Below are 131,207 nucleotides of genomic sequence, written 5' to 3'. Positions count from 1 at the left end.
ACAAACATTGAAGATATCAGAATACAATTGAGACTACAAAGCCTTTGCTACAAGTTGTTAATTAGAAAGCTGCTATGATTAATCTTTAGCATCATCAAACAGTAGGTAAAAATACAATTGACAGCTTTTTGAATCACTTAAATGGCTGTGTGCACAGGATGCACAGAGCATCCTGTGCATCCCTTAATATGCTACATTTCTGCTGATTTGGAACCTCTGCCACAGCATTTGATGACAGACAGCCTCTCTAGTGAGTATTTTGGGGCTGGAAACGGAGAATGTATTTTTCAGGTGCAACACTTGAGGAAGTTGGTTAGGTTGGATACACACCAGCTCCTCTGGGCTTTGCCTGGGAGCCCGGGGAAGCACAGATTTTTGCTCTACCTCCCCTACGGAGGGCACAGCTTCGCCAGCACCACCCCTGGCGCTCAGAGCCCACAGAGAGCCCCCACACACCGAGCTCCCGCCCGCCACCGCCGCGATTCCCCCTGCGGCCTCCTCGGGGCCCGGGCACCGCCGGAGCCCAGAGCGCCACCAGGGGGACGCGTCGCCTAGGAGACCGCATAGCCCCGCCCACCGGGGGGCCGGCAGCCAATGGGAGGCGAGAATGGCAGCCCTGGCGCCGGGAGCGCGGCCATGTCGGTGGGCATGGCGGCGGCCATGTTGGGTACCTGAGGGAGCGGGGTACGGCACCAGTAATCCCAGTTAGGGCTGGGGTACGGCACCAGTAATCCCAGTTAAACGGGGCTAGTGGTCTGACACAACACTATGGAGGTTCTCTCCAGCCCTTTTCCATCCATCTGACCCTGTGCTGGTGCTTAATTAATTTACACTGCAATGACTTTATTGTGAGTAGTGGCGAAGAGCTGCTAAGGTGCTTTAAGTGAAATGTGGAAAAAAAAAAAGGCTTAGAGAGTTTTATTCTATCCCACAAACCACTCTTGGTCAGATGGATGTTGTATCTGTGCAGCGGTTTAACTTCAGAAGAATGTAAACTGGCTGTGCCAACTTGCAACACAGAAGCTCTGGCTTAACTAAAATCAACTACAAGCGTGAGCATGAGATAAAACGCACCAGTAGAACTGAAAGAACTGTTCACCCAGCCTTTTTCCCTTAATTTTATCTTTTCATTTTTATTTCTCCATGCAGTGAGGCTAGATGAACATTTCCCAGCAGTAGGATTTCCCAGCAGAAAATTGGCTTCCTGCTGACTCAGGTGTCGTCAGAGATGACCGATTTGGGACTAAGGAGGTTAGATTTATTGAAAATTTCAAGGGTTTCTGTTAAAATCGTTGCATTAATGTTTCCTAACATTTTTAATTGAAGGGGTAGAAATGGCTCAAGCAGCTTCTGTAGTTTTTCAAAGGCTGATCAGTTGTTACTTGCGCTGCTTTCCGATGTCACCAGATGTCACTCCAATTCCACATAAGGCAGCTCATTTCCATCTGTTTCTCCATTATAAAAGATGCTGCTGCCTGGTCTCCGACTTCCCTGTCTATAGGTGCTGCAATTCATTTACCCAAAGACAAAAATTTAGTAGGTTTCTTTTAGCAGAAGTCTGTAATAAGGTAAAATTATGCGTCCAAATATCATCTGACAAATTAACATATTGTAACAAGTACATAATGGAACGATTTTAAATTAAAAAGGGGATGTTAGTGCTCTGAAAATTGTGCTCACTTTATGTTTCAAGGATAAAACCAACACAGTCATTTACTCTGAGCCTCCTGCAGAGAACCTTTTATGTAATTTTGTTTAAGGGAAATGTGTTGTGTTATACTGGATCTTGCAACAAAGCTGGTCTTGTTTAGCAAATTACTTCTTTTCTTTCCTTTCCTATTGACAAAGAATCTTATGGGCAACCCTCACAGTAATGTAGCTTAGGCAACTAGGCCTGTTGATGCCATTTTGTGATCTCCTTAGTATTTTCAAGCAAGCAGTTGAGTGATGAAGCAGTAAAACCGGACATTGCATCCAAATCCAGATATTCATTGGTACTCTCAGTAGCAAAATGCAACTGCTTTTGTTTCTGAGCATGTAAGTGAATGACTCATTATTGGCAATGAGGAAAGCCAAATGATCTAATTTGGGTGTAGGGATTTCTGTTTGACTGGAAAACACTCCTCTCTTACCAGAAGGGAATAATTACAAAAATAGACATTTTGTGGAACACCTTTAGTCCTTTCTAGGTGACTGAATCATCTCAGGGTGCCCTGCTTTGGCAACCTAAAATATGTGTGCATATAATATCCCTAATCTCTTCAACTACAGCAAATATGCAGGGCGGTATTACAATATTAATTGTTAACTCAGCTCATTAAGAGCTAGATAATGTTACTGCTAGATAATTTGGTGTTGGTTTGTAAAGCTGTTAAAACATATATTTGCACATATATTAAAAAAATGTCTGGTAGCAGTTGCTAGGTTTTTCTTTTAACATAAAGGATTTTCAGACCTATCTCAGACTGAATTAATCATTTCAAGTGTGTTATCTTTCACCTTCTGCTGTGGCACATTCTGCTCTAATTCTGCTAAAGCCTTTCAGTATAATTTTAAATCATTTCAAAGCATAGTCAAAGCAAACATTTAAGTGCTGATGGTGCCTTGCTGCTGTACATTTACTTTTGGAATTGTTTTGCTGACTGTCAGTGAAACTTTTTGAAACTGTTGTTCATTAGATTCTTCTTGATCACTGTGTATCACCGACATATGTTTCTGCCTTTGCCTTCTACTGATACTTCTATGGGGTGGTAGACAACTTGGTTTCTCTGGGATTGTTAAAAGTGATTGGTACATTTGTTTGTAGAAGAATTTCCATTGTTAAAAAAGTATTGTTTGTAAGCTATGAGCAGCTTTTTGGCTGCTTCTATTTGTGTCACTGGAATATTTTTGACTTTCACTGTGTCATTTATTAATTCAAGTGCTTCCAGTATCGTTTCTGCCAACCAATGCATATTTAGATCAAGTATCAGATTAAGTGCCAAGAAGCAGTGATGATAGACCTCATGTAAATGTTTAAAATAGATTGCATTTTAGAAGCTAGGCTCTCTGTTCTTTGTTGCTAATAAAACTGTACACACTTTAGCTTTTGCTATCAGGTAAGATAAATGAGACAATTTGGGGAATTTTTATATAATTTTAGTAGTCTGAATATTTTGATGTGAGATGTGTCTATGCTTTTTGAAGTTTTAAAAATTACAGACTTCTCATTGTGCCCATGTGATCAGAAGTTGGTAGCTTAGCAGGTTAAGCACTGCCAGTAGTTGGAAACATGAAGCTCGCTACATTGATGTCTCTCCCTCTTAACGCACAGTCCTTACTCCTCCTGGGGTCAAGAAGAATGTTGATAAGATGAACCTGAGAAAGGCTTCTGGGCTTTGACACAGCACTGGTGATGCAGTCAAATGTGACGGGAAGCAGTGCACTTGCTTGCTCTTGGCATTGCCAAAAATAGGTGTTACCTGGGGAGTGTGTATCCCCGGCTAGTTACAGTTTGACCTGCAGGATGGAATGGGATAGAAGTGTGTTGAATCAAGTATGTCAGTAGTGACAGACAGAATTGTGGCTTTAAATACATATGCGTGAGTATTTTATCAAGAATAACTCCTGATTGCCTGAGTTCTGCATGGACAAGACCATTTCCCTGCAGCTCTAGCTGCATCCCTTTGATACAGAGCACAAGAAGCAGAATGGATGCCAGTGCTGCAGGGCCCTGCCCTCTCTGCTGCATTTAAATTCACCTGATTTTATAGACAACTGTTCACCACCTTTTCTAAAGTAAATGAACTAAATAGGAGCATAAAAATGAATATGTGTGTCTGTGCTTTACATTTTACATCGTGCTTTTAGATCATCTGAATTACTGTATTTTCTCAGTGCTTTTTAGGACAGGCCACAAAATCTGAGGAGTGAGCTCAGATGGGCACTGGGCATCTGTATGAAATTTCCCTGTGGTGCAGGACAAGCTGCTTTGTGTGTCTCTGTCAGTAATGTGCAGGAAGAAAAAATTTGAGTTATCTCAGATGCCTTTGACTTGGGAATAGCTGCTGAAAGTCTCCTGCAGGGAGATTAAAAACAAACGAACAACAACAAAAACAAAATCAAGCTGATAAAACTTCATTAGTGCTTCTAGAAACACTAGATAAGGCATTATTTATAGGATGTTTTATTATTGCAGTAACTTCTCCAGCCAGCTCGACCGGATGTTATGCTAACAGACAGAAATGAGCTCAGCATTGATCTATAAATTAGCAGTTGCCTAGTGACTCATGATCCTGGCACACTTGCTTTACGCAAACAAAAAATAGCACTATGCAGTAATAGATATGTGCCTCTTTTTATTTTTTTTTTAATTTCTTTTTGTTATGGTCACTGTCCCGAACTTTACAGCAATTTCTGACAAACAACAGGGGGCGTAACTTGAAAATATCAAAGAAAGCAGGGAATTGTTCAGAAACCAGGTAGTGTGCTTGTTTGGTTGGGACAGAATTAATTTTCTTCTTAGCAGCTTGTATGGCACTACAGTTTTGGTTATGTAATGAAAATAGTGATAATAACATGCAGAGCAGTGCTTATGCAGTCAGGGACTTCTCAGCTTCTCATACTGCCCTGCCAGCTTCTCCTTTTCTCCTCTTGTCTTTCTCATTAATCTGTCTTTATCTTAACCCACGAGTTTTCTAACTTTTGCCCTTCTGATTCTTTCCCCCTGTCCTGCTGGGGTGGAAGTGAGCGAGAGGCCGTGTGGTGCTTTCCTGCCTCCCAGGGTTAAACCACAGCAACTAGGTACTCACAGGGGAACATCACCATAAACGTAAAATATATGAAAACAAGCAGCGTAGCATAAAATGGAATTTGCAGGGCACACATTAAATGGATTAGAAATTGGCTTAAAAGCAGATCTCAAAATGGGGGAAATCATTTTAATGATTATTAATCAATTTAATGAAACTATCTAATCTATCCAAATGGTAACGTTGGTCTCAGCCAGTTAAATCTGCAGATGGCGCAAATTTGTTGAGTAGTAAATAATGAAGTTATACCTCCACGATGATCTGAGTCACCTAATTAAATGGTCACAGTCCAGCAAGAAGCACTTCAATACAGCTAAATGGAAGCTGCGGCTGGATGGTCTATGGCTACAGGAGGAGAAACCCCATCTTGAAACGCTCTGACTCAGGAAAGGAATACAAGGGCATCTCAGCACACCGCTTCAGCCTCAGCTGCCATTGTAAATCTCGAGTGAAAATTAACCAACCCACATGATCCGTGGATTTATCAAGTAGGTGGACACAGGGGATAAGACAGAAGGAATTTTTCTTTTGTATGCAGCATGGGTAAAACAGCTCCTGCAATGGTGTGTTCATTTGATGTGGCTTCATTCCAGGAAAGGAAGCTACAAACTTAGCCATGGACGGGAAACCAAAGCTGGTGATGCACTGCTGTCAGACTCTCACTGATAAAAGGAAGCTTAAGACTGAGCTGAGTAACAGTATGTAGGTATTTACAGAAAAATGCAGATGGTAGCACACACTTTTGAGTTTGATGGAGGAAGGTACAAGAAGATCCAGTCACTGAAATTTTAAGTTGAACAAACTTTTGAAACATCCATGTCGTTTACTGACAACGTTGGTGGAGGGTAGTGTTGTGCCCTTGTTGAATTCTTCTGTACTCTGAATCTCACTGGGGTCTGATTTAGGATAGAAATCGGCACCTATAAAACACCTTTGTGATATTTTCATGGCCAATCTTTAAAAAGAAGTTTCTATTTCTATTCTATTTTATTTCTATTTCAATTGATTTTTTTAACTTTTTCATTCCTTGTAATCTATCAATAATATCCAAAGCCATCAAGCTCTTTAAGGTTTACAATATTTATTTTTTACTGCTTATGAATGGTGAAGTAAATCCTTTCTCCAGGAGGGGGATCAAGTTTTTCATCCTTGCTATAGAGGATCTGCAGAAATGCAGAAGAAATCTGCTGAAATGCAAATTCTGAAGAAATGAAAATGTGCTTCTCAGTTTAGTGCTGAATATTTTCCAATTTTTATAATAGAACAAACCCCACTTGCATCGATACTTCAGAAAACATCATCTTATTCTGCATATGTCCTTTTCTTCTTTCACTTCTATGTATCAAGGGCCTGAACGAGCTCCATTGAAACAAAAGTAAATCGTCCATGAGACAGTATCATTATAGACTCATCAAGCTACAAGGGAAGCAATTTTGGCTCTAATCTGCGGCTTGTGTGTGCTCCTATAGCTCCACTGAACCCTACAAAATGATGCCAGTTACGTGGCCATAACTGTTTTATGGTCATATTCTCGCCTGCTATTGTTATTATTATTTTTTCCTTACACATGGGGAATTAAACCTGTGAAAACCCAGCCACTAGAGTAGGTGTGGTAGAATCACTTTAGTCTGACCACAGCAGAATCCTTATGAATTACCTTTTCCCAGAGCCTGGTTACGCTGAGATCAAGACCACGAGTTACAAAGAGCTAGGGAGAAACAAAAAAATCCCACAACTATTCAAGAGAGCTCTTGAGCACGTTCAGCAGTTAGACTGTAATGTCAGTCACCAGTGGTCTGTAGGAAATATGAACCCCCAAAATGTCACAGAAGTAGCACTGGAACATTTTGTCTAATATCTGGGGCAAACGAATTGCACTCAAAAGCAGCAATGAAATGCAGCGAGGAATTTTCACCTACTTTTCTTCTCTTGCATTTTTCCACGGTGAGCAGCACATCTCTTTGTCTCTGATGCACAATGGAAATTGAAAACCTGCTGGGCTGGAACCAGTGCAGTCAGCTCTCCAGGATGAAATAACACCTTAATCGGTCTGGCTGCATGGATGAAAAAGGGCCAAGCCCTATCCTCCCAGCCTGAGAGAGATGATGACAGAAGCATTCTAGATGTGATATCAGCGAGTCTTCTTTGAGGTATTTGGATCTTGTCGTGATGAGATCTGTTAGCATAAATCACAGTACAAGGTTACTCTAAGACTGATGTATCAAAAGATGGAGTTGAGTAATGGACTTCCTACATCATCAGCTTAACAGAATCCTAAAAAGCATTTTTCTTTCTCATATTTCTTTTTTTCTTCTAACCTTTTTTTTTTTTTTTTTTTTTTTCCTGCATCACAGAACAACACTAGCAACTGCAAAGAGTGCAAAAAGGACCTCATAAAATTTGAGGAACTGGTTGATGAAACACTAGATGAAACTGTAGTGGTAACTGCAGACTGCTGCATGTGAGGAGAGGCAGCCATGGCTATAGATCCACACTGATGAGCTCTAAGTCAGCTATCACATCTCAAGAAAAAGGATCTCAGAGACATTATGGATAATTCGATGAAAAGACCAGTTCCATGTTTGGAAGCAATAAAAGAAGCAGACAAAATGTTAGAAACCACTGGGTGGTGGGTGGGATGACATAACAAAACAAAAACACTATAGCAGTAGATTCTGAGTGTACCCACACCCTGCACTGTGCAAGCAGTTTGAATTCTTCACAGTTCCTCCATCACGAAAATAAATAGAGCTAGAAATGCTAAGGGAAGAGTACTTAACGTAACCAGCAGTATGGGATAATTTCCTTATGAGAACTTGTATGAAGTGCTCACCTTGGAAAACAAATGACTAAATCACAGGGGTATATAAAATCACAAGCTGCATGAAGATGTAAACAGGGAACAATAGCCACCATTTCTTGCTGTACAAGCTCTGGAGCACATCGTGAAATCACCAGGCAGGTTCAGAACAAATAAAAGGAAGTATTTCTTCAACGGCCTATAATTAAATTGTGGAAGTCATTACTACAGGATGTCACGAATGCTGAAAGCATAAACAAATTACAAATGTGATTAGACAAATTTATGGATATACCTCCATCAAAGGTTGTTAAGCAGCAAGATGCAATTTCAATAGCTGGCTTGGGAAATCTTTCAACACATATTGCAGGAAATCTGCAAGGATATATTGAGGAAGGAGGGCAGGGCATTTCCAGTCCTGGGAATGGAAGTGATTTTCACTCCTGGTTTCCCTGTTTGTGTGCACTTTCCCTAATAATCTACAACCGGACCCACTCAGAGACAGGATCATGAGTAATCCTTTGGCTTGACCAAAGGCTCTTAATAATTCTTACTTTATTTCCTCTCCTCTTTCCCTTTATATGTCTTAATTTCTTTCTAACCAAACCATTTGATTAGCTTAGACTCAGTTGCATGGCTCCTGGCAGACCGGGGTCTTTTCAATCCTTTTTAACTCCTAGGAGTGTTGGATGCTTTACCCACGTCTCGTCTTAAGGCTCAGCACCTGCAAATAAATGGGGAGATTTTTATTAGCTCCTGGGTACGTGAGATGTAGAATTTGTTCACCTTGACACATTCCTGAAAGGTTTTTGCATACAGTGCTGGGCAATGCGGGCAGTGATCTGAGACGTGAGACCGGAGTTCCAGCTCTGCTCCGTGGTGATGTGCTGCTGGAGGGGCACTGGTAGTGTGCAGGGACAATATTGAGTGAGTTGAGCTAGGCTGAAAAGAACTTGGAGCTATTCTTCAGGAATGAATTTCCATTCTCTAAAAGAGCACTTAAAGGCAGCATTATAAAATGTGTAAATGATGCAGCTCTGGGACAGGATGCAAACACCAACTGGAGGGAAGAAGAAAAAGCAACCAAGGAAATGGAATCTGGAAATTAGTTTAAAAAATGAGCTCTTTTGTAAGCTGATACCTCTGGGAACCTCCCCATGCTCCTCCTCCTCAAATTCCTGTTCTCAGCGGGAAGGAGAAATATTAGTGCATACACAGAAAACCAGAGGCTAAGTGAAGAATAACATGAAAAGGAAATGGCAGTGGTGTATTGAAATGGAGTTAGGGATGGTCGGTTTGAGCTGCATATGCAGAGGCATGAAGTCATGAAGTTTCTTGATAAACCTGTAGTAAACATTTCTAGAACACTGCAGCTAATTTCAGAGGACAATTAATAATAAGAGCAGAACAAATCGCACAAAGTTTAAAATCTGCAGCAAGCTGAATAAAAAGGAATGGCTTATGGGAAGCTATGAATATCTCAGCAAAGAAAACAACAGGGAGGGAGAAAAGTTGCTTAAGCTAAAGTACACTGTTGGCATGAGAACAAATGGCTGTAAGCTGGCCATAAATAAATTTAGGCTGGAAATTAGAAGAATTTGTCTAGCACCAAGAGGAGTGAAGTTTTGGAACAGCTCTCCAGTAGAAAGAAGAGGGACAGAACACTTGACCTTATTTTAAGATGGCAGTGAATAGTTTATGTCATACTGTTGCCTAAAATAGAGAAGGACTGTACCTGGCAAGCCACGAAGTTCCTTATATTTTTGTGTTTTAAGCAGTTATGTATTATAAGATGAAGATGAAGATAGGTTTGAGAACATTTGAAGGGCAGAGGGAGAAGAGAACTCTCCTGAGAAACTTCTTGTGAGTGAAGTGGCTGTGCAATATTTACTCAAAGGGGCTCATGGGTGACTTACTTGGGTTGTCTAAATTGAGACTGAATCCGTAATCAAGGTACTGCCCTGATGTATCCTGCAGTGGCTGGTATAATGAACGAGTCTGCCTTCCTCAGAAGTCATGGAACAGGGTCCTGACTATTCAAACCCTGGAGCACGGTGACCAAGAGATGATATGCAGGAAGACAGATTCTCTTCACCCAGAGCTGAAAGAGGAGAAACAGTGACTGAAAGTCACTGCTTTTCCTCTGGGGACTCCTAGCTGCACACCTCGCCTGGAGGGCAAGTAGTGTCAAGCTTCCAAGTAGCTGGCAGTGGTAGGGTCTGCGTCCTGGAGAAAAGCTTGCAAGGAAGTATACGTTTCATGAGGAGCTTCAGGACTGACATTTCCAGCCAGATGGTTCAAAATGTCATGAAACGTCAGATTCTGAGACCAGCTGGCTTCAGGAAAGTTCACATAACTACAGCACTAACCATGAAAGTCAGTAAAATCAGACCTTAGGTATAAGCACAAAGCAGTACAGACTACTGGCATCACATTTTACATTTATCTTTAAACAGCTTACTTTTGTCTTCGAAAATGACATTTGAATATTAAGTTGCCATCTAATCTTGTGTATCACTTTGGGTAAAATATGATGTTGAAAAGGCTCAGTGATTCCCTCTCCTCTTTCTCAGGCATGTGGAAAACTCACGGTCTGACCAAATGACAAAAACAGCAGTGGGTTTTCTGTCCAGCAGTGCTGGAACACTGTTTTCCTGAACAAAGTGATGGTATGGAGACTGGAACATGAAGAGACTGGAACAAGAAGATACAGGAGGACAGCAGAACAGGTCAAAATGTTTACCTCCTACAAAAACAGTCACTGGTGCTTACCTTCAGTGCATCTTTGAAAAATAAAACTGGCTCCTTTATGGCATATCTTTGTGTCACCAGGCACAATGCGTGTCCTAGAGAGTGCCATTAATATACCAGCCGGTAATGGCTTCACAGTGGGATTTTAGTGAGATAGAATAAATCTTTAGCATAGGATGCATCCACAAATTTTTTTAACTGATTGTATTTCCTGCTTTAGTGGAAATTAATCCACAGCAAAATTGTACATCTTTGGGAAAATATGCTCTCTGAATGAATTTTCTAATGAGTTTTCTGATTTTAATTGAAACTAAAGTTTTGAATCCTTACATTTTAAGAGTTGTTCCTGCGCATATCAGTAGGATGTTGTTTCATTGCCTCAGATCTTTTAATCTTCCCCCTTGACATTCACATTCCTTGATTAAATAAACATGCAGTGGGGGTATTTAGTATCTGGCCAAGCCCACTTGCAAAACAAATGTTAAGCTGATACCCTTTATTCTTAATATACAACAGAATTTGTAAAGCCATTGATATTCTGGGCTCTATCCAACACCTATGGATGAATAATTAAGGTAAAACCCACAAAGTTCTCACATTCCTTTTTCATGAGCTCACTTGATGTAGCTTTCAATACAGAGAATACCAGAGCTGGACAAAGCCCCGTCAGCAATACTTTCCCACAAAAAAATGCAGTTTCATAATCATGAATTACGTGCCATTGATTCTGCTGAACTGTTTCAGCTGCAAGATAGAAATTCAAATCCAGAGCCCAAAACGCTATTTTGAGATAGAGTCATATAAAAAAAAACAAACTTTCACAGAAGTTCTCATATTAAATCAAAATTATTTCAGAACTTATTTTATATTATTTAAAAAAATGTAGAAGAAATATATGTATGTGCCATTAACGAGCACAAAGGCAATTAAGCTAGGGAACAGCTGCAGGTACACAATGCTTAGAAAGTTCTGAGAAGTCAGGAAGAACAACAAAATCACACGTGAGTCACCCTTCTTCCCACGAAGCAAACCTCAAGCAGTCTCTTCACACCATTTCCATTTTGAAGTCTATATTGTATGGTCACGTATTATGTGTTTGTGTCATCTGGATTTCTCACACCTGTCCGGAGGGCCTCAAAGTCATCCGTTAACCCTCCCACACCTTTTTCAGAAGCCTCTATGGAAATTTTACAAGAATTGTGCATCTGGTACAGAGGACTCAATCGTCTTCCAGGTTAATTTTGTTGAGAAGTGTTGTGAAACCTCTCCTGCTAACAGAGACGCTGCAGTGCTGATCTGAAATGCTTTCTGTTAGCATCACAGTCCCCCATCCACCTGGAGTCAGCCTTTCTAATGCTGTCCTGGGAGCCCAGTTTTCTTGTTTCCACCCCTCCGCTTTGATCCTGTCTCCTGTTTGCTCTATTCATTGAGGTCCTGGAGCTGAAAAAGCTCCTGCTGCTTGTGATAGGTGACAGGGTGATGGGACCACGTGCTCCTTCCGCCACTAGAAGGTGATCCTCACAAAGGGTTGATAAGACTTCCGTATCTGAAGCTCAGAAAGTATTCAGCTGGTTTCATTTGGCTGAATTTTTCTTCTCCCCCAGCTGTGCAAAGGGCAAGAGCTCATTTCCTCTTACAGCATCTTTCCCTGGCTTTTACAGAGCTTTTTGTTTTCTTATCTATTTCTCTACCGTGTTCGGCTGTAAAGAGCTGATAAGAATTCAGATTAGGAAATTACAGTGAACAGGGACGTGGGTTTTTTTTTTTTTTTCAGTTTGAGCACAATGAGGACAAATTCTTGATGCTTTATTCTGGGAAACCTTCCCTGTACTGTTGTTTGTGCGTGGTAAAATGCCCTTTGTTACCACTGACATGAGTGGGACCTGGGGTTCTGTTTGCAAAACACAACGGTGATGGCCAAGGTTGTATGCTGAGGCGTGCTATGAACTTTTCCAAGATCGTGATTCATCTCAGCACTCTGGGGAAGGAGATATGTTCTTCATAACCCAGCAGAGGGCCCTGGGCATTATTTCACTACTTTGGCGGAAGATACTGCCTTAAATTATACAATGGGATGGTTCATGGGAAACCAGCAGAGCCCTCTGTCAGTTTGGGTTTAGTTTTTTGCAAATGTCAAGTTATGTTAAGAAAAGAGCCTGCCACAAGTTATAAAACCCCGTAGCTGGACTTGTTTACTCCACTGCAATAAGCTAAGAATAAAATTGATGATTTTAAGGGCTGTTTATAGCAGGGATTACTCCTGCCTGGTTTTGCTTTTTCAGCACTGACATCAGCTAGAGTTTGAGGAATGTAGGCTCGTGTTCACTACAAACATTTAATTCAGGAAATAAAGCTGCAGATGATTGGAGCTGGTAAGGATTTGCTGGTTGTTCTCTCCAATTCCAGCGATGCGATACACAGAAAGCACTACAAAGTGATCTTGAAATGTAAAGCAATAATGTTCCCTTTGAAGTACTGATACCAAGTGCTAAATGATGTATCAATTAAATGCAAAAAACAAATCCCAGCCCTGCAAATATTATAGAAAAACAGCTTCTTTGAAGTTGATAGGGCTAATTACAAATATAAAATAGAGCCTGGTTCTACAGCGCTTCTGCTAACGGGAGCTTAATTTCATAAATTTAAATAAAAAATAGATAAAAGGTCTCCGAACTGATCTTCCTTGGCTTCATGCTGGCAAAATGCAGCCCCTGCCTGACTCAGCTCTCAGTGGGTCTCCAGCACCCGAACACCTTGTGGCTGTGAGGGTCAGGCCTTGCTGCACTACACTTTTCTCACATCACAGAGGAGGTGTGTGGGCACAGCCAGCAAAGGGCTCAGCTTGGTGTCACAGCCTGACTACTCAATATCCTGACACTGAACCTTCGGGCAGGTAGAGCCGGCTCAGAAGGGCAGCCAGACACATCCAGCCTCTGCTGTCTGCTTTGAGATAAGGGCAGCCGTGCTCCGCCTGTGCTGGGCACGAGGCCACGAATGAACAGGTGACGGCCTCCTGCTCGGATAACTTCTTCTCATAAGAAATATTGACATGAGCAATTAGAAATGAGGAGTTCTGAGCCTGATTTTGAATTATGGATTGCCCCCTGGGGCTGCTGTTAAGATGTTTTTGGTTCCCATTTGTGTAGAAAAGAAGAAAATTAGATCTGTGCTGTCAAAAACAGAAGACCAGGTGAGAATGTTGCTGAATGCAAGGCCCGGCTATCACGGTTACACTGAGACAGTTCCTGCAGTGCTCAGCTTTATCACAAGCTGCCTTACCTGTCCTCAGGCCCCTTACACAGGGCTCGCTCTCTCGGGTTACCTGTTATTAGCACCTTGTTTTTCCATGAACCTATGGCACACGTAGACACCTTCCTAGCAGCTCCTACAAGCACTGCTGCTTACTAACAGGTGACGATTGCTTCGAGGGCACAAAGCCTCACGGCTGTCAGGATTGTGTTCCCTTTCATTGCACTTCTGTCCATAGTTGCAGTAGTTCTGGGTCCTAGAGATGGCGAATGCACCTCTCAGTCACACTGCCGGGTGTGATCTCTGGGGTGTTGGAAAAGTGATTGCAGGTTTTGTCTCCACAGGTTGATTCTCTGATACCCTCCGTGCCATGCCGAATCCTAAATGAAAGCATAGCAGGCCGTTTCTCTCTCCTCCAGCATGCAAAGTGTAGTTTTTAGCCTCTGTGAGTTTCCAGAGACATGCAGACAGTGCATAATCAACACTCGGAGTCAGATAAATGCACGGACAGTAGCAGCATAAATCAGGACTCAAATGGTAACCTCTAATGGGCTGGCTGTAGGGCTGGGTAAATGCACAGAGCACTCTGTGCACGCTGTGTGATGTAATGCAAGCGAATGAGAATTCATAAAAAAAAAAAACCTGCTTCTGCTTTTCTGGCTGTTGTCTGTGCCTTTTTGGTACCGATGTAATGTTCTGTGGTGGAAGCAGCTCTGGCTAGGCCTTTGCCTCAATTTCTTCAGCTTCTCCCAAAAGCAGATCCGCAGATAGTTTTAACGTTGTTGTTTTTGTTTTGCTGTATCATCAGTATCAAATCGCTGTGCACGTAAACTTCTGGCCACTGTCTGACCTGTTCAGAGCTCGCAGATTATCTTGTCTGATGCTCTCTTTCCAGCTGGATCCTCAGCAGTGCCATTAAATAGCAGCAGACACACTGGTGTTAGTCTGAGCGTTTTTTCTCTGCAATAACCGGCCTCCAAAACTGCCCTGCCAGGGCTTGAAGAAGGAAGTCCTGTTCCCTGCAGCTGGGAATCTCTGAGAGGCCAAATTCTGATGCTTCTTCTTTTAATAACCTTGGGCTAGGCTCCTGGGATGGGGACGAGCACTGCAGAAGAAGATTGCTGCTCTGAAGATGCTCGGGAGCAGCGCTTGCAATAGCACGTGGAGACCCTGCTGCCAAATGGCGGGTGCAGGGTATGCTTCCAAACAACATCGCCGTCTCACATCATAGATTCAGACCCAGATTCCTGGTTCTCCAGGGCAGGGGATCGTTTTAAGAGCTATATGTTCTAGAGGTGAGTGCAGAGCCTTGCAGACGTAGCTCTTGGATGGCAATTCAGCTACCGAGCACTGCCGAAACTAGGCCACTACTGCCTGCATCTTGCAAACGCAGAGCTCCCCCTCCTACTCACCCATCTACTCTGCTCAGCTCTCCTCTGCACAGGGGCTGGAGCTGGGCAGAAGGGGGAAATAGGATCTGTTGGCCGCGGTCCTGCTGGTGTGCTCCTCTCTGGTACCTGGTGTGTGCACATCACATGGCTGTGCCTGCTCACACGGCCAACAATTGTGCTGTTTAAGCTCCTGTCGCTGGATTTCTTGGTAAAATTCCCTTTTCAGAGAAACAGAGGTAATCCTCGCTGCTCCTAGAGTGTCTGCTGGTGTGGAGGGGATGAAGGAGCAAGCAGTCAGTCAGGCTTAGAGGGGGAAGGCACCGCCTTTAATCACATTTCATTACAGCGGAGGGCTGGGGATGCTGAGAGCTCTCGCATGATGTGGGAATTAAAGGGCCAGGCTGGGGCTTTGCATCCTGCTGCGGTACAGCCACAGCCAGGCAGCTCTCAGAGCACCGAGCTGTCTGCAGAGACTGTGCCTGTGAGCTTTGAGAGTGAAGGAAGGGTAAATTACACAATAAGCAGTGAAAAACCCTCTATTCAGACTAGTTATTTTTGCTGTTGCATTTACTAGAGGCTCAGGTTGAAGCCATCTCCCTGTTTTACAGCGTGCAGTAGGAGGAATCTCTCTGTCAAGGAGATCATTTTCAGAGCTGCTGTTTTGGACCGTGTCCCTGCCTTATCTCTGCAGTTGTTCGTTACAAAAGAGAGCAGCCCCTGGGTTTGCTCAGGTGGTATTACCCCAATACACAAACTTCTGCCTCTCCTGGGCTTAACCTGCTCTGCTGCTGCCTTTCTGGCACTGGGATGGTTGTGCTTTCGGGAGCAAAACGGCATCTCACACCCACGGGCTGACGCAGGAACTTACTGCGGCTCCCAAAGCAGAGCTGGGATGTGACCTGTGTGTGTGTGGCTGGCCCCCGGGGTGCTGCGGGGGAAGTGGGGACGTGGGTGACACCTTGAAGCTCTGTAGGAGGTTGGGGTGCCTGTTTTCAAACACGCCTGAAGCTCTTTCCTTGGCAGCTGTAGCAACGGGAAGAGCGCACAAAAAGGACCTTGAAGAGGCTGCCTGGCCCTGCCTCATCTCCAGAGCTCGTGGAGATGGAGAGAGAAGGTATGGAGACCTAAGGTCTGAGGGGCACCCCAGGGAGGATCGCTGTGCTGGAGCTGCACTGAAGGATGCAGGTGGCCTTTGGGGTGGCAACTCAGCGATTCAACCCAGGACAGCGCTGTGCACACTTCTTGGTTTGCCTGGAGGACAGGCTATGGGACATGCGTGGAACCCGGGGGGCCTGCAGGGCAGATGATTGAATTTAAAACCAGACATTAGGTGCTGCAGTGCTGGCATCTTTCTGTGGGGCAGTGAGAGGTTGTTTTATTTATCTTTGTTTTCCTGCTTTTATCAGAAGCCTCTTTTCTTTCTCGTGTTGCTTTTCCTAATTGATTTATTCTAAAACCTCAAGAATAAATCCTGAAAGAAGAGAAGGTTATTTTTAATATCACTAAATCAGTTGATATACTCTGCCAGGTCCCGTCCTCTTTGCTGGTAATGTTACATCTGGGGCCAAAAACCCCCTCGAGGCTCAAAGTCGCTTTGGCCCAGCAGCATACGTCAGCCCCAGAGCCCAAAGGACTCTAATGGAAAGAGAAGCAATTTGTGTGTATGTGTTTGCAGACTTTGTGCCTTCAAAGACTTACAACGTCCACAGGGAAGAGTGAGAGAACTAAATACCAATGAGCAGAGAGAGATGAGCCCTGCACAAGTCTCTTTTCAACACCGTACACACAAACCACCAGGAGCTTTCGTAAATTCATTGAAAACAGAAAGAAATCAGCTTTGGTCCTTTGTGCCAACTATTACTTAAACTCACACCTCTGTTAAGCAGGCGTTTGATTAAATCTTCATGCAGCCTGACCTTCCTGGGGGGATTTTTAAAAAGTCGTTAAAATCTCTCATGACTTAACCTTACACACCACAGCCCAAGTTGTGTTGATTTCCAAGTGTTTTGTTCGAGCATGCAGAATGGATCAATCAAGCTTTCGGAGTATCTCTTCAGTTGTTTCTGTTATTTTTTTTATTATTCATTCAATTTTGCTGTCACAAATGTAAGTACCACACCTGCAGCAGTCAGCAGGAGCCCAGGATTTGTACCCAGGCTTTGAAATGGGACTCGTAGCTCCCCACCCAATCTAAGGAGCAGGGCTGATGATATTGCAGGAGACTGTTCCAGGTCACCTGGGATGTACAGGATGTGGTGAAATGAAGTCCTGGGTTACTCTCCCATTGGGATCCCTGAAGCAATTGTGCTTTATTTAGGCACTTGTCCCTCCTTGTCCCCACTTGTCTTCAATAAGCAGGGGACACAGACCGCATGCTCCTCCCTCCACATCTCCTACTTAGTGACACTGTGTTCATGCCAGCAACCCTCAGCTCACCATAACCTTTTTGGTCTGTAGGAATGAATAACTCCTAGGGTGTGCACACGTTTCTGATGATGCTGCATTATCAGAAGACCTCTGTGATCGCAGATTGCTCACACAGCAAAGCTGTCAGGGGCCTGGCCTTCTCCTCAGCCCTCCAGCCCATCACCAGCTCCTGCACACAGCATCGCAGGGCCACCCCAGAGAGTGAAGGATATAAAAGAAAACTGGAGACTTATAAAGAACATGTATTAAGCTCTCCAGGAAGACATATTTCTGAGTACATCCTGCATATCATTACCATTATTAATAGCAACTTGGAAATTGCCAGGATCTTGCCAGAATCATAATCAGACAGTGCACCATGCATGATGCATGCCAAGGGGGGGACAATGGATGAGTTAAATTTGTCTCCATTGCTCATGTGGTGAGCTCTAGATGTGGGATTTGGCAGCGAGAACACGATGACTAAAATCATGCTACCAAACTGGAGCAAACACCACCTCATCCTGACAAAAACAAATAAAGAAAATCCCGTGAGCCGGCGCACGTAAGACGACTGGAGCACACAGGAGGGACGTGTTTTCACCATCGTTCCCCGAAGATGTTGGGACTGATAAATGCTTCCTGGGTGAGGTACAAATGAGTCAGCCTTCACAACGAGGGGTTCAGAGGAGCTGCACGGAAGGCGCTGGTGGGAGTCAGGATATTGCTGAGCGCTGCGGGAACGCAGACAAGTTAAGCTCTCCGTGTCTTGCAGATACACAAAGATCTGCTGCATCCAGAAATCGGAGCTGGGAGCAAAGATTCATTTTCTGTCTCAGGTGGCTTTGGAGAATGGATTAGCTGGAACTAGATGTAAAAATTAATTTGGTAGACTCTGCTGTGTGACATAGACTTCTGTAAATGCTTTTACAAAGCAGGGACTCAGTAGGAGAGTCACTGATAGCCTTTATCCTCTGGACAGCCACCTTTCAGCCAAGTGGTTGGGAGTCGTTTCCTTTTTCTAGCCCAGGTGGCATTGCGTGTTGTGTTAAGGCAGGAGCTGCCCTGAAATTAAAAGACCTGTACAACAACTGCTGATCTAGAAAGAGCAGCAAAGCAGAGCAAAGGGAGAAGTGGGTTTGATGCCGTGTCTTCTCAGTAACTGATCAGGCTAGGGAGCTCAAAACGAGGTGGTTACATTCACATGGTCTGTTGAGGTCTGCCCCAAGTGCTGGCAGCTGTCAAATCTACAGTAGCTGCACGCTAAGAGCCGTACTGTGGAGCCCCAGCCTGAAGAAATCTTGTTGTTTGCAACCACACTCGCCACTCAGAGCTTGAGAGCACACAGTTTGTCTGAATTCACAGCAGTCACTTGATTCCCAGCGTGATTTTGCTAAATCTTGAACACGTTGCTCGTGCTGGCACCTTGGTGCTTTGGTTCCAAACCTCCCCAAAGACCCCCCTGTGCCTGGTCAACGCCACTGTGCTGAGGAGCTGGCCTGTGAAGGGCCCTGGGGAGCTGGCACTGAATGGCACCGACTCAGGTGGCAGCAGGATGGCTCCTGGGAATAGGTCCTGGAGTCGAGGGAGATTCCTTGGGAAGGCACAGATGGAAATGCCAGAGCTAATGGCTCTTCATCTTGCAGTATGGGCTTACCCCTCTGCGTGGGGAGAGTAGAAATGTATTAAGTTTTCAAACCCAGGGGTGAGCATGGCTTCCTGAAGCTGGGGAGGATTTGAAAGGTGCCTGGGGATGCCGTGACATTAAGATCACAGAAGGAGATGCAACAAGCGAAGAGCCAGACTGGGGCAAAATCTTTGGGCTGGGGCAGTTGCCCTCCGCTCCGCAGCGCGACTTGCTGCACAGCGAGACAGATCCTGGGGCAGCAAGACCTGAAGGCAGCAAGACCTCAAATTCCTCTTCCTCTGACCTCTGGTCACAGCCCCTAACCCCTGCCCCTCTCACTCGGTGGCGGGTCCCACCACCTCTGCTGGCTCCTGCGAGTCAGTAAGCAACAAAATACAACACAGAAAAAAAAAACAACAAGAGACACCCAGACACCCACCACGAGTTTGTTTTGCCAGGTGCCGCGTTTCGATGCGTGGGATGCTGGAGAGGGGAGAGAGGAGAGGAGGGAAGGAAAAGGGGAAAGGGAAAAGGGGAAAAGGGAGAGGGGAGAGGGGCTGGGGCACTTCATCCCCGCCGGCCGCCCCCCCAGCCGAAGCGGTTAACAGGAGAGCAGCAGCGGGGCTGCCCTGTGCTGTGCCAGCCACAGGGTGACGCAGGGGCTGGAAGGCTGCTCCGATCCGAGCCATTTCCACCTGCGTAATCCGCCGGGGGAGCGCCAGCAGCAGCAGCGGCACCGCCACCACCCGCACCGGCTCCGGCATCACCGGTCTCCGGCTCCCCTCCGGGCTGCCAGATCCCCCGGCCACCTTCTTCGGCTTCTCCTCTCCTCCTCCTCCTCCTCCTCTTCCTCCTCCCCGGGCCGATCGGCGGATCGCAGCGGCCGCCTGGGCACGGAGCATGGCAGCCCCCCCGGACCCCCGGGACCTGCCGCTGCCGGCCGCGGGGCTGCGCTGGGCTGCGGCCGGGCCGGAGCGGGATGGGGCCGGGGCTCGGCAGGGGGAGCCGCTGGCTTTTGGGACCGCCAGGGACCAGCCGCCAGTCGCCATGGAGACCGCAGCCCCAGGTAAAATAAGGGAGGTGGGGGGGGGGGAATCGGGAAAAGGGGTCCTGGGCTCGTCCCCGGTGCTTCCCCCGCTCGGCTCCCAGTCCGGAGGTGTCACTGCGAGGGAGGGAGAGGGGGAATAAGGAGCAACCGCGGCCTTTGCAAATAATGATGGGTGCTGAGCCGGGGGAGCTGGGGCTCAGGACCAAGTTCCCTAAAGCTCTGTGCAGTTTGCTGGGCGTGCAGAGCCTGCACTCCGAAGGGCGTTTGGTTGCAGCCTGGCATTGGGGCTCTGTCCTCATTTGGCGCACACCTGTGCACAGCTGGAGCGGCACACTGCGGAGTTACTTCGGATAGCCCCCAAATCCCCGCATGGCCCCGTCTGTTACCCTGGCGTGCAGATTCAGTGGAGTGCCTGTTTTGAAGCACTGCTGTATTTTCTGCATGCTGTTGAGACGTAATCCCTTTAATCACGGATGTTTTGGTTGCTGGGTTTTCTTCCTTTAGCTTTTCGGGCGAACTGAAGGTGCGTTTAGTTGAGGTAGGCTGTGTGGGTTCATGGATTTTGCAGTTTACTTTCGGGCTGTATTTGATCTCCCTTGCTTCAGGGTTTGTTTCCTTAGTGGGTGTGTTAACAGCAGGTGCATCTCTCTTTATGAAACCCACAAGGCTTCAGTTTTCAGTAGGTCCAGGTAGAAATATGAGGGGGAAAGTGGCTCTGTTTCCTTCTTGGTGACACTTGCCCACTTGCTTTCCCTCTACTGCCCATCTGGGAAGCCAAATGAGCAAATAACCCAGCCCCTGGGAAGCCAATGGATCCCACCTAGATTCCTCTTCCCTGGGAAGGAGCCGTTTCCATTATGCAACCTGACAGCATTAAACTTGCGTTAAGTTGAGGGTCAGGGCTCGGGACGGGAATCAGCCCGTGTTATGCAATAGCTGCAGGAGCATTAGGAACTGCGTTTTTGGGCTGAGTCCTTCCTAATCCCCCTCAGTCAATCAGCACAAAGAGTAGCTGGCCAGAAACATCCGAGCCTGCGTGGCTCCGTACATTATTCCACTGATACCCGTCTGTATTTTTTTTTTTTCTCTCCAGGATTTGACTGTGCGTCTGTGCACGCGCGTGCTCTCGCCATGGATGTTTCCCTGGTGCTTTTCTGTTTGCTCGCTGCCGCCGAGTTCAGTAGTACAATGGGATCTAAAGCCCATCGGCTGGTGTGGGAAACGGTTTGCTGTTTTCTAGCTCCGGGCAGGCAGCAAATCTGCTGCTGTGCCGCTCGTTTGCGGATCCGAGCACGAGTTCACGGCTGTGAAACGTGACTTTGGGCTGGAGAGGGAGGCAGATGGCTCGCGTCGGTGCAGGGCGGGTGTGTGTGGAGCAGGGCAGCACCGGGGTCCCTAGGTAGGGTCTCCCCGACAATGTAACAACAGGAAGAAGGGGAAAGAGATCTCAGGAGCTTTTGTTGTTCGCTGATGGATAAAAATATGGCCATGCTGGATCTCAGCATGCAGAACAAAGAGGGGTGGTCTCTCAACTAGTGTAAATGCCCAGTAAGTTGAAGGGCTGTGCTACTGCATGCATGGAATGAAGGCTGCTGCAGGCTTAGCCTCGCCGGTGGGTTCAGGCTGACGGAAGGCAGAACAGAAAGAATGAGAATAAAAGAAAGAAAGAAAAAAGGAAGAAAACAACAAAGAAAGAAAAGGAAAAAAAAAAAAAAAAGAAAGAAAATGTTCTGCTTTTGGAATCATCCGCAAGGGGACTTCAGATGTGTTTGTTTGCATGTGTCAAACGGCGGCAAGGCAGCGACGAAGTGAGCAATACAGACCTCTGCCGATTTTTAATAGCAGACTGTCTGATCAGCAGCATCCTGAGCCTGGCAATACGTTAGAATCACAGAGCAGAATGTTTTACATGTTTTCCATTTTTGTTTTACCTGTTTAATAGATAGCTGCTGTGTGTGTGAGTGCCTACCCAGCCGTGCCAGCCGGAGCAGCATCCCGACCAGTGAAGCCCTGCGCACGCAGGCTCTATTTGTGGCTGCAGCACCTGCATTTCTGTGCCACTACCTACACAGCTCCAGCTGCCCTCTCCCTTCACAGGGGAAGTAAAGCGTTTCCCTGCTCTTTCTGTGGGACTAAATGTTCTCAAGTTGCTGAGTAAGAGGTCTGTCATACTGCTGAATATCTAAAACTGTCAAGTGTGTCAGAAAATTCCTTAATTTTCATGCTTAGAGAGTATTCCTGCATGCTGCAAAGCTGTAGGATGGATGCAGTGAGGGATACCAGCCTGCAGCAAATCCCATAAACTTACAGCTCTCCCTATATAATGGGGCACCTGGGGACACTTTAGACAAGGAGGGAGGCATCCAAACAAGAGCAAACTGATCCATCTGTTTTCCAGGTAGCTCCCTGACACATCCCATATCTTCCTTTACAGCTCTCAGACAAGTCCTTTCTGTGGGAAGCAGTTGTGCTCTTTGAGGCAAGAGCAGGGTCTGGAGACTGCGAGATTCTCCCAGCATGAAAATAAATGATGGGAATTTACACACAACATGCACAGAAGTTTTCTTACACGACCTAAAAATTTGCAAACTTTCCCTGATCTGGGCTTTTGTTGTAAGTTTGAAAACCGGCCAGGGATTGTTGAAAGGTTCAGGAATATTTTCAAGCTGGCCTTGGGCCCGGCTTTGAGCCAAACTGGCTTCGTGTCAAAACCTTGCGAGTGGTTTCTGAATGATGAAAAGCAATGGATTTCGCTGCCTGTTCTTCGGATCAACCCAAATCAGCAGTGGTTGGGATTGCAGAAAAAAAAAAATCCCACAAGGAGTGGAAAGCTCGGAGATTTCTGAAACAAAGCCATGGTAATAAGGAGCTCCAGATCCCACATCTGCTCCTCCTCCAGCAACATACAGCGACTCCGGTAGCTTCTGGGCAGGGGCAAGGCAGAGTTCCTCTTGCTTTTATTCTTGGCCCCTAGGTTTTGCTGAAAACGTTTCACTCCCTCAGCCTGCTCCTTCCCAAAGATGAATTTGGTTCGGGGTGAGAGGAGCTTGCAGGCAGCTCTTGCAAGGCCCGGCTGAAAGGCTGGTGAGCAGTTGTGTGGTGGGGAAGAGAGCCCCATGTCACCCAACACACCATCTGGTCGCAGATTGTGTTATTTGTTTTTATACATCAACAGTGATTAAAATTCCTTGAAAGGCATTATTTCCAAAAATATTACACAGGCTAGCAGGCATTTCCCAGAATAAATAAACGCGGTTTCCTTTAGAGAAATGGCAGAAGGTAAGAACGGGCTCTACCTCCGTGGTGCAGGTGTGGTTAGGGGGAAAAAAGAGGGAAAAGAGGAGCTCATCCACGTGCTGATTCCTGTGGTAGGATCCAGGAAGGTGGCCACAGCCTTGTGCTCTGGTGGATACCTGCCGGGTGACTTACAGGAGGGGTGGTGTGTCCCTTCATCCTTGTAGAAAAGATATTTCTAAAAAACGTTTCCATTTTACATGCTTTATAGGGCAGAATGTTGAAAACACGTGCCAGGTACCCAGATATCACCGTGGGCTGGGCCACCAAAACACCGTGCCAGAGAGGGCCTGCAGTGAGTTCGTGCTGATATCTTTCACCTGTACGCGTATGTCTCTGTTTCTCTCCAGCTACTGGAGAGAGTGAGCTACTGGTGGCTTTACTCCTCGGCATGAAGGAGGTTTTGGGTGGTTTTCAGGCAGTCTGAGAGCCCTCTTGTGCACCTGGGTGGAGAGGAGCGGGCATGAACATGAGCGTCCTCACGTTTTGGGTTAGGCACCAGCACTTCTCAGAGATGTCAGAGCACAACCAAACGCAGCACATTACCAAAACCACCTGGCTCAGCTGCTCTTTGTGGCCTTCCGACCCCTTTCCAAGTATTGCGTTAACAAGAGCTCCCCCTCCCTAAGCATCCATGGCAAAATACTGTTCAAGGCCGTGTGCGCTGTAAAGGCTGAAATCCCAAACTGTATTTTATTATTATTATTATTATTTTATTTTTAAAGTTGCTGGAGAAGGAGTTTTTGATCTTCACTGACCTAAGCATGCACCACAGGGGAGTCTAAGCCATTGTTCATAAATACGTCCACAACTGCCAGGCAGTCGTACTCACATTTAGCCAACTGAGGCCAGGTTTAATCTCACTTTGGGAGAATATAGATCTACAACAATTTTAATAGTGACTTTTTTAGCCCTTCCTGATGTAGAGAATTGAATTTGTTGTTTTTTACTCCATTCCCTAGACTGGGCCCTCAAGACCTCCAAAATGCTGCTGGAGCGAGGGTGACGGAGATCATTTGGTGGAGGCTCTCCCCGGCGTTGTATGAGTGAGTGCAGATTGTGCAGAGATGGACAGAAACACAGCAGATTTCTCCTTGGGCCCTTCTGTTCCTGTAATTCTCATAAAGCTTGACAGAGGAGCCATTCTGTCCCAGTCATCTAGAAAAAAATCCTTTGGAAGTGACATCTTTCATCAGCACGTGGGTAAAGTGGGAGCAATGGCTCCTGTTGGGCTCCTCCAGCAAGAGCTCTGCTTCTGGGGGTTAAAAGTGCTCTTGGAGGAGCACAAAATCTTGCTTACAGTCCATGGAGCGATGTAGTTCTGAAATCCTTGCAGATCAAAACGCAGCTGTCCTTGGCTGTTCCCTGCAGGGATGCAGGTGACTCCGTCCCCCTTTGACCCCGCGCCGATGGATTTCATTCAGCCTTCGGGGCTGCAGACGGGTGGAGGAAGAGGATGAGGCAGGATGAAAGAGAGAAGTAGCACCGGGGAGGGTGATTCACCTGCCGTCTTCTATTCTTCGTCACTCGGTAATGAAATGTTTTATTTATAGGCAAGGACAGAGGAGGAAGGTTGAGCGGCGCTGTGGATGTTCCCGTTGGGTTTCGCGTGTTGCAGCAGCTCCTGGGCTGTGTGGTTCAGCGTGTCCCACTGGCGTAAGGCTCCCGGGAGGCACATCTGCCTCCTTTTTGTCTGCAGCTCTGCAAAATGCCATTTGGTGCCACCTCTCACACCTCTGCACGTCGGGGAAGGAGGCAAGAGCAGCGCCTGCCCTCGCTCTGCCTTTGTGACCACCTTGTGCTGCATCTGGGCTCAGTCCTGGAAGGCTTTGGGCAAACCCCCAAATGTCTTCTTGTCCTGTTCCCACAAACTGTCCCACAAGGGGACATCGACCCAACCGTGTGGCCTGGCCTGACCCCGCGATGCTCAGCACTGCTGCGTGGCTCTGCTTCAGGCCCTGATTATTTTGTGCGCGCGTTTTTTAGCTCAAAGCTCCCAAAATAGCTAAGGAGCTGTGCTAGGGTTTCACATCATTAACAGGGAATGGAGGTTTTTAAACGGGGGACGGACAAATTTGCCTCACTTGCCCTCCTGAGTAGCCTGTACCTCCAAAACAGGCCAGGAACTCACTGAGCCATTTTCATCCTTAGTGTAACATTTACGCCCTTCTGTCTGGTTTTCCTGTGGTGTTCTCTTGCCGCCAGATTGGAGATGCTTACAAAATTCCGGGGTTTCTTTGGTTGTGGTGTTGTTTTTCGAAAGAAAGCTGTCACTTGGCAAGCAGCGAGTAATGAAGCGTTGTTTGTAATTAGTTTTCTAATTCAGGGGAAGTAAATCTACGTGCTGCGGTAGGCTCAGCATGATTCAGCACCGAGGGACACATCCCACATTTTGTATTCGTGTTCCTGAAGACACGTCTGCTTTAAAGTCAGCCTGACCCTCTGAGAAACCCCACAGCTTTGCCAGTGAGAAGATTTTTGGCACTCACCTGCAGAACAGACGTGAAATAGAGGGCACCACAATCGCCTGTTTCAGACCTCATTTCGATAAAGTATTTAAGGTTCTTATTTTATGAAACAGAAGCACATTCCTAACTGCTTAAAAAATTAGGGAGGTCTTCAGCATGTGCTTAAAGGTGAGCGTGTGTTTTGCTGAATTTAGGGATAAATGATGTAAGAGATACATCACGGGTAAATTGGCTTTATTACCCATTAGGCCAGACTGCTTCGGGTCACTTGTGTGTAAAATGGCTGCGTCAGCACTTACCTACCCCATTACTGCACCACAAAAATTAACGTTTACAGAAGACACTGAAATTTGGGGATGGAAATCATTCTAATGTTTGAGATGCTCACGCAGGTACCTCCGAGGACAGTGCCCAGGAGGCTGCTCGCCGTAGGACGAGCTTTCCGTGCCGGGGCAGCTCTGCAGTTCTGTCAGCTCCAGGCTTTGCTGTGCCACCCGGGTGCGTTCGCTTTTGCAGCTGTGCTGAATTTAGGTACTGCAGCCGATGTGGTGTCCGGAGTTTGAAAGACGTTGGAGGGCTTGTTAACCACAGCTGGTAAAAAGCAAATGTCTGGGGCAGCCTTGGCAGGCCGGGAACCTTCCCACTGCCAGCCCCCAGTGTGTTTGCCTTGTCCCAGAGGGGATTTTCCATGCAAGTAGTGGTCGGTGTTTGGCTGCACACATGGGCACCCCTGGGTGAGCCCTGCAGTGCCCTGGGTCCCAAATGCAGCCCATGGAAGCCGTCCCCACCCCTTCAAAGCCACAAGTGCTCAAGATATAAACCTGACCGATGCCTTCCACCTAAACAGCCTAAAAATCCTCACCCTCGGCAGCCTCTGCAGCAGCTGTGTGCAGAGCAGGGCTGTGGGCAGCCTGAACCAGTGAAGTTTGAGCTGATTTCCTTCTGCTCAGCCGTGCCTCTTGCATGCTGCTCCCCAAAGCACTCACAGGCACCGTTCAAGGATGGAGAGACTGCAATTACGGCTGGCAATCAAGGGGGTTTGACCATTTGCAAGCCCAGTCCTGCCCCCCAGCTTGGAGGTAGCAAGGCTGAAGGAAGAGGGATGGCTGCGCCACCACAGACAGCATTTTGCATGCCGAGGAGGTGAGGAGTCCCTCACCCCATAAGGATCCCGACACACATGGCAGACTGCTGATGTACAGGGGGGGCTAAACTTCAGTAAGCCTTTATTAGGTCTTCCCCTTGATGTCCTTAATTGTGAGGCAAAAGAGATGCCCTTGCTGCTCGTGTGCATGGGGAATGTTTTGCAGTTCGGGGTATTTTCATTCCTGTTGACTTCAGCAACGAGGCGCAACACAGCAGGCTGGAAATCAGCCGTGCACTTCAGCTGAACTGCTCTGCGTGCAGGTGCTGCTGTACGATATGCACTGCAATTGCACAATTGTACCTATTTCACACTTACTGTAGGAAAAAGGGAAATGTGTTCTCCCACCCTTTACAGAACTTATAAAAATATGGGTCCCAAATTTGCTCATTGTTTCCCAGTTCCCTGCTCTGGGTGAGGTTGTACCGTGTTCGTAAGTTTGCTGCTGCTTTTATTTTTTTTGTCCTTTTATAACAAAGGTTCCTATCTTTGGTAAACATCACTGACCAAGTGGATGCTCTGCAGTGGAATAGTGCTGTGCACTAACCTTTAATAGCAGGAGAGTTTCCTTCGGTGCGGGGTTAACCCAGAGCTGAGGTCGGTTCCTCTCTTCTGCAGCATTTGCAGTTCTTTAAAAAGTCATAATGCAGCATTCACATCGCTGCTGCTTCCTGTGTGCTCTAGCAAAAATACTGTTATGGTTGAATATAGAACTGATTTCTCAGGACTTCCTCGTTACCCTGAATGCCTGAGCATGTAATCTGTGATTCTCAGACTAATTAATTCATAGGAAGGGTGCTGAGCCTGCAGGAGAAGCTCCAAGAAGATGTGTGAGAGTCGGGAGAAGTCCCAGAGGAGTCAGCCTCCTCTAAAGACATTGTTTGTGAAAGAAAACAGGCTTCTGGAGCCTCCATGCTGTAGCTGTTTATCATGTTCACTAGTCAGAGGCCATTATATCAACATTTCTGGTAAGTGGCATCTCAGTTACAAGCCAGATAGCATTTTTACATAGCTGAAATATTTGGAGTGTATCTTTAGTAGGTGGTACAGAATTCACTACTTAAAGTTTCACGTGTGTTTAATGTGGGTACGGAGCGTGCAGGACTGAGCAGTCAAGCAAGCAAATCATTGTTTGCATGCACAAACGTGGGATCACCAAACCGGGTTATTTTTACATGGGTGAAGTAGGAATCTGCCTTTGAAAATGCACACTGTGCTCTGCTGATACCAGGAAATAAAGGGCTGGAAATCCTGAAATTTATTTTTATTTTTTGATAAATTCTCCACCTGGCAATAAATCTCCACACAAGAGATACATGGATCAAAATCATATTTAAAAAATAGCAAAATCTTAGCAATCAGTGTATGTATTTTCAAATTCTCCCCAAATCAATGAGTATGTTTTATACAATACGGCTTCCAGCAGCAGTCAGAAATGGACCATGTCTACCTTTGGTTTTATAGCAGGTTGTTTATTCCAAATACACCTAAATTATATCTTAAAAGGATTAATTCTGGCCTGTAGAGTTCTCTATTCTACTTCAGAATTGCAATGTCATGCACACTTTGTTGTTGTTTTTTTTTTTTCTTGCCTTAAAAAATAGCAGTGCAGATTAGGGCGGATCATTTGATTAGCTATCCCTGTAAAAGCCAGTTCCCATTTTGAGATTTTTTTTTTTTTTTCTTCAAAGTCTGCCTGACATTAGCCTTTATAATTCAATTGCTGTGTTGGAGAAGTTCAGGTCAGAGCTAAGGAGACAGGCTCGGGGATTTACGCTGTGTAAAGTGTGTGCAATCTGCTTCCACTTTGAACATGGTAAACAGACCATGCATAATCCCTGCAATATTTAGTAGATCTGCCAGGCCATGAAGATGGCATTTGTAATATTCCTCTAGCTACATGCATTGTTACGTGGCTGTCCAGCCCCGCGCCATCCAAACTCTATTCAAAAGCAACCTGAGGAGGGGAGGGCCGAACAAAGCATAAGAAAATACCATTTCCCAGGAGGACGTTTTGGAGTTTGCGCTCCTTTTGCCTCCCTTCCCTCTCTGCTGTTGCTTTTGAACGAATCGTTCTTCTAACCTACTTTAAAGCGAGCATCTAGCATGCTGGATGTTTTGCAGATGAATCATACTGTGCCATGCACTTATGCATATCTGCTGTGCAAGTACATTGTCAGCTTGTATTTGGTAACCTACCAGCAAACAAGGGTGTTTGTTTTTTTTATTTCCTGGAAGCTTGGGGTACTAGCGGCGCTCTCCAAACGAGGATAATGCAACCACTGTTAATAAATCAAGCCGGGTCTGAGGATGTTTCACCACTTTCACTGCCTCCCTGATTAGCATTATCCTCAGAGGTATAAATTAAAGGGGAAAATGTATAATCTGGGAAGCTTTCCAGCATCATCTTTGAAAATGTGAGCTCAGTGCTTCGCCGAGGTTTCTTTGGTGGAGGAATGCTAATAGCGATGCTGAAGCTGTGTGCTGATTGCACCCTAAAGAGTAGGAAGACGCACAGAACGGCTTCCTTTCTTTTTCCTTTGTCATCAAGATAATTTCTAACGCTGTCTGCACAGGATGAATCTCGAACCGTTTCTCTGCAGTTCTGTGAGCTGGTCCCAGACGTACCATTTCGGTCTCTCCTTTTCTACTACTTGTTCTCTTATTCTGACAGCCTCATGAAATATGTTACGTGTTTTCTCATCTCAGCCTGCAGATAATTGCTTTCAGCTGCGAGCAGCGAGTGGCCACGGTCCCTTTGCTCCATTGGTCAGAGCCTGGGCTTCAGCAACGAGGTTTTCGGGAATTTCTTCTGGCTTTGCTGTGATCTTCTGTGGGCAGTTCCTACGAGGTGGCATCACGGCCAGGTGGTAACTCACGGTGCTGCCCTGCCCACCGAAGGGAGGAGAAGCGTGCTGCAGAATGTGCTGATCTGCAAAAAAAATATTTCACAGGGAGGGTTTGATTCGAGCAATGTTCCAGCTGTTCTGAGTGGGCAGAAAAGGGATTTTTCAGCATATCAGCAACGGCTTGGAAATGGAAATGGAAGTGCCACTTCTTCCAGCACTTTCACAGCAGTCAGTCTTCCCCTTCCCCTCCCCATATCCCACTTGCTATTTACTGGAGCTGGCGGCTTAGCAGGACTGGAGCACTTGGAGCTTTGCTTTGTAACATCTGTGTTTCTATTTGCTTTCCCTCTGCCAGCTCTCTGCCAACATCATCCTTTGCTTTCCAAGAGATGGTGAAAAGCACAGGCTGGAAGACTGAGCTAGTAGTGTTCCTCCTCTTGTGGCTGGGGGAGGCGTGAGGAAGAGGACACCGTTACTGGGATCTTGCCAGCGGGACAGCTGATGCATGGTGTGGTGAAGGGCTTACAAATAGCCCCCAGAAACAGCATCTGGAGTAGATGAGGCTCAGCTGAGGACCAGGGAGCGCCAGGCTGCTCCAAAGGGGTCTCGGCTTCATCATCAGTGCTTCGGGTTGTGGGGCCCCTCAGGTTGAGGCTGCAGAAAGTCATTCCTCTCTCCTGAAAAATGTAGGGCAGCTATTTTTACTTAGGTGCGTGAAGGTAGGGATTTATTTTTTTTTCTCTGCCTGTTTTTCACTCTTAAATTCTTGCTAAGGATTCTTAGTTACATTTTGCAAAAGCATTCACCCTTGCAGCTGAACAACACAGAGAGAATCCTATAAGTACTATGCATTATTTACAGCCTCTACTGACATTACTAAATTTGCTGAAGCAACCTATTTCAACAGTTCGAAACGCGTTTCCTGTGGAGCTTTCTCTTCCATAGAAAGGTTTGCTCTTTCCCCTTCATTTGAGATGAAAAGAAAATTGAAAATAATATGAATTTTTCCCACAGGACAGAATTTCTTTTGCAGTAGCTCTGCTTCCAGCTAATGTCAGGACAAACACAAACAACCACACTCGGCATGCTTAATTTCAAGCCCACATTTATGCCTTATTCTTTGCCATTGCTGTCTGAAAAGAAGCGAAACCAGCACACCTTAATCTCAGCTTGAAAATACCCGTTGCTCCGAGAGCAAGTGGGATTTGTTAGGAGCTATTTCGTGTACTTAGCAGGAGCGTGCCCTTGGTTGGTTGTGCCCTTACCTGCTTAAACCACGACTTTCATATTGGTGCCAAGCAAGGGAAGGAAAACCAACAAAGGCAGAAAATCTGACTCTTTCTTCTCAGACTCTGTACAAAGACAATTTCTTTTTTAGAAGCCCCCTCTTCTCACTTTGTGTAGCAGGAAAGCAGTGCAGGCTCCCCCATGAGTGGGATGAGAAAGCTTTAGGTGCTGTCAGGTTCCTGGTTCCTTTCCCAACCCCGCAGGAGATACAGAGACAAATGCTTCCTCAGCCTTGCTGGGCTGTGTGTTTTAACCAGCGTTGTAGGAAAACTAATCAAAACAAAACAGGCTGTTCCCAAAGATTTTAACCAATTCCAGCCCCATAGATGTTTATGGCCTTTGGAAATGGAAAAGCGAGCTGTGGGCAAGATCCACGTTGCCTGCAGTGCTGCTGGCCCAGGTTTGTGGTCACCTCTGTTCTGCTGTGCCACGTCCAGTTTCTGAGATGTGTTACAGGAGATGGTTTCTGGCCTTGCCGAGCAGAAAGCTAAAAGGGAAGGGGGTTTTCGCTCCTGGTGCTTGGGGTGAGCAGCCAGAAGAAATGGGTGAGGCTAAAAGTCAGTGTAGGCACAAGGACAGAATTGTATAAACTGAACAGGAGGGTTCAAGGGAGGAGGGGAAGAGAAGACAGAGAGAAAAATGAATACCAGGAGGAAGAAATCCAAACTACTTTCAAGAGAAACCTGAGGTTTATGGAGGGAATTGAGAAATGTGATGCTTGCAGCAGTAGTGTGTTAAGCTTAGAAGCTCAGCAGGTGCCTTCTGGTCGGCTGCTCCCACATTCATCAGCTTTGGAGACTTCCTAGCAACCCCCACACCCCCATACCCCTCCGTTTACTTGGAGCTATTAATGTAATTCTTCTTAAAAAAGCTTTTGAATTAATTTTATTTTTTCCAGTTACTTCTTTTACTCAACCCAAAGGGCTTTAAATCCCCATTCCCCAGGGCAGGGAGCGCTTTGTACAGCCTTTGGCCGTGGAAGTAGCACCCAGAGGGGAGCCGTGTCGCAGTGAGCAGGACCTGGCTTCTCAGCAGGCCTAGCCAAATTCCTGAACACAGAATCACAGAGTCAAGGAATCACAGGATGGTTTGGGTTGGGAGGGACCTCACAGCCCCCTGCCATGGGCAGGGACCCCTCCTGCCAGCCCAGGCTGCCCCCAGCCCCATCCAGCCTGGCCTTGGGCACTGCCAGGGATGGGGCAGCCACAGCTCCTCATCGCTTTGGGATGGGATCGCTTTGGGATGGGATCACCATCGCTAGGTGATGCCTTTCAGGCCTTTCTGGACTTACTTTTCCCGGAGTCTCTAAGCTGGGGTGAGCGATGGCAGCAGGAAATAAACAGAAATTCCTCCTTTCCTTGACTTTGGTCCCTGCACCATTCAAACCAGCAGCTTGTGTTGTTACCTTGAAAGTGCACACCGAACGTGAGTCTCAGAAAGCTCAGAACGGCTGCTATTTTTGTGTTTCAGTGCCTTTTGATGTTATTTTTTTTCTATAAAAATAGCTTAGTGTTTGTTTTGCAGGAAAGCCCTGCTTTCCTTGGGGGGTGAATTGACTCCCGCAGACAAAGCTAAACATAGCATTTGGTGGCTCACGTTGGGTACACAGAGCAATCTTCAGCTGGAAATAGTAATAACAAAGGTTTTCGATAAATAAAATAAAGCAGGTTTGACAGGAAGAAGTTACAGGTGAAACGTGCAGTGGTGTTTGGAGATTAGCAGCACAGAGCCAGCGTCCGAGGAAGTAGGAATGGATAAAAGATACAGCACATACTAATTTGATCTAATTAGTATCATTAAAAACATTAAGGTAAATGGAAAATGGAAAGAATACAGCATTGATTTATAAATGCGGGCTGTGAAGACAAGCCTGGTAGTTTGCTTCAATAAGGTCCCAATTATTTTATGATGGGATTTCAGTGAAACGTAAAACCCAGCGCTACAGAGAAAAGCTGGGCAGTCGTGGGTGAGGGAAATGCACCCTGATACCCTACGAGGATGAAATCAGCGGCACTTGTTGAGGTGTATCCGTTTGAGAGAGGTGCAGGGCCTTTGGGCACGTGCTGCTGCTCCTTCTGCTTCAGCCTCAGCAGCACCATCACTCCCTGCCAGGCTGTCCCCACGCTCGGGGTGTGCTGGAGGCTCTGCTGCCCTCTGACAAAACGGGGAAAGCAATACGAGTAGCCTCAGGGAGAAAAAAATGAAGTGAAATCCTGAAAATTTGGCAGTAGGTTTCAGCGTCTTCCAGAAATCCCCAACATTTCCTTGGAAGCTATTTTAATTTGACAAAAAACATAAAAAGGTCCCATTTTGACTTCTCCCAGCCAATTCTTCCAGTGAAAATTATCCAGCCCTTTCTAAAGGTGAAGAAATAATAAATAAAAGTCATTTTGAGAAATGTGGCACCTCTTCCCAGCAGTGTGAGGATCAGTGAGCGAGCAGCATTTCCTTGGACCGACCCGCTCAGCAAACCTGGAAGCGATTCCATTTATATCTAGGCTCTGGCCCCACCATAAATATTTGAAAGGTGAGTCTTGGTGTTTCGCTGTACCCTCTTGTAGGAGTCCCATGATTATTTGATGAGGATCCTTGACTGGAAGAATGAACAAACACTTCTTGTATACATAATTGATTGGGCCATTTTTGGTGCTTGTTTTCTCCTGGTGCTGATACACGCAGATTTGTCATCAGCCTTGGCAAGCCCTTCTTTGCTAAAAATCACTTCTCAAGCATTGACGGAAAACGAGGTATGGATTTAGCTAATAGAAAGTCATTTAAATGTGTGTAATAACCGCTGAAAAATGTTTATATCATCCGCTCAGTACCAAAATTGAGAAAATAAGCCTAAGATTCACTGGTGAGTTACATTTGGGTGGCAGCTCTGTGCGTGCCCTGCTGTGGAGGTTTCATGAGGTGAAGTCAGAATCAGCTTCTGGACAGACCGAGGGCTCGCTGAGCTCTGCTGTAGGTTGAAGCTTTGGGGTTTTTGCATTTCTTGTGTGGTTAGGGTTCTCTGTGGTGCTAGGGCAGCTGTAATTTTCTCCTCCCTGGAAGCAAGAGTGGGTGCTGGGGCACTGATTCAGCTGCTCCAACGCCACGGCCCCTGCTGGTCCTGGGTCCTGCCTTGCCTGCAGCACTCACGGAAAAGCACAAGGTTCACAAAATGTCACTGCACAGCCTGGTAGTTTTTCCATTTGTGTTACACTGCTTGTTGCAACAGTTGTTCGCTGAGAGTTTGTTCATTAAATTGGGGGAAAAAAGCCTGTCTTTCCTAAGATCTCATTAAAGCGTTCAGTTACAACCAAGTTCAGAAGAGCCTTCCCTGAAGGATGTTTTCAATGAATTTAAAGATCTGCTTCATGAATATAAAGCGTGACATATGTGATCTTCCTTTTGTTCAGCACTGAAGGCTGCTGCTGATGTAAAACAGAGGCAGGGTGCTGCCTGGATTGAGAAATAATCTCCATTTTTCACGCTGTAAAGGCCACTCCAGCTGCAGCAGTCCAAGGCACCTGACCTTCTCGATCCCTGAGGTTGGAGGCTTTTTTTGTATCTAGTACAAATACGTGACTTTATCTGCTTTGTCTGTTTGGATAGTGACTCCATGGGTACAACATGCTCATCTTCCATCACAGCAGCGATTCCACCAATGGTTAGTGATGTTTTTTTTTCCCCAATACATTTTGTAAATTCATCTTGGTGGCACGGATGTTTGCAGCATCCCTTGGTCTGTGTCTTGCTTTAAATTATTAACAAGCTGGCCTGCCAAACGCCACTGCCAAACCAGCCACAACCCCTTGAGCTTCACAAAAGGCAAATTCTTTCCCCAAAACACAACACTGTGTTTTGAATAGATCCGCTCGCTGACCGAGGAACAAGATACTGAGTGAAAAGAAATGGGAAAGAAATAACAGGCTTGGAAATCTGAAGCTGGGCATTGATAGACGAGAGGGGATCGTGGCAGTCCTCTGAGCACGCAGACAGCACACATTGGGGAAAAAAAAAGGGAGAATGTTTAGGAGAACATCTGGAAGGAGTGGTGCCAGATGGCTGTTGACATTTTGATAGGACTGGTAGTTTTTTCATGGAGTATGAAGACCCAATTTTCGTGTTTGTCAATATTTACGGCTCTCAGTCTTTCTGTAAGGAGGAAAATAAAGTCTCAAATAGCACTCCGAGCATGCTGAAAATAAGCCTGATATTCTGTGCTGTGCTGACTCAACCTAAATGGCCTGAGATTTTGGAGCTCTGGGAACGCCCAGCTCCTTTGCCAGTTGGTGGCATCCGAGGATGCTACACCCCTGCTACACGAAGGCTTTTAGTCGGAGGAGCAAACTCCAGGCACCCGTGATTAGAGGATTTCAGCTTCTGTTCCTGCCACAGCGAAATCTGGTGGGAAAGGGGATGAAAGTTGGCCTGTGCTGAACATTTCATCATTAAAGGATTGCAGCTGCAAATGGACACTTTCCCCAACAACCGCTATGATAAGCCCAAGCCAAAATCCATCTTTTTAAATATAGCTCCCTTGATTTCTGTTATATGGCTTTGGGGTGAGGTTGTTTTCCATGTAGATAAGCAAACACATCCATTTGGTATAACACTGAAAAGCTACAGTTAGCAATGGATGTGTTTTCTGCCTCGTGTTTGGGTTTTCTTTTACAAATCAATAGTTTTCAACTTTTTAAAATACAAAAAGTATGGGGATTTCTGCATTTCGTTGTATGCAAGGTTGAGGACTTCTGTTCAGTTTGAAATGTAAATGTTGAAGTCTGAGGGGGACTAATGGTTAATGCTGTTATCCCATGGGGCAAAAATATGATCTCTGAAGAGTTTGCCAAACTTCTTCTGAAGTTGGTGGTCCTGCCCTGTGCCGTGTCCCTAATTTTATTAGGGACATTTTCTTTTACTCCTCGTGTGCCCTGATTTTCTTAGGGGCTTTCTTAGGATCTCGCTGGATTTTATTCATTTAAAACCCGTTAGAATTTCGTTAGCACAGCCTGAATAATGCTTCTCTTGCTCAAACACATGTGCATGCATTGCAAACACATGGTGCAATCATTTTGTCAGAGGGAAGGGGAAGGCTCGGGGCTCCTGGTGGTGAGCTGAGCTGGAGCTGGCAGCACGGGTGATATTAGCAAGAGCAGAGCCAGCGAGTCGAGAGGAGAGATTGCGACCTCTGGTCAGCCACGAGTGGATAAAGGGAAACAACTGAGCAGCCTGGGCTGGCCTTGAAATAACCTGCTTTGAGCTGGGGTTGGGCTGGAGACCTCCAGACATCCCTTCCAGCCTGAGTTTTTCTGTGATTCTGTGGCTTTTAAGACCTTATTATATCCTTTTTTTTTTTTTTTCTCTGCTGTGCTACTATCTACTATTCCTGACCACTTCCACCTGTTTTCCCCTTATATATAAGGTGCTTCGGGCTATTTTAAAAGCTGGCTGCCGGCACTTACGGCTTTTCTGCACTAACCAAGGCCTTGGGTTGCTTCTGGAGCTCAGCTGGGTGCCTTGTTGCTCTGCTGAGTGCGTCCCTTCTCTCTTCCTGGTTCACTGATTGAATTAATGAATTATAAATATTTTTGCAGGTCAGCCCAAGATAAGGAATTTTGAGTTTGCTCGAGAAAAAACACAAGCCAGAAGTTGTTTTTATTAAATCCCAGGCGTTCAGTTTTCTCCCCCCAGTTCTGTTTCACTTCGCTTTGGAAAATTTTTACTCTTTTTATGAAAAGTCAGCTTTGGCTAAAGGCGCTGTTGGAACATAAACAAATGACCGCACGCTTTGCCACAACCACAGTGCAGTAAGTGTAGCCCTTTTCCACAAAACCTTTTCTCTTAGCTAAAATTACTGGCTGAACTTGGCAGAAACTTCCAAATGCTGGCGTCAGTGAAGTCTGAGCTTTTCCCCAACTGAGCTATCGAACCCCAAATCACACCCGTCTCCAGTTGTGGCGGTGAGACCCATACCCCAGATTTGTCCTACAAACCGCAGTTTTTTGCAGGGTGAAGCAGACATTTGCACTGGAGACACTGCCACTGGTTTCAGGGAGGAACAAGATGATATAAGGAGTCTTTATTCTTGTCCTTTATGGGTTTGAAAAGCTGGAGTGAAGCTAAGGAGAAAGGTGCAGTGAGTTTTCTGGGGGCCAGTTCAACCAGGGGACTGAAACAGAGGGCAGCTGCCCCCTGTCCAAAGTGCTAACAACTTCTGCAAGTCTTTAAATTGAAGGTTTGTGCCGTCTTTCTCACTCTTTCCTCCTTCCTCCAAGCTAACTAGCGGTTGCCTCTCGGGGCTGGAGCTCCTCGCCAGCAGCATTTTGCACGGATGGGTGGTGATAATGGAACGAGGGCGAGGTAGAGGCAAAGCGCTGCTGTTTTCCCACGTGCTGTGCTATTGGCTCGCGGATGCAAAACTCAATTAACACCCGGGCAAGCTTGATTTCTCCAGGGGAAAAGGTGTCTGGCCGTGCATCCGCCCTCTCCAAAGGTTCCTCCAGTTGCACAGCAGTTTGCACCGAGTCCTGGGGCTGCCGTGTCTCTCCTGCCGTGTCTCTCCTGCTGTGGGCTGGCTTCTTTGTTTGGTGGTTTAATTTCCAGGAGCAATGTGTGATTCTCCTTCCCTGAGCAGGACCGAGTCGCTGAGGCTTGGGTAGAGGAACAAGGTACGTCAGGAACCACCACAGCACTTTGCTGCTGGTTCACAGAAGCTGCGAGGTGTGCAGCCCTGCTCTGTAACATTTCATTCAGGAGTTCAGTTTTCCAGAAGTCAAGCTGTGCTCCCGAGCCTTAATCTCCTAAGTAACCTAATACAGCCTGCCCCAAACACAATCCACTGTGCCGCTCAGCTGCACAAAACAGATTGTTTTCTAGTGGCAGAAATCTGGGAGCCCTTAATGGGGTGGAGTGGAAAAAAACAGATATTTGAATTCTGAGCGAAGTATGAAGCCTATTGTTAAGCCCCAAACATGTTTCGAAAGGGGGGTTAAGTAAAGCAGAAACAGTTACCACAGATATTTACGGCCTCTTTTTGCGCAGGGCTGCATCTCTGGATGTTTCCTTGGAAAAATCTTTGCTGGATCTCCTCCAGTAAGACCAAGAAATTCATCACCTCTCTGCCGCCCCAGCACGGGCAGCGCCTCGCTGGAAGGACTGAGGGTGACGTGGGGTGGCAGACCCAGCCCCTCGGCCATGGTTTTAACTTTTCCCTACTACTTTCCCACCTCGATTTTTCCTAGAGGACATTTGGCAATCGCCTGGAATGCTTTTGGTGTCCCCCCTTTCTGTTTCCCTTGGCTTGCAGGCAGGGAAGCCCACGTGCACGATACGCGGAGTACTTTCAGTCATTTCACACTGTCCCCGAGTTGCTCTGTCTCCTGACCTGTCACGGCAGCAGATTAAGCCGGGGTTGACCTTTCTCTAAGCTGCAAATTGAGAAATCTGTCTGATGTATCTCGTAGTTATGAAACTCGGATTATTCCAGCAAGGATAAAATCTGAAGGCCATCAGCTGCTCCGGCTGCGCTCCGCACCGGCGGAGAGCAGGAAAACGTCTTCCCTCCTGTAAAATCAACTGGGTGCATCCTGGGGAGCGTTCACCCTCTCTTTAAAATGCTGTGCTCAAAGTCAGGACGTTCATTGTTGATGTTCTTATGGGGAAGGTAAAGCCCCCGGCACTGTGCTCTGTTGCTGTAGGAGTTAATACCTGGTGTGGTATCCGGGCCATTTCCAAGGAGATGGGATGTTTGCAGGTCATCACTGATGTGCTCAGATGTGCTCTGGTGATGAGAGGAGGGCACGTGTGTGCCAAGAAAGGAGAGAAAAGGCAAGGTAACCACCATCCACGGGCCTGAATGAACTGGGAACGCTCCCACGCGGGAGATCTGGGAGCTCAGGGACATGGCTCTGCGCCACGTTCACTGCTCTGTCTACTGAAGGACAAGAAATCCCTCCCAGATCACCCCATACAGAACTGCCTGCCCTGTGGCAGTGGCTGCAGCTGAAGGCATGTGCTGTAGGATGTAGGAGTAGGGTGTCAGGGACACCTCTGCAGCAGCAGGAATGGTTCGTGTGGCCTCCCACACCCACCCGGACAGGCACCTGGGGCTTCCAAAATAATTGAGTGGATGTGCAAGGTAAATTAGGAAAAAATTAATGGCCCTTGAGGCCTGAGGGCAAGTTTTAGAAATGTGCCTGCTGCTTTCTTTGATCTGTTTGAAAGAGGAATCGGCTATTCCTGTTTGGAAATAAGCTGGGGAAAGGTGTCTCATCCAGAAAATATGGAGCTGTGCGGGGGAAACCCCACTGCAGTAGGCAGACCTAGGAGAAGGGCAATTTTCCTGCCCCCCTCCCCTGCTCCTGCTCGTACACAGAGCCTGTACAGATCCCAGGCTGGTACCTGGATGTGCCTCGTAGCATGCACAGCACCACTGCCTCAGCAGTCACCACAGGCATCAAAAACCATCCCTGTAAATGCAGCAAGAGGGTGTTCTCCCTGCCCGTAAGGGGGAAGGCTCCTGGAGGTGTTTGAGAAAGCACACTCTTTGCCATAACTTCTGTGTTGATGTTTTCCACATCATGTTTCATGTCGCTTTCGCCCAGAAGCCCAAATCTCCGGTTATTTGCGGCTCAGAAAATGGAAATGCTTTGAGCTAGGGCTGTAGGGAGCACATGCAGACAGCACGGGGCTGGGAGGGGAGTCAGAAATCCCTGGGGAAAGGGGGACAGGCTTCCAGGGTTAGTTTCCACGGCATCAGATTGCAACTTTTTTTGTGGTTAGAAGGAAAAAGAAAAGCAGGATTTGACTCGATAAAAGCCGAAAGTCCAGCCTGGAATGGCTGCTTTTATTTGCCGTGCTCTTTGGTGCTCACCTCCATCCCTGCTAGACTACGGCCACCAGGAAAGAAGCGTGCGAGGGGCACTGCGTGTCCTCAGGAGCCACGTCTGGTGTCTCGTGGGAAGGTCTCACAAAAACCAGCAGGGTCCAGGGCTGCTGCTCTCCTCGTGGATGAGCAAGGCCCCCCTGGATGCATCAGTGCCCGCTCTGTGGCTGAGCCTGCAGTGCTGGCCACCAGCATCTGTCCTCCGTGCACCGCTCCGGTACCATTAACGGGAAGCTGCTCTTAAGGAAATGTCTCGAATACCTTTCTAAAGGGAAACAATGCTAGATGGGCTGCTTTTCCTGCCATTCAGCACCAAGGGGTGTAGATAGGAAGGGATGTGTCCCCGCAGGCTTCTAATCCTGATGACTTTAAAAGATGCCCATTGTAGAGTTTGCACGGAGAAGGGCTTTTATAGGAGAAAAGGGCCCCGTCAGGCCCCAAATCAGAGAAGCTGATCATGAAACGAGGGGAGGGATTTTTCCCCTATTGTTTTTAGTTGAAGCGTATTTCCCAGCAGCAGTGCCGCCGGATCCTCTGCTGCTTGCAACGAGCTGGACTGCCGGAATAATAATAAAATAAAAAAAGAGATGGGTGGAAATAAGTCTTGGGCTTTTGTTCTGCTTTGGCACGCGTTGTGCCTTTTGACCGCCATTCCTGGGGCGATGGGAGCTTCGTTGCAGCTTTACGGTGCCAGCACTGCTCCCCTTCTCCATGCCCTTCGTCACATCTTGTGCCTTTGCAGGTGGCAGCCCCTGCCTGCTGCCTGCCTGCAGGCTGAGGGATACCAGAAATACCTGGAATATGGAGACAGCAGCTCCTCTGCCGAGCACATGGCAGATAGCAGGCACATTGCTCAACATCCCAGGGACAAACACCCTCACCTGCCCTCCCAGGGAGCCGGCTGGATGCAAACCTGCTGCGAATCAGCCCAGCTCTGGGAGGCTGGGACGTTTCCTGAGACGATCAGAGCAGTGGCAGGCGGGAGCACGCAGGTTTTGGGGCTGCCTGTGCCGCACACAGCGCTTCTGCTGCCAGGAGAGCATCCTCCACACGCAGCAGCGTGGGGAAGCGCAGCCTCCGTGTACCTGTCAGCAGAGATCAGCCTCCTCTGCCTCGATGAGACACGGGTACAACCTCCGTGCCTGCAGATCATGCAGCGTTTATGCAGAAGATCTAGCATACAGCCTGGTTTTTTCTCTTGGTAGGTGGAGGAGAGCCCCTCAGCCTGCCCAGCCTCATCCCCCCTGGGAGTTCTGCAGCTGAGAGGTTATTGAGTGTCGTTTCCACAGCCCCATGTGTGACAAGGAGGTTGCAGAGAGCTCGCACACAAACGAATGCCGGGTTGGGAAGAGGCAGGTTGGCAGTGCTGCGGATGGAGAAAACCTGGGGGGCAAAGAGAGAGAGAGATGTCAGCTGGAGCTGTTTGACACCAAGGGGGAAGGGATCCACAGCGAGCAGCAGGAGCCCTTCCCCAGCACAAAGAAAGACCTGAGAAAGGAGGAAAGGGTGGCGATGGGGACAGAACCGTCCCTGCTGCAGGGAGGAGGAGGAAGAAATCCCCGTCCCCAAGGACTCCCCTGCAGTGTGGTGCGGGGATGTCCCCAGAAGGTCCCTTGTCACCAATTCATCCTGCCTCTTGCTCTTCCCTTCGCTGTGCCATGCCAAAACCTCGGTTCCCTGCTAGCGCTCAGTGCCAGGCTGCTTTCTGCAGCGGCGGCAGCAGGAAATGAATCCCTGCCCCGTGCCAGGAGTGGAGGTGTGGGACAGCCCCTGCCTTCGCTCGCTGGGCAGGGACCAAGCTGCTAATTAGGAGCCCAGGCTCAGGCTGTCAGGGCCACCCCGAAGGGGATCTGGAGACGTGCCTCGTGCTGATCCCATTGCTGTTGAAACCAGTGGAAGCACCTGAGTTTATCACAGAGCCCTGTCTGTATCTTAACCTTGGAGCTTAACCTCAGCGCTGCTTCTCCACCTCTCCCAAAATTTCCTTCCCTGCTGCTCCTGCATCCCTCGGGCTGCACCACGGCCCTTTAAAGCCAGCTCCCCATCCGGGGGGAGGCTCCTGAAGTGATCTGGTGGTGAGCAAAGGGACCCAAAGAGCCCGTGCCCATCCAAATGGAGCCTTCATCTAACAGGGAGTGCAATGAGGCATGCTGGATTTCCACTCCTGTTTCTTGCTGTTTACCCAGGGAGAGGAGCAACCACAGCCCACAAATCAGTTGGGTGCTTCTGCATTTTCCTTTGGTCTTTTTTTTTTTTTGCAGCCCTGTTGCACCCGACAGCTGTAAGACAGAAAATGCTGCTGCAATAACAAATTGTTGGCATGTTTTGGGTTCAAAACCTTGCTGGCAGTGGGGAGAGCCCCTCGCCGGCAGCACACGAAGAAATGATGTTGAATTTCTCTCCAGCGAGCAGAGCCCTCCGAACCAGAACCCTCATGCAATTATGTGAGGGTTTTTTTTTTCTTGACTCCGGATCCTAAGAAACTGTCTCTTGAATAGTGTGTTTCTTGCTGGTTCATTCGTCTGTGAATTTCCCTGGCAGGTAGCGTATAAATAGCTCTGAGGCACAAGCGATTCACGAGTTCTTTTCAGAACGCAGCATTGAGTCATTGCAAAGCCTCCTACTGTAGCTCTTTTGGAGATGCGCTCATTATTTGAAGGGTAAGATTCGTGCCCGAGAAAGAACGAGACGATCCTGGCTCGAGTTTGTCCTTCCACCAAAGCACCTTGTTTAAAAAGCGGCGAGGAAGGAAATCTCGCGCCGGCGAAGAGAGCAGGAGGCATCTGCGCGTCCCCGCCGCGGGCTGTGCTGCTCGGCAGCGTTGTGAGGCCAGGAATAGAAAGCGGGGTCCCTTGCTCCCCGGAGCCCTCTGCCATGTAGGGCAGAGCCAGCCAGCTGGATCCCCCCCGCCGTCCTTTCCGCCTGACCCCACACAGCGCCGGGCTCTCCGTAATTAGGGCAGAATTAGGGCGAGATCCCCAGGGCCGCAGGCAGCGGGAGCAGGGCTCGCACAGAAGGGCAGAGCTCGTCTAAAGATTGAGCTGAGCCTCCCTTCCCACCTGGAAGTCTGGTCCGAAAGGAATTGGGGGATTTGATGCACGCGAACGCCTGGCAGCCCGCGGGTTGTAGCAACAGCTCTGCTACAACCACTCACTGGATGTCGAGGAACATCAGGTGTGTCCACAGAGCACGTTCGGATAAACACTTGCTGCTGGCACACAGGGCACCCAGAGCTTCCTCTGACACAGGCTTAAATAAAAAGCAAGGAGGAAAAGACAAAGAGACCATTTTTCTGGAGCCGCTGCCGTGCGGTGCAACGTTAGGCTGCCCGAGGAGCAGTGCCACGGAGCTGTGGTGCTGACTGCATGCATCGGAGAGGTAACACATCCATGTCAAACAGCAGGAGAGCTCCACATGGAGCAAAACAGGAACCACCTGAGAACCTTCTCCCCCGAAAAATACCTCTGCTGCTCGTGCGTACATCATTACGGGCTGTTTCACACTGGTTTTTGGTGCAGATGTGTTCCTAGCGTGGTTTTAAAGGGTGAGTTGGGATTTACCTCCCCATTCAGTCAAACCAACACCATTTATTCTTTTGGCTCTGAGGCTGTATGCAAGCCTGAAGCAGATTTGTGACCAGATTAAACCCACAAAGGGAGTTTTGATAGGATACCTGGGTGGAATTTCTCTTTCTTTTGCCCTCACAGCATGCCTGACTGCCCTGCCAGGAGCAGCTCCCCCCTTTGCTGGTGTATTGTGCTCCTGCTGGGTCTTCAGCCCAAATCCCTGCAACGTGGCACCCAAATCCTGCCCTTGGGGTGGGGACCAGTGATGGCCTGTCACTGCTGTGGGATCAGGGGGACACGGGCAATCCATAAGCCATAAACATCTGTAACTTCTCTTAAAGCTCAAGGTGAGAACTCCAAACACTCCTGTGATGCCTGAGACTTTTGATGCATTTTTAGGACGGGGCTCTGCTGGCATCAGCCGTGAGTGCAGCCGGAGGGAGTCCCTGCTGCCACCAGCACCCTGCAGCGTCCCAGCACCTTCAGGGGTCCTTCTGGGGCACTTCTGTCACTGGCAGGGACTGAGCCAGGGAGCACAGAGCAGCACGGTGCAGTGGTGGTGCCCACGGGGACGCAGTTTACCTGTGGGTCTTGGGCTGGGGCTGACACTGTCTAGGATTAATGTGTCATCCCCCCTGGGATGCCCTAATGCATTAGGGCACCGGCCTTGGCTCTGGTTCACGCAGCTCCAACACACGATTACCTTCCTGGGGAGGTAAGGCACCCAGGACAGCTGAAAATACATTGGGAATTGCCACGTGTGGCTGTGGGGGCTCGGGATGCAGCAGAGATGAGATGGGGGAGCAGGTGATGAGCACACGGCCTTCTGCACTTGCTGCAGTGGCTGGGGAGTAACCCAAAGAGATGGAAAAAAACAGGAGGATGAAGCTAAAGATCAGCTGCGTTTCATGGATGGAGGGTTACTGGTGGAGGGAAATGCGCCTTTATGGATTTAAATCAAAAGAAAACATCAGATATCCTCTAACCTGACATCCCCCAGAACTCGTGCTTAAAGATTTCCTCTTACGGTGCCACAGCAAGGTCAAACTCACTCTGCAGGTGTTACCTTGGGAGTAGGTGTGTGTTTCTGTGCATGTCCAAATCCGAGAGGGATGGGAAAGAGAAGAAACCTTTTTCTTTTCTTCCCGGTGTCTGGTGTATTTGATAAGCAACCCCCTGTTTTGTACGATTCTTTGGCAATGATCTGCAAGGTCCTTTCCAACCTACGTGACCCTGTGATCCCATGATTTTCCTACAGATTGTGATTCGCATGTGATACCCCCTCCCCTAGCAGGTGTGGAAGTACCATGACCAACTGAAAAACCAGACGGAGAAGTTAAGTGGGGTGCCCAAAGCTACCCGGCTTTCCCCAAACCAGGCGCAGCACGAGGGGTTGCAGCCCTGCACCATGCACTGACCCCATCGCTCTCCTCTGTACCACGCACAGGAATTTTTTCTTTATCCTCTTCTGCTCCCTGCCTCAAAGCTGGAAATGATTTTTCCCTTTAATCTTCCTTGACGACTTCTGTCTTGAAAAATAAAGCAGGTAGGACAATGGGATGGGGCAGCGCTGCGAGGACCGGCTCAAGTGGTGGGCGGATCATCCAGACCCCAAGCACAAGAGCAAAGCTTCCCTGTGTTTGTACAGGCTTATTCCCTCTGTTTGTATTTCTCCGTGATGCGGAGATTTGTTATTCATAATCTGCTGCCGGTTCTTCTCATCATCAGTTGAAGGAGACGTCGTGTGAGTTAATTATTCTGTTCCCCAGCAGCTAATGAGGGGTGTATATATTCCAAGCTAACAATTTGCCATAGCTCGGCGGGAGAGCGAGTATTAAGCGCTCAGCGACAACACGCAAATAATGAGCACGTTTATGGAAAGCACAACTGAGGGACAACAAAAAGGCCCAGGTGTCGGGATAATTTATTCCGAACTAACGATATGATAGTAAAGGAGATCCAGATTAAAAACCTACATACGCCAGGTGGGAACTGAAATGAAATCCCCAGCTTGTCAGAAGTTCAAGCCTTTTGCAGGTCCTGTTGAAAACAGCAGGAGGACGTCACCTGTGAGAGCTGTGGTTGTTCAGCGTCTGGTTAAAAGCGATCCAGCCCTTTCATCTGGCACGAACGATACAGTCCCCTCCTAAGCAAATTTCTTGCTGACAAGCTTTCAGCAAGGCAATGCCTGATTCTTTTGTCCAGCCCTCAGAAAAACACGGATGCCAGGTGAGCGCATATTCAGAAGATTTCTGGCTTAATTTTATCCTAATGAGCTTATAACATCAGTCAAGGTCGAGGCACAACTGAGGCTGCTACTCTACAGACGTGCAGTAAGAGAGATCCTTCCTCCGAGATGCATACAGCTGAAATAGCAAATGGTCCCAGTTCCCCTGACACAGCTTCTCGGAGATCCCCTTTCCTCCTCTGCTGTCTGCCTCTGACTTTTCAGACTGAGCTGTTTGGGGAAAGACCAGCATTTGCTCAGCATTCAGCATACAGGAGTATAAGACACCGTTGGGACTCTTAGAGCTTACTACAATTCTCATAATTAGTAATAACAGTATGAAAGCCGAAATTAATGGATAACGTGCTTGTGTACAAGTGCATGTATTTTCCTAGGCTTCAGGTCTTGGTGCACCAGAGTGGGAGATAACATTTCTCTTTAAGAGCTGGGGCTTAACAGTCAGGATAGTCTACTTTGCAAAAAAGACAGAGAAAGAAACAAACAAACAGAAAAAACACATTATGAACGTGGGGTGCGGTGATATCTCACCTTTATCAACAACACCAATTGCTGCTGCTCCATCTCCCCTTTTAGGCAGCACCACAGAGCCTTTGAAGGGCTCTTGGGCTTCCCACCTCACCTTTTAGGACATGAGCAAGTCTTTTGGGGCCGATCAAGAGCTGTTAGCCACACCTGACAGGGTGACAGCCGCTGTCTTCAAGGTGAAAGATAAACGAGTTAGTCTTGTTTATTGCTTGCTTTTTAACACCCAAGCCAGAATCAATCATTATAGTGACAAAGCTTAGTGTGCTGAATTCCCTTGGCATTACTAACTCACTTTTTCTTTCCGCATCCCTAAAAAAACCCGCAGGCAGATATAGCTAATGCTGTGTCGCGTCCCACGCACTCGTGTTGCTCCTGCAGTCTGTTGCTTTTTCAGAGTCACACACACACATTTGCATTTGCAAGCACCACTACTGCTCTGCAGTAAACACTGCTCCTGCCTCTCTCCTAAGAGGATCCAGATGTCTTTTTCCCAGGATGATGCATTTATTTTTAGTTGTCCCTGCTCCTTGCTGAGTGCACCGGGCGTTCCTTCCTTCTGCGCACAGGTCGTGGTCGTCATCACAGACACTGCGTTCGGGGGTGAGGACGGTGATGGGGAGTGAAGGATGTTTGTCTTCCAGAAAACAAATTTACTTTTTATTCTCCAGATTCCGTGAGGTCCCCACAGGCACGTCTGTGCTCTGAACGTTTTTTCCATATGGCGCACACTGCCTCTGTCAGCTCTTTGGTTGGACGTGGTGTGAATAAGAGGAGGATTTTATTTGTTTGGTGGTTGAAGTGAAAAAACGAGAGAGAAAACTTGCAGCTTGTATTTTATTTTTTAGCAAATGGAGGAACAACCTGGGTGAAGGAAGGGCTCAAACTTCTCTTGTTGGGAGAGGAGTGATGAGTGAATCCCAGTCGGACCAAGGAGAGATGTGATGAGAATGTCATCCTGTGAAGTTTTACAGCAACCTCAGTGAGGTCTGGAAAATGACGCACAGATCAAGAAACACTTTTACTCTTCCTTCCCCTTCAGCCAGCCTTGATGTCATTATTAACACCTCATCTGTACTAACGTGGCCCTCAGAGCTGTTTGCAGAGTCACGGCAGCGTTGCAGCTGTGCTGGCCTGAGGACACACAAGGCAGGGCTGGTGAGGAGAGATAACAACTTCTAATGGACCAGCAAAATCACATTTGGTAGGGAAAGCAGACAGGCTCCCGGGGACAAGCACCTCCTCGTGTCTCCTTCTGTTTGCCAGGGGCCTGTCTCCAGCATCGTGGGCATTCAGAACGAGGATGTGCAGCTTCAGGGCACAAAGTTCCTGCTGACAGGGATAAAGGACCAGCTCCTCAAGCTCAGCGAAGCGAAGGATGCTCTTGCATTCCTGGTGAGAAACCTTTTTTTTCATGGGGTTTCTCAAATCAGGAGCCTGCTTGAGGTCAAATGGCTGATGGGGGCAGGCTCACGAGCAGCTTCTTTTCTCTTTTTTGCTATAGGAAGGGATAGGAGGAGGTTTTTTGGCAATCACTGGGCTTTTCTTAGTCCTGCTAGGAGAGGTGTGTGTATCTTAGCCCCATTGGTACGTGTCTTCATGGGGGTCTGGAGTTATCACAAAACAGTAGAAGATGTGGCAAAATAGTACAAGAGACAGCGTTATATATTAAAAAAAAGCCAGTTGAATGGTGGCATTGTGCATAGCGTGATGTGTGCTTGAATGCAGTTATAAATACTTCTTATGAATGTACGAGCATTACATGTATGCCTGCTGAACGAGAGACGTGAGTAAGGAGGAGATCAGGCCAAGAGATGACTGCACAGCGCAGGCACTCGGGGACATTGGTTTCACACAAGGCAACTGCAGAAAGCGAGAGAGGAAAAAAAAAAAAAGTCACGTCTCACCCCTCCTGTGCTGCTTCTCTTGGCCATGGTCTGCGTGTGTCTCAGTGCTGGGGCCGGCCATGCCACCAGCGCCTCTCTTGCCTCCCTCAGACCCTCCCTCTCCTCTGTCCATGACACTCACAGGAAGGAAATCGTCTGTGGTCTGCTGGAGCTTGGTATTTTGGTGTGGGTTTTTGGATGGGGGTGAAGAGGGGAAGCGAGAGGGTGATTTGATTTTTCATTTTCCACCTCTTTGTCTGCTTTGTAGCCTTGACCTGCAGGAGAGGACCGAGAGGACTGAGGCGCCTGGCACTGGGGCTGGATCAGGGGAAGTCAGCCCGCCCTTTAGCACAGCAAGTTTTCGCTTGGAAAATATTTGATGTCACTGCCCAAGGCCAGCTCTTTCCCTCCTGTACAGACGGTGACTTGGCTGGCCTCGTGCGTGTTGGAGATTGGGCTAAATGGGGGCTGGACTCAGCACGTGCTGCTGTGTCAGCCCTCAGCTGCTACGCCTGGCTGCTGTAAGCTCACAGCTTACCCAAACACCTGCCTGGTCCTCCACTGGCTCGTTAGGCTTCAGATGGGGATGCTGTTGAGATAGCATGGCTCTGGGGGAAGGTTTTCCATAGGAGAAGTGCCAAAGATGCCAAAAATGGGGAGCTGGTGTTTTCAGTGCATCACCTGCGGATGGAGCTGCGTGCAGATTTACTGGTCCCCTTCGCTCAGCCCTGTAACTTGGAAAGCTTCAAGAGCACCTTAGGTCCTTCATTTTCCTTAAGCAGTGCTAAGGAGCACCACATTTGGTTATACAATAATTCGTCTCAGCCTGAGCTTTTTAGTACTTAATGAGTCAGGGATTGGGGGCAAAAGATGTCTCAACCATTGAGTGTTTGCTTAGTGGCACGCAGATCGCTTTATTGTGTTGTAGCTGCTGTTTCTAAAAGCCTCAAGAAAAAAAAAAAATCTTCAAAGAGTGAGAAAAATCCATGAGAGCGTTTTCGGCTCCTGTGTTCAGAGACCGAGGGCAGGGAGGGCGTGAGAGGCTAACGGGGGCGAGCGGGGGGCACACCGGTGCTGGGGCCAGTAGGATCTGCAGAGCCTCTTCCACCCAGCCAAAGGGATCCGAGTCCTTCCCTTTCTTGAAACACTTTTCTCTCCCTGCATATCTCAGGCCGAGCACTTCTGTACCCCTCAGTGTGGCTCCAGAGGAGAGGAACACGAGCTCTGCTTCATACGAGCTCTGCTTCGTGCAGCACCTGAGACCAAAACCACCCGAAGCTGTTGGCACCAGCCCCTGAGCCGTGCAACAACCCGCTCCAGGGGGCAGCCAGAGCCTGTTAAAGCTGCTCTGTCCTAACGAGCCTTGTAAAACCTTTGGGAGCTGCAGGTGAACTGCGTGGGAAAGGGTCTCATTTGCTTACCAGCCTCTCCCACCAAACCCCTCATCACAGGAGAGGAAGAATTTCTGGGATTCCTCGTCTGAAAACAGGTACCCACGTTGTAGGTACCTACAGACACAGCTTCCAAGGGACAGCTGCATTTTTCAGCCTAACATATGCTCTGCTGAGGTTCTCCCTATCCTTTGGGAGGTACCTTCACTTCTTCCTCCATCCCCCTCCCTTTTCTGTGCTAAAAAGGGAGATAAAGCACCTTTATCCCTACCGCAGCTACCATTAAAGGAGCACTCCAACTTTTGAGGCTTTCCTTCTTATTTTTGCCTTCAGACACCGGCTCACAGCAGTGTGACGAGTGGGTGCTAATTACGGAGAAATACATTTCGACAACAGAGCCTTACTGCTGGTGAATACAGAAAAATTGCTCATTAGAGCAGCATGCTATTTAGTCAGATTGCCTTCCCTAGATATTATCATCCTGGCGTTAATGCAGACTGGCAGCGTAACACTTGAATTAAACAATCTTGAGATAACACATGCAGGACTTCACAACTGCTTTCCAACCTTTGGGGGGCTCCCACACGCTGCTTCCACAAAACACCCTGTCCTGGGGTTCAGTAACTCGCTTATACAATTAATTGGGGTTTTGTTTTTTATATATATATATATTTAATTAAATACACCTCATAGGGCATAGTGCATCACACATATGATCTATTTGGGTTTAAACATGCTGTGCCTGATTCTTTTCCCAGACATCCACCTTTTACCTGCGTGGTTGGGGATGTCTGTGCTGGTTGCATGACGCAGGCAGTGTCCCTGTCTGCTCGGTGGCTCCCTGCACACATCAACGTACACGAGATGTTGAAATCACACTGGAAAACGCCTCGTAGCCATTGCACAGAATAACACAGTAAAGGAAGCACAGCAGAAGCTGTTGCAGAAATGCAAAGGCTCCCTGCAGCTCCAGGTGCCTCATGGTGGTGCAGGGAGGCTCTGGGGTGGTAGAAGACCGCAGCACTGAGGCTTTCACGTGGAGCCTGGTGAACAGCAAATGCAGAAGCTGCAGTTTGGGTCCATGCAGCTGCAAGCCAAAGGTGCCTTTGCTGGGACACAGCTATATGGGGCTCCCCCAGCAGCAATAGCTTCTGCAGCTCCATGTCTCTGCTTTGTAGAGCTGCCTGCATGCAAGGGGAGCTAAAATCTCACTGGGTGCAAGGGCCAGTGCCTGCACAGACAGTGCTGCAGCAGCCATAGCTGCAGGAGGTTCCTCAGCCCCATGTCCTACCTGCTTCTGCCAGACACAGCCGCTCCATCAGGCTAACTTAAGTGATATAAACGCACACAGAAATAGCACAACTGCTCAGGACACCAGCACTCATCTATCTACACCAGGATTCCCTCTTCCGCAGCCCTCTGGGCCCAGCCTTTGACTTGAATGCCAGCTTTTGCTAATTAGCTCAGTTTTTATCTAATTAGCACCCGAATGGGAGTGCCTCCCCCAGCTGCCTCTGGGCTGGTGAAGAGCCCAGAGCTAGGGATATAGGTGAAGGAGCCAGGAAGAGCTTTTCCTTGGGGTTTGTGTGGTGTGTCCTCACCTCTGTGTGCTCTGAATGTACCCTTAGGTTGGGTTAGACTGAACTGGACAGTGCCTGCACCGGATTTTCTTTGCAACTGACTTATTTGTAACATATTTCCTTCCTTTAAGCTTGCTATGAATGTGTTTTTTAATATCGGCCACGGTATTTTGCTCTTAGTTTGCCTTGGGAAATGGAGTGTGTCCTACATCTGCGTCTATTTTAAGGCTGGGCTTTGTCGCCTGCTGTCGGCTGGGGACGTGGCCGGGAGGAGCGCTGATAACGCGGGCACTGCTCTGCTGTGCTGGGTGCTCCTGGGGAGCCCCAGCCATGGCCTGGCTCAGATCCTGCGTGTGCTGCTGTGCTCGTAACCCCAAATACTGTGCTGTAGGGTAGTGCTCAGCCTGCCTGGCTTCAGTAGTTCAAAAGCTGCTACTGTGGTTTAATTCAATTAAATGAGGTTTGTTTGCAGGTAGTAACAATGAGGCACACCCAGAAAGCAAACTGTTGTGTTCTTAGCATCTCTCTTAAATTGTAAGCGTTATAATTTTCTCTTTGTGTTAGTTCTGCTCATTAACTTGTGTTTTGGGGGACCAATAGATGTTTATGCTCCGTTAACTATAAGGAAAAGTCTGTTCGCTCAGAGCAGCGAAAGGGAATTGGGATTTGTCCCTCCAGGTGGTTTGGGTGCTCTTCAAAATGCTGCAGAGGGGAGCAGAGCCCCGCAAGGCAGTGCTGTCCCTGTGCTGCTGGCTGCTCACGTACATGGGTAGCACACCTGATGCTTCGAGTCCAAGTGCATCTGCACAATTCCCTTCTTCCTGCTGTTATCTGAAGGAAGCTCCTGCTCAGTGGTGGCCAGGTAGGTGATGGATACCTGCAGTACGGTCACCTTAACCTTTACGAGATAAGGAAGGCTGGGGGGCTCTTCCAGCCTAGAGGGTTTTAGGGTTTTATACCCTCAGCCACCCCGGGTGCCCTCCTGCCATCCTTCTGAGTGTGCAGCCTCGGGTGATGTGCTCCTGGAGCTCTGCTGCGTGGCACGGTGCTTGTGTTGGCAGATGCTCTGCAAAGAGAGGTTCAAACCCCAAAATCTCTGTGGCTACAGATGGGTTAAGAGGAATGGCAGGGGGAATGCTGCGCGGTGACTTGGTTCTTGTTTTATTTAGTGCTGTGCTCTGGGTGATGAGAGAGTAGAGGAATAAATGTGACTTTGTGCCTGAGGGATGGGCAGCTGCTTGATAAAGCAGGAATAAGTGTAAGGGGGCTCTTGCTTTGGAGTGGCTTTTCTCTGAAACGCTTCTCGTGATTAAACAGTCTCAGCATCACGAGAGCTGGCTGGGGGGATTGCTTCGTGCTGGGGCTGAAGGCAAAATCCGGGACCTGGTGCCCCGATGGTTCCTCTGCCAGCACCGATGCACAAACCTCTCCTCTGGGGCAGGTTGGTGCCACTGCACTGGACGTGGCAGGGAAGGGTCATACTGGTTGTACTGGGCTCGTCCTAGAGGGTGGCGTGGTGCTGGGAGCTGTGTCTTGCTGTCTTCGATGACTTTTCTCTTCTCCTCCTCTGGGGAGGTCCTGCACCGAGCGCTTGCATGCCTGAAGCTTGGAGAGGGGCAAAACTTCCTCAGCGAGACGGTTTCCCATCCACTTTCATGTAATATTTAAGGCTCAGCCGAAGAGTTATCGTTTATGCAGTAGTGCCAGGGAGTGAATTTCGTATTGATTTAAAAATTAGCCATTTTTAGCTTACTATTTTATTCATCAGAATAAAAAAAAGTCTCAGCTTCGGCAGGAATGTGCTGTGTGCTACTTGTCTGCAGAACTGTGCTCCTTAATTTGTTCTTGGCATGGGGCTGGTAAAAGCACTTAATGCATCGTCCTGTTTGCTCTACTTGCCTCACCCCCCTGGCTTTAAGGACGTTGTAATAAAAGCATGATGGGGAGCAGGGCTGTGCTCCCAGCCTCGTGCTCCTCACCCCCTTCTTCCTCTGGGGCTGCTTGTGTCTCTGGACCCGGAGATCCAGCACCATGGGGCTTCTGGAGGTGCTGGGCTCAACTGGTTTTGGTACAAGGCCACCTGGGAAACCCAAATGTTGGTCGTGCAGCTGGTTTGGGCTGAGGAATCTGTCCGTGCCCGGGTGTTGGTGCCTTGCTGAGGGCTCAGAAGGGCTGTGCACAACCCAAAACCCACAGGGGTGAGCGCACACCTGTGAGCAGCGGGTTGGAGATGGAGGGTGCGGAGCCAGAAGGAGTTAGTGCTTCAGGCAGGCCTCTGGGGCCATGGGCCTGAATTTCAGTCCCTATTCATACGCTGGTTTATTTATAAGCTATTAAAGATGTATAAAGTGATTTTTGGAGCAGGCGGCAGAGCCTGTGTCCCTGCTTCCAAGTGTGCTGGTTCCAGATTCTACTTGCTTTCCCGTGTGCCTTTCTGATGCATTCTTCCGTGCTGGGCACTGCCCTTGTTCCCCTGACACCAGAGCAGAGCCTGTGTAGGGTATGGCTCACCTGAAGTGATTAGCACCAAAGCTTTGGCTTTGTTTTGCCCCACACTTCATCAGCAAAAAAATACATCCTGGCAAATCTGCTCCTGTTCTGTGTGGGGTATTTTACGGGGCACTTTCCAGCAGCACTGCTGGTGGCTGTGGTCACACCAGCTGGAGATGGCTCGGTTTCCCTTGCCAGCCTTGCTGGTAAATGACAGATGTGATTTCAAGGGAATTGTTGGCTTAAATTTTTGTCGCAAAAGAGCGGTCACTTCAGCTGTATGTGTATATTCCTAAAATTAATTTGCTGCTCACTGCCTGTGCAGGTAGGGTATGCTGAAAATCAGGGTTTTTTCTCTGTTGGTTTGCAAATGTAATCAAAAGGATGATATAACCAGGGGACCTGCTGCATCTGAAGGGTGTTACCTGCTCTTCTATCAGGAACAGGTTTTATACAGCTGTGTGATATTGTGCCTTTAAAAAAAGGCAGCAAACTTAATGGGCATCATGTTGCTTAGGAGCTATTTGCTGAAGCTGGTTGTTGCTTAAATACTGAGGTGTGAAATCTGCTGGGGCTGAGGTGTTTTTAACTCTCGCATCCTTGAAGTCAGCTCAGGACAAGGGGCATCGTGACAGATGGCTCCGCTCTAATGGCTTGAGGAGTGCTCTGTGCGAGGTATTGATGAACCCCAAATCTTCAAATTGGACTCTGAAAGCCTCTCCAGCCTGCTGCAGGATGCTTGGCACCGCTTACAGCTTGATGTGCGACACCATGAGCAGTGCTGCAGCTGTGCCGCTGGGAGCAGCCGGCGATGGATCGCTTTATGCTCCTGAACACATGAAGGTGCACACGGCAGGCAAAGCGTGTGAGGCTCACTTTATTGTGGCTTTATTGCTGCGAAGCCCTTGTAGTAAAAGTCACGGTAAGCCTCGGTGTTTTGCTCCAGGTCCCCTTGAAGCCTGTGTAATGGCTACGTGGAATTTGAGCAGCCTTTGAGGTGGGTTTCCTGGTGCAGGAAAGCACCGATCAAAACCTCATGCTCCAAAGTGATCTTCTGAAACAGCTCTCACTGCTCTCCTGTTCTCCTGGCAGATGCTAATGCAGGCACCACCAGCATTTAGGCTGGCTTAGATCTATTGATGCAAAGGACTGCCGAAGAGCCAGGTATAATTGTGCTGCTGTCATGTGTCAGGTTAGTGGGTTACAAATCCGGTGCTGCTTTGAGAGCTGGCTGCTTTGGATGCAGGTATGAGCCCATTCACCTCTGCTTTTAAGTGGTGGTGCCAGAGCTCTCCTTTTTGGGGGAAAAACCTTTCCTTTAATCACTTGGGTACCAAACTCAATAACCTCCTATCCATTGCTGCTTTATCTCAATGCCAGAGCTCTGCGCTAAGACGTTTTGAAATTAAAACTTGCCTTTTCCAGGACCTGGAGTGGATGCAGAGCTCTGTGGCTGTGAGGAGTCCTCCTTCCACAAGGGCCCCCCAGCTTGGGAACAGAGGATTCAGACCCAAGGCACTGCCTCAAACAGCTGCGACTTCCCCCAAACCTGGTTGTGGTTTTGTGTGGCTCAGCGTTAGAGGTGTCTGTGTGCATCGCTGCCTTTGCTGCCCTCGCTGAGCAGCAGGCTGTTAGCTCTTTTAACTGGCTTTCTCGCTGCAGTTACCCGTGGCTCGGTGACACCTGGAAATGCATTTGCCAGCTCGATTGTTCCGACAAACCCAATTACCGGCTGCTCAGGGAGCTCCCATCCCACACTTAGCAGAGACTCAGCATTGATCCAGGGCGGATTTTCCTGAGGCTGGGTTCAACGAGCAGCGTGCCCCTCGTGAGTCCCTCTCCTTGGTCAATAACAGCCAGGGGAAGGTTCCCAAACCCTGAGCACAGGTTTTCTGGCTGCCTCTGAGCTGTTCGCATCGTCCCAGGGGATCCTGTAGCTCGAATGTCTTTGTACCACTTCTGGGCTAATTCCTGCAGAAACCTATTAATTTCTGCCCTGTTTTGTTCCTGTAGGGGCTGGATGTGACCTGATGGAGAGCTCTAGCTAAATGGAAACAACTTGAACAGCTTTGATGAATTCTCAGTTAGCTTGCAAGTAAGAGAATACCTGCAAAACCGATCTCCTTCCTCAAAATCATTTTTGCAACGAGGTCTGGTCATCCAGCACGAGTCCACAGGCAGCTAAATACAGTGCTGTGGCCTCAAGATGCCCAAGCTGGTATTGTCTGCCTCTTTCTAAAAGAAACCTGCTGTTGGTTAGCCCTGCACAAAATCTATGCCCAGCCTCTGCAAGCAGAGACCGCGGGGCCCGCTTTGGAGGACAGCATGGGTGAGATGATGCTGTGGCTGCTTCTTTATTTACAGCTCCTCGGGTCGCAGCAGACAGCGTGTAATTAGAGCAATTGGCTCAGGGAGAGAGAGAGATGATAACCTTGTCGATCAGCGTGTCGGAAAGGCACGAAAGTACAGGTCTGATGGGCTCTGGAGAGAGGAGATGATGCTCTTGGAGAGGGAAGCAGGATGCGTTTGCATCTTGCTGTCATTATGGGTGGAAGGAAAAGTCTTGCATTAATGGGGAGGTATTGAACAGCTGCAGCTCGGCTCCTTAAGGTGAAAGGGATAGGGAGTGAGTCGAAGGCTTTTGGGGATGGGGAATGCTGAATTTGAGCTGCTGTGAAACACAAAGAGGAAAGGACGAAGGAATGAAGCAAAAAAAATGGGGTGGTGCTTGTAAATAAGGTAAATGTGGCAGGATAATAGAGGGAGTGCTCTGGCAACCCACGGAGGAGATTAAAAACTTGCTCTGACTCCCTGTAGGTGATCCTCATCTCCTTCTCATCCTTCATAGAGAGGAGGAGCTGCCTTGGGTCTGGAGGCTGTTCCTGTGGGGTCCCATCCTCGTGGCTGCAGCACTGCACAGAGCTGGCTGCAGGCTTTTAGCAGGTCTGTAGCTGGCTGCCTCTGGGGTTTTTGCTGAGGATCCATCTGCTGGAGGTGGTGGTGAACACAAATAGCCTCGGATGCCTTGGGGTGTGAGCTTGGTGGAAGTGGTGTGTCAGTGGGCCTGGTGATCTCTGGAGCAAAAGGGCAGTGAAAATGGGGGGGTTGGGGTGCTTTATTGAGGTCTGCTGGGTGAGGAAATAGCCTGAGAGCAAGGAAGATCTTGGGCTGGGAACAGTGAAGGAAAAGACTGGGTAGGATCGATTTGTAGGAAGGAAAGATCTCAGTTCAGCCAGTGGGTCACAGCTCTGCTTGCTCTGTTTTAACAAAACCCGGGCTTATGTTCTGGCTCCTCCTGTCTCTTACCTTAAACATGCAATTAAGGGGTCTGAGTCAGGATCCGAGTGCTCTGCAGAAACAAACCAGCTGTTGGAAAAATTTTGGGGGTAACCTGGGGGCAGAGGAGGGAATTTCAGGATGCTTTTTGTCACCATTACCCAGTCTGTCCCCCAAACCCAGTTCACAAGGACATGGGGCTGCCCCCTGCAGCACCCACAGATGAGGTTGGTGGCACAGGAGCTTGCAGGTGAGTGCGGAGCTCGGCTGCCTGGGGAGCTGAGGGCCTGGATCCCATCTATCTGTGCCCTTCATCTCTTCAGGTTGGTGAAACAACTCTCTTGGAGTTAGGCCAGGCTGCCCTAGCACCTCCTGCGGTCTGGGACGTGGAAAGGGGACAAGGAGCCCAGCCCACAGCCCACTGGTTGTGGTGGGACACCCCAGGGTGGTGCCACCTGCCAGCAGCTCAGATGGAGGGGCAGGGGCCAGGCAAGCAGCCCCCGCTGCTGTCCCCTCACCACGCTGCTGGCACAGGCAGCTCCTCTGCATGCCCAGGGAGGTGCTGCTGGGGTTGCTGGGCACTTTCCCTGCAAATGAGGCTTGTGGCTCTGCCAGAAATGACATCACCTGTTAGGCAGATTTCTTCATTAGGAAGCTTTCTAATCTCAGACACGAGCCACTCCAAAAATCCTCCCCCACCCCCTGAGCACGGAGCAAACCGAGCTGCTCTGCTGGTCTCTGCAGCGCGCTCTGCTTATTTATCATTCATGGCATCGTGTTTGTTTTATGACAAATGAACTTAATCACGATTTTCACAGCGGAATACCCAGGAAAATACCCAGGATAGCCGTAGCTGCAGGTACAGAAAACCAAACTTAATTTAGACAGGATATACGGGAGCAGTCAGAGGAGCTGAAGAATTGAATTCATCTAATAAAAAGATGAAGCTCTACATAATTTTTCATGCTGGCACAATAGCCTCATGAGACAGGCTGGTGCTCAGCTTCTGCATTAAACTCTTCTTGTGTGCTTAATTCTGAACCAAATCATTATCATCATTTGTTGCTGAAAGTGCATTCTGGTGTTGGGAATATTTTTTCCCCAGAGCTGCGAGGTGGAGGAGGGTAGAAACTGCAGATCATTTATTAATGCTCTGCTCCGTTGTGGTCCTGATCTCCACCAGCTGGGTCTGGATGCTCTGGCTCAAGCTCAATGTGAGCGTGCTGACTTGCACAGGGCTTTTCATGCCCATACAGCAGTGTGGGGACTGAGCCAGGGGGCTGAGCAGGATGTTCATCATCCAGAAGTGAGGTCCCCAAACATCAAGAGGCTGAGAAGTGATCGCTTCAGCTCAGGAAAAAAAAGGTGGGCATGCAAAAATGTGGCTGTGCTTTGCCATATGCTCAGGGTTTGATTCCTTGATGCTCCTGCACCACATCAGACCCGCTTGCTGTCCTTCTTTCTCTTCTGATACTGGAGCAGAAACTGATGGTTGGACCAAGAAAAAAAATGCTTCAAAAGCTGACCTACTGCTGCCAGGGTGTTTTCCTGCTGCCCCAGCCAAACAGAATAACAATCTGAGTCTGCCCTGCTCATCAGGATGTTGTCATGTGCTTTAAAACACCCTAAAGGTATTTCCAAAGAAGAACATGGAAAGTAGAAGAAAATTTTCAGTGCGTTACCAGGCATCCCAGGCTCTTCAGGAGATTTAGGGTGAGGGCTGCAGAGCTTTCCTGAGGAGAGTACAGACAGTAATTTGTGCAGACTCACTGAATGAGAGCCGCAAGGGAGCGATTGCTTCCTATAAATATGTTCAAGTGGCAAAGGGCACTGCTGGCAGAGCTATGGGATGTGGGTTGGTGATGAATAAATTCAGGCTGGAAATTTAGGAGACTCCTAAACAGCAGAGCAGTCATGCTCTGGAAATTTTTTTCTGGACAATTATTAAGCAAGAACCTGTCTCCTGGAAGAGTAGCACAGGGATTTGGGAGCCTCACATCACTTTACTGAGTATAAACCGTGCGGGCACTCAGATTGATGCACATCACGGGTATTTTTAGTGTCAGGGCTCTCAGAAAGATGCATCCTTGACAGCCCAGCTGCTGTAGGAGTCAAGAAAGCCAGATTGCAGATGGACGAGTGGCTTTTTTCCACCTCTTGTGCAAATGAAGCATCCAGGACCACCTTACAGAAAGTACCAATGTCCTTCATGTGCTCCCAGGTGAATAAGGCTGCGTAACACAGCAGTAAAATACAGCTTCTGGAGGGGGGGAGGGAGGTAAAGAGATACTCAGGGTGCTGGTGTGAGTACTGCCAGACCTTGTTTTAGTTCCTGTGCCTCAGCTCGGCCCCAGCCACGTCCCAGGGTGGGGATGCTTTGCAAAGCAGGCTGCGTGCATGGAGCAGGATGGTCAAATCGCACAGGGGGCAAGGTACAGGAGCTGGGAATGGCTCTGTGCACCTCCACGTGCTGCTGGTTGGAGCAGCACTGAGGCAGGGCGAGGTTTTGTCAGCCACAAACAGCCCCAAGGGGAAGAAACCAGTCCCTGCCTTCCTCGTGGCCGTGCACAAGAAGGGATCGGTGCTGCAAGCAAAGCTTCTGGGTTTCCCCCCTGTGAGTGGATAAATCAACCTGGGGCGTTGCGTATGGTGAGGGGCAGAGCAGCTGGAACGTACGGGGAACGGGATTTGGCTGATTCAGGAGTGGGGGTGATGCTGGGAAAGGCCCAGCCTTCCCTCAGCACATTTCTGCCTTAATCCTGCTCTGTGCTGTGGCCCAACAGCCCTGCTGCCGAGGATGACAGCCTCCTGCCTCCACGCTCCCTCCAGCAGCGGGGCTTCTCCATCCTCATCCTCACTCCTGAGGGCCAGGGGTGGCCGTGGTGTAACGGGGAGCCACGCAACACCTTGCAGGTGGGTCAAGTTGTTCCGCTCTTGTGCCTGTGCTGCTCCTTGCTGGTCCAGACTTGAAAAGCTCCTTCCCTTCAGGGTACGCATGAAATGCCTGCAGCCATGCAGGGTTTGAGGCCACCACCTCCTCGTTTCTTTCTGAACATCCTTTTTTTTAATTTTTTTTTATTTTTCCTTTGGGGCTGCGCACACATCTGAGAATAGCTCCGCACCACAGCCTCCTCCGCAGGAACAGAGTTATTTATTCTTGCTTGCTCTGATAGTTTTTTCTGTATTTAATCTAAAAAGAGACTTGCCTTGTGCCTGGGAAGTGCCTGGCCCTACCTCCAAAATGGAAGTGCGAAAGGCTCCTGGTGTGTTTTTGGTAAAAAATAGTGTCCCAGAGACATGTGATGGGTAAACATGAATGAGGGAAACACAGCTTGGGTGTAATACCCTTCAAACTGCCTGGAGACAGGTACATGCCTCCAAAACTTCTCATCCCCGTCTCATACTTCAGTCCCTGCCTCTTTACCTCTCTCATCCTTTATTCCCATTGCTTTTTTTTTTTTTTTTTTTTCTTCCTCTGCATCGCTCTCTCACCACATCAGTGTCCTTTCCACCCTGCTCCCACACAGCCCCATCTCGTCCCTCTCTGCCAGTTCCTCTCCCCTGTTCTTAGCACTGTTCTCTCTGATCCCTTCTGCTTCCTTTCTCGGCTGTCTTCTTCTCACCACGAGCCAAAATCAGAGCAGCCCCTAGGCAGGTACCAGCGATGATCTCCGGTGCAGTTTAGCTGCAAAACTTGCAGTAAACCTGAGAGCGAGCTGAGAAATTCAGACTGGGTGACCTGGGCTGGGGATGGGGAGTACCTGTATCAATGTGACCACCCGTGGTTAGGACAGAAAACCTATTTCTGCTGTCCTCTGCAAAAAAAAATAAAATAAAATAAAATAAAATGGTTTTACCTTGGTCTGCAGCTTGGGTGGGAGCTGAGAGAGGTCTGGGAGGGAGATGGGGGCTGTTTTCCCCCAAAAATGGGAGCCTGGTGTGTGTTGCCAGCCCAGCCTTGGGTTTGGGAGTTGGGTTGGCAGCCCTGGGACAGGTTTCTTTGAGTACAGTGTGTGTTGACAGAAATCTCCCCGGGATGCCTATTTTGTCTTGGTCAAAAGCAGGCCTAGAGTCCCGGAGCTTTTCTCCGATGTGTTTAAGTGGATGAAATCGCTCAAAATGAGGAGTCTGCCCATATGTTGTGAGCGCCTTGGTGACAGACCTGAATGCTCATCCCCACGAAGGCGAAACAGTGTTAAATGGCTGCAGGGTAAGGGAAAGCTGAGCCCGTCATGGTATAAATAGCCCACTGGAAATACTCTCCCTGCAGCCTCTCATCTTTTTGTTACCGATTTTTAAAGGAGTGAAATATCATTTACTGTCTTTGGGCTGTTTCAGACCGGGCTGGGAGCTGTGCAGCCTTCAGAAGCCCTTTCTGTGTTGTGTCCCCATGGTGGGGGGGTGTCTGCTGGCCTCGGGGCTAGGAGGAGATGCTGCACCTGAGCTGGGTGGCAGCTGGATAAAAAGGCGTTTATAAACAATGCGCTTATTTGTTGACCTCCTAATCTGGAGCAGAGCGAATGTCAGTGAGAGCTTGTAAACTGAAAAACTAGAAGATAAAATTGAAATGAAACAGCTTGGTTTTGTCAAGGTGAGTGTCCAGGGCTCCCACACCCTCGGTCCCTGGTGCAGGGGGACACCTCCTGGTGCTGGGAAGGGCGATGACCCCTGGAGGGGACTGGGATCAGCCTACACCTCCCAGTCCAACCACTGCATCATTGTTAGTGTGTTACTCTGAGACCTGCCCTTCTATGGTGAAATTCCTAATTTATTTTGGAAATCCATTGCCTAATTGACTGCATTCCAGCAGCTAAATACAGTTTGCTTCTTGGAGGAGGAGTTTAGCGGAGCAATGTAGGGATTTGTGTCCTAGAGCAAGGTGCAGCCTGGTTCTTCCCCAGTCCAGTCCTCTATGTCCATCCTTAGCCCCACACTGGCTTAATTTCCCTTTCTTAGTGAATGTGTACTGTTTTGGCATTAAACTGCAGAAAAAAATGCTGGTAGTTCTTGTTACCAAATGTGAAATGTTCAGCAAGGTCTGCTGCACCTTTAATCACCACGAGGTCATGCAGTGAAGTCCTGTGGACAGCAGAGTGGAACAGCTCAGATTTTCCTCATTTGCTTGGGCTAAAAAAAAAAACAAACAACAAAAAAAGCAATGTCTGCATTTAAATTGGAGTGTATTTTGTTCGTTCACCCCTAGGAAACGTGTAAAGAAGTTGTGGTGAGGAAGTAAGGCCAGCTAGAAGTGGGATGCACGCTGGGGTAAGAAAGAGCCTGGTTAATGCACCGCATCCACCAGAATGAAGGGATGAAGGGGGAGCTGTGCATGCAGAGATGGCTCCCGGCCCTGCTGCACAACCCCTTCGATATATGGAATTTGGGGACGCTGATTTCTAATAATACCCAATATGGTGTTACTATAGCAACTATATGGGGCGGTGAATAATGTCGCGGGCTCAAATCCAAAACGCTGGGAGCTAAAATGGCTCTGAGCGGGATTTAGGGCTGCCTGTGATCTTCGGTGGTGCAGGAGGTAGCCCCTAAGCGGCTGGACTTGGGAAGAAGTTAGGGAAGAAGCTGAAAAATGCTTCTCCATCAGCTCTGAAGGGAGCTGCAGCCCAGGAGGGGCTGGGAAATCGATGGCACGTGTGCCGCGTTGTGTGTGCTTCCATAAGGGTCCCTGGTGCACGGTTCAAAGGGGGGTTGCTGTAAACCAGATCTGTGACATTTAGCCTCAGGTCAAATTAAATTGATTTGTGTTAGAATGATTTTTTTTATTGGTTTGTCTTCCCGTTTGACTGGAAAAAAAAATCATTAAAAAATCTGTTACAGCTTGGTTCTAAGCAGAATTACTTCCATTTAATTTTCTCTCCTGGCAGACTGAAGCGTCTCTTATTTGCCCAGCTTTCAACTCAAGTGCTGCTGTACAAGAGGCAAAATCGGGGCAGCCACAGTGGTGCCAGGCAGGCATCTGCAACCTGCTCCCAGTGCAGGGCAGTTCGTTCCCTGCTAAGATCCCTCCATCCACCCATGCTGTAGTGTGGGGCAGGAGCCTCGCACACCCCGTGCTCCCTGTCCCGCTCATCCATCCCTTTCCATCAAGAAATACACCCTGACACGTAGCCAAATTTTATAGCTTAACTTCAAGCTCTTGCTTTTTCCTCCCAACCTCTAAGGCTGTGACTAATTCCTCCCTTCACCAAAGTCGGTACCTTGCAAGTATTTATAGCCGGATCCTGCTCTCCCCATCCCTTCCCCCCTACAATATTAATTTATCTCCTTCGTTCCCTCCTCCATGCTGGAGGAGGTCCCAGGTGTCCTGCCCTCCAGTTCTTATGCCATCAGCATTTTTCCTCCTGTAGCTCTTCAGCACCTTTCGGTGCTTTTCCTAAGTGAAGAAACCCACAGAAGTACCCAGCTCCTGGGTCACCTGTGCCAGAGGAGAAGCTGCAGCCAGGTAGTGGGAGTCCCTTCTCTTTGCCCTGTCCCTGTCTTGCCCTTCTCTATTTCATGCTGCAGAGAAGAAACAGCTTCCATCAACCCTTATTTCTCTTCCTCTCTGTTTCTGGGCTGCCTCCTTAATGCCTTAATTCCTTCACTAACATTTTGCCCATTTAACCAATTTTCCATATGCATGTTAAGAGTTGCCTACCAGGGAGGACTGGGTGCTGAAAATACGAGAGAAAGTGGGCTACACCCCAGTTGCTCCTTTTCCTTTGCTTCCTAACACCAAGCTTGTAGCCAAGAAGGCTATTAGAAGATTTTTTTAGCACAACCTGATGCTTAATCTTAGTAATTGTGTCCAAATGCCCTTTGGCTCGCTCGCTCTGGTAGACTCTCAGAATGGGCTTTCCCCAGAGGACGTAGCGCTTTGCTCACCATGAAGTCTTCTGGCCTTACCCTTCCATCTCTCTGAAAACACAGCATTAAAACAAAGCCTTCTTGCCACACTTGCTCTTTCTTTTTAACATCACTTGTAACCTATGGGTATGGTATAGGTGCCCCCATACCCATAGCATTCAAGAGTTCCCGGTGTAACTTCTCTTACAAGCCCTGATAATTTAGGATCTGAACTTTCCCAGGCTGAGGAGGAAACTCTCAGTGCTTTCTGCTGCTTCTGAGGCTGGGTTGGGAGCAAAGCGGGGACGTTTTCAGGTCTTGGACCTTCCCCTGGGGGCTGGGACACGCTTTGGAGGAAAGCAGACCTCTGTGTGGCTGAAAAAGCAAAGTCTTCAGTGTGGCTTTTAATAGAAAATTTGCAGCACCTGGCGGAGAGGTTGGTCCTGGCTCTTATCCTGGGGACATCCAAGCTGTCCGTGGGAGGTGAAAGCCAACATCTTGAGCTCACCAGCTCACCGCAGAGATCCACATCACCCTTACAGGACTTCAGGCTTGATGTAAAAAGCGATGGACACTGCCACGTAAGGAAGGAACAGGAGCTTCCCCTGGGCTTTCAGGGGGGAAAAAGCACTTTCCAAGTGCTCCCCCAAAATCATCATGCCTCTACTCAAAGTACAGACTTCAAACTTGATGCTGGGCTCCTGGGTGGGCAAATATTGGTGGGGTCTCCAGGTGCCACGTTTTGGCAGTCAGGAAATGGAGGGGGTCGTAGTCCTGTGGGCTCTTTGAAGTAGAGCAAGGGATGGGATAAGTCTTTGAAAATGTCCTTCAGGGAAGTGAGATGTCTGGGGAGGATTCTTCCCGTCTCTGCTTGGCATGAACTCATCTTTTGCAGGAGAAGAGCTGCGGTGGCAGGTAAATAAAGGAGAGACCTTGAAGGCGAGGACATTTATAGCATTAGTTATAGCACATCTGGCCCGACCCTCCTTAAGCACAAGCTGGAGCCAGCAGGGTGATGCTGATTTATGACTGCAGTGGCTCTGCCCCATATTCTGCACTGCTGCGAGAGCTTTAACTTTTAATACACTTTTGATAACTTTCTGATTGACTTTCAGACATACCCGGGGTGCCCCCACAGTCTAGAAACAGGAGGAAAACACTTAATGGAGAGGGAAAACCACATTAGTGCTTGGATCAGATCCTGCTGCCTCCCCTGCCTCGGCAGAACCTCTGCAGTGTCTCTTTCTGAGACTTTTCGGATGCTGCTCGTGTGTTATACCCTCGCTCCTTGATGTTACAGGGTCTGGGTCCTCGCTGGGGCTCTGCTGGGTCTTTTCTCCTAACGCATCTACTGCTGCCAACACGAGAAGCCACCAGGAACCAGCACACACTGGTCCTCTGGGCTTCCTGGCGCAGGTCACATTGAGATGGGGAAACTTTGGGTGAAAAGAGAATAGGAGGGGGCTTCTTGAGCTCCAGCTCTTTTCCTGTGTCAGCCTCGTGCTGCTGTGTCCTCTCAGACCTTGATTTCCATGGGGCATTAGACGTGATCCTGATTTGTGGCTGATAGCATCTTGTCTTCAGATGCTCTTTGCTGGCTGCCAGGGCCTCGTGCTTGTGTGCCCAGGGAGTTTCATGCAGGTTTCTCTCTCCTGCCTTGCCCCAGCCCTTGGTGCCCGCTGGCTGGTTTTCTCCCCGAATTACCGTGCCTGACACATCGCTGGAGGTGGTGTTAGCGTTGCTGCAAAATTAATTTTCCTCTTGAGAGCTCTCAGTGATTTCTTCACAGCTGAACTTCACTGCAGCCAGCGCTCTGCCTCCCTGCAGGATTTGTGCTGCTGGGCTGGCCGCAGCCTTGGAGCACGGGGAGCCAAGTACAAGATGCTCCATTCTTCCCTTCCTTCTTCATTATTAAGAGCAGGATTTCCACGAGATGTTGCAGATGGGTCTGAGTGAAAACCCAGCAGTGTGGATCATGTTCTGCCTTAAAAGAGTCGTGTTTCTTTCAACACCTTCTCCACTGCCAGCTCTTACCCCCTGCCACCGAGCCCTCTCCCCCGAGCTCTAGAAGAGTCTCAAGCTGTAGGGCAGCAATTTCTGTCCCAATTTTATCATGGCCTCAGAAGCCACCAAAATGGGCTTTCTGTCTTCTCCAGGCTGAGTCTGAATGTGCTGTGGCTTGCCTTAGGGCAGCCGAGGGAAGCTGGGTCTGTCAGAAACCGGGAGCCAGCAAAGTGGGGCTGGGGGGCAGGGGCTCTCCAGGGGATGGGGGCTGCTTCAAGGCCTCCAAAGGATGACCTGGTCCAGGTTTGGTGAGCCACCGACTGCCTGGGGAGAAAAGCAGTGAAGAGCTGGAGTTCCTCAATCACGTCTGGAATGGAATTTCAGTAGTTGAGAGCTTGGGGAGAAATGGGACTTCTGGAAAGCGTGATTTAGGTGCCAGTTCACTTCGTGCTCGGAAGATTGTTGTTGTGGGACTCGGCGGAGTTTGATCTTGCAGGGGAAATGTGAGTCCAGTGAAATAAGAATGGATTATTCTTATTAGTGGGCTTTAATAAGCCTTAGCAAAGTGCATTTGATAGCGTCTTAAGCAGTGCCTCAGTGTCACTGAACCCTGCCGACCAGGCGTGTGCTCCCCGTGGTACCACTGCAGCAACCCACTTCTTTTCTTATCTTCCTGAAAGTGATTTTTGTTTAAAATTACAAAATGCTGTTTGTATCCTGGTCTGCCTGGTGTGGAGATCTGGCGCAGCTGTACTTCGAGCAGGAGCACTCGCGACCTTGTGAGCTTTTAAACTGGCTTTATGCTACTCCAAAGGTATTTTTTTTTTTCAGTGTTTCTCATTTTTCATGCTGCCCAGGGTATCAGGGAGGGTCGTCAGGGACTTCAGTGCAGGTTTTTCCTGCTGGGTCAAATGGGAGCTCTCTGAAGCTCTTTATTGAAGCAGAAAGCCTGGAGGGCACATGGAGATGGGAACTGCTGAGCCATCTGCTGTGGGTTCGCTTTGCAAGGCTTTGGGGCACCCACTGAGCGCCACCAGTGAGCTCAGTGGGTGTCCTTGGGGGCTGAGGACCTTCAGCATCACCAGACCAATTTCTTTGAGTTTAGGACTTGCTTTCCGTTTTGGATGGAATGAATCCAAAGTGGTGCTGATGAATTTGGTGGAGTAACTGGAATATAAAGAGAATTAAGGCTGCGGGGTTTTCTGTTTGGTGGCTTTGGGGTTTTGTTTCCCCTCTCCACCCCATCCTTTTGCCCTCCTACCTGTGCAGGAGATGACGCCTGCCTCTCCGTGTGCCTTCCTCTGGGCTGCTGTGGGACAAAGGGGTGAGGACAAGCCCCTCGCCCAGCTGATGCCCTGACCCCCTCCCAGGACCCATGCAGCGAGCCAGGGAAATATTAATAGAATAGGAGCAAGCATCCTTCTGGTACATCCAATTTTCTTGCGTCTGTGATGCAAAGGAGCCCCAAAATGACTCCACTCACATCTGTAATTGCCGTGCCCTGCAGAGCTGTGTCCTTCCCGCATCAGGAGAGCTTTGGAGGAAGAGGAGCTGCCAACCTGCACGCCGGCTTTGCAGACCCTGAGCTAGAAGAAAGAAGAGCACCATCTCCTGGCTGCTGGGGCCGGCCGGCACCGCCTGTGCTTGGGGGGAAGCTGGGCTGCAAGGAGCCCTCTGAGCTCCTCACCTGCAGCATCTCCAGGTAGCACAGCTCGGGGCTGGCAGCTGGCTCCATGGTTATCCATGAAGGCCAGTCCAGGCTGGTGTAGGAGTTATCCACAGCACGGTGACAGAAGAGCTCTCAGAAATTTGGGTTTCATGCTCTGTTTGAACCAGCCTGCAAGCACCCAAGTGTTTGTGAGGTTTGCCTGGGCGCTGAAGTGTCTTGGGTTAGAATTTGGTAGAGAGGGGACACGTAAAAATCAAGCGTGTGGCTCCCAGTTGGCGTGCTCAGATATCCCCGGGGAGACCAGACCCAGCCTGCTTCAAAGCTTCGTGTTATTTGGCACTGGGCTGAAGGATGTCTGCCACTGGGGTGTCCTGCTGGGAGCAGGACCAGTGAAGGGCGTCTGGAAATCTCCACAGTTTTCCTGAGGCTTGAGGTTGGGCTTGAAACCAAGCAGGGAGGGAGAAGCAGCTGGGCTTGGGTCTAAGATGATGTGTGCTTGGAATTGGGAGAGGGACTTGGGGCTACCAGTCTGTGTGGGTACTGCAGGATGGGGAAAAGGGATGAAACATTGAACATCGGTACAAAAATTGTACAGAGGAGAACATGGGAATATAAATTTTAAAAATGGAGATTTTTTTTATTTAAGAAATGATCATATATGAGGGTCAAAAGAATAGGGGAAATCTCATCCTCTTTATTTTATTTTTTTTGCAAGGAAGCATTAGGAATAAGAAGCAGCAAAGGTCAAACACAGGCTTGTGGCTTCCAGCTGATGCCAAAATTGTAAGGTTGGTACAGAAGAGGCAGGGCTGCCTAATAGCTACTGCTGTCGTGTGCTCGGCAGAAGGCAGGAGGATGTCTCTGGGACGTGAGAGAGGAGCTCGAGCAAGGATTTGCTTTCTGGGTGCAGGTGTTCAGGTGGTGGCAAGGCCTGTCAAAGGGACTGGGGGTGCACAGGGAGTCTGTGACAGGTCCCTGGGGTCGGACAAAGTCAGCTTTGGTATGAAGTCAGATTTTTGAGGAGAGAGGGCAATGGTACAACAAAAAGGTTGGCAGAGCGCTCGGTCATTTCCTTGAGCCTTTAAGACAATATTGGATATCCGATTAAGAGCCAGGCTTCAGGCTGAGTGCTGAAGGGAAGGCGCTGCCCGTCCCTGAGCTCTGTGCTGCCTTCGGGAGTCCTGGAGCAGAGCAGAGTGAAAGCTGGAGAATGCTAATTGTGTGGTTTTGGCAGCTCGGCTGTCTGAAACCTCTGCGTGACACCCAAAGGTGCTGGGACCCGGCTGTGGCACCTGGCCCGAGGGAGCTCCTGGCAACGTTTGGACCAGTTTAACAGCAGTTTAACCCCTTCTTCATGGGGTTTGTGTGTTATTGTCTCTACTTCAGCATTGCCCCAAGTTGGAGAGTGCCCAAAGGGGATGGAAGGACCTCGGTGCATGGAGGCTGTGATCTGTGTGGGCATGGGGCAGGGCTGGAGCCCTGCAGCACTGGGGCAGCCAGGATCATCTCCCGAGGCTCAATATCCCCAGCAAAAGTCAGAGCCAACTGGGTAAAGGACCTACGGGAATTTGCTGGAAGCCTCTTGCTGACGCTGGTCTGCTTCTGTCTGGGAAAGGTCGCTGGAGCCTGGACTCCTCAAGGAGCACCTGAAGATCCTTCGGCTTCTTGGTGCAGCTCCAGGCTGTAAAAATATCATCAGCTAATTAAAGACCAGTTCCCCCTCTCCTCTTCTGAGAAATGAACGATTCTGACCGAACCACTGGCACAATAAGCACTGAACCTTGCATCGCAGGGTTGCCACGTCTCACATCGGTCTGTCCGTGCCACCAAATGTCCCTGGAGCTGTGTGTGGTGGTTGTGAGAGGCAGCTCAACACGGGGACTGCTCGGCATCCAGGTGACTTCAGGAAATCAAACACAATTTTTGGAAGTGATCAATTTGACGAAGACTGAGCGAGGTCTATTTTTTTATTTTTTTGGGGGGAAAAAAATCATTCTCGTTTAAATTAGCTGTTTTTCTTGACTATTAACCTCAGCTACCTTCTTGATTTCTTCTTCCAGTGTGCTGGAGCACCTCAGCTTTCATTGATCCCAATCGGCCCTCAGCTCCCTTCCTTCAATGAAGAGTTACCCTGCGTGGAGCCAGCGATTTCTTAATTTTATTTTTGTGTGTCAATTGCTAAACCCTAAATCTAGCGCTGCAGGGGAGGACTTCTGGAGCGTTCAATTTCTTATTCCGGGGAAAGAAAACAATCATTTTCCAAAAAAAAAAAAGAATTTGCAGTTGATGAAAATGCACGCAACGTACCGAGATCTCAGCTGTGCTCAGAGTGGCTGAAGCAGACCCGTTACTGCTTCGCTGCCTGCAGGAAGCGAAATTATTTCCCGAGGGCTTGTGTTACAAGCAAACACGGCGGCTGCTCTCAGCACTGAATAGCTTTGCTTTACCTGAATTGGCAGGCAAGTTTTCGGGCGCGTTTGAGGGACGTGCACTTTTTTAAAAAAACCCTTTTGTAACAAGGGTAACTTCAGAGCTGATACTGCCACCCGTCAGCAGTGCTATTCAAGGCGTCTCCTTCCCACGGATATTGAACTAAATAAACTTCAGATCGGGGAGGGCATTGCTTAATCACCGGGCTCTGAACTCACCGTTCTGCAGCAAAAACATGCTCAGCTATTGCAGGTTTCGGTGTCTTTAACAGCCGGCCTAATAGCTGGTGTATTCACACTTCACCACGGAGAGGCATTTTTACCCATGGCTTTAAATCACTCCCTGTGGAAATGCGGAATTGCATTAAATCCTCGTAATTAGGCACTTTCAGCTGTCTTAGAGCTTTTGACTCTGCGGTTGCCTTGAGAGCCAGGCCCGATCCGTCCTGCTGACGCGAGCCCTTCCTGCTCACGCGTGTGCAAGGACACGCTCAAACACCCTTGAACTCCTTGCCCTGAACCCCCAAAGAAACACATTTATTATTTCACCAGTGTTTGCAAAGCCACTGCAATGAAAATAAAGCAGGGTTATGATTGATGAGTCCATTTTAGGTCTGCTCTTGTGTTGGATAAATCCATAGCACGGCTTTTCCTACCCCTAGTGACTGTGATGTTTCTTTCAGTGACCATTTCAGGCTTATTTTTTCCTTTCTGCTCAGGGGCAGCCAAGAATTAGGATGGCATTTTCCTAGGCTGCCCGTGTGAGCACCCAGAGCACCAAGTATTGCCCAGCCACCTTGAGCTGATTCCAAGCCACTCAAAATCAGTGGGATTTTTTTTTTTTTCCCCCCAGTGATCTCGGTGGGCTTTGGATCAGCCCCAGAAGGCACTGAGGAACCAGCTGATGAAAGAGCAGCCCTGAAACCTCATGATTTAGACAGCCACTCACCCCGCACAAACAGTAAATTACAACCAGCACATACTGGCAGCAACAGGCACACGAATAGGCTGCAGTCAGCAATTCACAGCCTGAAATATGTTGGCATGAACAATGCCTCAGATAATTTCAGCTAACCAACGCATTTGTGAAAACCCAGACCTGTTTATGGATAATTTTCAAAAAGGCTAGCTCAGCAAGAGAAATACGAGTGAGAAAAATAACCTGTCCCTTTTTGCTTCCTGATGGGTTTGAGATGTTTTTGGCGTTTTGTGTGGACGAGCTGTCCTTTCGAGGCACCAAATGAGCTCAGGTAGGACCTGATGAGGTACTGGGCAACACTTTCAGGTTGCATTTTCTCTCTGCTACCACGTTTCTCTTTGCAAAAGGGGGAGCACGCCTTTCCTGCTGCAAAGGCAGCCTGGGGAGGAGGAACCGCGTGCTGCTTGCAAATCATCACAGCGCTGAGCAATGCAAATATATGTGTGAGGGAGCTGGTCATTCCGCCTTTGTGCAGTGCTGGGACTGTGTGTGTGAAATCTAGCAAGGCTGAGCAGTGAAATAAAGCCTGTGGTTACATGCTGAGTCGTGCTAAGGGGAAAAAATACTGCTCAGGCTCACTGTATGAGCTGCGTGCGCCTAACACACGGAGTGTGGTGGGACAGAAGCAGTTGCAACTGTATTTAAGGATGGTGTCGTTATGCATATGCAAAGAGAAAGAAAACAAACACGTGCAAGAAGCTCTGGAGCTTTCTCACTGATATTTTGTAGTTTCTGGCTTTGCAGCTGCAGCAGCATCCCCTAGGGTTGCTGTGAAGGTTGTCTTGTGCTTGGTAGCCCAGGGACACATGGAGAGGGCTGGGAGCTCCATATCTCCTGCAGGGTGATGAGCAGAAGTTGGGCCAGAAGGGGAGGGAGGCTGTGGGATTGCCATCACCGGAGATTTTTATGCACAGGCTGGGCAAGCATTGGCCAGGAACAACGTGGTCGAGCCGATGACAAACTCAGTCTAACATCGCCAGTGGGCACGTGTGGCTTTGCAGAAAGACTGATGGCTCTCATCTCCTCACCGTGTCATTTTTCTGTGTTTGCTTTAGGTGTCATGGCCTTGTCACACCTCTTCGACTACGGCTCCAGCGCTGCCAACGGGGCCGACAGCTCCTTCTACACCTCTCTGATCTCCGACGTCCACTACACCACTCCCCGGGACAGCACCTACTTCACAGGGATCTACCAGCAGGAGAACAGCCCCATTCCCTGCTCGGGCAGCACGGAGGGGTTTAACACGCTGGGGCATCCTGTTCAAGACGTGACTAGGTTCGAGTACCGCGGCTTGTTTAGCTCCGATTCGGGAATAGAGATGACTCCTGCAGAGTCTACCGAAGTTGACAAAACCTTAGCAGATCCCATGAAAGTAGAAGGTTATAAATACATGGACATAAGTAGATCAGAAGAAATAAAATACCAAGAAAAACATGACCCAGAATCAGAAGATGAAAGCCCGGACCTTATCGATGAGTACCGGGGAGCACCCATTGGGTCCAGCCACGCTGCCGAACCTCTGAGGACGCCGACTTCGGAGGGCAAAGAGGCTCCCAAAGAGCAAGCCCCTCTTGAAGACAAAAGGTCTGGGGACCAGCAAAGTGCCTCCCTGGTGACAACCCCTGTCAAGATCACGCTGACCGAGATACCCAGCACTGGGGAAGCTCCCAGCAAAGAGGCGAGTCCCACTCAGCCCGAGACCGGCCTGAAGCCGAGCCACGAGGTGGTGCCCACGGTGACAGTGTCAGAGCCAGAAGATGACAGCCCAGGGTCTGTCACGCCGCCCTCCTCCGGCACAGGTAATGCTGCCACCAGCGTCTTTTTTTCTGCTCTTCAGCAAGTGGTTGCAATGTTAGCCCTGTGTGCTGTGGGATCTGTAGTGTCTCACAGGTAGAGTTGTTTCTACTCTGCTCTTGCACCTCTTTGCGGGGGTGCCATCAGGGCTATCATCAGCCAAGCAACAGTTTGGGTCAGATTCCTTTGCTTTTGGGGTCTTCTGGTCACCCTAGCTGACCGTGCTCCACAGAAGAAATGGGGGCATATGGGACCAGGGTGCTGTGAACGGCTGGGTTAACTTTTTAGATTTTAATGGTTGCTTAATGCCCTTTTGCCCTAGTAGGACATTGGGATGTTAAAAGGAGCACTGCTTGCAGGTGCAAGTGCTGCTCCTAGAAAATGCTGGTGAGGGAAATGTTGTCGTCTCATTTACAGAGGGACAAAGGGCCAATTTCTGTTAGAGGTTGCTGATTTCTGATCTTGGGTGTGGAGGTGGAAGGCACCAAGATCCCTCTCTTATAATTTCTATCACATTTTCTTATCATCTGATTACTGCAGTGGTATATGATATCTGTTCCTCATTTCCCATATTATACATTGCTCTGCACCACTGAAATACGGGAGCAGTATAACATGTGAAAAAGGAATAAAATTCTGTGACAGGAAGCAGAGTTTTGGGGCTCCAAGTTAAATGTCAGCATCCTGGATCAAACCCCTGATATCTGACAATGAACATCACCAAACTGAAATTTCCACTGCTTTGATAAATTCTAGGAGCATTTATAATTCAGGAGGGATTTCCATAAAATGGCAGTTTGGGATTTCCACCCACGCTAACACCTACGCTTAGAGAAACACCTTCCAGAACTGAGCGTGCATTTGCACACTTTCAGGAAAAAAGATGGAAGGAGTTCCCAGCAGCTCTGAATTTACCCTGCCTGTGTTAGCCAGAATCTTTAGGTAATATATAGCCTTTAAAGCATCCCATTTTTCTTCTTTTATTTGGCTGGGTGACATCACACGCTACATCTGCAGCGTTCCCGTTTTTATTGATTTACACTTTTGGCACTAAGAGGCAATTAAGAACTTCAGGCGCTAATTATTATTTATGCAGTCCTTGGCAGCTGTAAAAGGGCTGAATGGCACTTGATAACTGTATCTGATCGTACCGGGTGAACGGCACGTGGCATGCCCTGTCTGCTTGGTGGCGTGGAAACGTTGCTCTCCATGGGCACAGCCGATGCCCAGCGCTGCCTGAGCGGCACAGAGTCCCATCACCACATCCCATCGGGGTGTTGGAAGGCCAAAAACATCACTTGAAGAAGCAGGCATCGTCCTGTAGGGGCTGGCTCTTGCAGGGCTCCACTTCCACTGCCTCCACTTCCACAAGCAAAGAAGAAATGTAAAACCTGCCCTTACTATTTCTACCCAGTAGAAATCTGCGCACGTGGGCAGCACTGGGGTGAAGCAGAGGATCAGGGCATTGCTGTGCTATGAGGGCTGATGGTCACATACCTGTTTGGATGTGTCCCGGATTAAATCATCTCACAGCAGCTCAGGGAGCGAGTACTTACGTGGTCTAATGCAGGGGAGCTGCACGGCTCACACACACGTCCTGCAGCTGGAGGGAAAAGATGCTTGGGCTCCTGCTCAGCATGTCGGATGCAACAGGACCTTCCCGGCATCTAGACAGCAGTGTGGTGTGGCAGTCCCAAATGCCTTAATCCTTTCTGCTGCCTGTCCCTGGCTTGCAGAGGGACTTTCTCCTACAAGATGGGTGTGTTACAAGTGAGCTGTTGTGTCGGTTGAGTTGCAGATCTGCTCATGATATGGCAGTACTGATGCAAGTGTGTTAGCAGATCACACAATCCAAAACTTCTTGAAGGGCAGAGAGGAGGTAATTCTTCTTGCCCGTCTCCCAGCGGGACATCATGGCTTAGGTGCTGTCACTAAAACCTCTCTGTTTCCCAAGGAAACACGAGGGGCTCTTTCTCTTGTAGGTTTAATTGAACAGCTAACACCTGTAACCTGTTATCAGTCATCGAAGTCATCAAACTTTCTGCCTGTGTTACCAGTCCTGCTAGAGGGCTCCGTGCTGGTGTGAAATTTATTGTTGGTTCCCCAAGCAGCCAAAAAATATAGTTTTATTTTTATTTTTAAATTTTTTTTTCTCCCTTTCTTTCTGTGTGGCAGAACCGTCGGGCTCAGAATCGCAGGGCAAAGGCAGCCTGTCGGAGGACGAGCTCATCAGTGCCATTAAGGAAGCAAAAAGCTTCTCCTTCGAGACCCCGGAGGCGCAGCGCTCGCCAGCCCTTTCCGCCGAGAAGCAAGAGCAGCGAGGCAAGCCCGGGCGCCCTGCTGTCCCCGCGCCCCTGGATAACGAAGCCAGCAGCGCCGAGTCAGGAGATTCGGAGATCGAGCTGGTGTCGGAGGACCCGCTGGCCGCCGAGGAGGTGCTGCACTCCAACTACATGACCTTCAGCCACATCGGAGGGCCCCCTCCGTCGCCCGCCTCCCCGTCTATCCAGTACAGCATCCTGCGGGAGGAGCGGGAGGCTGAGCTCGACAGCGAGCTCATCATCGAGTCCTGCGATGCCTCGTCGGCCTCCGAAGAGAGCCCGAAGAGGGAGCAGGACTCCCCGCTCATGAAGCCCATGGTGATGGACATTATCAAGGAAGAGAACGGCTCGCGCGCCGACGCCTTGGATTACGAGGCCAGTAAAACGACGGAGAGCAGGATGAACAGGGAGAACCTGGCAGACTCCGCGTCCTACCTGAAATGCTCCTTTGTTGCCCCGAAAATAAGCGCTGAGCCCCCGACCTCTGCCGTCAGCACGGAGGAGCTGAAGGAAAGAATAATCCTGAAGAAACCCATCGAAGAAACTGTTGTTAACCAAAGCAAAGTGTCTTCCAAGGACTCTGGGAAAAGAAGTCCCTTGGCTTCACCCCTACTGCCGTTTTTAAATAAGCAGAGAGGTAAATGCAGATGTTTACGCTGATTTTCACAGTGCTGCTGAGAAGAAGGGGAAGGAGGGAGAAGCTCCTTGCAGGGGAGGTGTTAGCACTGCTGACCGGGGGATGCTGCTGGCACTGGGTAACCGCAGCTGCAAGGGTCAGGCTCCGGTGATTTGGAGGAGGAGAGGGGTTGGGGTTTGGTGAGTCTGGATGTTTCTGAAGCTGGTGGAGCTTCAGTATCTCCGTGGTGGTGGCTGACCTCTTCCATCCACAATAAACAGGGTTTGGTGTGCAGCTCTGTGTGCCTCGGGGGACATCCTAGGGCCCCTCTGAAAGCCTAATCCAGCTCCTAATCCAGTGTGCCCCCAGATTTGCAGGCTGGCACAGCAGGGAGGGACTCTCCGCCGTCCCCCTGGCTGGGCTGGGGGACAGAGGCTGTCCACAGCTCCTCCATCAGCCGGGGTTTGCAGTTCAGAGAGCTGCAGCTTCCCTGCAAACAGCTGGATACAGGTCAGGGGGGCAGCCCCCTCCCCTGCTGCTCCGCGAGCATCTTTGTCATCCCTCCGTGTTTGCGCAGACGTTTGACCACATGATGGCCTGGAGACGTGGCGGGCACGTTTGGGGCATGCTTTTACAGCTGATTTATCTGGCGCTGTGAACCCAAGCGTGCAAGTCTAGTAAGGAAACAGCCTGAACTTTCACAACGTGCTGGGGAGCCCACTGCAGGAGCTGCGGTGCAATTAGGTATGCTAATACTGCTGTTCCTAGCGATAATTAATTGATGACATTAATAGGCTGAATAAGAAACGTGATTATTGCTTTTTGGTATGTTTTCCTGCCAGGCTCTCAGAGCACACAATGCCGTGCTGTGCATCTCTTAGCTCTTTCACAGGTGGGTGAGCTCCAGTCTTTTCTCTCCCCCCGTCCCAAATTTCTCCTCTTGCAGGACTTGCCCAGGCCCTGCCCAAACCCTCCAAGCTGCAGGGCTGGGTGAATTTCTCTTGCACACCCCTGCTGCGGTGTCAGACATTGGGTCTTAGCTGACCTGTGGCACCATGACATGTCCTAATTTGTCCGTCCTGGGATTTTGAGATTTCAGGGCCCAATAAAATGTGCAGGGATATGTACGCTTATCAACAGACAGGCTTTCCTGAAAAATCCCTCATACTGCCTTACAAAGCTTAGTGCAGCTACACACAGTATGAATCCAGTCCCCCTTGATCATATTCATGGGTTTTGGCCTAACTTTTGCCTCTCTTTTACTTTCTGTCCTTATTTCAACTGATGCTAGCAGAGGCTTGTTCCCATGAGGTGGACAGAGAAAATCCCGTGTGCATGACTCTCTCCCTGTGTCACAGCGTGTCCGTGTTTCCTACCTATGTTCCCATAGGTCAGCAGGAACTGGCAGGAACACTTCTGTCAGGACAGATGCTAATTACTGTGTGGTGGTGCATAAGGACCACGCTTACAGTATGTGCTTTTCTCCCTCACGATGATCTGGTGCTAAAACCAAGGAGAACAGAAAGCCTATCAAGACGATTATTGCTAAAACTTTTTTTTTGTTTTGTTTTTGTTTGAAACAAGTTTAAAGGTAGGGGAAGGTGAGCTCAAGGTATGAAACAGTGGATGATCTTGGGGTCTGGCTTAAATCACCTTCTTGTTGTGGGTTATTTGCTGTACAGGTCACTGTGTCTGGGCGCTGGTTAAATTTTTATGTTGAGGGAAGATCGTGGGTCTCTCCTGACCTGGGAAAGGGGAGCTTGTCCCTCATTTGGAGAATTCACAGGAATTCACATGAAGCCCTTCAGCTGTTTTTCGGGGTCATTAGAGGTGAACTGGGGCCTGGTGGAACCACAGCATCCCCACTGTGTCCCGCCTGGCTCCGTCAGCCTGAAGCTCCATCAGCTGGCAGAAAAATGTCAAGGCAGAGCACATCCGAGGGGGCAGCGACTGCCTTCATAGCACTGAATTGAAATCTTGGCAGAGCTTTTCAACAGGGGCATCAAATACGTGCCCTATGCCAGCTTCGATTCACCCGCCAGGCATTTGGCATGGACCAGGCTCAGCCGGAGCGATGAGAACGGAGGGAGGTGCTGCAGTGCCACGCAGTGGAAGTGCAGCAGAACGATGCCACCCAAAGCAAGAACAGAATCATCATTAACAGAATTACCTGAATTGTTGGTATCTATCATTAAGAGAAGACTAACGAGATGAGACTGTTTAGATAAAAGATGGAAGACAAAAACTTCAGTGTTTCGTGTTACCTCCTTGCTACCTATCACCTTGTGAGTGCCGTGCCCCTGCCACACATTGTCATTAAGACAAAATGGTTTCAGTGAGGTTCACAGAGTCCAGGTGGGGTCTCACTGGCCCCCCTATGGCCATGCCAAGTCCCACCTGAGCTCTGGTAAGTGCAAGCCCAGCACTTCTGGAGATTCATAGGAATGCGATGGATTAGATGAAGCTGTTCGACACGCTTGGCTGTGCTTTGGACACCCAATTTCAGATCTTTCTGTGGCCCTTGACCAGCTCGTAGCCAGGTATATGAAATTTAAAAATAGCCAGCTGTCAGCTTCGTGTGTAAGCATGAACTATCTCACCGTGGGATACTGTGATTCCTTCAAGGCAGAGCGCAGCAAGTGGACGTGGGGTTTGCGCAGTGGTAACTCAGTGCCTCTGCTTAACAGCTGTTGCCATCCAGTGGCAATAACAAAAACGGGCAGTGGCTGCCTGCCTCCATTTTACACGGTTGGAAATAGAGGACGGAGCTATTCCCGTGCTGTTAGCTGCTAGTCAGCCTCACTCACTTTTTGCCACGGTCAGAAAGGCTGCAATCCTTGCTGCGACACAGGCTTTGCTTTGGCCGGAGCTGTGCAATCGCTGCCTATGTTAGCATTACCAATCCCCCTGCCTCCTGCAGAGCAAAGAGGGGAAGGCAGAGATACAGCAAGACATTTGCTGCTCAGCTCTCATTGCCCCTGCATCTCCTCCCAGATGTGGACACAGCCCGTACCCAACAGGGCTTGGAGCCTGTCTGGTTGTGGTTCTCTGGGAAGGAGGTTTCCAGCTCAGCTTCTTTTTTTGTGTTTGTGTTTGTTTTGGGTGGGTGGGTGGGTGGGTGGGTGGTGGTTTTTTTATGTTGTTGTTGTTTTGTTTTGTTTTTAAATATTCAGCCACAAAGAAGTAAGACCAAATGTATTTGTGCATTCCAGCAGCCAAAGCAAGAGATGCGGATTTTTAGGTTTGTTCTAAGAAAAGCAATAGATTTTCACAAACTTTGGAAAATAGCACAACTGATTGGTACGGCCTACACAATGCTGTGCCATTGTGTAGCTCAGGTGATACCCAGGCTGGGCTTTCACATGGTCTGGGCATGTGGGGAACTTCAGAAAAGACCTGCTCTCCTGGGAGCGCATCTCTTTTGGAGCAGGGCAGTTTGCAAGAAGCCTGAGAGAAGCCTGGACCAAGACAGACAGAGAAGAAACATTTTGGCTGGGTGCTTTTGTGCCTTCTCTTGCTGTCCTGTCAGACTCTCCGTGCCAGCTCGGGGTGGCCTGGCTTACTGCAGACTGGTGACCAACAGCCTGGGGGCTTTGTCCTGGTCAGAGATCTCCCTGGGGCTGGGGCATCGCGTTTCTCTCCAGCCTCTGCTTCAATGACAGCGTTAGCAGATTCCTTCTGCTTGATCGGTTTAATGGAACATGCAGCAGCTTGTTGCCCTTCAGATCAAATGTCTGAGCCCAGGTTTAAAATAAAATAAAATATGGGAATTCATAGTGAAGGTCCCAGAAACTTGCCAGTGTATACATGAGCATAATTTGACCATGCATAGGAACATATTTGCAACCTGCTGTACTCTTAGATTTACCATTTTATAAATTAAATCTCTTGTTGCACTTCAGCTCTTCTGTGGTCAGCCAGGACTACTGACATGAAACTCGCTGTGGACATCTCTTGAGATGCTTGGGCTCACAAAACCTGCAGGGGATACGTTGGGCCTCTCCGACAGCTGTGCACAGGTTTGCCTGAGGTGCAAACAAACAGCCTGACACTGCCTGGGTCTGTTGGAAATGTGGTAGCCCTGGGAGTTGTTCTTCTAAACCAGTCAGTTGCTTCTGAATGACCAGGAGCAGAGCCAGAGTTGTGTGAACGTGTGTGGTGTTGAACATCCACTGGCCTCCAAATTTTCCCCAAGCCCCTCTTCTGTGCAGTCCCAGCAGAGGCTTGTGGTGCAAGTCAGTGGCCACGCACAGAAGCTGCCTTTGGTTTTGGGTGATATATTTAGTTGCAAAACACTAATGAAATACATCTACAGCGTCACTTGTGCCTTCTGTTATCACTTCAGAGGTAAGTCGTACCTCTAGTGTGACCACATTCACCTTCTGGCTTGCAGGGGGATATCATAATGCTCTGTGTTTATTTTCCTTTTATATTTTTTGGCAATTCAGTGTAGGAGAAGGGAACCCCTGGCCTGGAGCTGCACAATTGTGCCGTCACTCACACACTAGATGGCACAACGGGCAGGGCCAGGCTCCAGGCAGGGTCCCCAGCCAGGAAACACAGTCAGATAAAATTCAGCATTTTAAATGCACACCCGTTTTGTGACACCTTTTGTGGCTGCTCTGGCTCCAAACACCCATGAGGGACACCAAGGCTGATGGCCACCCGAGGCTTGTGGCCTCCAGGCAGTGTCACAAGCCACAGTCAGGACCACTTCTGGCTTTGGGGTGGCACAAATGCCCTTGGTCAAAGAGCTCATTCCCATCCTCTTTGGTGCCTCCTGTGTCACCCCGTGTTGCCCAGAACTATCACAATGGACATGCACAAAGCAATGCGGGCTTTTTCCCTCTGTGTCCACCTCTGCTTGCTGCAGCAGAGAAGCACAACAACACAATTTTACACAGTGTCTCAAGGAGATTGTTTTCCAGCAGGGATCTGGGAGAGACCTTAAGTTATTCTGAATGGGTTTTGTTCGTCAAAACGTAGCCTGCATCGTGTTAGTGCAGCCCTGCTGTTGGGGGAGTCGCTGGTGAGGCATTTTTCTGTGGGAAGGGGATGCTGGGCAGGGTAATTTGGTGAGACGAGGCTCATTTCTCATCTGCGTGTTTTCACCAGGCTGGCTCTGCAATCAGCAGCAAGCCAGGCCACGGCTTAAGCATACGGTAATGTTAGTTTAATATTTGAGTGCCATCTGCTGTAAGTGCCTCCACACTCCGGCCCATCTGTTTTGCCTGTTTCAGTTTGCTTTTTATGGGGCTGCGATAGCTTTGCAGCCTTTGAAAAGTCCCTGCTTGGAAAAGGCGTGGTGGGGAAGGACGTCAGGCCTGAGGCCGGAGCCTTTTCACACCTAAAACCTGCCGGGAGAGGTGAACGCTTTGATCAAGGCCTGGCCTTGCCTCACAGTTGTGGAGCACACCAGTGAACCTCTACACACTCGCTTCCCACATGAAACAATTTAGGTGGGAAGGGACCTGTGGGGGTAATGCAGAGCAGATGAATCTGGGGGGGGACTGGCATTTTACAAATGGGTTTTGAGACTTTTGGCCATGCTCTTTCCCAAGAGCCATGAGCAGATATTGAGTGAAAGAGGTCCTGCAGACATAGACTTTTTTTTTGTGGCTTAGCTATCCACAGTTACGGTAAAAATGGCTAAAAATAACTAATAAACAGTAAGAGGATAGTTTTAAGTGGAAGTATCTCGGCATGCAGACCTGCAGCTGGGAGTAAGAGGTGATTTTCTTACTGAAAATTGTTTGATACCAGCAATCCATGTGTTCTTAATATTTTGGGAAGTTTTGGAGTAGATTAGTAGACAGGGTGGTTTTGAGAACCAGTTGCTTTGCAATTCTGCTTTTGGTTTAGGGGGTGACATTGGTGGTAGGGGGATGGTTGGACCAGATGATCCTGGAGGGCTTTTCCAACCTTAACGATTCTGGGATTCTGTGATGGTGTGCTGGGGCAGTAGCTGGGATCAGTAACCACCAAGGGCAATGGTGTCCTCTTGTGATCAACACAGTGCACATACACTAAAGTATGACCTTGATGTGACCTTCAGAAACATCTCAATAAGTCTCATATCCTTCAAGTCTCAGCCAGCGTTGTCCATAGCTTGAGCAGTTTGAACCATTGCACCTCTGGTACCTGTTCTCTGATTTTTCGCTGTGCTCTTGAAGATTGATCCTCACATGTTGGGTAAGGCCAAACTTGTAACGCCTGAGTGCCAAAGCATCTTAAACACAGTGGCTGGATACTCTGAGGTGCTTTTAAATTCGATGTAGCTTAATGTAGGAAGATCATATATCTTCTCTCGGGACTGTCATCTACTCTACTGCCTGTGCGTGAGCTAAGTACAGAGCTATAAAAATTTATAGACCTTATCCTTCCGTTCTCATATATCTTCCCTTTTAGAGCAAAGGACTGCCTCTGAAGAGTCATCAAAAGTCAGAGCACTCAAATGCAGGTATGCAGACCTCCCCAAAAGATATGGCACAGAACAGAGTTTGTAAATGTTTCTGTAAGGTCAAGATTACGAGATTACCTCCTGACCAGTAAAAAATAAAATTAAAAAGAGCTACTTGTGTGACTGTATGCAGGTGCTGGATGGTTACGTCAAATATTTCAGTATCAGAGACATGAATGGCAGAGTCTAAGCCAAGGGTATCTGTATATAAACAGGAACCTGATGAGAACAGGTCCAAGGAGTAAAGATGCTTCACATGTGAAGGTCTCTTTCCCTGCAGGCTGGGCTGCACAAGCCCCCTGCTTGCTCTGCCCATGTCCATGTCCATGCCCTCCCAAACCGAGCACCCAGGGATGGCTCAGTGCTGCTCCTGGGAAAGGCTGCAAGGAAAAAGCCACTCTGCTCACGAGTGATTTTCTGTTCTTGGGGACAAGCCTCAACTGCAGAGTCGCTCACAGCTGAAGCAAATTTTATAAGCTAAAATCTTGACACCGTGTCCCTTTCGGAGTCTCTTGGCATTAGCAGTGACTCAGCTTTTGGGCAAGGTCATTTTTTAAGGCCAAGTTGCTTGTTTGTTGTGGCTCTGACATTGATGGTTTGATCACAGTGACAGTTTTTCCCAGATGCCTTGGTGTAGCAAAGCTTTGCCTGGATATTCTGGGCAGATCTCAGACAAATCTAGCACTTACTGATAGGTTTTCTGCGGCTATATATATGGTAAGGAAAAATACTTATATTGGTTGTAAAGAAAAAAAAAAAAAAACATATATAAAAAGGGGAGAAGTTATACCACCTGCAAGGCTTTTTTGTAAATGATGTTGAAGAGCTTTGTTTGTAACAATTCATGCTTTTAGCTCTGACAGTGCTTAGGAGAGTTTATATACTGTAACAGAAATCAGGAGAAGTAAAAAGCAAAATACACCATATTGATTTTATTAACACAGAATATTTTGCCTGTTCATATGATTTTATTATTATTATTATTATTATTTTTGACATAGTGTTTTGCAGGAAATGTTTGGCGTAATTTGTTTTCTTATTTGCCAGAACTGCTGCTTCTGAACCTCTGCAATGATTTGAGAGCTGGGAATCATGGGTTTTCACCAGTTTTATTGATTAATTCTAATGAAGTGTTTAGACTCATTTCAGGTCAGATTTAAATTTAAGATTAAGGTCTGGTGGTATAAAATACAACCCTAGTTCTCAAGATGAGGTGAAATACCAGCCTGTTTCAGGCTTAATCCAGTAATTCTTCAGATGTAAGGTAGAATAAGGACTTCCCTGGATGTTGTTATTTGTCTGGCAGATAGCATGAGGTTAAAATTGATGTGTTTGACTGCACTGAAGGTCTGGAAGGGGGTGCGTGATGGGAGCTCCCCTCCACTGGGAATAAAACCTGGAGGTGGGTATTGATTTTACTGGCACTTTTCCTTCACTTCTGAGAGTGCATTGCTGATTGGGACATAATGGCCATATTGACTGAAAAGGGGATTTTATTTTCTGGGGAGGCTGCTGTGTTCATATGAATTCAGAACCACATAGGAAATAAGAGATACGCAGTGATCCAACAATTGAGAGGGCTTGATTTGTTCTCTGAAGACACAGCATCTGGTGTTTCTGTCATTTTGACTCTTAATCTTATCCTGATTTCCACTTTCTTTTGTTTAGTCCTCTGCAGTGATTTTTTTTTCCAACTCTCTTGACCTTTACCCAACTCAGGTAATTTTGCCCACTGTTTTTTTGCAGGTAGATAGCACAGATTTCTTCTCTTTTCCCTCTGTCTCCGACAGCAGCTCAGTGGTTACTGGAGAAGTGTAGCAGTGAGACGTCATTTTGGTGTTCTGCTTTCACAGCACTTCATTTGTGTGTGAGGAATACAAATAGGTATGGAAGAAATTTCTCTTACAAGAGGACAGGTTGCTTTGGATGGCAGTAGTCACCTACCTGCACCATGGGTCTGCCAGGGGCTAGCCTGGCTGTGGTGGGGACATTTGGTGATGTCAAGGTCACTGAAATCAGCTCTAGCAATGACAATAAAGGTTTGTCATTTTGGTAGCGATGACAAATTTTACAAGTGCCATGAGGCTGGGAGGCTTCTGCTCAGCATCACTGATGAAAACCAGGCATACCTGGATCCTCATGCTTCTGCAGCAGGCATTTCTCCATTCAAGAGGATTGAGCATTTGTCTCCTGCATATTCAGGGCTTAGCAGACACCAAACATTAACATTTTGCAAGCGACATCAGGTGGCAGTGAATATTGCATGAGGAAAACCCCTGGCAGTGGGATTGCTTTTTGCTTTCCCAGAAGCCTCCTTTTTTGGGTTTATTTTCCTTGCAACTTCAGCTTGACTCACAGCCCTTTGATATCACCTGCTCACAGTAACCCTTTCCCACCTGGTGCCACGTTATTTTATATGGCATCAGCAATCTCGTCCAAAAGTTTCAGCTGACGTTGGAGTTTCTTACACCACAGCTCCCCTTAGGAGGTAAGGTGGGCACTAATTAAGTTGACCCAGGTGCTGCCAGTCCTCCAGCACTCTCCTGCGGTTCCCCAACACCTCTGGAAAAGACGTGCCAGCTTTTTCACAGTTCATGTGGACACAATCCACAGCTCAGGTCATGAGAGTGCAATCTGCTGAGAGGTAACCTCAGGAGTCCTCTAGAGCTCAGGTAATTTGAGAGGAACAGAAAGGATACAGATAATCAGTACTGCCTTTGCAAAAAGCTGTGTCTTAGAAAGGGAAGGCTTTCAAGGCAGCAAATTGAGCTTGCATTAGGGCTTTGACATCAGTCCATCCAAATTGCTGGGTAAAGTAGGTATCTTAGTAAAGACCACCCCCCTCCAAACTGGATCCTAAAGAATAATTTGTCAGGGAAACAGCTCTTGGCATTGCTACAGCACATCTGGCTAAATATAAACACTGCCAGGGCAGCACATTTCATATAAACGTGCAAAATGGAATATTTTAAAATTGCCTCTTATCTCCTGAACAGCAGGTGCATGAGACTGCAGAATTTAAAGGGAAAAAAAAAAAAACAACCGCAGGTTTCCGAGGTCTGACAGCACCCACAGCCTGGCTGGCATAAACCTCTGCCGTGTGCGCAGTTCCTTGGGATCCGCAGTGGTGTAAGATCAAAACCCAGCCTCTGACAGTCCCGGAGGCACTGTTTTCACAGCGTCTCATTTATAAGCAGCCTAGGAGCTATACTCGCTCGGTGAGTGCTGTTGGCAGAGGCAGGCATAGCACAGACAGGGCTTTCTGCTCTCTCTCTTAGAGAAATATAAAGTGCTCCTTACAGAGGAAGGGGGGAATTACTGCATACGTCCTAATGAAATGCTGTCAACATCCACAAAACAAAGTCTGTACCTGGGCAACCAGCAAGGAGCGGGGTGTAAGAGCTTATAGAAAAGCCAGTAGAGATTAATAGCCAGGATTTCTGAGGGTCACTTTGCCAGCTAATATATCATAGAGACAACAGCAGCTAATGCTTACTCGCTTAGGCTGAGTGCGGCACCTTTTCCGGAGCACGGAATTGACTTCCTAAATCACAGAATCACAGATTTGTAGGGGTTGGAAGGGACCTCAAGAGATCATCAGGTCAAACCCCCATGCCAAAGCAGGTTCCCTAGAGAATATAAGGGAGAGAACAGGCTGCATCCGTGGCTTGTCTCAGACGGCTGCGCTGGAGCTTTGCTGCTGCTGCTGAAACAGCAGGCCCGTGCGTAACCTTAGCTGAAAGCACAAGGTTTACGGCTCCAGCCAGGGAGTTGTAAAGCGTGGGATTTAATAAAAGCCATAGTAGCAATTGTGCCTTCTGAAATGAGCCCTCACCTATACGGTTTATTTGCACAGGCAGTTACTGCGGCTGGATGTGATGTGCTGACTGTGCTGCCTGGTGCTCTCAGACGCGGTAATTGCACACACAGTCCAGGTCAGAAGTTGCGTGGGCAATGATGTTCAGCGTTCAGAGAAACAGCCCTAATTCCTCGCAGGGAAAGGGTCTGAGTGGAGCAATTTTGGCAGACTGAGAGATGGCTCCGTCCCGGTCACAGCACTACTGGGTTTTATCCATATTCAGGGCCTTGCTTGTTTCGGTGCTGCTGGTTGGCAGTGAAACAACCTAAATTTCCAGGCAAAGCAAGAAAGGAGATGATATTGTCTTTATTTTACAGATGGGATGCTGAAACACGTGCACACCCGTCTTACAGCCCCTTTCCTAGGAAAGCTGGTTAGGAAGGGATTGTGAATGACTAATTTATCATATGATTAATGGGTTCATTGAGTGTGGTGAATTGATTTCAGTGCAATAACACCACGAATACACAACAGAACTGGGAAACAACCCCTCTTTTTCCCGAATCCTGCTTTGTGAGCTCATCCTTATTGCTTGCTCACTGACCCTTACATCCGCTGGATGTCTGTAAAAAAATCAGCAGGTTTCACCATCAGTCAAAGTGGCAGTGACCATGCATCAAGCAGAATGGTGAGCAGCACACCACTTCTATCCTGTGGGCGATTTCCATATATATAGGTATATTTCCATATATCTGTGGCAATGTGCTTGCCACTTGTAGATCTGGCTCCTCCAGCAGCGGTGAAGCGGAGATTATGCTGGAATGCAGTTAAATGGAGAAAAAGAGCCAAAGAACCAATCCTCCTAAGTGCCCCGGCGGCTTTGACACGTGCTTAATGGCGCTGAATTATTCATGGAGCTGGCTGGCCAAGCTGACATTGCAAAGGGAAATAAATGAGGGTGCCGGAGAGAAAATGCCAAACGACATGTCAGCCAAACGGCCCGGTGTCACGGACTTCATGGAGGGTCTGGTGTGGGATCCCACCCCTTCCATGCTGGTTGCTGCCTGGTGCAAGCCCTTTGTAGGGCACCGTGAGCATGTTGGCCATGTGCTTAGGTGTGATTTCGGTGATGCTTATGGGGCTGGGTTAGTTCTCCTTGTGGTGGGATGATTTTCCTTGAAGAGAGGTGTTGCAATGGGCTGGCCCCATTGATGGGGCATCTGCAATGCAGCAAGTAAGGCCTGAAGTCAGAGATTAACTCCTGTCTGCTGCGTCTCTCTGAAGAATTTGTCATCTCCCCTTATTCCCTTTTAAAAAAGTCTCTTTCTGCTGTTCCTGCCCCACTGGTTAAAGGACAGTCACCTGCTGTGCAGTGTCACTGCTCCTGCTGGAGGTGAGAGCCCCTTCATGTTCACTGCACTACAGCGCACAGCAGCAGCAAGAGGAGTGCCTGGGATGAGCAGTCACCACCCAGCACGTGATAGATGGCTGAAATGATCAGTGGGATAATCAGGGGCTCACAAACCTGCCTACATGGTGGTTTGAGCCCTGCCTGCAGAGCAGGATTGTTCCCTGGCACCCCTCTGTCTGCTAAGACAGAAATGTTGCCTCAAACACCACACAAATGGCTCTGCTACATATGGCTGAGCTCTCCTGGGTACTCCGCAAGAAAATATTCAGAGAACTTGGCTTCAGCTTCTGTTGTTGTTGTTGCTCTGATCTGGGAACGCTGGCAACTGAGATTTGGTGCCCCGAGTCAGGATTTATTCAGATGCTGGCTTTGCTTTTGCTCCGTGGGCAAGGGTGGAGTTAAATCTGCAGTTACTATTCATGGGTCTGAATCAGACGGGTACATTCACTATACCTACAGGTATCATTTGATACTGAAGCCTTCCCATCTCCTCTTGCCTGCTCTGTGCCTGCTCAGTGGGAGGGTTCCTGTTGCTGCCCCCAGGTGTGAGCTCTGTGCCTCTGTTAGGCCTCCAGAGCATCTTGTGGGAGCTGTGTCTTGCCAGAGCTGGAAGAGTCCCAATATTCAGTGATCCCCCATTGGTATTCTCCCCTCCTCAGGAACAGACCCTAAGAAATGCGGAGAGTTCATCTCTGTTAGCCAATTGTTCCCCGCTGAAGTGCAATGAGATTTGAAGAATTGAATCAATGGAGAAGATTCTGCCACACACTTTGGTTTTCTGGTTTGTTTTTTCTTCTTTGTTATAAGGTTTAGCTGTGGTAGTTGGATTCTTCCCAGAAAGGGGAGAACGCAACATGCTCTCAGCTGCGTAATCCTGTGGGATTTTGCTCTTGCTGACAGAGCTGAAGAATCCGTAAAATGCTGAGGTAGCCCCCGTGCATCCTTTCAGCGCATTTCTAAATGAGAAGAGGAAGGAAAGGGAGGTGACTATTTACTAGAACTGTGGATTGGACAGCACCCAGGGATACACGTTTGGATAACCTGCATTGCAAGAGAAGTCAGGGGAGCAGCAGGTGACTTTGAAAGGCTGTCAGGCTGTCGTGCTAGGCACGTTTGTTAGCACACACAGATTGCTCCCTGACTTCTCGAGGAAACAGCAAGCTCTGCAGTTATTGTTTTCAGATCTTATTTCAGTGGTAGTGTCTGGAGGCACGGTCACGATCAGGACCTTTGTTCGGCCAAGATACACACAAACCCTTTTGGCCCATTTCTTGTTGGCAATGTGAGCAGGGGATGTTATCTGCAACCCTTGCACAGCTGCTTAGCTGCTGTGCAGTAACTGGGGCTGCCTTTACTCCTCAGATCCCTCAGCAGCCTGACCTGAGGATGCTCAGCTTCTCCTTATGCCTGTACTTGGTGTCAGATCCACCTCGTGCAGCAGGATGGGGTGGTTTTGGTAGGAGATGAAGCACAGCCACCCCTTCAGCTGTACATTAGAGGAATGGAAATACGTAAGGGCTGGCGGACCAAATGGTCTGCTTTAATTATTCATCGTTAGAAGCAGCTATTATTAAAGATATACCCTTCTTGGTCTGAAGTAATAACTGCTAGCCTGTTTCTTTCCTCGATTGCTACCACCCGCCATCCTGCTGCACTCGCTTTTGAAGCAGGCCAGGTCAAAGGCCTCCTCCATCAAGTCCAGCTCCAACCTATTGCCACCCCCAGCAACCCCAGCCCTCCTGAAGCACCCCTTAGACCTGTTCCTTGCAGTAATTCATGAGAGCCAGCCAGTGCTTTGCTCCTCGTGCTGGTCCCAAATGGGTGCTGGGCTTCCCTTGCTGCGTGCCATCGATTCCCCCTGAGCCTGACTCAGCTGCTGAGTACCCAGGGGAAAAGTTCCCGTGGTGGTGCCAGCACGCTCACTGCCATCCCCTTTCCTCTCTGAGAGGCACAGGCGTTGTTTACTCCTCTTTTTAATAACACAGATGGGTTTAATAGTTCTCTGCCTTCGCCCCCAGTTCCTTCTCCTTGTCTGTAGCCTGTTTAATGCTTCCTTCTAAGTGATGGCTTTGTCACTTAATCTCATTAAAACTTCTCTTCATTGAACCCCGTGAGCTGCTTATCAGACCGTAAGCCTAATCGCCCATTTGTAATTAATTTGTTCTGTGCCTCCTACAATTCGGCACCGTTAGGTAATGGCATCAGCCTCAAGGTCACGGATACCTGCCCCGCGAGCCTCCCTCCTCCTGCCTCCTCCCTGTGCCTCACTGCTTTATTTCACTGACAGCTTTCTCCTTTTCCCCGAGCCAGTTTTTGCTGCATTTTGGCTGCCTCCTGTCCGGCTTGTGCTGCTGTGTGACTCTGCAAATCGATCTCCTGCACTGCCTAGAGGCAAACGCTTTCCTGATATCCTCTGGACTCACCCACACTGTTTTCCCTCTTGCCTTCCCGTTGGTTCCTGTTTGGTCCAAGAAATTGGGTGCACTGTTCTTCCTTTGCTGAGTTACACATTGTAAAACTGGAAAAGCTTAATAATTTGATGGCTGTATTTAAAAATACGAACAAATCCTGGATCCCCAGGATGGCACAGCCTGCTACCACCAGCCTGTTCCTCTTGGTGGGATGCGGAAGGAAACCAGGCACCAACTGGAGTGAAAACCAACCCCGTGCTGCTCCCTGCACATCGATCCTTCTGCTGTGCTGGTACTCGGCACCACCACAAAGTCTGCCTCCAGCTTGTGTATAAAGGAGTTTTGGGGCCCTGCCCTGGCTGGGTCTGCTGGCTTGAGATAAATTTCAAGGTTAGGAAAGGCAAGAATGATACCTTGGGTGACGTTGCTGTTTTCTCATTGGGAATTGCTGATACAGGGTTATCTTGGACCTTTGTGGGCTCTTGAAATAGGGTCAGTCCTGCGTGAAGCTAAAGCACTTCATTTTCCACAACAGATTTACCTTCATCTCTTCTATTTCCCTGTTTGGATGTAGGATCTAGAAGACTTGAGTTGGTTTGGCTCATTCCTTCCATTTTGCTGCTTTTCCCCTGAAAACCACCTACTGAACTTAAGTAATAGACCTACCCAGAGCTGTCATTAGATCAGAGATATCAGTGCTCAATACAGTATTGATCGCAGTGTTCACAAATTCAGCGTTCAGGCAGCTCCACTGAGCAGGTCCAAACCCATATAGTTGAGTCTGCAACTATAGATTTGTAATTTGTAGTTTTTGTAAGTCCGCTTAATTTATTATTATTATTATTATTATTACTATTACTATTACTATTACTATTACTATTACTATTATTGCTATTATTACTATTATTACTATTATTGCTATTATTACTATTATTACTATTATTATTATTAGGCTTGATATTCAAGAAAGAAAAAAAAACGGTGAGAAATTCTGCTGCCTCTTGGGAGAAGGCAGACAGCCATAAAATGGATATATCTTTGGGCAGGGGGGAGTTGATGCAGGAAGGACATTTTGCATTTGCTCCTGTAATGGCTGCACACGTATCAGCTCCGCTGCCTCGCTGGGAGCCGGAGAGGTGCCCGGGTACATCGAGCTCCGTCACTCGAGAGGGCGCAGCGTTTTGGGCAGGAGGCAGCTCTTACCTGAGGAGGTGCGGTAATTGCTCCCAGTGCAGCGCGCCTGGCTCAGCAGCACAATGCAGCGTGCTTGCAGGCTGCTAGGAACGGCGTGTTTGAATGAAGTTACACCTTGAGATGCTAGTTAAGGACAGGGAAACTTTGTGTTTGTGGTTGTAGTCACATAAAGTCACGCTGTTGCACGGAGAGGCTGTGGCTGCCCCATCCCTGGAGGTGTTCAAGGCCAGGTTGGACGGGGCCCTGGGCAACCTGATCTGGTGGGAGGTGTCCCTGCCCATGGCAGGGGGTTGGAAATGGGTGATCTTTAAGGTCCCTTCCAACCCAAGCCGTAATTCTGTGATTTTATGATAAGTTTCTGCTGGAGGGTCACATCGATAAGGCTGAGTGACTTGAGGAGACTCACTCCTGAGGTCTGAACCAGGTTTGGATCAGCAGATAAATCGTGTTTCCTAAACTGTGCTCATTTCCCAGACCATCCTCATTTCAGTCTCTCTCTGCAGTACAGTCCTTCAAACCATGCCAAAAACATCTTTTTAATCCATTTACATAACTCCCTTTGTGCGCTGCGCTGCCTTTCTCTGTGCTCACACAATCATTACACCGATGCGATCAACAAAAGACCACAAATCATTTTATTCGGCGCATTCACTGTTTCCTCTGAGAATGAGCCAAAGTTTGGTCTCATTCAGCTGTAATGTGCTTGGACCCCGCAAGCACCATTGCAGCACTGACTATCAGCTATCTGAAGGGGCTTTTTTTTTCTTTTAATTTCGATTTTGTTTTATTTTTAATGATCCATTTGTCTCTTCAGGCTTGGGAGCAGGCGGCGAACTAGCTGCAATTTGCAGCCGCAGGCTGCCCGCTCCCTCCTCTGCTTCCATGGAAACACGTGTTGGATGAGGCGAAATCAGGCACAGGCTTAGAGCAGATGATTTCCAAAATAGTTGCTTTTCCTTGCAAGGAGTCATGCACCTCCTGTTTGTGCAAAAATTTGGGTGAGGAGGAAACCTGGTTAAAGGGATGACTTTGCAAGGTGCCCGGCTGCTGTTGCCGCAGGGCTTGGAGCATCCTCCCTGAGCCCCTTTGCTGCTCAGGACCCGATGCACGAGGGGTTTGGAGCTGCTGTCCTTATGGCCAGGGCATTTGGGGTTGGGAGGGTTCAGCTTTGATGTAATCCCTTCGCTTTTCCTTCATCTCCTCCCTGGGGAGGTGGAAATCATCCTCTGCTCTGCACTCCGGCACCCCGAAGCTACCGAATTTGCTCCCTGCATCCCCTGGGCAGCCTCTCCCCTCCTGGGTCACGGTGAAAAACAGATTATTTGCAGTTTGAGGGCAAAATAAGGGAGGGGTGAGGAAAGGGCAGGGGCTTACACAAGCCTGCATGGCACAGGCTGTGCCTGAGACAGCTTTTACAGGTGGCTGGTGTGTTTTGCAGGAGGAGCGATTCAGAAAAAAAATAAGCTTTGGGGAGAAAAAGGGCCTTAAGCTGCAGCTGCCAGGGCTTGGGTAAGCGTGGGCACAGCTCCACGGGGACTGATCCTGCTGTGGGACCCCAGGTCCTGCTGAGGGCTGAGCCCAAGCCCTGGCAGCAGCACAGCCAATGCCTTCTACTTGCCAGTGAGGGGGCAAAAACACTTGGAAAGGCACAGAGGCGAAGGAGGTGCTGAGTGGGACCTATGCGAGGTGTCTCTCCAGGATGGAAAAAGCTGTGTTTTATCCTCCAGCACATGCAAAGCGTTCAGATTTTGAAGGTTTCCTCTCTCAGTGGCAGCCCAAGGACAAAACAGGGTGGTGGGAACATCATCTTCCGAGACACCCCCTACGCCAAGTCCTTCTGGCTGCAGCGGCCGGGAAGCTCATCCTCTTCACCAAGCTCTGTCTCAGGTGTCAAGAGGTAAAAATAAATGTTGGTCCACGCTGCCTGCTGGTTCCACACTAATCAGAGCCCTTCGTTAGTTATTTAGCTTCGGGGAAATGTGCCACAAGAGTTCTGACACTTCAGATGTGCAAAGTAATTGCTGCGTTTACCTCCTGGCTAATTGAAAAGCCGAAATAAATTGTGGTGGGATGAGCAGTGGTGCCCGGGGTGGGTGGGGGATTGGGGCTGGGACCTTTCTGCCCTTGTGTGTGGCTTCACCCAGAGCCCAAGGGGTCTGCCACGGCTGGAAGGGCTGGGGTTGTCCCCCTGTGTGGTGGCATGGGCTGGGCACCTCACACATAGCCGTGGCCACCTCCACCCTCCCCTCCGTGCAGCCCTACAAGCAGCAGGTCTCCGTGCATCACGCCTCCCCTTGCTTTCTGCACGCCCCTCTCCGAAATAAGTAGGTCTCGTCTGCAGGTTTGCAACCTGGGGAAAACAAACAAACGCAGAGCAGCGCGGCTATATTTATCTGAAACTCAGAGGCTGTGCTTCCCAGGGAACTTTGATCACTTTGAATGCGAGACAACCTGGAAAAAAAAAAAAAAAGAGGGGAAAAAAATTAAAAAGCAAGTTTTGGAAAAGGTAACAGCTGCGGTTTCCAAAATGAAGTCTCTTGTCTCGTCTCTCCTGGCCCCAGTACCAGACATCCTAGTCTAGGGGGCCATTATCTCCTGGCTTTGTGCTGGGGCTGCTCAGAGGCTGAGGTTTTCAAAGCCCAGAGCCACGGGTAGTGGGGCCCAGGACCAGGATGGCATTCAGCAGCAGCTGCCCTTGCCTGTCCTACCTGTGATGGGAGAGGTCCATCCAAAGCGAAATGCAGCACTTGGGGTTTGGGTTTGTTTGTCTGTGTATACAAAGATTGTGGGTTTCTTGAATTTATCATGATTCAAAAGTAACATCACACTGTTATGTTTTCTCTCCAATTCATTTACAAAAAAAAGAAAAAATAATTTTAAGTATCTGGTGTATGAAATGCAAGGGCCCTAGGATGGGACACAGGGATGTGGGGATTTCAAAACCTGGATGTTTTTGTTTAGAGTGAAATATCTGAAGGGGTATTTGGTGGTACCTGTCTGAGCTGGGGAGTTTCAGCAAAGCCTCCCATGCTAAAATGCTTGCAAGGAATGACAGACATGGGGGAAGCAGCTCTTTAAGTCCCAGCAGACCTTTTGCAATGCTCTCCCCATCCTATTTTGCTATTTTCTTTGCAGTTCCTCAGTTTCTGCAAAACCTGTGGCAGGGAATCCAGTACCCATACCGAAAACACGCTCTGTTATTCTGCCACCCCGCACTGTTCACATGCAGTGCGCTGGGACAAGGGCTGGGGCTGTACCCCGTACACCCACAGTGCCACTCGGAAACTGCTGCTGCTTCTGCCGTACCCACACACTATTCGGTGTTGAAGCAGAGAGGTTAGACATCCTGTGATACAAGGGGAATGTTTTCCCTTTTTTTCCCTTTTTCAGCAAACTCCCATCCTGCCCATCCTCACAAAGATAGCAAAATAAATCCATTTTACATACTAATTCAAACTCACTCGATACCTCCTGTTACATATTCACCCTCATCCGGAGCAGAGGGTTATCTTTCCTTTGCAGAAGCGATCAGGAAAATGTGGTGTGCGGTGTTTAAAGACGTCGTCGGGCACATCTGAATTCCTTCGCCCCTTCAGCTGGGTTTTCTAAACGGGAAATGGTTTTGCCGGTGTGTCTTTAATCCCTCGGCCTTGAGAATGGAAAATGAAATTGTCCTCTCTCCGATACTTGACATCAGCCTCCAAATCAAGGCTTTCTCATTGTGTGCAGAGAGGGGGAGTGCAGAAAGGATGCGTGTTACTTGAGTACTCAGAGATGGGATCTGTTTTTCAGAGAGAAACCCACTTCCACAAATTCAGTGGATTATTCTGGACTCTGCATTTTATTTTCCTTCTCTTTTTCCTCATTCTGTGTCTCCGTGTATAAAATGCCTCGTTTTAGGGATGACTGATGTTAAGTCCCTAATGAGCTGGCTTCAGGGTGTGGATTTGCATTGCATATTTTGCAGATGTGATGCTGGAAGGAAGCTTGCTTGACCTTCCTTATGGTATCTTCTGACTCCCTTTCCCCCTGACCCTTGTGGGAGATGTGTAGGGCAGGGCCATCCCCCTATATTCAAGCTGTGGCTGCTTTCCTGCTTAGCTGCTCTTTCAGCTGATAGCCTAAAATGTCCCACAAAACTAATTTCCCTGCACTTTTCCCCAGCAAACACAACTCTAACCACTTTCTTGGCACATCGTTTCCCAATGCAATTCTTCTGATTACCCTGGGCTGGCTGCCTTCTGACCTGTTCCCTCCTCTTCAGCCACGTTTTTGCCTAACAGCTGAGTCCTGTGCATCCCCCCAGCCTGCAAATGGGCTCGAGCATCCTCCCTCCCCGTGCAGAGAGCATTTTGGTCCCCATGTGCTTGCAGGCAGCAACAGGGCTGTGGGATAAGCTGTGGCTGTGGCTGCTGCATCCAGCAGCGTGTTCGTGGTCTGCTGCTGTTTTCCAGGGAAAGCTGGGGTTGCCATGACAATTGTAGGATGGTTGAGTGGTGCTTGCGTGGCCACAGCATCTGCAGACCTCTGGCACCAGCGCATTTATCCCGCCTGCCCCCGCGTAGTGGATGGGGGAAGCGGTGCAGAGGGGTGGGCAGCTGAGGGCCTGTTAAATGACCCCATTCCCCCAAAAAAATGGCTTTTTTGGGGAATGGGAGCTGAGGTCTGCTCTGTACCTTCACCTGCTTACTGGGGTCAGGCTGGCAGGAGGGCTGGTAGGTACAGGAGCCAGCAGAAATGGTGCAAACCACAGCCTGTTCACCAGCACCCCTGGGTGCCTGCGAGGATGCCAGCCTGAACTAGAGGCTTGTGGCACCACTGCAAAAGAAACCTCTGTCTCCTGAGCCTCTGCCCGTGGGCTATTGGTTTAATTTGCAGTTGTGTTTGCACAGCTCCAGCATCAGCCCTGGGCACCATTCACCTACAAATGTGATGGAGAGACCCACAGGACAAGGCATTTTGGGAGATAATAAAAATTGTGTCCTTCCCTTTTCTGCCGGGCATGCTTGGCCAAAGGGGAGGCTCCTCTGTCCGCAGCACCAGGCAGGATTTCGCCCCTTCCAAGAGCCACGCAACCCCAATTCGTCTTCACCATCTTGCTTGGTCTCCGCTGGCCCAAGAACGCCAGCCAGCAACACTTGCCTGCAACTTGTTTACAAAAATGCACGAGGCTGCTTCGCTCGAGCAGCAGATGTTGTGCCAGGTGCTGCAGCAATAAAGCTTTAAAAGCAGATGATGACCCAAATTTAAATAGACCAAGTGGACCCAGAGACCCAAGAGGGAGGATTCCCAAGGTCACACAGGAAGCCTCTGGCAGGCGTGAGGGCTGAACATAGATCTCCCGAGGCCCAGCCAACGCTGTGGTCTCAGGACTGTCTTCTCTTTTGTCTTCCAGTCCATTAAGAAGATCAGTTAATGAAATGGAATTAATAATGCCAGCTGCAGCACCAGCAGTGCTGTAAGGGAGATGAATTTAGCAGTACAGACTTAAAAGCACGGGCTTCAAGACAGGGGTAGGCTGCAAGCAGTGCACGAGCCTGCTCTGACGGGGGAATGCAGGAGGTCAGCCAGAGTTCTGGGGTCTCGGCAGCTTCACTGATCACATCTTGAAGAAGGGACGAAGACGTACCAATTGCCTCCCCCAGAGGAGGGTGATGCCCAATTTTAAGGTTCCCAGCACTTGCAAAAAGAAGTCCCACTGGAAAGAAGCAAAAGACTTTTCTAGGTCAATGGCAGGAATAGAGCCTTCATTCTTAGGATCCTTCTGGTTCAAAAATAGCATTAAAGAGCTAAGAGAAACCATCCCCTCCTGAAAAGCCAGGAGTAAATCACAGCTGATTCCTATGTCTTAGACGTGCTGTCACCCGCATTAGTCACCAAGCTCTGGTGGCACTGCAGGGGTGCCAACATCCCTGCGATGGTCGGTGAAGAGGATCCGTTCCCATTTGGTTCAGAATCCAAAATGGAAAACTGCTTCTTAATAATAGACCCAAATCTCAGGGTTTCCCCCCACATGGCTCTTCCACTGGGATTCAAAGGAAGGCTGCCTCGCCCCCAGGCGGGGAAGCAAGTGCAAAATGTGTTTCACCTGATTTTTCAGCCACTCTTTTGACTCGTGTCACAGGGCTGTTGCCTAATGCCTTCCGATAAGCTCAGACTTGGAGCAAAAATGGGCACGAGGAACAGTCGTGCTCAGCAGAGAGCGAAACAGAGGCAGCAGAGCAGAAGCTTAGCTACACACCTCAAAACACACTTCTTGTCCCTGCGAACCACCCAAATATTTCGACTGATGGTTTTAAAAACCCTGATAAACCCAGGCACTGCAAGATATCTCCAAAAAAAAAATTGCAGGGAAGCTGGAACATGATGTGATGTGCTGGGGCACGGCATTTCTTTTGTTGCGAGCATTCAGCTCTAGACATACATTTCAGCACTTTGAGACCATATTGTCTCTTTAACAGCTTATCGATTCCTTTGGTGGCCTAAAGAGCTGAGAAAATAAGTAATTCATCACTGTACAACATCTCCTAAGAGAAACATCAAAGCCCAGGGCAAGAGAAACAAGGACAAAGCTGTCCACGTACCACCTAGACTGCGAGTGGTGATGGACCTGAAATAGCCGGCAGCATCTCCCAGCTCCTGACCTTTTCACCTGAGCTGCCTCTGAGCAATTCTGCAGCCCAGAAAATGTGTTGAGCACGAATGAGAGCAAGACAGCAGAGCCAGGATCTGGCCCATCCCTCCGCTATTGACGGCCCCCTCGCCAAAATGTGATCGCTGGCTGCCCTTGGCTTGGAGCACTCGGGCAAAAATTCCCCACTGCTCTTTAGAGCTTTGAGGTACATTAATGGGACTTTTAAAATAGCATCCTCTGTATATTTGTTGCAAATGCTAAGAGCAAATCATCTAGGAAAAAAAATGAAAAACAACAGAAACGTCCCTTAATGCTCTTGTTCCCCTAAGTGCTAAGTGTCGGGATCCTCCAGCACCACGCTGCAGTCCCGGTGCTGTCCCCAATGTGTCCTGCGATGCGCTGACGTGGAGTGATGCAGAGCTCTGCTCTGAAAAGCATCGTCAGTCCGAAGTGTCTTCAAAGTCACTGCACTTCGAGCAGAACCGGTGACAATTTTAGCTCTATCTTTGAATTTCTTCTCGTAAAATATTCTTGGAAATCGGTGCTGATTTCCACCCCTGTCCTCCAGCAGGGTTGTTAAGGGACAGCCCTGGAGGTTAAGGCTGTGGCTGATCCTTCTTGTGGTCAAACACGGTGAGTCCTGATGCTCTGAGCTCTTATGTTGATTCAACTATATCAAAAAAAAACATAAATATTGCTAACCCTGAGCTCATCAGAGCTCACCATGGAAGTGGGAGGGCCTCTGGAAAAGAGCGAGGTAGGGCTGGTAGAGAACCAGGCTGGACACAGGGCTTGTCGTGTCCCCATCCCCGTGGCAGGGTGCCTGTGCCCCTTGCTGAGCTGCAGCCCCCACCCCGTCCAGCACTCCCTGTTGGGGCCGGAGGGATGGAAAGAAATGAGGCAGATGGCAGTCCTCTACTCATGAATTACTTGAGGTTTCTCTCAGTGCAGGGTTAGGAGGAGCTGAAAATACACAGATAACTTTATTTTACTGAGTCCTTCCCCCTAACTTCATCATACGTGGGTCATTATCTCTAGCAGAGATATGTAACAGGCCAATACTGATGAGCCCACTTGGCTTGTGGCTGTGCCGTCAACATTAAACTTCAGGTGACCTCACTAAAACATCCAAAGACCTTCAATCATCCCGTAATGTCCTGCGGCAGGAGGAGGATTGCTGTAGACCATGCTCTGAAGGGAAGGAAGCTCCACTTAGTGCTTTTAATCCTGCTTCTGCTCATGATGACAGCAAACTTCTCCTCCAACACTGCACTATCCAGTGGCTCGTGCCAAGAGCTCTGACCTGTGCACGTCTCGCCTTTTTCAGATCCAGGCAGGCTTGTTTGTGCCTTCCTCTCTGCTCAGTACAGATTTAGTCGATGGCCCTGGTTTAGCTCTACTGCAAGGAAATAGTTCTAGGAAATAGCTCCTCGGTCTCTTGATGGCCAACTGCTTAGTCCTAATTCTGGCTCGCTCCTTACCGAATGCATAATTTAAATTCTCATTATAGAGATGCATTTTTTATCAATTGCAGTTTTAGCTCTGGATCCAGCCACTGCTGACTGTGATCCTGTTAAACTTTGTGTGCAAGTCTAGGTAGACACACGTACGGCGTAATGCCAGCTGCTGCCTCTCTCCCTCGCCCAGCTCAGCACTGGAAGCTCCCCGGATGACTTAGTGTGCACCACAAGATGTTCTGATCTCATTTCTATTTCCTAACTTGGTTCATCTCACAGCACCGGTTGGGTCCTGGTTCTGACACAAGTGTGTTCTTGTCACTGCTGATAAAACAGCAGGTTCTGGTGCCCATGAATTAAAATAGCCCTGGAAGTAGTGTGGGACAGGAACTACGTGGGCCAGGTCTGAAGAGACATTTTTCCAATGGGAAGCAGGAATTGAAGCAGGAAAACTATGGTAGGGTTCATTTTGGTAGCCTGGAGAATCACAAAATCATTCAGGTTGGAGAAGACCTCTAAGATGACCTGGTCCAGCCTTTAACCTAGCACTGACAAATCCACCACTGACCCGTGCTACTGAGTTCTACATCAAAATGTTTCTTGAAGTCCTCCAGGGATGGTGACTCAACCACTTCCCTGGGCAGCCTGTTCCACTGCCACACAGCCCTTTCTGTAAAGAAATTTCTCCTAATATCCAACCTAAACCTCCTCTGGCACCATTTGAGGCCATTTCCCCTCATCTTATCACTTGGTGCTTGGGAGAAGAGTCCAATCCCCACCTCGCTACAGAATCACAGCCTTCTTTAAGGTAACCTTCTTTGTAGGTAAGCCCTACAACCTCCTTTAAGGTAACTGTAAAGTACAACAAGGTCTCCCCTGAGCCTTTTTTCTCCAAGCTAAACAACCCTGTCTCCCTCAGCCCTCCTCATAAGACTTGTTCTCTAGACCCTTCACCAACTTCACAGCCCTTCCTTGGACAAGAAGGAGGTGGAGACCTGAAGTCTGGGGCAAGGAAAATCTCTGCCAACAATGAGGGAAAGGAGGAATCACCACAAGACCAAGGTGTTAAAGGTACAAGGACCACTCGTCTGTGCAAAGGGAATTAATTAGTCTTTCATAGCTGGCTAAGAAATGCAGGTTACAGTGAGATTTTGTTTCTCCTTACTGCAGTGTTGCTGGTGGTCCGTGCACAATAGCCATCGGTTTCATTGCACCATTCTTGGAGGTTTCTTTGTGTTTCTTTTTTCAGGGACTCCAGGATTTAGGAGTTTCATATGTGTGGTTTTCATACACATTACTTGTAAATGCCTTGTGTTGTGGGTTGGTGCTGGGGACCCTGTTGCAGGGCAGAAAGCAACAATAGAGATGTTTTCTGCTGTTGTGAAGGCTCTAAACCAATCAGACCATGTTGGGAAATCATCCCTTGCCAAGTCCTTTCTTCCTTTTTTTAACTAAGCCAGGAAGCCTGCAAAATCAGGACTTGTAATAATGTTTGTAGATTGTTTAATCTTACTACATGCAATGACAATTGAAGCCAGTTCTGCACCAATTAGTTAATTATTTCTCTGTTAGGGGATTTAAGCTGAGCACAAGCCGTTCTGGGATTTCAGAGATGCTTTTGAAATGCAAGCAATAGCTGCTGCCCTCCATAAACCTAGCAGACCTCCCTAGGTAAAGGTTAAGATATAATTGTGGTGAATTGCTCCCTAAATTCTGGCTTTCTTCTGGGGTATGAGTTACCTGAGGGAGGGGTAAGTGACCCAGTAGTGCCAGCTGGGGAGATCTCTGTTAACTTAAGTGTTAAAAATCTTCTGGTTTCGGAGCCAAAAACACAGAGAGGTTCAACCTCGGTTCCCCATGCTGATGTGTATGGGACCCACTGTCTCTGTGTTGCTGTCTGTTTCCTTATTAAAAGCATAAAGTCAATATAATATGGCTAAAATAAAAATATTTAATAAATTAGTAAAGCCTGCCAGAAATCTGAAAAGGCTAACAAGTTGGGTGAATGTAAAGCATTTTTTTCCCAGTTTTTGCTGAGTACCATGTGGCCATGGCTTACCTGTGACACCCCTGTGAGGCTGCTTTTTAGTTTGCTGATGGGGAAACTGAGGCAGGGCCAGCATCTTCCCTGGGGCAGGAGTGCCAGGGCTGGTGTTAACATTCAGCCAGCAGTGTGCTGAATTACTGCAGAGAACTTTTTCACAAATTGTCCCATAAACCTGCTGTCTCACCCCCTGAATCCTGATGTATGCAGCATTTTGGGCAGCGTTTGCAGCCCGCATGTCCCAGCCCAGGAGCAGCTTGCTGTGCACAGCATCCCACCACGGCAGGGCTCGGTGTATGGGGTGTGGGTGCTCTGCTATTTCTTGCTGTTTCTGGAATAGTTTCTGGGGAAAAAAATAGCAAAATGGGGGTTGCTTTGATGGGATCGGGTTGCTTTGATGGGATCGGGTCCTGCTTTTGGTTTTCTCCTGCCTGCTCCAAGACCTCACCCAGCCAGGCAGGGGAGAGGGGGCAGCAACACTTAGGGGTGGACAGGGAAATTTGGCCCTCCCCCAAAAAATGAAGAAAACACCAGATTTCATCACTCCCAAGAAATTTCTGGAACATGAATAGTCACAACCGTGCAGCCGTATAGGAAACGGTGCCCCCACCCCACTCCCCACCGCCTCCACCCACACCGAATTTGTTTTTATTTCTCTGCCGTCAGGTTGCCTTAACCATTTCGATGGCTCGGGAGGCTAAGCCGCCGAGCCAGCGCCAGCTTTTGATTTGAAAGGGGACCGCATCCCCTTTTTCAAAGGAGCCTGCTCCCTAGGGCAACCACATCACACCGCTGATTTGCTGCAGTGGAGACCGCAGCGCGTACAATATGCCCTCCCCCCTCCGCCTGTGCTGCTTACAGCATCAGTCCGGAGCCGAGCGGGGAGACGGGAGCGATACCCGCTAACCCAACCCATGCTGGGGAATGCCTGACTGCTAACAACGCAGTGCCTCCGACCGCAGCACCGGCCCTTCCCCAGCCCTCCGAGATGCAAGCCAGCGCCGACTCCACCAAGATGGACTGTCTTTGGAGCAACTGGAAATGTCAGGGTATTATATCTGTTCGAGTGTTGCATGCTAGAAGGACTGCATGGCAGAGGAGGCAAAGGCAGGATCCATCCATTTTTTGCATTGTTCACCTGTGGGCCTGTGCATGCTGTTTTATCTCCCTCCCCGCGAAGCTTTTATTTGGGGGTAATTTAAGAAGGAAAGGACGAAAAAGCCCTTAATTGTGTCGTTTGAATGTATTTCTCCCATCTCCAGCTGTCTCGCCCTGAAAGCATCCAGGATACAGGACCTTCCTTCCCACCTCGCAGCTCATTTCCCAAGCATCCGCCCTTGCCGTTAGCGGTATCATTCCTCACCCTGGAATCTCTGGCAGGATTTTCAGACCTTTCGGGCTTTACGAGAGCCGGGCGATGGTGAATTGGTGCCGGCTGGGGCTGGTGAGGGTTTGAGGTGGTTGCGTTGGGTGCCTTGGTGCCTCCTGCCCACGGACACACCCATGGCCAGGGCTTAGCCTAGCGTCGACACAAAGAAAACGCAGCCCCGCCGAGACGTGCGATAGCACCGCGGCATCGCCACCCGCCTCGTACTTTGCTGTAGAGTTTTTTTTTGTTTTTTTTTAAAAAAAAGCCTTTATTGTGCTTTCGAGCACTCTACTGAGCCCCCTTCATGGGTAAAAATATTGCGATGCTGTGCTCTGCTGCTGCATAGGCGAGGGGAACAATAGCATCTCCCTTTTGGGTTTATTTTCAGCTTCTTTGGAGCGGGTCGGTGACTGCGCTGGGTGGGGCTGGCTACCTTCCGGGGCGCCTCGGACAGCTTTTCAGCCATTTTTAGTCGGCTTCACACTTCCCAGCCAGCATCCAGCCTTTGTTTTGATAAAAGACAGTCTCTGTGACGCTGCTCGGTGGGCAGATTAGAGGGAGAAAAGCTAGCGGCTGATCCTGCCGGGCAGCTTGCTCTCTGCTTTGGGCAGGATTTGTTTGAATGTATTTTATAATTTTAAGGTGCGTGTTTACACTGAATAGATCGGATATGATGCTCACAGCAGGGTTCCTGGGAGAGAGACTCTGTAGCATCATCCAGGATGCTTGCAGGCGTAGTTTCATAAAGGCAGCGACATGTAACCGAAGGCAGAAAACCTTCCTAAGGTGGTTTGGGGCGGGAGGAGGCAGGGGAAGACAGACATTCAGACCCTTGTCTCTAGGGATCTTGATATTTTTGCAGTCTTAATTTGGTTATGGTCTGAGGTGGTGTTTTTTTTTTCAGGAAAACGAGTAGCAGGAAAGTAAACAGATGCACCTGTTAAATACCAGCCTGCGGCAGCTCGGGCTTTCCATACCTTAATCAAGGGCCAGGGTTTTCTATAGGATTGTGTGATTCCTTAAGCTTATACAGGAGAGCCACAGCCAAACTTGGGAGCCTTTTCATCTGAGATTCAAACACGAACTTCCTTGTTAGATGGGGTTCTGATTTTTGTTTGTTTTGCTTCCAAAAAGGCTAAGTATTTTGCTGATCCTTCTAAAAATATTAATTTGCTGAGTCAGGTTATTGAAACACCTGTATTTAAAGGCAGACTGAATCTGTTCCTTTTTTTAGCAGAAAAAAATATTTACTCACAAGGTTAAAAAAGGGGGGATGACAAAGGGTGTGCTGCTATTGTTTAATTAATAATTAATAATCAATAATAATAGTAGTCTTTCTCTCCTTCTGTGTTCTGTTGGAAATCAAGAGGCAGATTTGCTGGAAATTATATGACACAATCTGACCCATGCTGATTTAAAAAAAAAAATATCTGAAAAAAAAAAAACGCAGCTGAAATAAATCACTTGCCTCACTTCCACATCATTTGCATATCTTTCTTTTTCTTGGGTGGTGCTTTATGCTTTAAAAATGATCCTGCAGAATACATGAAATAGACAGAGTGTTATTTCTGCCACTGAAATTCTTTGATCAGTCCAAGATAAAATAGAAGAAATTTAAAATTCAGGGGAATGAAGACAAAAGGCTTGATGCACTGATTCTTTTAATATCTGTTATTCACGTACTCTCCATCTCAACCTAGAATATCAGTTTCATGAAAATCTGGAATTGTATAATTTTGCCAAGTTCATTATCAATGGAATTATGGTTCCTCCCTGAAAACTCTGGAATATGGCTGTGAACGTAACAGATGCAGTCCCAGACCTCAGTAAATACTGAGCATATTTTTACTGAAATTATGGAAATAAAATGTTGAGGTTAACATAAGCTTTAATTAATAAACAATCATGCCTGCGACTAGCTATGTCACTGGTTTGCCCTTATACTACTGAAAATTGGTGTAAAATTTGGTAGGGGTCTTGAGAAGCTGCAGGGATGCTTGGTGAGGCTTTGGCTTTGCCCCACTGAATCTACATATCATTACTCTCCTCGCAACGAAGCAACTGGTGCTGCTAAATACATTTAAAAGATTGCAATGTGTTTTAGCGACCCATGCATCAAGTAAAGCATGATGTGTCAATGGTAGATCATGACACAGCCCCTCGGGGAGACTGGGAGAGTAAATCGCCCCTGCTGGGCATCTGCTTCATTCAAAATATTGTCACGGGAGGCTTTGGGGAATGGCAGCTGCCATTCACACCCATCTTTTCACACTGGTAGGCGGTGCGTTTGAAGTAGGCCGGGATGGAGCCATGCATAAGGCATGGGTGTGCGGAGAAATGTCTCCAACTGGGCACACTGGTTGGCCTGGACCTTCGTACAGCAATGTCATGGTGCCTGGCTTGCTGAGGGGAGCTGCAGAATGAGGTGGGCCTCTGGGCTCGGGAGGCTGGAGCAGGTCTCCTTGCCTAGGGACTAGGCCCAGCTCCACAGGCCTCAGCCCTATGAGCCCTATAACTGGAGAGGTTTCTCTGGATTAGGAAGGTCTTGGCACCCCAGCTCGTTGCAGCTACTTGGTGGCAGCTCAGTTGTCCCCACGAGTATTTCCTCTTCCACTGTTTCTTCTACATGTCAGCTTTTGGGTGGCCTGCCTACGTGCCACGCTTATTCCTGCAGTGTCACCACCCTGCAAGATGTATTAGGAAAGAAAATCTCAAAAGATCAAGAGAAAAAGGCCTGTGAACTGCTCATAGGAGTAATCCTAAATATTATCTGCATTATGATATAAACTAATGTGGAGAAGGACTGCAGATTTCATCACATCCACCTAGCTGACGTAACTCCTCTGGAACTGGAGTTGTTGAGTAGCTTTTTTTTGACAGCAGTTTCCAGAGAACTGGCTTCCTTTCTTGATTGATATACCGACTGCTTTCTAAAGGGTGCCAAGAAGCTCCACCAGCTTTTCATGGCAACAATCCCCACTTCTAGAGTGACAAAGAAGTTCAATAGCAATCATACGGATGCATGCTATTAATGTACAATCTTATTGACAGTTTTGAAGTCTGTTTAATTTTAGCTATCACCATGAAAGCATGCTTTCAGCCAGTTGGTACCTTCATACCTTCAGTGCTTTCCTGAAAGTATTGTGGGCTAAACTTGTAAAGTATTGTGGGATTACCTTGTTTAGCTCAAATGAGTGCTTCTTCTTTGCAGGAGCTAAAGATCTGTCCCAGAAGTTGGTTCTTTTGTTGGACCTTGGTAAAGCTAAAATCTTGGAATTGATTTATCATTTGATGTAACCAGTTTTCAGAAAAAAAAAACAAAACTAAATTGTGGGTAATCGACTTCCTGATTTCACAGCTGATTTCCTGTGAAATTTGAATGAAATTTGTCAATCTTTTTTCCACTTTCAGATTCACTTTCATTTTTTTCGTCAGTCCTTCCTCAGGCACATTCCTGTTGCTAGCAACAGGACTGCAAGATCGAGAGCTTAAATCTAGAGGATAAACTCTCTTAGATGCGAGCTTCATGCCAACCATCCCAACAAAAACCTTGACCAAGGTGGTATCAAAAGTGAGATTTCAATAGCTCTGCCAAAACATGCTCTGTACACATCCTGGGTCACGTCTGAGTGTATTGTTTTTGTTTTTGTTTTTTCTTTTAAGAATAGATAAACAATATTCTTCCATTGCCTTAACAAGGAGAAAATTCCCCTAAATTAAGATTATTTTAATATGTTCTTTATGGAGTAATTTAAGCTCTATGAAGAAGGTGATGATGGGGCAGTAGCTGAAGGAAGCTGAAGTAGGTGGAGGTGCTTTTGCTTTCGCCAGGTCTCTAGAAAGTTTAACAGTGAGTTTGATGGGGCTGTTTTGGCATCAGAAGGGATAATCTCTCCATGTCATTCTCATGACTGAAGTAGGTCTGAGACATTGATTTTCTGCAGATTTTCAAATGTTTGGGTAGTTTTAGAAAGGGTCTGGTTCTGTTATTTTGGTCCAGGAGCAACTAAAAACAATGTTAATGTTTCTATAGCATCATGCACATTCAGAAAGTGCATTCAAGGACTCTGCTTGGTCTCCTTGTTCTCTTCTCTCTTAAGGTAAGAGCAATAACATCCTTCATGGAAGCTGGCAAAGGCAAGTAGTGATATGGTTTGATGAGGAGGAGGTGTGTGAAGGAGGCATTCTCTTGCCTCTGGGTTAAATACTGGTCTCAATCCTCTCTCACGTGAAAATAATAACAAGTCACAGAAGACTCATGTGAGGAGAGGTTGCAGGGCTGATTTCTGTATTGCCAGCCTTGTGCTTTCTTCTGCTTACCCAAGCCCAGCCTGGTGTCTCACTTAAGGCCAGCAATCCTTTTTTTTTGCTCATGTAAGACAATCCTAATCTTGCAGATGGAGGAGGATATGACCTGGAGAGCATCTCGTATCAAGAATTTCCTTTTCCCTGGTCCTATCCCGTCTTCAGGTCTTCTTTCATCAGGAATTGGGGAGCAAGAAGGACTGAACTTTCAGGTTGAGTTTTGGAGCAGAGAGGTGATAAAGCCACGCTGAGGATGGGAAGTTCATGGACAAAATGTGTATGAGAGGTAGAAGTATGGAGAGATCGCTCAAGGCTGGCGATAAAGACTGAGGAGAGAGGCCTCATAAAACAGCAAAAATACTCTGTCTTGGCTCTGCTGTTAATCACAGCAGTCTCCTGAAGGCACCAGGCTGCTCAGTAAATGTTGTATCCATCTGTATTACATTTGAATCAGATCTGTCGTGGGGAGCAGAGCAAGGGCCATGTTGGATCCTCCAGTAGGGAGAAGAGGGAAAGCCTGGCTCTGCAGCCTGTGGTGAAAGCTGCAAAATGACATTTCTTTCAGCATGAGCAATATTTACTTCAATTCAAAGACTCATCTCTAGCAGTCCCATTTGTTAACAAATATTGTTACAACAATGCTATAAACAAGACTGCCCTTCTTAAATTGGCTTTCCCAGGCTTTTCACTGCCACTAGGCCTGAGAAGTGAATCATGAAGTGCCTCTATATTACACTGCACCATATACAGAATTGAAGGCTGCATATAGACAGCTTTTTCTTACTTCTCATTAATACTAACATTACATAAAGAACGAAGCTGTACAACCCATTGATTTTACCTCCTAAGGAGGCCCAGTGGGACCTCCGTTGTAGGGAGGGCAGCTTGATCACATCCAAGGGCATATTAGTATGCTGAAAGCATCTAACCTTTATTCGATCCTCAAGGTCCATGGGCCTCATTTGAAGGCTGGACACAAGGTTTTTGCACACACTTTTTATACTTACTACCATATGAATGCTGCTTCATGCATGCTTATTTTTCATGCAGTTGTTGCCATGAGGAACAACTTGCAAAGTCAGAAGGAGAGAATAAAGATTTTCAGAGGAAGACAGGGAGAAGCTGTGGAAGATGCAAATTGCCCAGCCTGTGCACAATTAATCTTCACTGATTTTCATCTTAAATTGCTCGCTTCAAGACATGGAATGGAAAGATCCTTGTTTCTCTTACAACAGTATTTTTCAAAAACATAATCATGCAGAAGTCTGAGGCAAGGAGGGCATCTCAGCTACAGGTTGGTTTGGATTTGGCTTCTCTAGAATCATCTCCCAGGAGCAGCTGCCCCACATCACGATGCTTCTGGGAACCACATAAACCACCACAGCCCAACCCTCACTGTTTCCACCATAAGGGATTCAGAAGAATCACTTCTTAGGCTGCCTCAGCCGTCCCAAGTCTTTCGTCCCTTGCCTTCAGCACTGCCCTCTCCAGCCTCCAAGTCTCTCTGCTGGCTTTTGTGATGCCAAATATCCAAACGTTTTCAGCTGAAAACTGTGATGTGAGCTGGGTGAGCTTTCAGGCATCATACTGGCAATCAGTTCCTTGCTGGCACAAGCATTGCACACTGCTGGTTACTTATATTTTGAGAGGTTACTTGTAATTTGCCTCACAAACACTGGCTGCTCATACCAACAGGTGGTTGCTTGTATCAGAGAATTTTATCTTTGGGCATCATTAGTCCAGGGGATGGCCCCAAATGGAGAACTCCAATTCATTTAATGAGGTGGAATTATACTATGAATTGTAGCTGAGATGCTGCTTGGCATCCTTGAAAGATTTTTCTTTCAAATCCAAGGCTACTTGACTAACATTTTACAAAATCTGCTGTCAGTTTAAAAAAAAAATAAAATATGGACAGGCAATGCTTTCAGATAAATAGCTCATCAAAATGCGTTTCTCCAGAAACACTCTTCAAAGATGGTTGCAGTGACCTGCGTCAGTCTGCAACGTTGCTTTCTTAGAGATTGCTGGCAAGTCCCCGTAATAAATACAAAGACTTTGAGTCTGAGACTGTTCTGGCAAAACCCAGAGTCCTTTTATACCTCCACAAATGAGCCAGAGCTCTGGTGCATTGTGCTGGAAAGAGAGCAAAGTGACCAAAGGAGGGACTCTGTTTCCCTCCTTCCAGGAGGTTGAAGGGAGATCATGGCAAGCTACAACTGAACAGCTTCTGCATGTTAATGGGCATGCCCAGGACTTTAGAGTTGGGATTTTCAAAAAAGAAGGTTTTGAATGAAACAGAGGCTGATTTCAGTGCCTGTTGTCCAAACCCCTGTTTGCAAATACTCGCTGTGAGCCGAAGGTGCTCTGAAGTCGTCGTTTTGGCTGTCAGAAATGTGTCTTGCTTAGCCAGACAGATTGACCCCCTGTCCAATTGCATGCACATCACATATCGACGGGCTCACATGGCACAAGCCTCCTGCTTCATGCATATTCAGCGTGCATCACTCAGAATCATGCCATTGTAGTTGAGGACAGGCACACACACGCACGCACGCACACAGTCTGCAACATGCCCAAGGCTTGCAGGACCTTTGCCTGCACCAGGACCTTTTATTCTTTCCCTGTGGGCCAATTTTTCACTAAGCATTGACCAAAGCATCTAATTATTACTTCATTAATTCATGCCCTCTCCTCTGATTTCCCTGGGGACCGATGTCCCTGTGTGAGAGCTGGACTCGGAGCCTGTTGCAGCCTGGCTGAGCAAAGAGGTGGGTGTAGATGAGCAGCTCCAGCTCAGCTCACACTCAACGTGTTCCCCATGCACTGGGGAAGCCTGCCTGAGCCTGGGTGGTCAGTAATTTGGCATACGTAGGGATAAACAGGCAGCTGCCCTCTCTTAAAGACTCAGGCCACCGTTTGTATGTCACAAGCTGTTGAGGGGAGTAAACCCATGGGGCCAGCAAGTGTTCGAGGATACCATTTGCTGTCTGAGTCAGTTTTATATGAACATAGGATGAGATGAAACATGACACAGACACATAAATGTGGCTGACAACTTCATCTTTCATTTTCATCCTCATTCAGAACAAACACTGGGGTGTGGAGGAGGTTGATGTATCCAGTCTTGGGCTCACCTGATGGTGAAGAAGATTTCTCATTGCTTTGCCTCTTGGCATCTGTTGACAATGCCAGACACCAATGGGACAGATATTACCTGGGCACCAGGGCAGCTGTGTAAGAACCCTTAAACCCCTATCTCCCTCCTCCTGGGGTTTCCCACCTAGCAGTTGGCATGTTTTTTTTTCCATGCACATGGGAATACTCGCGTCAGGTCTAAAAGACACAGGATCCCTCCCTCCCAGGTCTCATTTGGCTGGCGAAAGAGGCCAGCTGCCTTTCATCTCCTCTCTCACGCATGCACACAGCCCCAGAACTGTGTCATTTGGCCTCTCTCCATCTCGCTCAGAGTGGTGGCGAGGCTTTCCTTGTTGCAGCTTAGTAAAAACCCCAGTCACCTCACAGCAGGAAAGGGGCAGGTTGCAGGATATGTACACACACAGAGACAAGTCTCTCTTGGGTCATTCAGCACCTTCCCTGCCGAGAGGAATGACAAAATGCAATTTAGAAAATCTCCCAGTCTGAGGGGATGTGAGGCAGAAGCTCCTAGAAAGAAGGAGAGAGTGCTTAGTTGCAATTTTTGAGTCTTATCAGCAATTGGTAATAACTCAGGGAACTCCACTGAAATGGCCTGCTGGAATTTTGTGGCTCAGCTCTCATTTGTTTGCCTGTCCACTGCCTTCGTGCTCGGTGCGTGACCTTTTGGTTTCATCAGCGGATGCTATTCCACATACAGCACCCTGAGCTGGCTCACCTGTGCTCACTTCATTTAACACGAATGTATTTTGTGACATAAAATTTAAGTGCCTCAAAATGTGAGATTTGCATAAATTTCCAATGCTGTCTTCTGACAGGAATTTTTAAGCATAGAAATGATGAAGCTGTGAATAATACCTCCTGTCCAAATGCTCGCGGGTGAAAGCACACCAGTTGCCGTGCTGTGCTGCAGAATTTTGCAGCGTCCTCGCTGAAAAAGAGTATGAAGAGTGGCAAATACCACACACTTGTCATCTGGATGCCATTTTGTAAGGATGCTTTGCAAGCCCTGCTTTCCAACCTGCAACCCTGCAAGCAACCTGTGGAGCTCCAGCTGTCTGTGTGGACACAGCTGGGTCTGCTCCACATCTCCATGGCTTGGGTGCACGCCCTAGGCTGTAAGTGCATTTTTGGAGCGTCCACCAGTCCATACCTTGTAGTATGGGCAGGATGGAGACATGGCCATATGACTGGAAAGGCTCTGCCGTGGTCCCTATTTTGTGTACTCACACCCAGGACCCTACCACGTGCCACCCACCTCGTTGTGTGCGCTCATGATCACAGGTCCAGTGCCGAGCTCTGACACGTAGAAATATCAAAGAGTTATTATATTGTGTCTATGGATGTAGATCGTAGTAGGACGTGAATGCTGCATGAAGGGAACAGAGTTCAGGAACGCAATAGCAATTTCTGCACTCAAGCCCATTACTTTGAAAAGCAATGCTAATATGTGTAATAGTAATGAGTAATGGCTCATTGACTCAAGGGAAACATGCAGTGGTGACTCACAGTTTCTGGAGATTAGATGATACGAACTACTACGCTGGATTAATTTTGCTTCTTTCTGTATTTGTGAATTTTCTTTTTGACAGATTGCATTTTTCCTGAATTTACTCTTTGTTCAGAATTATTTGACAAGTGGCATCTTTGAAATCTGTTTGGCTGGTGTTGTGCTCAAGCTGTTCGTGAGGACAGTGTGTGAAATTAGAGCTGCTTTGTTTAGATTGTCATGAGCTTGTTCTTCAACTGGCTGAAAAGCCTGCTTATAAATGGGTTATCGGTGCAAATGCATTAAATTTACCTTTGTGGACTCAACATCCTATGATCATTTCTTAACATTTTGCTTTTATAGTGCCTATTCCTTCAGTAGGATAGTCTGCTGGAGTGGCTAGGATAAGTTATACAACTGGAATAATGGTCAAAATGAACTCTTTTGCAAATGCTGGAAAATGTTTTTCTACGCTTGCTTTGTTCTAACTAACACCTCCCCTGCATCTAGACAAGGAAAGTTATCTACAAAATAGAAAAGCTTTTAAAAATATTTCTGAAATGTTCAGATTTGCAGCAGCAAGAGGAATTATTCCTCATTTTAAGGTCCCATATGTTCCTTACCCATGTAACTAAATGGTTTCCTACACATAAATCTGTTAAGAGGTGGCAAAATCAGGAGTTTTTTCCTTTCTCACAACTTCAGAAATAACAAAATTATATTGTCATAAGTTTGAATGGGAAACTGGTTTATTATGGCTAACCCCAAACTATCTCATTCATCAACAACCAAAACTTGAACACGTTTTGATCCAGACGTGGAAAAAAATTGGCATTAGGACCTGTGACCAAACAAATAATAACAATTCGGAATTTCAATGTACAGTAGGAACTATTCTTAGATGGACAGTAGGTAAATGCAAGTTGGGGTGCAAATTTCCATGCAACCCTACCAACAACACAAACCCCACTTGCATTTGCCTTGCCCTTGCAAGATTCCCACCATGCTATGGTTGGGGATAATCATCCACTTGTAACACAAGTGCATGAAATACAAGGATTTCAAGCAGGTGATCGATCCTCATTTCCTCCATGCATCCCTGAAGTCAGGAAATTCAGGAAATTCAGATGTGAGCAGGACCATGTCCTCCTTTTCTCCTCCAGCGAAGGACCCGAGCATCACAGTGGCCTTGATGCCCTCCCAGCTCCTGCCTTTAACATGTTGGTCTTCTCTCCCCAGCTATCGATCTGTTGTACTGGCGCGACATCAAGCAGACAGGGATCGTGTTCGGCAGCCTCCTGTTGCTGCTCTTCTCCCTGACCCAGTTCAGCGTCGTCAGCGTCGTGGCCTACCTGGCCCTCGCCGGCCTCTCGGCCACCATTAGCTTCAGAATCTACAAATCGGTCCTACAGGCCGTGCAGAAGACGGACGAGGGCCATCCCTTCAAGTGAGTGCTTTGTAGTTGTGGCTGGGGGCCATTTATCTTGTGGAGGATCCATTCCTCGTGGCAATGCACGTTTCTTCAGCTGCTGCTTTTATACCAGATAAAATCCTTGCTCATAATAGAGGAAATATTTTGTGTTGCTGTCCAGAGTCTCAAGAGCTGTAAGGCAATGTTGACTTAGATTCTGGGGGAAAAAAAAGAAAAAAAAAAAAAGAAAGAAAGAAAAAAAGAAAAAAAAGAAGAAAAAAAAAGAACAATTACAAAAGCAATCATCCTCTGAGACACAGGCTTTTTTTTTTTTCCTTTTTTTTTTCTTTAAAGTCAAAAATCATAAAAATTATAAGCAAATGGAGGAAAAGAGTTTCACTAGAGCTACTGATAATACAGTATCTCTGTAAGTAGAAGGAGAATCGCTTCAGGGCATGCTTTATTGGGCAAGTAGGGGAACTGTTTATATCTTTTCTCCAGCCCTGCTAGGCCGTGATGGGGCAGTACATCACCGTAGGGTGCTGGTGCTGGTTAAGCTCTCCCCACCTTCTGCAGGGTCTGGGCTGTTTGCCCCCACAGTGGTGCTTTCTCCTCTGCTGTGCCAATGAGCAGTGACCTGTGAACCAGGTCAGCTTTGTGGGGAATCGCCCCAGCTAGGATTTGTAATCCTCTTTGGGAATAGTAAAGAGAGAAAGCATCCAAACTGGGCTATGCATGTGGACAGGGCATGGCTGCAAGGAAACAGCCCCAGCACAGAAATTGCCCAGGGAGACTGGTCATGCACGGCAAAAATGGTGTGTGCTGGTGGCTCTGTGCCTGCAGGAAGGGGACACATTGCTCCAGCTGCAAGGAAATAAGGGCTGGGGAGGAGGGAGTGATGGGGAGACAGGAATGAGTGTGCAAGGCAGGTGAACCTGACTGGGTTTGTAACCAGACGTGTGTTTCTGGCAGAGCCTACTTGGATATGGAAATGAATCTCTCACAGGACCAGATCCAGAAGTACACAGACTGTCTCCAGCTATACGTCAACAGCACAGTCAAAGAGCTGAGGAGACTCTTTCTCGTTCAGGACCTCGTGGATTCTTTAAAAGTAGGATTGCTTTAAATATTTTTAACCCCTCTCTGGAGGATCAATTTACATTTCAAAGTGCTGCTTCCCTTGTTGACACTGTCCTTATAAAACCTAGTTTTGCGTAGCTCCAGATATCAAAGTTGTTCTCCTACTTGGTTTCCAATCTGCTCGCTTCCAGTACCTCAGAGGTTTGGCAATCTGCAGTTGGAGTTATTTATCCGTAATACAGGAGTTACAAAAGGTGCAGGACTAGCTTAATGCCACTGCAGGTCTGGAAGCATCTCTATTTTGTGCTCTCTATGACCTTGCCACAAAATGGTGTGTTCCCCTCTAATCCCTTTGGCAGTCTGGCTTTCCTCTAATGGTGGCCTTTCCTGCTGTGGAGGAATGCCCTCTTTCCCTCCCTGCTGAGATAGCAATTTATTTTCAGCCTTACATCCAAACAGGTGTTCTCCAGAGCAAAGGGAAGATCATTAAGGGAGCAGACATGGGTTAGGCTGCTAAATTATGAAAGGTTTTTAGAAAAATGTGCCCATCTCCCAGCCCTCAAGGCTTTTCAGTCACTGGGATTATCACTGTGGGGTTGTGATTAACTTGTGTGGGATGACCCTTACCTTCATCAAAATTGGATGCAGGGTCCTAAATGTATGCAATTAAACACTAAATATACAGGAAAGCTCAGCTAAGAGAGTATGAAGCAGTGATCTGCAGGAGGGAAAATAGGTTTATACACTCAGAAAAAGTACCTAGTTCTTAATGTGCCTTACTTAACAAGTCCCTTTACACATTAAAAAAGGCTAATGTGCCATTATGTTAGCTAGTTAAGTGAACTCATTTCTTCTTACACTGACACTGGAGGTGATGTAATGATCTGTCCTTAATTTAGTTTGCAGTACTAATGTGGCTGCTGACTTACGTGGGAGCCCTCTTCAATGGCCTGACTCTTCTGATAATGGGTAAAAATTATCATTTCTTTTTAAATCTATTTTTAACTCTAATTCCATGGTGATTTTTACGTAGGCAAAACAACCTCTCTTTGTTGTGCCTTCCCCACAGTTAAACCATCAGCTCGTATTTTCTCTTATTCAGTATTCTTATTCTGTTGTCTGTCCTGCTGGAACCAATTTGCGTTTTACGGTTGTGCAGCTACTGGTCCCAGAGAACTGGGAAAATTCGTATTTGGGAGGTTTGAGCAAAGTTCATTTTTAATAGGAAGATCCCTGGTGGATCAGCTGACCAAGTGGCATGATACGTGTTTGTCCCTGCTCGAAGTAGGTCTCTTCTCTGGAGGGATCTGATCAGCAGGAATTTAACACTGTGCTCTTTTTCTCCTCAGCTGTGGTGTCTATGTTTACTCTCCCTGTTGTATATGACAAGTACCAGGTAAGTCTGCCCACAGCTTTGCAGTCCGGGTGCATGGCTGGTTGTACATTCTGGGTGCCTCACTGACTTTGTCTCCTTTTGCTCCTTGCAGGCACAGATTGATCAATACTTGGGACTTGTGCGGACCCACATAAACACTGTTGTGGCAAAGTGAGTTCAAACGTCCTGCTGTGAGGTTGTGGTATGCCGGGGTGGCTAAGAGCTGAGTGGTCTTGGGGACAACGTGTCCCGTGAATGATGTCCTCCCCAGCTCCTGGCATGCAGGAGCCTGCAAGAGGGTAGATCCCTGGAGGATCACAGTCCTCAGATGAGTGTAGGTTGAGGCAGAGCTGTGATCCTGCATCCTTCTCTCCCCTCCCCTGCCCTTTGAGGTACGAGGATGGAGCAGCCCGAACAGGGTCTGATGTCTGTATCAGACAGGACCCCAAGAAATGTGTTAACTCTTCCTCACTGACTGCCCCAGCCTCCCTTTGTGCATGCAGAGATGCAGTCCATTAGAGATAATAATAATGTTAATAAACAAAGTGGGAATTAGAACAGCACCCTGTTAGAGGAAACAAATATCTGGAATCACCATGACCTTGAGGGTCGCAAAGCATCACAGAATGGTCAGAACTGGATGAAATTGTTGATGCAGTCTGCTCTGGGGCCTAATGCATTGCCTAGCAAAAGCTTTTGTGGGATCCATAAGAGGAGAGCGAGGGTCTAAGCATAATTCTTAACACTTGGGAATAACTGAAGCAGGATGGATGGACTGAAAGGTGGATCTGTACATCTCAGCAGCTTGAATACGTGGCTCTGAAAAAGCTGACTGAACAACAGGTGCCCAATGGAAGGCTACAGGATGGTGAGGAAAAGAGAGCAAGTGGCCCACATGGAGATGCTGAGGAAACTGGGCTTTTTTTTGCCTGACAGGGTGGGAGCTAAGTGGTTATTTCATAGCAGCCTGTAATTACTTGATGGGAAGTTACAAGAGGATGGAGCAAAACTCAGCAAAGGCAAAAGTTATAGCAAGAAGCAACAGCACAAATATAGCTTAGAAAGTTGATGCTGGACATTTGGAGAAACTTCTTCTTTCAGAGGTTAATATAGCACTGGAGCAGGCTGCCCAGGGAGGTTCCAGAACTTCCTTCCCTGGAGGTTTTCAAGATGTAGCAAGACAAAGCCATGGCCAAACTAATCGAGCATTGGCGATAGTCCTGCCTCAGGTAGGAGATTGATTCAAAGGCTTCCAGGGGACATTTCCAGACTGTATTTTTGCAATGTTGCAAACCCATAGGCAGGACTAAAAGTCTGTACTGATTTAAATTTATTTTTTTTTTTAAACTTCATTCCTGGCTTCCAGTAGACAATAGCCCACAGTAGAATAATAAATAAAAAAAAAAGGTGGGAGAATATAGCTGAATATATCCAATGAAAAAATGGGGCATTTACAACTTGGGGCCTATAGGAGCACACGGATGGACATCACCTCTCTTTCTCACTAGACTGTAGCCCACCAGTGGCAGCAAAGCACAAAATGCAAGCTAAGAAAATTACCCCGTGCTAGGACTCCAAGTGGGGATCCACTGGAATGGAATAGCTGCCTGACCATATAAACCTTTTTTTCTTTCTTTCTTTCTTTATTTCTAGGATTCAGGCTAAAATCCCAGGTGCTAAGAGAAAGGCAGAGTAAAGCAGACATCAAGAATTCATCAGCTACAGTAGTAAATAATGGGGGAATCTGGAGTGAAACAGCTCTGTTCTTACACTTTACTGCAAAATTATTGTTCTTTTTTTTTTCTCGACACCATAATATTAGAAGGATAAAACTCGGAAGCAGTGCTTTTCCCCTGCTGCTTCTGCACTTAGAATATTTGCAATCACTTGTGTCAAGCACTAAAGTATAGTAAAGAGAAAAGTGTACTAGATGTGGTTTTTTGTGTTGCTTATAAAGTGCATGATGGTGAGAGCCTAAATAATATTGACCTTTTTTATTTTATTTTTTTAGTGTTTTTCCTTCTTCTATTGGCATTGCTTCTATAACTTTTAATGTTATATGTGGCTAGGGGCTTTCCTGCTTAGCGCACTGATGCAATAGTTAAAATTGCTTCTACGTCACTGGGTTGCTGGTTGGATTCATCTTTATTAACTATATAGAATTGTAGACTGATGTTTTAGTGTTTTCCAGCACAAATAAAATAAACAGTAATCGGTACTTATGGTAATCAGTTTTGTATAACTCCAAAAAAAATGAAAACAAAACCCAGTACTTTTGTCGTAAGGGATTGACAGGCTGATTTAATGTATGGTAACTGGAAAGTTCCAGCTTGTTAAATTTATTACAATTTGTATTACATTCTCTGTAGTTCCTAATGGACTTAATTATGGACTCTGAATATTTGCACTTATGTACTTGATACCGAATGCAGAAATAAATGTTACTAAATGTAAAAAGTTCTCCCTCTTGTTGCCAATGGGATTCTCTTGACGTTTGCAAACTGAACACATCCACACACGCCTTGCCTCAGAAAATGGTTCAGTCTAACACGATCATCTGCATTACATAGCTTATTCATCAGTTTCACATATTGAGAAGTAAAGAACAGAAATTACAAAAAGATCTTAGTACATCTTAGGAAAAGTTCTAAGCCCAGAGGCCGAGAATTGAAATAAAGATTTGCTCTTGTACAAAGGTGAAGGCTTTTAAATGTCAGCATCTGTATAAAGTTCTTCAAAACAAATAGATTGGTTAAGTGCTGAATGATTTTCCAATTTGTAGAACATGCCAGTGGAAAATCTTTTATTCTCTCTCTTTTTTTTTTTTTTTTTTTTTTTTAATAAAAATGTGAGCATCAAAACATTTTCCACCAGATTACATTTATTTATTTTCTAACACCAAAGTGAAGATTTTATGCAGAACATTTTTTTTTCCACAAAGAACTAGATCCTTAAACATTTATCTGAACTTTCTGAATTGAAGTCTCTTGCATTTCTTCATTTAATTCACCTTCATCTGTTCCACATGAGCATAGTGACATTTGTCCTAGGTTATTTGTTATTTGGCCATGTACAAGTGTATAACAAAAATGCTTAACAGGAGGTGTCAGAAACATTAGTTTAGCTGCAGGCTAGTTAATTCTTGTGATGTGTCTCAGATGCCCTTACTTTCTTTTAAGTTTTAAATTTAAAACATTTTTCTTTGCTATTATGTGAACACCTCAGTGTGACACCTGTTGCTTTTGAACAAATGGAATTTGTTTGTTTTAGTGTGTGTAGTTTGCAGGCAGGACTTAAAATTCAACACCTGTCCCAAGCTTTAACTGCCGCTTACACTTTCCTACTAGTGCATTCAAGTGGACAGGGTATGTCCTGTATCTCTCAGGAGATAATTTTGACAATGACAACATTTAATAGCCTATCTCACTGGTACTATAAATGTGTTTTTCCCTAACACCCTCAATGCAGTTGTACCCAAGACAAGCTTTTTACAATACCAAACCCTAAGCAGGATTTAAAGGCTAAATCTGGAAATAAAGTAAATAACATTTGGAAATAAAATAAAACAAAAGAAAATTCTTGCAGAGTTCAAATCAAGAGAGCCCAAGACCCCCATTCTTGTCTCCTCCAGCATCACCCTCTGTCAAAACCCCCAGCCCTCTGCTCCAGGCCCCATCACCCTGGCTACCACCCTGCACAGCCACCCCTACGACCCATACCCTTTACTTTTCTCTCTTCTCACGTCATGCCTCTCTAAATCAGCACCCAAGCTTCTTTGCAGCCACCCTGACTTTCCATATATTTGGCACTAACAGCCTGCAAATCAGCAAGTGGTGCTGAGCAGCTGGGAGGTGTTTGTGCTGTGGGTGGAAGCAGTTTGCAGGACCATGCTGGGATGTACCGGAGCAGAGGACCTTGGACTGCTTGTGCTGCCTGCTAGCACTGCCCACAGCCACTGGCACTGTACTGGGACCACAGCAGGACTTTCCATGATACCTTTGATGATATGAGCATGCAAAAAGCCATCGTGCCCAAAGCTTCCATAAAACTTGTTGCAAACCTCTGCTAGCTCTTGGTCTTGCTATGCTACTCACAATAACAGAGGCCCTGCACATATAGGGAGGGATAATGGGAGGGGCTGTACCAACATCTCTTTTTTATTTTCAAACAAGTAGAAAACAACAGCGCTGAGCTCTTGTTCTGTTCGGTTGGTTTTTAAAATACTTCAGTATGATTACCACAGGTGGCTGAAGATACCCCAGTGACCCAAAGACATGCGTGGCTCAATTCATTTGCATTCGAAGTGAAGAGCAGCTTGACAAGTCAAAGCAGCAAACTTGCCAGAGTTTTAGGCAGGTGAAGCTGGGGAAGCAGCTCACGCTACCTGGACAAGATGTGCCTTGGAGGGTGTGTGTGTGTGTGGACATTAAAACCAATCTTGTCTCTTCAAAATGTTCCTCGCCAGAAGTGTATGGATGCTTTGAAGACACAGAATCACAGAATCACAGAATTTCTAGGTTGGAAGAGACCTCAAGGTCATCGAGTCCAACCTCCAACCTAACGCTAACAGCCCTCCACTAAACCATATCCCTAAGCTCTACATCTAAACGTCTTTTGAAGACTTCCAGGGATGGTGACTCCACCACTTCCCTGGGCAGCCTGTTCCAGTGCCTCACAACCCTTTCCCACCAAGGTAAGTGAGGTTGCTCAGGTGGCTGGAGTTAGATGTGTGCTGGCTGCCTCACCCAAGCAGTGTCTCTCACCTGTTGCTTCTGGGTGGTTTGAGGTGCTGATACTCTCTTTGGAGAGAGGAAGCTGAGAGGTTTTTACAAATTTCAGCTGTGAGGCTTGCTTCTATGTAAGGACAGGTCTGAATGAAGTCCTTCCCTGGCTGGGAGTGGCTGGCCAATACAAGGAAGTGTGTTTTGATCTGCTAAACTTGCTGAGCTTGCCTTTGAAAGCCAGCCCAACTGACTGCACTGCATTTGCACTGAAGTAAATTTAATTTGGGCTTAGGGATATGAAATCGTAAATGGCATGCTGTTAGGAGAAAAACATTGTTAGAACTTCTACATCTCCAAATGCATCTTTTTTAGGCTCTATGACTTTAAAATACATTCTCTGCGGTATCACCTGTATCTTCCAGGAAATGTATAAGCCTTCTTCTAAGATGCTACCTATTAAGGAGAGGTTTGAGAGTTACAGAAGAACTGTCAGTGCTTTATGTCACTTGACTATGTGTCTGTAGCTTGAAATGAATACTCCATCAGTGATTTAATGCAAAGTGGGAATACTCTAATGTCTTTAGTTTTGATTCTCTGCTTCTCAGTGCCTTAGTACTATTTTACTCTTCTAGCCCATGTGTTTACCTCTGAGCTGATGCTGATCTCTTTTATGCTTCCTCTGTTCTTTAATATTAATCTAGTTGGAGTAGGATCACAAAACACATTAGTGTCAGGAAAGCCCCGGAATTTGAAGGAGATAAGAATGGTACAATATTCTGTGAGCAGATAATCCAGTTAAAGAGAGACTGACTCCTTCCCCGCAGCTTTTGCTATCTCCCTGCACAATTTCAGATGGCAGCTGGCTCCCATCCCTGTCCTGGTGGGTTACAAGCCGGTCGACTGTAAGCCCATCAGCTTTTCCTTTTCCATATGGGCCCAGTGAAATATGTGGCACGCTCCTGTGTTTACCCAGTGCAGCTTTGTGAACAACAAGTCCTCGGTATTTCTTCCCAGATCGTCTTAATGTTGTCTTCTCAGGCACAGAATTGAAAGGTGCTCCATCAGCGACCTTGCATCTGAGCTTTCTGGGTTGCAGGCAATCGGTGGAGTGAGGCTGCTGGCGTGAGGGAGGCTGGTGGCACTGGCTGGCACACGGAGGCACTGCGGGATGTACGGTATTTGGATAAGGGTGAGACAAGCACTGAGAGTAGCTGTAGTGTCTAGGGGAGGAAAAAATGGAAAAAAAAAAAAAAGGATGAAAGGCCTCTCTTTCTTATGGGCTTTCTTGCTGCTCAGCACCTTTACAAGAGAGTGGTGAAACCCTGCCTTACAGCAGGACAGGGGAAAGATACTCAAATAGGACAATCCTTCTCCACAGATCCGCGTGGAAATGAGAATTGACCATACGTAGGTACTTGGGCTTGATCTCTCTCTTACTTGAACTGAGCATTTCCTCGTCTTTGGCACTTGGTTGTAAACAAACTGTCAGCTCCCCTGCTACTCGTGCTCTCCTCTGGTCAGCCTCCAGTCCAAGTAGCTGCAGGTTAGCATGTCTGATGCCTGGGAAGTGCCACTTCAACTGCTCTACCTTCTTTTCCATATCGGTAGCTGCTAGCAGGGCAGGATGAGCTCTGAAGATCCAGGACATCCCCTGAACCTGCTGCAGTTGCAGCTGTATCATCACTTCTGCAGCTGCCCTGAAAAGAGCGCTGCAGCTACACAGAGGTCAGGTTTATGAGCTGGGGAAAATCACCATCTGTGTGCAAAGCAAGCTGAGGTTACGTGGGCAGGCAGGTATGTGGGTAGGCTGACCAGCACTCCAGCAAGTCCCAGTTGTCTGGGATCTGCCCATCTCTGCATTGCCCATCTTCTTGTCATCCCTTTCATTCCTGCTCTGCCTCCACCAAAATGCTGGGGGATGCAGAAGAGAGCAGGGTGAAAATAAAGTGATAGGAAAGAACTGCAGAAAGAGTCCATCTACAAAAGCCAAAAGACAAAGTGTGCCTGACGTGCTTTTATTGCTGCTCCCTCCTGTCTGCAGCTGAACAAGCAACTCGTACTCATTGCTCGTGTTCAATGAATATCAAAGTGATTCACCCTCAAGGATGCAATTTATGCAGCCTCATGGCTCTTTTTGTTTAAGTTGCAAAATAATTCAGACCAGTGAAGCTAATCGTCATTCACAGTAAGGCCCTTTTGCCTGTATTCCCATTTATGGGGAGCTGTAAAGAGGATATTAGTTACATTTTGGCTTCTTTTTTACAGCCCTGCAATATAGCCAAAGTGATGTAAAGTAGCCCACACTAGCCAAAAAATGTCTGTATTTTATAGGTGTAACTTTAACAACAACAACAACAAAAGTAATATCCAGCCAGTGGAGTGACTCAAATAGCAGATGTCTTCATATAAAATATTCTTCACTTGCCAAGTTAGACATGAGGCCCAATTTCATTCCTCCTAACTCCACAGATGCTTGCTTGGAGAAAGCAGCATCCTCAGGATTATTAGCCTGTTATGCTGAGTGGAAAAGCATCACCTCTGGCACAGAATAAATGTAATTACTGAATGGTTACCAGCCGAACATCAGCTTAATTTGTCATTTATCAGCAAATTTGCAGCAATTAATTAGGAAAAGGTGAGAGACCTTCTCAGAAGAACACATTTGGGGAAGCACCTCTCCTACCCCTTCTAGTCAGAAATTTTGTCCTGGAAACCTCCCTCACCTTTCCTTCCCCTCAAAACCTAGAGCGTTTACAGCTTTTTCAGCTGAAATCTAGAGCTGTGATGAACTAAGGATATCAAAACTATCAAAAAGTATACTTCAAGTTTTCATGTCACCTTAAAAAACTTAAGGAGTATAAAACCCTGATACTACTAGTGTCACTCTTGAACACTTTCAGGAATACACTTATATTTAAATTCTGACATCAGGATATAAACAAGAATCTCTCTTAGTCCCAAGTGTTTTATCTCGCCCACTTTTGCAATGGCAATCACAAGTCTATGACTCAGATACTACGCCAATAGTGAAAACTAAAAGAAAACATTGTGTCTACTGCCATTTAACCGAAGGTACTCCTACAGCTCTCCAGTCACAAGAGACTTGAGTCAGTCTTCCTTTCTCGATAGTGAAATGCTGTGGACTCTGTGCAGGTTGAACTCTGTTATTGTAAACTACGTTTTGTGAAAGAAATGAGACAGAGGAAGTGCTACAGAGTCATTTACCTGGAGCCTCCCATATGGTGCCATGACAGAAATTACAAATAAACCAGATAAAATGGTGACTAATAGAAGATTTTAAGATCTTCTAGAGCAGATGGCAATTGATAGCATTAAAAGGAGAGGTCAGTAGTGAAGTATCCCAAATACAAGACATATTTCAATTTTTTATAGAAAAAATTGAAAAGAAATAACGTACCCCAGTTGCAGAGGATGCTAATTACCTTTGTTAAAGACACAAAGTAGTTAAGTATCAGGAGACAAATGGGAAACCATGTGGAAGGAACTGGACGATCTTGAAGCCCATTAAAAAGAAGATGATATTTTGCATTGCAAATACAAAACATGTCCTTGATTGATAATAGAAAATTCTCTTATTGGCTACAAGGTCACTGGTTAGAAAGAAGTATTGACAAGAAAACCCTCAGTGGCCTAACAGAGGGCTAAACAGAGGATGATTGTGCTCAGTGGGACAGAGAAGTGCTATTAGGGTATTCAAGGGAATGTAGGGACCATCACAGGAAAGGAGCTCAGAAGGGTTTGTCTTTATTAAACGAGCAAAATGAAGGCTGGGAAGGAGGATATATTTGCTCTTTGAATGTATATCAGGCTAAATACCAGTAAGGCTGAACTCTATTTAAGCTAGTGCTTAATTAAGATGCTTAATGCTGATACAGGAAAAAAAAATTGCATTTTGCTTGGAAACTAAAATGAATCATTGGTGAGGAATACTGGCTCCCAAAGAGGAATCAGAAACAAGCACTGTGAATCTAAGAGTCATTCAAGGTAGGATATAGTTTACACACAATGCTGATTGCCGTGTTGATAAAATCAGCAGATGGCAGTTCCCCATGTGGCTCTTTTTGTGCTGAATGTGAGTTTACAAGAGATGATTGCAGGGACTCACACACATTTTTTTTTTCCTCAGCAATTATTGCACTAATGCATTAACCGTTAGCACGTCCTGTGTTTATTTAGCAGTAAGAGAATATAACAGATGCTCATTGGATTTAGATTAGTAGATCTGCTGAAGCCAGAGCAGTCTACACATGGTCTAGTCTCTTTAGGAAGAAAAGATTGTCTTTCCATTTAATATTAATTACAAATCTTTCTGATCCCAAGAAAGGTATTCCAGGTTCAGCAGAGGCATCACACACCTGTGAAGCCATCACTAGACTTTTGACAAAATTTTAAAGGCTTGTCAGACATGGGGCTTCATGTCTCCCCTTATTTTCTGGGAGCTAGGAAGATGCTATAAAGAAAGGTTGTTCTGTGTTTCCCTGTATGAATCTGGTTTGCTGTGATACTTCTGTGTGAAGGGAAAAGGGCAACAAGATTTGAGTATATTCAGGTTATTATGGATAGGATAAGAAATGAATGAAAAACTTTTTTTTTTTTTCCTGGTATATGCAAATATGGGGGAAAATTTACTAGAATTCTTTTCTTAGTTTTTACCCTCTAATAAATTTGTCAGGAAGCAAATGATTTCTGAGATATGAACCTTTCATTTACGTTGAAATAGTAAAAGGAACGAGGGTGCGGATCCTCATAGACAACACTACCTCTGCTTACTCAGACCTAATATCCTGAGCTAATATCCTAGCTTTTGCAAGCTAGTGCAGCATTGCCTTGTTCCTCTCACCATAAAGCTGGGCAGGGACTTGACTTTCCCCATTTGGTAATCAATACAGTAGCTGAATTTATTTCTGATACAAGGCATCAATATATTCCTAGAAGTCTAGAGCTAGAAATCAAAGTATCTCACAGCTTAAAAGACCTGCTGTGGTTGTAAAACCATCCTAGTTTATGACCTATCCTTTGCTCATGCATGTGCTTTTTATGTCTGTACCACATTTACCACACTCATCTTTGACAGGAGTTCAAAAGCGACATTTACAGATAGGGTCTTGCTGGACTAGCATGGGCAGCATGACAACAATCAAAAAGGTATGTCTACAGGAAAGGAGACAGCCCTGTGGACTTTTCATGCTTGAGCCACTAGAAATTTTCAATTAAGTTTGAAAGAACTTGGAGTCCTTTGCAACTCAGCAGAAGTGCTTTAAATTCTGCTAAAGCCCTGCTTTGAAATATCTGCTGGAACTGAAGTTACTATTTCACATCAGAAGTCCTGATTCTGAGGCTGTTTCTGCAGGAAAAAGAAAAAAAAATAAAAAAAAAAAATAAAAAAAAAGTATGATTTTTAGATTAAAATCTGTAATTCCACTGATACATTTTACCAAACCATACATATCACCAGAACTGCAGGACATAATATTGGGGGGGGGGGGGGGAAGCAAGAAGAATGGGTAAAATAATACCTAGAAGTGCTTAATTGCCTGAAAAGAAAACAACCTCTAGTTTTTCCTCAAGTATAATTTCCAGTTCAGGGGCTAAATACACTGAGAGAACTGAGAACTTGCCCCCAGTGCTTTGGCATTATAGAAATCAATGTGTTTATTTGGCCCAGAGGTGCCTGAATTTCAGCTGCTGGCCAGGTACCAAATTGCGTACTCTCTGGAACCAGTAAGTTCCTTGAAACTGCCTAAGACTTCAAAGGATTTTCAGAAAGAGAGGGGCCTTCCTTTCTAACAAGGCTTTATGTTGTAGTTAACAAATTAGCTGTCATGTAACGTACAGATGGCTTTTTATTAGCTGGATGGGATAGGTCTCCTAGAAGCCCAGGTCTATAGATAGGTCTTCTACTAGTCCAAGGATGACCAAACAATGCCATACTGTTGTTCTGCCTGCAGAGAAATTAAGACTGCAGAAATTATCACCTATTCTAGGAGATAACTGGAGGTACTTCGCACATTCAAGCTGCAGAAGAGCATTACCAGAAGTGTGCCACAACTTGCAAGGCAGCATACACTGCCCACCTCTCCTGTGAACGTCAAGAGGAGGAGAAGATGCTCATCTCACTTGGGATCAGGTCCTGCATGTGTACATATAGGGTTAACAGAAGATCATTTAATACATAGTAGTTCTTGGCAGGGTTCAATTTCCAGAGCAATTTCTCAGGAAACCAGAGGTGAAGGATGGCAGCACCTTTGCTGACTGTCCCTTGCTGAGCCATAAATTGATACTGATTGTAAGTGAAGAAGGTCTCCAGTAATAGCTTGCAAGGTGGCAGCAGCCATAAATATGCGGGAAAGAAAGGGGCCATCTCCTAACACGCTGGTTATCTCCAGAGGAAAATTGCAGCACTTCCTATTAGACTTTTAGATAATTAAAAAGAAGAGATGTTACCCTGCTGATTATTTGTATCATTGAGTTTAGTTCACATAGAAGTAATCAGCCATGCCAGCTGATATTCACTCATGCAATCGTTATTCTATCTTAAGTTCAGAATTGGTGATATTTGCTGGCTTTACCCTGTTTTTACAGTGATAAGGCAAGCACAGATAACTGCATTTAAAAAGATAGTTTTAAAATATCGCAGATCCATAGGGAAGCTTCAAAACATAACTCAACTGTAGCTCTGAGAAGAAAAAAAAAAAAAAAAAAAGAGTCTAAACTTAATTAATAATATTTTTAAATCTTCCAGGGTTTGAAAGGCTGGGATGCCAGCAAAGCCTCCAAGGCCAGAAATTATCAAGTTTAACTGCTAGAATCTAAAAGTACAGTATGTGCTGGGTTTGCAAGAAAGTCATTTAATATGTGTCATTAATATGTCCAAGACTCTTCTTGGTTTATTACAGTATTTTGATCTCTCTCAGACCCAGTCTGAGCTCCATGGAGTTCTGCCATGGGCTGAGGGGACAGAGGGTGGCCGTGGCTCTACAGAACCTGTTCACCTGGCAACAACAACGCCCAGGCTGGCCACCATGTTGAGGCCCGGCATGGCTGCCATGTTGAGGCCTGGGCCAGGCACTGTGGCACTGGTGCCCTCTGAGGTGGCACCAGCTGCCCTCCATCGCCTGCAGAGCCTGGGTGAGCAAGTGCAGGGCCTGGGGGACTGCTGAAGCTCCTCCAGTCCACCATGCCAGGACGTGGGTTCTGCCATATGGGAAGGAGGACTGGTCTCCCTGGGGACTGCGACCCCCCCAGCCCAGGGTGGACAGAAGCATGGAAATCCCAAAACATTTTGTACTCTCATGATAGGCGGTCAGGGCTTAATAGCATTTTTTTTTTTTTTTCCTCCGTGTTTTCTGCCATTTTAAATATCCACCTAAGAAAATACGGCTAACATTATCCCCATGGCTGCATTGGCCATGGACTGTCTTCCTGGTTACCTGTAACCTAGTTTACTAGGGTTGGTATAGGAGATGGAAAATCTGAAGGAGACACCGCAAGTGTTTGGTGGAGACGAGCTTTGTGTAGGCTGTGTGTTTCTAAATGAGATGGCTGCCGTGGTTATTAATGCATTTCCTCCTTGTCTTTTGGTTTTATTATCACATATGTGGCCATCTGGTTCCTCTGTGGGACTCCCAAGACTTTTTGGCAAGCATATATGAGAAGATGTCTAGGGTTTTTCTTCAAGCCTTTCTACTACATCTTATTTCTGGAAACACTGCTTAAAAAAAGAGTTTTCACTGACAGTTACAGTTTCTACCTGTAACGCAAACCTCCTCACAGTGCTGATGTTGTGGAGCAGTGTTGAGAAAAGTCTTTCTTCAACCAGAAGTCTGGTGGCACATTAAGAAAATAAATGTGCTTTGCACAGTGGTCAGGCATGTCAATGCACTGTGGCAGGTGGTGCGAGACAGATGCTTGTAGTCCCCTCAGCCTCCAAAGTGAGAATGTGGCATAGTATCTGAAGGGAGAAAGAAAATTTAAATACGCTTAGATAACAAATTCATTCTTTTCAGTTCTTGAGAGATTAGAAACCCTTGAATTGTCTTGAATGTTATTTTTTTCTTGGGCTGTATCAGACAAGAACCTGCTTATGGAGCTGTTGGGCCTTCTTAGATGATAAATTTCACCTATAGAGTCACATTTATCATGGTGCCTCTTGTAGGAAATGCAGCCTACTTTCAGGGTAGCTCGATGGATTGCGGAGCTGCAGAATTGGAACAATTCAGCAATCAGCAACTTGGTGCAAAGGTCCTCACAAAGGAGATGAAGCGATGACTAAAAACAGAATCAATTTGCTTTAGAAGGAAAGATTAATCATATTGCAAGAGAAGGATTGTTTCAAGTGTAAGCAAGGAAATTGTGCTAAGAGTAATAAAGTTTTCCAGATAAAAAGCACCAAATAAACTAACTAACAGGAGATAGATTTCAGACAAGTTTTATCTGGGTCCAGAGCACTCCTCTTTGAGAAGCAGGGGCAGACATATTAAGGCTGAGCAATCCCAAAGGATGGATTCCATGCTGGGGGTCATTGCCTCTGGTTATCACTTCAAATTTTCCGATTTCAGAACATTCAAAACTTTCCATTGCTGTCAAGTCTGTTTAACTGTGATGGAAAGTTATTTTTGTCTATCAAAACTGGTTTCTTATAAATAGCCAGGATTGGGCACAGCCTGTGGTTACGGATGTATATCACAAAAACTCACTTTTGGAAGCTTGAGCTGTCAGATGAGGGAACAAGGGTCTGAGCTTCCCTATTACTTCTGAGATTTGATTTAGGGCATTATCTCAACAGCTTAGTTTCAAAGGCTGTACAAATATTATGTTCCTAATAGAGCTTAAAACCTAGAGGTCAGAAAAAGCCATGCACAGATGAGACGAATGGCTTGGAGTGACATAAGCCATAGGAAGAGATCTAATTTGATGTGGAAATACTCCACCAGTGAATGCCTGTGGTCACAGTACTCTGCCCTCCTGGCCACTACCAGGCTTCAGTCCATCACGTGCCCTAAGAAACCAGGGGATTTGAGGGGGGATTTCAGGTGTGACAAAGCAGTGACACTGCTGTGTGGAGGGGATAAACCGTGACTGATGCTGTTTGGAGTGAGAAGCTTGTGCTTGTGGCACTGAATGAGAGAGGTTGGGAGAGGGGCTGAAAATAGATAGCTGACATTTTTTTGCATGTCACCTTGCTTGACACTTTTAAAAGGCTGAAAGGTTTGATGAAAAGAGTTTTGGAAGTGAAGTAGGTGTCATAAAAGGGTGAATAAGAAAAAAAAAATGGCAAGACTTTTCAGAAGGATGATTTTTTGACAGAAAAGCTGTATATGAGAAACTATACATCACTAATGTCGGCTTACATTTGGCATTTAGTTTTGGTTTAATAACTGACATGGGAGGAAATTGAAAACATCTGAATGCTTTATCTCATCATTTTTTCTGAAGGAGGTCTTTCATGTAGGAAACAGATTTTGAGGGAGCAAGTAAAAGAACAAAAGAGAAAATCAAATAGATAAAAAGAAATCAAGAGGGGGTCTAGAAGAGAGATGACCTAAAGGACAAGGAAAAAAAAAAAAAAGACAAATGAACCAAAAACTTCACAAGCAAAACATAGATTTTAACATGGATTTTTTATTTTTGCACAATGTGCCCTAAACTATATTTCTGAAGAAAATATCTAATAGTTCTGTTGATTTTAAGATGGTAAAAAGACTGTGGTTTCAGACTGCTGTCATTAGAAAGAATTGTCTAGAATTACTACTAAATGACAAAACTGGGCCAATTCTGCCCTTAAACAACCCACTCTACTACTTGCTACATACATAGGTTTGTTTTCTGACATCTCTCCTGCTGAGAGCCGTAAGTTACAGAAGGTGCCACACTGACAGGTGATCATCGTCAGGTGTTGAAGATGGGCAGGTAAAGCAGGGGTAGTGGCTGCACATGGGCTTCGTTTACACTAATTCAGGATAAAGAGCCTAGTGAAATAAGACAGTTGCCAGCATACAACAAGTCAGTAAGTCAAACTAAAAACTGAGCTCTCTTCTCAGCAGGGTGACTGCCTTGTCTTCACTCCAAATTCACTTATGCTTAGATTAAGTATTTATTCTCTCTGCACTCTCCTGCCCCTATGTGGATTTAGTCTCTTTTAAAAAATGAGGGTATAAAAAAAATGTTATGCCACTGTAACAGGTACAACTATCTTTAGGATGAATTCAAATCACAGAATGGTTGAGGTTGGAAGGAACCTATGGAGATATCTGGTCCTACCTCCCTGCTCAAGCAGCGTCCCCTAGTGCACATTACCTGGGATTGTGTCCAGATGGCTTTTGAACATCTCCAGGGAAGAACAGCCTCTCTGGGCAATTGTTATTCTAGCTCAAACTAAATTAAATTTAATAATACAAAGATTAGCTTCTGTAGTAACATAAATCTCACTTCAGACTTTGATTAATCCAGATTAGTATTTTTGGTTGGGAAGAGACATAATGAAGACATGGCTACTTGGAAAAATTCTAAAGATAAGCTACACCCTACTTAACAGGAAATTATTTTGATCCACAACTTTTACTTGTTTAATAGCCCCTGCAAACTTCCCTCAATTACTGTTTTAAAAGATTATTTCTGCAGAATTTAACTTGGAACCATTTTATGACTGAAAATTTTATCAAGTCCCATGAACCTCATATGTCACTTGTGCATTTGCCTTTTCTGTGCACGAGGAAAGTGTGAAAAACACAGACAACTTAAGAACAGGGCAAAAGTGATTCAGCAAATACTTTTAAATCAAAAATCCTTCACATCAGAATTATTTTCACAGCACAATAAAGCAATGCTTGAGCCTTAAAACCCATACATTTTTATTTTACTGTATTTTCAATTTAGAAAAACACGTGAAAAATGAAGACTATACATTCAGTGGGGAAATTGTGCAGCATCTTGAAGATACTATTACTGCTATTAAGAAATTGGTAAGAAACCATCATGCTTAATTTTAGATGTATGGCAGATAAATCGCTTGTAACCATCAGATCAGTCTTTTAGGGCTGTAATTTTATGAGTATTTTTTTATGTAAGTTATATTCTACCTCACAAGAGACGGGTCGGTTTGGGGTGAAGTTGGGGGGGTGAAGTTGATGGGTGCCCATACGCACTTTGCTGCCTGCAGAAGTGTGGCTGTAATTGAACAAACCAACCTGAGTGGAGCAGGTCACACAACTGGTCCAAGCCTCAGCTCACCTACTGGCATTTCAATGTGGGAACAGTAGATGCCTTTCTCACTAGGGG

The 131,207-nt window shown here is 47.3% G+C and overlaps 1 protein-coding gene across 2 annotated transcripts; it reads left to right on the top strand.

Annotated features, from left to right (window-relative positions):
• The first annotated feature begins 19,702 nt into the window (after positions 1 to 19,702).
• On the top strand, positions 19,703 to 117,646 carry RTN1 (reticulon 1). 2 transcript variants are annotated; one of them, XM_032189360.1, is made up of 9 exons: positions 19,703 to 20,080; positions 71,915 to 72,658; positions 74,829 to 75,611; positions 112,559 to 112,766; positions 113,703 to 113,841; positions 114,710 to 114,779; positions 115,160 to 115,206; positions 115,298 to 115,356; positions 116,839 to 117,646. In XM_032189360.1, the coding sequence occupies exons 1-9, from the start codon at positions 19,915 to 19,917 to the stop codon at positions 116,879 to 116,881; spliced, it is 2,259 nt and encodes a 752-aa protein (XP_032045251.1). In that variant the 5' UTR covers positions 19,703 to 19,914; the 3' UTR covers positions 116,882 to 117,646. The 2 variants fall into 2 exon arrangements, with proteins under 2 accessions (XP_032045251.1, XP_032045252.1); XM_032189361.1 differs by lacking the exons at positions 19,703 to 20,080; positions 71,915 to 72,658; positions 74,829 to 75,611 and adding an exon at positions 101,835 to 102,049.
• The last annotated feature ends 13,561 nt before the right edge of the window (positions 117,647 to 131,207 follow it).

The sequence above is a fragment of the Aythya fuligula genome, chromosome 5 (genome assembly GCF_009819795.1).
Source record: "Aythya fuligula isolate bAytFul2 chromosome 5, bAytFul2.pri, whole genome shotgun sequence".
In the NCBI taxonomy this organism is placed as follows: Eukaryota; Metazoa; Chordata; class Aves; order Anseriformes; family Anatidae; genus Aythya; species Aythya fuligula.
This window is presented reverse-complemented; position numbering and strand designations above follow the sequence as displayed.

What these genes read in the sequence shown, in the direction of transcription:
- RTN1 (XM_032189360.1), top strand. Translation starts at nt 19,915, where the DNA reads ATGGCAGCCCCCCCGGACCCCCGGGACCTGCCGCTGCCGGCCGCGGGG. An exon ending in CCTGACTCTTCTGATAATGG is followed by an intron (nt 114,780 to 115,159) that starts GTAAAAATTATC and finishes TTTTCTCCTCAG; the next exon opens with CTGTGGTGTCTATGTTTACT. An exon ending in ATAAACACTGTTGTGGCAAA is followed by an intron (nt 115,357 to 116,838) that starts GTGAGTTCAAAC and finishes CTTTATTTCTAG; the next exon opens with GATTCAGGCTAAAATCCCAG.